The sequence below is a fragment of the Vulpes vulpes genome, chromosome 6, assembly GCF_048418805.1.
Source record: "Vulpes vulpes isolate BD-2025 chromosome 6, VulVul3, whole genome shotgun sequence".
Lineage (NCBI taxonomy): Eukaryota > Metazoa > Chordata > Mammalia > Carnivora > Canidae > Vulpes > Vulpes vulpes.
Window position 1 is genome coordinate 122,040,123 of NC_132785.1, and position 144,179 is coordinate 122,184,301.

The following is a 144,179-nucleotide window of genomic DNA, read 5'->3' on the forward strand; positions in this document are numbered from 1 at the left end:
GCCTCTCTCTGTGTGTGTCTCTCATGAGTAAGTAAATAAAATATTTTTTAAAAATAAATAGATAAATAAAAATTAAATAAATGGATTGGGGGTTTTGTCCCTGCGAAGCAGAGGAGAGAAAGATGAGTGCTCTCATAAACAAGAATAACTAGTATTTTTAATTTTAAGCTTTTTAATACTATAAGCAAATATACCTCAATAAAACCTGATGCATATTCAAAGGCCTTAGGATTGTGTGTATGAGAGTACGAGTGTCTGTGTAAACCAAGGAAAGGGGCTGAGATCCACAAGGGAGCCCAGATGCATGTGCAGAGAAACAGTCTCCAACCTGGGTCAACTCAATAGAGGCAGCAGCTCTGAGCCTGAGGGCAATGTGGGAGCCTCTCCCCACTGCCTCCAGAAGCCTTGAAGGGGCACTGTGCGTTCCCAAGGAACATGAGAGGAGACCATGAGCCAGTCTTTGTGGATCTGGGGCCTGGAGTTCCAGCTGACAGCATGATTTTATGGACATCTTGATGCTTCGGTGGCTCTCACACCTGGCTCCCTATTCAACAACCTTTCTGCAGGGAGAAGGGGGAGGCATGTGTCCCTCAGTGTGTCTTGAGGCTTCTTCTCCCCGAAGGAGGATTCAGGAGCATAAAAGTCTTTGGGAAGAAGGCCAAGGATGTGCGAGGTGAAAGGGCCTTTCAGTTGTGGGGGAAACTGAGTTCTCAACAGCTCTACAGCCTGCTTCTGACATCATCTCTCCTCTTTCTGGCTGGTGGTCTGAGAGCCCTGGGAGCCTCCCTCTCCATTCCTCTGGGACAAAGGTGGACTGGCTTGGCAGGCTTCAGGGGTACAGAGGCTCCCCAAGCTAGGCATCAGAGGGAAAGCCCTGGACATCCCAGCCTGCTGTCTACAGAGGAGGCAGCCACCCCGTGGTCAGAAGCCTCAGTCCGGGCTCCTGGAGAGAGGGCTGATGCAATCAGGGTGGTTGGAACATTCTTGGAACATCTCTGTTCCACTGGAGTCCTCAATTATAGCTGCTGGAGTTTCGTCTGAAGCCCTTCCAGAAGATGGCCTGCCTTGGTAATTGCCCTGTTTTATCTCAAGATGCAGATCTGAAGGCTGATCTCCCAGCCTTATGAAGTTACAACCAATGCAATGCTTTTTCCATTTACATAAGACAAATCTGAAACATACACATACGGCGCATTTTGTCTTAAACTTGTGAACATGAGCAAAGCCCAGTGACTCAAGGAGAGCTAGTCTAAACTTCTAACCATTGTGTGAACCCAGGTCGTGCATCTCAGACCATCTGGGTTTGAAGGGTGGCTGTTTGTGTTCTGGCAATTTCACAGGAACATCTATGAGGGGTGTGGGAGTTTTTTTTCCCCCTACTCCAGTCATACATATTGAAGGGTGGGGGACATCAGTGGAGGAAAGCCACCTCCTCCAAACCATGGCACAACTATTCCATGTGGGTTCCTGTGAGCTGATTTATCATGTCCACAGTGTCCCCCTCTACCCTAGGACCTTATTACTCTTCCTTCCTGCTTCACAGTCTTGAAGGATTCACAAATGTGAGAGCATGGTACTGAGCAGCATCATGGAGCCCCGTACCTCCCAATCCTATTCAAAAACTGGGATTCATAGGATGTTAATTAGTGGGCTTCCAAACAAAACAAAATGAAAATGCTTGTTAAAAGCTGGGTTACATTTTTTAAAGAGTTGTTATCCTTCTCTGCAGCACTTCTCAGAGCCTTTATTATGTCAAGGTGCCTTGTGATTTCTGAGAGATCTAGTATGTAGCATTTCCCAAACTAAGGATCACAAAGCCCTTTTGTGGAAGGTACAGTGGGCATCTGCTGTTTTTGCTTGCCTGGCACCCCTTCTCTCTTATTCCAGCCATGCCTGAAGCCATCTCCTCCCCATATGGGGTTTTGTCCCCCCCAAAGGAGCAGGCTCAGGGAGAGCTCTGGGTAATACAGAGAATATCCTATGGGACGATACTGAAGCCCACTTCAGGGAGGGCTTGTGATGGTCCTGATTGGTTCCAGCTGTGGGAACAGTTCTGTTCAAAATAGCTGCAACAATAAAGAACAAGATTTTCTCATCCAAACAGAAGTTCCCACAGGGTGGCCCCCAGGGTCAGTGAATTGAGCTGCTTAATGACACAGCATGGAACTGGATTCTTCCCAGTTACTGCCCAGGATGGGGTCCCTTTAAAAGCTTCCTTTACAGAGCCTCTGGGTGGCTCAGTCAGTTAAGTATCTGACTCTTGATCTCAGCTCTGGTCTTGATCTCAGGGGTATGAGCTCAGGTCCCACATTGGACTCTACATCAGGCATGGAGCCTCCTTAAAAAACACACACACACAACACAACACAACACAACACAACACAACACAACACAACAAAACAAAAAACCTTCCCTTACCTGGACACCTCACCCTTTCTAAGCTTTGGTTTTTCTCATTTACAAGGTGGAGAGAAGAGCAACGATGCATATGTTCCTCTGGGCTGCGGTAAAGGTGAATGTACCTGCGCCTGCACGGTACCCCCAGGGTCTCCACTAAGATGTGGACTCTAACGTGTCCACACAGACCTCCTAGTTCCCCACCTCAAAATTGGTGCTACCCCTTTGTCTCCCACCTCATACATATCATGAATTTTTCAGGTGCCGAGACCTCAATGTTATCCTTGCATCCTCCCCGAACCCCACTTCCCCTCACCACTTGCATCCAACCCATCAGCGAACCCTCAGAAGTACCTGTCTAAACTGTCTGCCTCCCACACCCCTCTCCCTCACCGTGGTCCAAACCATCCTCATCTCTACCCTGAAATCTTGGAGATAGATTTCACATTTCACATACATTTCACCCATTTAAACTGCACACTTTAATGTAGTTACAGAGTGACTTTCAGTATATCAACAGAGTGTACAACCTAATTTTAGAACACTGTCTTCACCCCCAAAGAAGCCCCCTCTCCATTTGTAGTCACCCCCCATCCACCACCACCACCAACTCCAGGCACCATTAATCTGCTTTCTGTTTCTACAGATTTGCTTATTTCAGACATTTCCCATAAAGGGACTCCTACAACACTAGGTCCTTTGTATCTCACCTCTCCCATTCCACGTAGTGCGTCCAAGCTCCATCCATGCTGTAGCGTGTGTCAGCATTTCACTCTTTCTTCATGCCTGACGATATTCCATTGTGTAGATGCCCCACATACTGTTTTATTCATTTATGAGTTGTAGACCTTCGGGTTGTTTCTGCTTTTTGGCCATTAGGAATAATGCTGCTACGAACATTCTCACATGCACATTTTATATAGACGTAAATTCCTACCCCATTAGGAGCAGAAATGCTAGGTCATATGGTAACTCTGTTTAACCATTTGAGGCTTGGAAGACAAGACTGTCTTCCAAAGCAGCTGCACCATTTTACAATACCCCCTAGCAATGTCTGAGGGTTCCATTCTAGCGGGTGTGAAAGAGTATTTTTATTGTGGTTTTGATTCACATCTCCCTGAGAATTAATGATGCTGAGTAATCTTTTCATGTGATTATTTGCCATTGGTTTATCTTCTCTGGAGAAATATCTGTATACATCTTTGGCCCATTTTTAAATCAGGTTCTTTGTCTTTTTTATTATTGAACTATGAGAGTTCTTTATAAATTCTAGACACAAGACCTTTGTCAAATCTATAATTTCAAAATATTGTCACCCATTCTGTGGGTTGTTTTTTATTTTCTTGATGACATTCTTTGAAGCAAAAAAACTTTTTATTTTGATGAAATCTGATTTATTTTTTTCTTGAGTCACTTGTATTTTTGGTATCTAAGAAGGCTTTGTGAATTCAAATTCACAACAACTTATTCTCATAGTTTCTTCTAGGAGTTTTATAGTTTTAGCCCTTGCGTTTAAGTCTTTGATTCATTTTAACTTAAGTTTTGTATATGGTGTGAGGTACAGGTCCAACTTCATTCTTTTGCATGTGACTATTAAGTTGTCTCAGCACTATTTGTTAAAAAGACGATTCTTTGCTCCATTGAATTGTTGTGGCCTCCTTGTTGAAAATCAGGTGACTTGGGATCTCTGGGTGGCGCAGCAGTTTGGCGCCTGCCTTTGGCCCAGGGCGTGATCCTGGAGACCCGGGATCGAAACCCACGTCCGGCTCCCAGTGCATGGAGCCTGCTTCTCCCTCTGCCTGTGTCTCTGCCTCTCTCTCTTTCTCTCTCTCTCTCTCTCTCTCTGTGACTATCATAAATAAATAAAAATTAAAAAAAAAAAAAGAAAATCAGGAGACTGTACATTTGTAAGTTTCTTCCTGGGCTCTCAATTCTATTCCATCTATTTGATCTATATGTCTATTGTTATGCCAATGCCATGCTATCTTGATTATTGTAGCTTTGCAGAAAGTTTGAAATTGAGAAGTGTGAGCCTTTCAGCTGTGTAATTTTCAAAGACTCTTTTGGCTATTCTAGGTCCTTTGAATTTTCATATGAATTTTAGGATTAGCTTGCCAGTTTCTGCAAGAACACCAGCTGGGATTTTGATAGGGATTGCATGGAGTCTGTAGACCAGCTTGTGAAGTATTGCTGTTTTAACAATATTACGCCTCCCAATCCATGAACATGGGATGCCTTTCCATTTATTTTGGTCTTCTTTATTTTTTTCAACATGTTTTGTAGTTTTCAGAGTCTAAATTTCACACTTCTGTTCAACTTATCCCTATGTATTTTATTCTTTTTTGATGCTATTATAAATGGAAATGTCTTTTTTCTTTTTTTTTTAAGTAGGCTCCGTGCCCAGAATGGAGCCCAATGTTGAGCTTGAACTCACAAACCTGAGATAAGACCTGAGCTGAGATCAAGCGTCAGATGGTCAACCAACTGAGTCACCCAGGCACCACTGGAATTGTTTTCTTAATTTCATTTTCACGTGGTTCTTTGCTAATATATGGAAATACAATTGATTTGCATTTCAATTATATATTGATCTTTTGCACTACAATGTAGCTGAGCTTTTTTTCAGTCCTAACACATTTTCAGAGGATTAATTAGCATTTTTCTACACAAGACCATGTCATTTGCAAATATGCAGATAGTCTTGCTTCTTCCTTTCTAATATAAATGAGTTTTATTTTGTTTTCTTGCCAAATTGTCACAGACTTTAGTAGATTTTCTTGAATAAGTATTTCTGCATTTGCTGTATGCCCTTAGAACAATTTCAAGAAATTTTGATAGTCGCTTTTTAAATAATTTTCACCACTTATGGTTATTTCACTGGGGAGAGAGTTTGTAGAGCTCAGAGCTCCTCATATTGCCATTCCAGAAGCCATTTCTTCTTTCTTGGGTTTTGCAACAGCCTTGTAACTGGGCTCCCGATTTGCATCCTTATTTCTCTATACCTGTCCTCCCCCTAGTAGAGTGACTAGGGGGAGTAGAGTGACTTAAAAAACATAAATCACATCATGCTGCTCCCTTGCTTATCACTTTCCAAAGGCTCTCCATCAATTTCAGAAGAAAATACAAATGGCCTAGTGGCTCCAGAATGTTCCAGTTACTATCTACCCCTCTGACTTCATGCATGACATGTCACTTCTCCTCTCATGGCCAGCTTTCTTTCTGATCCCAGAATATGCCAGACTGTGACTCAGCTCAGAGCTTACACTTGCTATTCCCTCTGCCATGAACACACTTTCTTCCATTTGTGGCATTACTGGCTCCTTCTTGGTGTTCGGATTTCAGCTGAGGTGTTAACCTCCCCAGAATGGTGACCATCCATTCTATCAAAGTTGCTCTCCATCCTCCCAGAGCTACACATCACTTCTCTCCACCAGGTGATCCTGTTTCACTTTCCCCATGGCTTCTCTTACTCTCTAAACCAGCCTTGTTTACGTGTCTGTTCACTTTCTTATCATCAGGCTTCCACCAGGTCAAAGTCTGAAGCCTTGATAGCCTGTTTCCCACTTATTCTGCAGTATGTGGGACAATGCTGGGCACATTGGAGGTGCTTGACAATTGCAAATTTAGCCCCGGATTTTATATCCTTTCAGCTTGTTTGATAAATGTGTTAATTTTATGCATCAGCATGGCGAGGCTATGGCACCCAGGTGCTTAGTGGAATGCCAGTCTTGATGTTGCTGTGAAGGTATTTTTTAGATGTGGTTAATACTTAAATAGGTAAACTTTGAGTAAAGCAGATTATCCTTCCTAGTGTGAGTGAGCCTTATCCAGTCAGTTGAAGACCCCAAGAGCAAAGACTGGGGTTTCCTGATGGTGAAGAATTCTGGCCCTATACTGTCTTTGGACTCAACTCCTGCTGGGATTTCCAGCTTGCTAGCCAACTTGCAGATATCAGACTTACCAGGTCCCACAATTCCATGAGCCAATTTCTTTCTTTCATTCATTATCTCTTTCTTTCTTTCTTTCTTTCTTTTTTCTTTCTTTTTTTGAGAAAGAGACAGTACATGTGCACCCATGAGCGAGCGCGGCGGGGGAAAAGGGGAGGGCAGAGAGAGAGGGTGATAATCCTAAGCAGGCTTCATGCCCAGCATGGAGCCCCATGTGGGGCTCGATCTCACACCCCTGAGATCATGACCTGAGCCAAAATCAAGAGCCAGATGTCCAAACAACTGAGCCACCCAGGTGCCCCAACATGAGCCAATTGCTTAAATGTCTCAATGGTATAGATAGATGATTGATAGACAGATGAGAGGTAGTTACAGATATGCATGCACATGCACACACACACATACATGCACATGTACACATTATATCCCATTGGTCTGGTTTTCTAGAGAACCCTAGTACATGAAGGGTCAGTCTCACTTTAGAAGTGCTAATCATATTACTTGAAGGCAGGAACCATAATATGCCGCTCTGTCTGGTTCTCCACATCTCCCCAGCACCCAGGGTGATATTGGGCATACAAGAGCTCCTCCCTGAGGCCTTGGTGACTTCACTATTAAGCAGTGAACAGCTCTGGGTCTCCTTGCATTTAGACCCTTCCCAGTTGTGCAAGAAAGAAAAAAAGAAAACCTATCTGTGCCCCAGGTTTCCAATCTGTTTCCTTTAAAACCAATGAAGTTTATATTATATGGGAGCTTCTTAAAGAGAGCAGGCTTTATCCCATTGAAATTGAGTCTGTAAATGTGAAACATTAAAAAAATAACGAATTGGTACTTGATATTCCTATATTTCAATATTCCTTTGATATTCCAATATGAAACTTAAACTTTTGGGGTTTTATGCATTCTTCATTTTTCCTTTGATTCGGCGCAACTCGTTGCTTTGAATATGTTTGCTTTAATCACTGGACCATGGAGCAGGAGGGACGTGCATCTTGTTTGGGGAGGGGCTGGGGGCGCAGCCATCTGGGCCCAGAGAATGACTGACTGCCTTCTGCAAATCATGGAATCTTCCTGCTGGAGCTGGCTGGAGGGGATTGCCAGGCCCACAGGGACGGCTCCCCTGGCCTTGCTCTAAGAGGGGCACTTGAACCTCTACCTTACAGTTCAAAGGCGGAAAAGCAGAAAAAGCAGCCACAGCAGGACTCCCAGCAGGTGCCAGGACCAGGGACAGGTTCCCAGGACATCTGATTGGCAGCCGATCTGCAACATGAACTTACCGAGCTCTGCTGCCAGGTTCTGTGCAGGAGAATGGGGGGGGGAGGAGGGTAGGAATATGTGCGAAATCTGTCCTCCTTTGGTTAGGCAGCACTGGCCTCAAGAAAAGACATGACTTTGATGATCACGGTGATGGTGACGGTGTGGGTGACGTTAACAAGAGGAATGATGGAACTGCAACGGCCCACATGTTTCAAGCACGTACGGATGCAGGAATCTGTCTTCAGACACTGCCTCACTGCACCATCGAAATAACTGCCTCCATTTGCTTTCTCCAAAAGCAGACCCCGAGGTGGGCCTTGGGTGCAATTGTTTATTTGGAGGCTGTGCCATCAAGAACAAGAGGCTGAGGAGCAGAGGGAGTGCTAATGAGTTAGTCACGTCTGGAGGCATTGGGCTTCCCTTGGAGGGGGACCGGGCCATCTGGGAAATTGCTGAATGACCCTTGGAACTGTCCCATCGGAGGACATGGAGGCTGGTGCATTTACCCTCTGACCCCTGTCTTCATTGGGTGAGGGTTCCCCCAGGGCAGTAGTTCCCCTGCCATTCTGAGTCGCAATGTGCAGCTGGGAACAGACCGTCTCTGTGACCTGGAGCCCCAGGGTGTCCTCGGGTGGACCAGCAGAGAGACCCAGGCCCTTGAGAAGGGGAACCGTCCTCTGCTGGAAATGGTACAGCTGCCAGGGACTCGGAGATGAGCGCAGGAGGTACGGGCCTGGCAGGAACCGAATCTGCTCAACGCTCTTCGGGTAAGCGTTCTCCACTAACCCCATCTGCCTTAGAGAAAGCTGCAGCATAGAGATGTGGCCAGATCTTGTGCAAGTGTGACCAGCTAAGAAATGTCCCCAAGCCTCAGCAAGATATTACTCACCACCTATGATGTGTGTGATGTGGTCTGAATGCCAGGCAACAGATCCGATCAAGACACAGTGGTGTCCCCAGGAATGTCCCTAAGGACGTCCTGCAGGATGTAAGCAAACAAGCACCCAGGCCTGAACAATGAAAGTAAGCACAGAAGTAGCACGGGGAGGGGGGCCCCTACCCTGCCTATGGGAGCAGGAAAAGCTCCCTGAATTGATGACGTCTATTTTGGGGGTTGATTTTTGTAGTCTTGTTCATTAAAGAATGATTCGAAATATCTATAAGCAGGACGCCTGGGTGGCTCAATGGTTGAGCGTCTGCCTTTGGCTCAGGTCGTGATCCCGGGGTCCTGGGATCAAGTTCTGCATTGAGCTGCCCGCAGGGAGCCTGCTTCTCCCTCTGTCTCTGTCTCTGCCTCTCTGTGTCTCCCATGAATAAATAAATAAAATCTTTAAAAAAAAAAAAAAGAAATATCTATAAGCAAAATGAAGCTGGTGCTGTACCTGTGTGCCCTGACTTGTGTGCAGACGCTACCAAGGTGCCCACAATCCCCCTGTCTCGGGTCAGAGTCACCCTGGGGGCCATCTGAGAAGAGGAGCTGGTGGCTCAGGTCACTGAGGTCCCTCCACACCTAAATCCAGTACATCTCAGGTACTCTCCAAGGGACCCCAAAAAACCTGATAAGCTGGTGGGAGGTCCCCAAAGGGAATAGACAGAGGAAGAGAGAGGACATAGAGCACAAAACCTTGGCTTCCAGGCCTGACTCTTCCTTTTTAAGCAGCCAGGTGACGGGGCTCCTCCCACCCAGCCTCACCACGCAGCTCTTACTGCGCACCAAGCACCCTGGGGCCAGCATCACCCCAATGCATGCCTGCCCCGCTCACTGCTCCAGATGCCCTTGGGTGCAAGGGAGGTGGCCCAAGCAGAACTAATTTGCACAGAGGGTTGACTGGGCCTGTAAGGGACTTCAAGGATGGCTCCGGCCCTGAGCAGAGGGTGTGACAAGAATGTACCCCTCAGTCTGGGCTCTGTTTCCCCTGTGGGGGTTCATTGCATGCAGATCTGGACTCTTGGTCTACCTGTAAGGGAACAGCTTTCTTGTGGGAAGTTCTAGCCAAGGGCTCCCCTTGGCCCAACTAGGTCATGTACCTCTCCTGCACTGTGGCTGTGGCCAGAAGGACGCTGTCCTCTGCTTTCCTGTGCCTGGCTCGCTCCTTCGGGTCCACAGTGAGCTCGGCCCCTGCTGATCCCTGCTCACGGAGACCGCAGAGGGACAGGTCCCACCCAAGTACCCCCACCCCTTAGACAGACAAGATAGAGAAGGACGTGATCCAGGCCGGCCTAGGGGCTCCAGGACAGAGATGTGGCCCTGCCACAGTGTACCCCCAGGACCATGCCCTTGGGAGTGGAACAGGGCATCACACACCCCGTCCCAGAAGATGGGCCCCACTTGGAGCTGGAGCTCAGACTCCAGGCCAGGCCCCCACCCTCCACCGCCTCCCAGTGCCTGTGACCCTCCCTCTTCCCACGCAGGGGCTCAGCCTCTGCTGGCAGGGCCGGCTCCCGCCTGACCCCCTCCTGAGCTGAAGACGCAGCCTTCGCTTCTCTTTAAACAGCTCTCACCGAGCCCTCGGGCTCCTCCAGTGTTTATGGGGCAGAAGAAAAATCAAACAAACATTCGAGGAAAGGAATCTGGCGGAGGCCGGGCCCGGGGGTCCAGAAGCCTCCGGCCTCCCAGACAGTTGGGGCGCAGGGAGTGCGCCCTGGGCTGCTGCGTGCACGGCGTGCATGTGTCAGGCCATTTGGCAGAAGTGGACGGGGCGGGGGTGCTGGGGCAGTGGTCTGGGGACCAGCCCCCACCCCCTCACGGCCCTGGACCCGCGTCCTTCCCAGGCGAGGGCACAGAAGAGAGCGGCGCAAGCATCGCGTCTGTTGGCCAGTCGGGGTTTCCTGCCTGGCGCGATCAAAGAGGTTTGGGGGCAGCAGGAAGGCACATGCTGCGTAAATAGAAACCATGTGACAAAACCAACCGGAGGGGAACAGGGCAGGAAGCACAAGGGGAAGCCCAGAGGCAGGTCAGCGGTGACAGGTGACACCCCAACCGGCCGCAGAGGACGGCAGGTGAGGGCCACCGCGTTCACGGGGCCGACCTTCCTCAGAAGCCCTTTCACCCAGAGCCGTGACATAGAAAACAGATGGGGGGCAGCCTAGGGGGCCCAGCGGTTTAGCACCGCCTTCAGCCTGGGCCGTGATCCAGGGGTCCCCGAATCGAGTCCCGCGTTGGGCTCCCTGCGTGGAGCCTGCTTCTCCCTCTGCCTATGTCTCTGCCTGTGTCTCTGTGTCTCCCATGAATAAATAAATAAAATAAAATAAGTAAAAGAAAATAAAAGAAAAGAAAAGAAAAAGAGAGAGAAAGAGAAAGAAAGAAGAAGAAAGAAAGAAAGAAAGAAAGAAAGAAAGAAAGAAGAAAGAAAGAAAGAAAGAAAGAAAGAAAGAAAGAAAGAAAGAAAGAAAGAAAGAAAGAAAGAAAGAAAGAAAGAAAAAGAAAGAAAACAGGTGGACTCGGGCCTGGGCAGGGGTGGGAACACTCAGGAGCCTGAGCTCCCCCACTCTGTGCCCTGCACCCCCACAGCAGCCCTGAGTCACCCTCAGACCCAGGCCCTGGGGCCCATTGTCGGGAAACCCCTGTGCTGGTCCTCGGGTCCCCGTGCATCAGAGCGAGCCCAGCGGGGCCCGGGGCACCCCAAGCTCTGCCAGGACGGAGACAGTGGGGAATGGGCTGCTGGCCCCTCGCGGGACATGGCCCACAGTGTCCCCACAGCATCCTGACCACCCCAAAGTAGCTTCCAGGGCTGCTCCTCTGTCCTGCGGGGCCCACCCAGACCAAGGCCCCGGCCCAGCACCAAGCCCCCCGCCCACGCCGCCCGACGGGCTCCATGCGTCCCAGTGGAGGGTACAGAGGTGACAGCTCAGGGCTCAGACCTCTCTGAGGGGCGTCCTTAGGGGGAGGGAGGGGCAGTCCAGTGTGTCCCCAAACCACAGAATGGGCCCCAGGAGCGCCAGCCTGGCGGACAACCGTGTCCCCAATCAGAGTGGCCCACGCACCAGTGGGCTCCCGTAGCACCCTGGCGAGTGACACCAGGTGGCCGGGCCACGGCGTGCAAGGCCATTGCTCCCCGGGGCGGCGGGCCTTGCAAGGCCACCTCGCGTGCACGTGCTTCCCGCCATGTGCGCGGCCCAGACGGCGTCCTTCTCCTGCCGTGGCTGGCGCCATCCAGGGCCAAAATCCGATGCTAGCGAATGTCTCTGAGCCCACCGGTAACGACCCCCGGGAGGCCGCGCTGAGGAAGTTATTTGCTACCAAATAATAAAACATCTCCCGGTGCTCTCAGAAGCCTCGGGCAGCAAAGACAGACCACCGGGGACTCCGAAAACCTTCAGACGGCATCTGTCTGGCTCGTCCAGGCCAACTCCCGGTGACTTCATACATCACCGGGAAGGGGCGGCGGGACCAGGGAGTCCAGCGCAGCCAGATTTCCTCGGCATGAAACACCAGCGACTGAAAGATTTAACGACGGCCCTGGAGGGGACAACATCCGCACAACGCCAAGTGGACGACTCGCAGATGCAGGATCCAGCCTGGCTTCACGAAGCCAGAGAAGGAGGGAGAAGGAGAGAGAACATCCATTTCAGATGAAGGAAATACGGCAGGTTGTTGGCCCTTGGGACCCGCAGAGTCTTGGTTTCCAGCCCCTTCCCCGGGGGCGTGAGGTTTAAAGCTCCGATGGCCAACGTGTGTAGGAATCACGCACACTCGGGGTGAAACACGCCAGGCCCCACACGTCTAAGGGCCCCGGGCGGTCCCATCTGCCCCCTGTGCCGCCTGCACCACCACCTCCGGGCCCCACAGCCCCCCCGCGCTCTCCATGCGTCCCCGGACAAGAGGCCGCCAGAGGAAATTCAAGGAAAGGGGAGAAATTCATGAGTCTTTTCGCAGCACCTGCTGCCCATCAGGCGTTTGCTAGGGGCTGGCGTGAGCGGGCGTGAGTGGGCGTGAGCGGGCTCAGCAACACCCAGATCGCGTCCTCGATGAGAAGGGGTGAGCAGATGGTAATAAACTGATGAAGTGCCTGCTGCTTCGGCCACGGCTGGGTGCCGGAGACATGCCGCCCCATTCGGGCCGTGCAGCCCCCCACCAGGCGAGGGGAAGTAGAGGTTGGGTGAAGCTAAGTCACTTCAGGCACACGGGAGATGCAGAATCTGCACTCGGCCGCTCTGCCCGGGGCCCACCTGCGCGCCCTCCGCCGCCTCTGGTGGCCGTCTCCCCAGGACCTGAAGCCCAGGGCAGCGTCAGCAGGCCCACGACAGGGAGGGGCCTGGTGCGTCCACTGTCTCCGCACACGGACCACGGCGGGCCCACCTCCTGACCATCAGCCTCTCACCTGTTCACTTCTCCTAGTTCCCACTGCCAAAGGCTTGGACCAGGCCACCGCGGTCATGGCCGTAGGAGGCAACCAGGACCTCCCGACGGCTCTCCCGGCTTCCGTCCTCACCCACTGTGGTCCAAAAGCCAATATCGGTGCGATCTTTGTAAGACACCAGTCGTACAACGCCTCCGTGCTGTTTAAAATGCTCTAACGGCTTCCCCTTGCCCCAGAGATCAAGTGCCCCCCCTACGAGGACCGGCAAGATCCAGCCCCACCTCAGCCCAGACCCTGGGTCGTGCCCTGGCACCTCTGCCTTCCTTCCCTTCTTCCACATGCACCTCTTCTCAGGCTCAGCGTCCACGCACATGCTGTTCCCAGGTCTCGAACGCCTTTCTGTTCCATGAACTGATGCCTCTTCGTCTTGCCCGGATGAGACGGCTCCTCTCTTCAAAGCCCCCGTCGCAAATTATAACTATTAATTTACCTGTTGATTCATTAACTGGTGGCCTCCTCTCCCGAGCCATAAGCTCACGGACGTCCAGATCCAGGGCCCTTTTGTTCACCGTTTTTGGTGCTCGTGTGGCACACAGACGGTGCCAAATACATGTGCTGAGTTGAACGCGTGAATTGCTGAACGGGGACGAAACTGCTGATCACAGTGGTGTGCCCTCCATCGACCAGGACGTGTTGTGCCAAATGATGTCCTAATTCTGGTACTGCGCTGTGGTCACACGTGTTGTCACCATGGGGGGGAAGCTCACACAGGACCTCTCAGTACTGTTTTTGCAACTTCTTGTGAGTCTACAATTATTTCAAAAAAAGCATAAAGAAAGACAAAATTCATGTACTGCCCCCTCCCCAGGCTCAGACCCTTCCCTTCCCCCTTGCCCTCCCTTGCCCTCCTCCCTCCATCGTTGGGACCCCATCCAGGTGACACCTGCACCGGGTGGCTGCCTCCCCGCTGGGAAACCCCATGGGCCAGTCGCCCACACTCCTGTGCCTGGAAGGGCCCGGAACCCGCAGGCTCTCCAGCGAGGCCAGGTAACACACACACATGCGTCAGGCCCCCAACCCAGTGTCTCTGTTTTGCACCAGATTCTGAGGGACGACCCTGTATGTTTCCAGTGTGATCTGTGACATAATAAGAGAAAATGTTACCCTGATGAGCCATTGCTCACACGCACAGCCCGGCACCCGGCCTCGCCAGAGGCGTGCGGAGAGATGGCGGCTGGAGACTCTACGCTGGAGCCTTCCTTGTGAACCCGTCCCCAGCAGTCTGGGGAAGAGGAATCTTTTGTTGCTCTGCTCTGTCCCAAAGAGGCCAATTTTATCTGTTAGTCGGGCCACGGGCCACAGGCAGAAGAGCCGCTGGTTTTCGTTAAGGGCGGAAGCCTTGCCAGTGTTAGACCATGAGCTGGATGCACCAGGAGGCCCGCGTGGGTTTGCGGCTCAGGGATGAGATGGCAAGTCTTCCTTGAGTGCAGTCCAGATTCTAGCGGGGGAAGGAAAAAAAAAGAAAGAAAGTTCCCGTCTTGTGGCCACACAGTGAGCAGGAACTGTGTCTGCCCGAAAACAAAGCTGTGGGCACCGTGTTGTCTTAACCCTTGGCTTGCCCTCAGCACTCACTGTCTACACAGGCAAAGGGCTGGCAGGGATCCGGGGGCTCCGAGGTGAGCCAGGTGCTGACTGGGCCCGGGCTGGGGAAATGGGCACTGGATGGGGAGCGAGAGGGGTCCTCGTCCTGGCTCTGCCCTGATTCACCCCGTGAGAGCCTTCCCCTCCCAGGGCCTCAAGGAAAGGGAGGGAGAGATGCTTCTCTGGTCACCTGCGGCCCACCCCGAAGGCCCAGCACCCTCCCCTGCATCTTAAAAGAGGCATTTCGGGCGCTGGCCACATGCACGTCTACCTTCAAAGTTTCCTGACTCACGAGGTCCTCATCAGAACGAAGCGTTTATCTACACCAGGGTTTTTCAACCACTGTTCTATGAACACTTCGAGCCAGATAGTTCTTTGCTGTGGGGGCTGGAGTGAGCTTTGTAGGATGTTTAGCAGCATCCCCGGCCTCTACCCATACAGGCCAGGAGCGGTGCCCCAGCCCCCCACACAGCATAGCCACCGAAAATGTCTCTAGACCTTGCCAAATGTCCCCTGGGAGGGGGGGTAAGATCACACCCTCCCCCGTGGAAAACCGTTGGCCTAGACTCACAACTCTCAAAGCAAGGAGGAGCAAGTTGTCCGCACCCTCATTGATGGAAGAGGCCCCCAGGCCCCGTCTCCATCAGGCTGACCCCCATCTTTGTTCCAATGTCTTCTGTGTTGGGAGCTCTGGAGCAGGGTCCTTCCCTCCAGGACAGCACTCCTCATTCACAAGTTCTCTCTGGCTTGAGCAACAGGTCCTATTGCTGTTTGGAACCATCCAGAACTGGCCTGAGCTTCCCCCTGTGTTCCAGGTCAGTGTCTATTTTTGAAAAGAACGACGATTTCCCTTCTCTTCTCAAACCACACACCCACGGGGGGCAGGTGCCCACCAATGGGAGGACAGAAAGGGAGGAGGAACAGGTGACCCACATCAAGCTCTGAGAACCTGACCCTGCTCCGTCTTTCTCCTTAGCCACCATCACCTGGCACGGAGCAGACATCACGTTTTTGCACCTCACTCATGGTCAGGCATCCCTTCGACGTCAGCTCCTTGAGGTGGCTTCTTCGCCTCGCTTGCGGCTGTCTGCCTAACAACCCCACAGCACCACACCAAACAGATGCACAACGTACTTTGCTGCACAAACGTGGGGCCACCAGCCTTCACCGGGGGGCCTGGCTCTGCAAGGCAGCCGGCTGAAAATGGAGGACCCTGCCTAAGGCTTGAAGACCCCAGTGAGCCGGAGTGGTGAGGGCCTGAGCGAGTAGACCAAATGTGTAGAACCCTGATGCTCAGGGCTAGAGACACCAGGCCAGGAGAGGTGAGTAAATGCTTGTGTTGACCACAGACTTAGAGGTTACAGCAGCCACCCCACTTGGATGTGGTCAGAGATTTATCAACTACTACGCTAATATAAATTAGTACATTAATCAATATGTAAGCACAACTTTGCAAAATATTTAATTTATTCCAACATGCACATGTGTATACAAACAAGATGATAGGAATTATAGTAGAAGTTGCTCAACCCTCTGTTCTAACAATTCCCCCAACAGGTGGCTGGCTTTTAGGGACCATCCTTTGCCATGGCTGTTACTAACTAAATGCCACTGCCGTCTGAGCCGTGGTTTGAGATGAGGAGCCCTTGTCTGCATCTGCTTGGGCTGCTCTAATGGGATGCCACGGACTAGTGGTGAAAACACAGACATTAACTTCTCACAGTTCTGGAGGCTGGAAGTCTAAGGTGGAGGCACCAGCAGATTTGGTTCCTGGTGAGGCCTCTTCCTGGCGGGCAGGCGGCAAATTTCTCACCGTGTCCTCACCTGACCTGTTCGTGTGTGAGCACAGAGAGAGCTCTGTTCTCTCTTCCTCTTCTCATAAGGGCACTAATCCCATCATGGGGGCTCCACCCTGATTGCCTCATCTAAACCTACCACCTCTCAAAGCCCCCACCTCCTAACATGTCACATCGGGGGTTAGAGCTTCAACCTACAGATTTGGGGGTGGACACAGACAATTGGTCCGTAACACCCCACAAATGCTTCTAGCAGCCTGCCCTTTGAGAGCCACTGGGGCACTGGTACCCAGCCCTGTGCTGCCCCCAGCAGGTGGGGGGTGACCCGGCCACACACTCAACTGGACACCCGACCCCACCTGCCCGCACCATGTCTCTGACCTCACCCCCATCGCTGCCCCTTCCCTCCAGCCTCAAACAGCTTTGGCTCTGCTGCTCCTCCTGCCCAGAGCCCTTACATAGAGTTCACAGGGAGAACTACTTTGGGTTTTTACTCAAAGGTTAATTTCTCAGTTAAACTTTCCTTGGCCGGCCTTTCCTCACTCCTGGCACCCCATTTCCCTCTTCCGTCTTGTTTCCTCTTGGCCCTTGGCCCTAGCTGGCCTCCTGTGCATTGTGAGCTAGGACATAAGGAGCCCAGGGCGGGCCTCTGCCCTGGGGAGGCCGGCTAACTGGGCTCCATACGGCGGCCTGTGACACCCCCCCCCCCCAGAAGACCAGTCGCGGAGAGCCCACAGGCCACCATCACACAAACATAACAGGCTTTTAAAGGAAAGAGGCAGGGCGAAGGGAAGGAACTTTCTCAACTGCCCAGAGCCTTCTATTAGCTCATTTGTTCCTCACAACGACCTGGAAGACAGGTGTTTTCACTCCCGTGTTCCAGACGTGACGGCGGGAGGCTTTAAGTCAAGGTCACAGCAGCATTAAGCACGGAGCCCAGGACCAGCCCCAGGTCGGCCCTGCCCCAAAGCCTGTGACCTCTCTCTGCGCAGCCTCCGTGTCTAGGAGGCAACAGAAATGCAAGACACACCCCCGGCCCTCTGGGCCTGAGAGCCTGCTTCTGCTTCTCCCCCGCATCCAGCCCGGGGACCCCAGCAGCCTGGAGCCTTCGGAAGGAGGGTGGCGTCCAGGACCGGCCCCTGTGTCGCCAGTGGCTCGCGTCCTCCCCGCCGAGAGGAACCGTGCCCCACTGCGTTCCTGCCCATCAAAGCTGTCCGCTCCCATCAGGACGGGGCCTCTGACGTACAAAACCCAGGCCCTGCCTCGGGCTGGTTTCAGGTTTCTACGACACAGTAAAGCGGCGGTGTTTTTATTTCTCCATCTGTAAACATCTCTCCTCCTAACACGGTAACTGCTGTTTATACAGAGCTATAAAAACAGAGGTCAGAGCACAATAAGATTATAGTCTTACTTCAATACATCCAATCCATAATAAAATAAAATCTTACAAACGATCCAGAGGACCCGTTTAGGGGTTCTCTAAGAATTAATGTCTGTCGTACGTAAGGATTCTATTTGGGCATAATATTTTCCACAGCTGTCAGGGCCTATTTAAAAGGCAATATCCTTTCACTGGCATTTGATTTAGACTCTGTTTATACCATGCGGAGGATTGTTAATTCTGCAACATCTGACTCAGGGGTGTTTGATTACACGGAGGCCACCGCCAAGGGGACGACACACGAGGTAGTGTGGGGTCGGGGAGCGGGGCTCTGGTCTGCAGGGCCAGACCCCAGCCACGGGAAATGAGGTGCCGGGCTCCCCCGGCAGCCTGAGCGGGTGGTGAGCACTGTGGTCTGAGAGGTCCTGGCCATGGTCGCAGAGCAAGCACGCGCAGAGGTGGGCCTGGTGGCCCCTCCCCGCCGCCCCCCTGCTACGCTCCTTCCTGCTCTGGAGCCCACCTCGCCCCTCGCAGCTCACTGGCTTGCCCCCCCCTGCCCGGGCCATCTTGGATGCCCAGAAGGTTCCACTCCACTGCATCTCTGGTTGTCCCGTCTTGGGCTCTTGTCCTGACCTGCACTCCCAGGAAAGCGTATGGATTAGTTAAGGTTCTCCGTTGAAACAGAACCATCACGAGATTTGGTTTAAGGGATTGGCTCACACGGTTACGGAAGTGGCAGGTGTCAAGTCCGCGGGGTGGGCTGGCTCAAGGCCGTCTGCTGCCAGAAGTGCGTCGCGCTCAGCGGAGGTCAGTCTCCTGGGCTCGTCGGGCCAGTCATCTGATGAGAACAGGCCCACCCACTCGATGGAGGGTCATCTGCTGTACTCAGAGTCTACCCATTTAAATGTTAGTCTCATGCAAAAACGCTGGCAGAGAAACATCCAGAACAATATTTGACCACCTATCTGGACATCGTAGCCCAGCCAAGTTGAGATGTAAATTAGCCATCACAGAAGTGAAGACGTCCATGCGACCATGCAGCCCCTTGGGTCCCCAGACAGCACAGCAGCTGGAGCCGAGGGGTCGCTGGCAGCTCCGGACAAGTCATCTCCCGTGTCTGGGGTCATGCCCTCTGCTGACCACAGGGGTCAGAGTTCTGGCCCTGGAGGCTGGGGCTCGGACTGGATGGGCCGGTGTCCATAAGGGCTCGGCGGGGTGGCCGGCACGCAGGGGTGTCTGGAAATGGTCTTCTGTGGCGGCGGCAGCAGTACGGCCCCCCTGGCTGCCTGGCTGAGGGCCTGGCCTCCCCCCTACACCCCCGCCCTGTGCAGCTGTCACTCGCCTGCCCTCTCCACTCACTCCCGTCTGCTCCCAGCACTAGCAGCTGACTCGACGGGGCCCATGGACCCCTCCTGGGCACCAGTCCCTGTGGCTGCCAGTGCAGCCCCCAAGCGCTGATCTTGGATCCCCCCCACCGCACATGAATGTGCACAACACACACACACGCACACACGCACACACGCACCCAACACATACACACACGCACCCCAACGCACACATGCATACGTGCACCCCAACATACACACATGTGCCCCAACACACACGCACCCAACACACGCACACATACCCAAATGTGCGCACAGACATGCACCTTAACACACATATGCACATGGACCTCAACACATACACAGCATGCACCCCAATGCACACATGCATATGTGCACCCCAACATACACACATGTATCCCAACACATGCACAGGTACCCAAATGTGTGCACAGACATGCACCTTAACACACATATGCACATGGACCTCCACATGCCTCCAACGCACGCACCCCCCTAACATATGCGCACGCGCTCCAGGATTGGGCAGCTCCCCTGATCTGCAAAGAAAATGTGTGGTGCGCAAGGTCCTGTTAGCGCTCTGACGTGAGAGCCAGCCCCCTCTCAGAGGGACACCATCCTGGACCAAACGGTTGTGCAACTTTGTCCAAACACTGTTTACAGAGACCCCCTCGGTGTCCACCCTGTGCCGTGTTCCGGGTCGACAGAGACAGTGGTGCGAATGCGGGACGTGTCCTCCGGCACCGCGACGGTGTCTGCGGGGATGACGCGGCTCGGGGCCAAGGCCTCTCCTGCCCTCCGGGTTACCGAGCGCCCCCGGCTTGCTGGGGGCTTCACTGACCCCCTGGCAGCTTCCATCTGAGGATGTCACTGCCCTAGCTGTGAGCTGCCCCCTGACACCCCCAGGGGCTGCCACCCCTGCCCCTCCCACTCCCTCCACTGAGGCCTGTGACCCCCACAGAATACCTCTCCACGGAGCCAGACGCAGGGCTCCATCGCTCTGAGGCCAGCAGGCCCCTGGCGCCACGCAATCTGTCACTGATCACCCGTGAGTGGCAAATCTGTGCCAGGCCCGGGGATGCCGAGAGGGATCTCCATGGCCCTGTCCTCAATGAGGCGGTTGCTCAACCCACACAGGGGTTCTCGTCCCCCCAGTTTAGAGGCCACAGCAGCACCGACGGTAAGAGTCACGAGAGCCCACAGAGACACCCCGCCGTCCCTCCCCGCACCTCGGGGTGCCCCAGAGTCACCGCCGCCTCCCAGCCAGCCCAGCCCCGCCCTTTCCCTACCTGCACCCCAACGGCTCACACTTCCCCACCCGAGTTGGCTGCCGGCTGGAGCTGCATTTGAGGAGAAAGATGCGACGTGTCTGCGAGTTCCAGGGAGCCGGCGCGGAGGCGGGGCTGGTGGCCGTCACATCACCTCCCCAGTGGGAGGATCACCTGCATTACTTGCCGTTTACTCCTGTTATTTCGCGGGCTGCACGTAGCTGGAGAGGAACGGAAGATGGGTCCCCAGATTACGGCTCAGAGGGACGCCTTCTAGGACATGGGACGTGGTTCTGTGCGGGCCTGCGACACATTCCGCAACGTTTTTGGTGTATAAACACGTGCATCGAGCACGTCAGCTGTGCACCAAAGCTGCGTGGGCTGCATTTATGTAAGATATCTGGCCTCACGGAGCCGGGCACCACGGGCAGCCTGCCCAGCGCCCGGGGGGGGGGCAGTGCAGGGTGGCCCTGCCCCTGTCCCTCACCTCGTCAGCACTGACACCGAAGCAGATTGCAGGGGGCAACCTTCAAAGCCTCTCTGGCTCTAACGGTCCTACACACATGGAATGTTCTGGGCCCTCTCGAGAATGGCAACAAGCTGTAGTTGAGAAACCTTTTGCAGATAACTACATCCTGGAAACCACAGGGCCCGAAAGGCTTGAGGCGTGCCTCACACTTGAATTAGGGCCTCCGAGGGGCCCCACGGTGGGTAAGAACCCAGACTCTGGAGTCCGACAGGCCGGGATTGTGACCCTGGCTCTGCGCCGGGCAGGCTGTGTGGCCTTGAGGGAGTCCCTCAGCCTCTCTGGGCTTCGTTTCTTTCATCTGCAACATGGAACTGATGACAATCACACTGATGACCACACGGGGTGGGGGTTGGGGGCTGGGGGTGAAACCATCGCATAGAACTTACTGGCAAAACTCCAGACAGTAAGTGTTTTGCACATGTTTGTTGCTTCTATTATTAAAATGTGTACCTGGGCTGCGCCTCCACAGCCACACCCCCGGCGGCGGCTGGGCCCGGGGCTGAGCAGCACAGCAGCCTTGTGCCTGTGAAAACATTTTGGTGCAATTTTCTGACCCGCAAAAATATTTTTACAATGAAAACGCACGTCTGGTGTGGAGCTGCTCAGTCTCACTGGCTTACTTAGCTTTTCAGGAAAATAAACAAAAGCCAATTTGTGGACACCGGGGGATGGGCTCAAATCAAACAGTCATGGCACCAACCTGCCCCCAGCGCGCCCCCCGGCCTGCCCAGCAGAGCAGCTGCATCTCAGGCCGGGCCACCCCACCAGTCTGTCCCTCGTCCGGGAGGCCACTGGGCCCGAGCCTCGCAGTCTGGGGGAGCAGGGGGCAGCCGGGACCCCAGGGCACCTGCCCACTTCTCATTGCTCGGAGGAGGTGACGGCCCACAGTGGGAAGGGGACCAGCCCAGGATCTCGCAGCAAGTTGGTGTTTGCTCACTTGTTAGTGTGTTTAGGTATTTGCTGCGACTTACCGAGCGCGCCAGTTCTTTAAGGGAAGCCATCCCATCCCCGTCTTCATAGGAGGCAAATGGGAGGTTTGGAGAGGTGGCCTGACGTGACCAAGGGGAGCGGGCTCCAGGACTCGATCGCTTAACTGGAGCAAAAAGGCCCTGGGGAAAGGCCGTGCCCTGTCCAGGTGACTGTACTCCAGTCAACGGCCTTTGTCCGGCAAGGTGGTGGGACATCTGGGCAGCACCCGGGGCTCCCAGCGTGGCCATTTATTAAATGTGCGACCCTGGACACCCCGGTAAACGTCCCCAAGGTCCACCTCAGTCCCCCATAAGACGACGGGTCCGTGCAAGGGCAGGCCACCAGCCACAAGGGGATCGGACCGCTCCCCTGGGTAGGGAAGGCCATAGGCCGCATGGGCAGAGGTGCCAGGCGGAGAAGCCATCTCTGGGTGAGTCCATCTGTGTGACATGCGGGGACAGACAAAAGGCCTGGGGTGAGAGGCCAGAACGGCGTTTGCCTCCGCAGTGGGGGCTGGGAGGGGGCGTGAGGGAGCCCGCGGGGGCTGCAGACACCTCACCCCTTGGTCTGGGAGGTGGTTACCTGGGTGCCCACGCCTGTAAAACTCCATCTGGCTGCACCCCAAAGTTGTGTGTGCTTTATGCACACCAGGCCTCGGCACAACCAAAATAAAACACAATGAGGATGTCAGACATGCCCGTGTCACAGAGGCGTGCTGTCCCGGCGGCGCGCGGTGGGTAAGCCAAGGTGACACTTCTTGTCTCGATTGGTTGGAAAGCGTACGCTTAGGTCCCCTCGCTCCTAGGGGGAGTAACCGTGTGGATGCATTTGTAACTCAGCCGCCCCTTCATCCACCCGGCGTGCCTGGGGACCCACGAAGGGAGTCCCTCACCCGCCCCCCCCCCGCCCCATTTGCTCAGCGAAGTCTGCTCACCGCAGAGGCACCAGTAGGCACCACGGTCCTCGCATTTTCCCAGGCAAAGTCCTCTCTCCTGGGCCTGCAGCCGTTTGAACACTTGACAGACCCCCAAGAAATCTTGGAGTCAAGTCTGGGCCCCAGAATGGAGAACAGGGGGAGAGTTGTCTCTGCACGAAATGCCAGCCCTGCCAGTTTTCCTTCTCGTTAAGTGGGTGACGCGGCAGCGACACGGGCACACCTGGCCCCTGACCTCCGGCAAGTGCGCGTGGCGCTGCACCCACGATCACCACTGCAACAGGTGCCAGGGATGAAAGGCGTGGGGCACATGGGCACAGATGTCGGGGAAGCCCGGCCTTATCTGGGGTGCACGGAGGCCTCCCCGGGGAAGGCAGCATCTCAAGGGTGAGGTAGCAATGAGCCGGAGAAAGGAGCGGGCGGGGAGGGCGTCCTAGGTGGAGGAAGCTGTGCAGACAGAGGTGCTGGGAGGGAAGGGGCTCGGACCAGAGGACGCTAGAGCCCCTAGAAACAGGGAGTGGGGCGGAGCCACAGGAGATGGGCCAGGCCAACTTGGGCCAGGCCCCCAGGCCTCAGAAGGGATGGGCTGAGGGGGGCACTTGGCAGGATGAGCACTGGGTGTTATGCTAAATGTTGGCAAATTGAACTGCAATAAAAATAAATAAATTAATTAATTAATTAAACAATAAAATAAAATAAAATAATGATGTTGGAAACTAAAAAAAAAAAAATGAAAGAAAGGACCTTCTGTAAGACGGCGGGGAGGTGGGGGCTCTGAGGGTCAAGCAGGAGCCTGACCCGGTAGGAATTAAGCGAGTTTACCATCATTCTGGCAGTCGGGCGGAGAGAGGCTTAGGGGAGGCAGGTCTGGGAGGGGACAGGCAAGAGGTGGAAGAGACTGGCCCCAGGGATGGAGGACAACAGGCCGCCTGCCTTGCTGGGCTTGGTGACCAGACCAGCGTGGAGGGTCACAAGAAGGAAGGATTCTGGGTGACCCGGGCTGCTGCCTGGAGCACTGGCTGGCAGCCTGAGGGCCCTGAAAGTGCAGAATGTCCTCTTCTCTTCTTGACACAGCACCGGCACCTGCACCTGCCGGCTCCCGTGGAAAGCCCAGCGGAGCCCAGAGGCCCGGGGAAAGCAGGTCCGGCCACCTGGCCACGCTCCCCGCCCGTAGCCCCACACCCCCGGACTCGGCGTGCACGCGGAGCCCCAGGGGTCCTGGTCCAGTGCAGCTCCGGGCTGGGGGGCCCAGGGCCTGCGGGGACACAGCCAGGTGGCGTCGAAGGTGCACGTGGGGCTGGAGTGCGGGGACAGCGGATCCTAGCAGAGGGCCTGGGCCGTGATGGGCGCCCTCATTTCCGCGGGAGGCCACGGTAGCAGCCACACGCCGGGCACCGGGCACCGCGGAAATGCGTCCTCGTGGGGTGCTGCCGGCCGGAGGGCCAACAACGTCAGGGTGGCCGGGAGAGGAGGCTTCCTGGCCTCCAGTCCCCGGGGCTCCCCTGCGTCCACGGCAGCGCGGGCTTCGCTGTGCACGTCTGGGTCTCCGTGTGGCCTCAGTGGGCCCGCGGTCGTCGCAGGTCGGGGCCAGCTCGGCCGCATGGGCAAAGGCCCCACTGCCAAGTCGGGTCATGCTCCCGGGGATCTGCTTTAGGACTTCAGCGTATCTTTCGAGGGGACGCGGCTCGGAGCCCCGAGAGGCGCCCAGCGAGGCGGGAGCCGGGGCCCAGCGCGGCCAGTGGGGCCCTGGGCAGGCACCCCCCGCCGGCGGCCCGTCCGCCCTCCTGCAGCCCCGCTGGCCGCTCCGCCCCGAGGTCTCCGCCTGGCAACTGTGCTCCTCTGGCTGTAAACTGTTTGTAGGGTTTTAAATAAACACCGACAGTCCTTCTGAAGTCTGCTGGCTTCCCGCTCACCCTGGCTTTGGCGGTTGTCAGCAAACTCCACAGCCCCACACTCTGCAAACTAACCGACGGGCAGAGCCACCCACAGAGGCCAGCAGGGAGGTTCCCGCGGCAGCGGCCCAAGCCGGGGCGCCTCCTGCCCGGGGGCCAGACGGCCCGGGAGGCCGGGGAGGGGGCGCTTCTTCCCGGGCCCAGACGCCGTCTGGAGGCGGGGAACGCGGCACAGCATCTCCCCGTCAGCCTCGGTTTCCCCGGGCTCTTTCCCCAGGCCGTATCTCAGTGGAGAGCCCTCACCCCCTCGGACAGGCTGGGCCCAAGACGGGCCCCTGCCTTTGCCGTAATGGAAGTCGGGGGACCTTGGTTCCCCTGTGGGAAAGACAGACGGCCGTTTGCCCTGGTAGCTTCCTGCTGGTTGGTATCTCGTCCCCGCCAGGGTCACTCGCTGTCACTCGCTGGTGGCCGGTGAGCAAACTACAGCTTCCTCAAGGGGTTAACCAAAGGGTGGTTTTTAAATGTTTTTAAGCAGTGGCCCATATTTTAAGGTGAGGGGATTGCCAATAGAGATCTGGCTTTCTGGGATCCCTGGGGGGCTCAGCGGTTTGGTGCCTGCCTTTGACCCAGGGCATGATCCTGGAGACCCGGGATCGAATCCCGCGTTGGGCTCCCTGCATGGAGCCTGCTTCTCCCTCTGCCTGTGTCTCTGCCTCTCTCTCTCTCTCTGTGTGTGTGTCTCTCATGAATAAATAAATAAAATCTTTAAAAAAAAAAAAAAGAGATCTAGCTTTCGAGCTGTCCTTGAACATGCCACATGGCAGTATGGAGCCGACATTGCCTTCTGGAAGGGAGGCCACAGGCCTTCGCTCTCGGGCCGCTGTCTGCTTCTAGCAAGGTGAGAGGTGGTAAGCTGGTTCTGGCGCCCAATATTTAGCCAGTGGGAAAATGAGAGATCAATTAAAAAGGCAAAGTGTCTCAGAAAGAGCAAGTGAGACATAGGTGGAATTTAAGAAACAAAACAGAGGATCATAGGGGAAGGGAAGGAAAAGTAAAATACGATGAAAATTGAGAGGGAGACAAACCATAAGAGACTCTTAACTCCAGGAAACACCGTGGGTTGCTGGAGGGGAGGTGGGGGATGGGGTAACCGGGTGATGGGCATGAAGGAGGGAGGGCACGTGATGCAATGAGCCCTGGATGTTGTATGCAACTGATGAATCACTGAACTCTACCTCTGAAACTAATAATAAAGAAATACATAAATAAACACATAAACAATTATCAGATATGTTAGTGGAGGAAAAGATTTCTATTTCTTTCAAAATGCTCACAGTCGTTGAATCTATGGATGTTTGGCAAATGTAATTATTTGCTTTGATTGAAGGGGTTTTATAGTTTGTATTATAAAAATATCTGATTCCAAGAAAATAAAGCTCAATAACACTGAAAAAAAAAAAAAAAAGAGCAGGGAGGTGGGAGGGACAGCCTAGAGATTTGCTGGGCTCATCAGACTCCTCAGCAGCTGCCTGGCCCACCCAGACCTCCGGGATTACAGGCCACCAGTGCTTTCCCCAGCGTCAAGCTTCTGGATGCTTCCACCAAAGGGCACCAACTAACACGACTACCTGCCTAGAGGTTAGAACGCAGGTGCCAAACTCTTCCAGAGCCAGAATCCCAGCGTTGCATTCATGAGCTGTGAGGCCTGGGCCAGCCAAGTAACCTCCCTCAGCCTCAGGACCCTCATCTGGAAATAGAGCTCCTGCTGGGGAAATGAAAGGTTAAGTGAGGATGATGCATGAAAACCGATTAGCGTGCTAATTGGAATCTATTTTTATTGTCGTTATGGTTGTTTCTCTTGCTGCTGCTGTTGGTAGGTATCTCGTGTCTTAGGTTCATGTTCCCAGAAACAGACTCTGAGGCCAGGAGGCAGTGCAGAGGTTTGTTTGTGGGAGAGGACGGACCCCCAGGATACACCAGCAGGGAGTGGAAAAATGAGCCAAGGAAGGGAAGGTAGCCCCAAAAGTGTATGTGGGGAAGCCTGTTGCCACTGTGGGCAATTGCACCCCAATCCTGCTGGAGGCTCTGGAGCCAATGCAGTCCACATGCCTCGGAGCTTACACACCTGAGTCCACACACCTCAGAGCCCACACACCTCAGAGCCTTACGTCTACCCTACGGCCTACCCCTACCAACGTGAGAGCTGTAGCTCTGATAGACTTGTTCCCAGAGGCTGTTCACCTCCTGGCCCTCTGGCCTGCATGGGGCAGGAGGAGTGAGCTTCTGCAGCCACAGAAATGCTGGTGCCAGCATTTGGGAGATAAATGGTGACACCTAAAGTTCTCTGGGTGAAGAGATGTGGGTACCAGTGGTGGTACCAGAGCTCATATTTCTCCTTTTGGTGGATGCAAAATCTGCATTTGATTCCATGATGTGTTCGTGTTTGTTTTAATATAAAAATATATTGGAAAGGGTCGCCCAGGTGGCTCCGTCAGTTAAACATCTGCCTCCAGCTCAGGTCGTGATCTCTGGGTCCTGGGATCAAGACCTACATCAGGCTTCCTGTTTCTCTCTCTCTCTCCCTCTGCGCCTTCCCACTGCTCATTCTCTCTCCCTTTCTGTCTCTCAAATAAATAAAATCTTGATATATATATATATATATATATATATATATATTTGATAAATAGATGATAGACATTGGCCCTTAAGAATTAAGTAAAAGTAATATTATAAAAATGTGCCTCATGTTTACCCTGCAATTCTTGGTACTCTCCAGCGTGCACATACGCACTGAGATGGCCAGAACCCGGTTTGTGAAATTGAACCTACTTGACTTCATGCAAGCCTCACAACAACCCTGTGCATTAAGCACATATTAACCCCATTTCACAGATGAGGAAATTAAGGCCTAGGGTGCTCAGTGACTTGTTGAGACCTAAACCAGTAAGTAGGTGGAAACCACTGGAAGGTGGCCCTTCAGCAGTGAGACCCCATGGAGCCCAGGCTTCAGAAGGGGGCTCCCTTACGTGGGGAAAGAGCCTATAGGACCAGAGGTCTCCTGGAAGTGACGGGCAGTGGAATCAGACTTGCACTTCAGCAACATCATTGTGCGACTTGCAGAGGAGGACTCGGAAAAGGCTGAAGTGGGGGCCGGAGAGCAGTGGCGACGCTGCGGAGATGTGCCCTGGTGGGGCTGAAAAAGACAAGCCAAACCAGGAGCTCTGATAGAAGAAGAACCGGCAGGACCAGGACTCCCTGGGAGGCAGGTGGGGAGCAGGGAGGGAGGTGAGGAGCATGGCTTGGGTTTCTGATTGGGGCAACTGGGTGAAAGGTGGTGGCCTTTACTAAGACAGGGAGCCCAGGAGCAGGAGTGCTGCCGAGAACCTGGGAGGATGATCTGTTCTCTAGGAGTCCATGTTAAGGGCCATCCGTGGGGGAGCCCCAAGATACACCAGACCAGAGGGGAACAGGACTGCTCCGAACTGGAGATTCAGGCCTGGGGAGCCATCTGCACCGAGGGATCAAGGCCATGGGAGTAGAAGACGTCAGGAGAGAAGGAGGAGAGGGGAGGAGGGAGGGCACAGCTCAAAGACCCCTCACATCCAGGGTCAGGCAGAGGAAGAGCCAGTGCGGAAGCCTATGCTATGGTCACAAAGGCCAGAGGAGAGAACCCGGAGGAAGGGGACCGTGGTGGCCAAGGCCTGGACGGTCGGGGCCTGCGGCCTCCCTGGGGCTGGAGCACAGGGGGTGCTCTAGGAGGACCTTCTTGATGCGAGGAGAGCCCGAATGCACAGCATTTCCTTAGTGCTTTGCCGCCTGCAAAGTCCTACCACGCTCTGGACCCAAGTGCCCCCTGTAGGGGGCGGGCAAGACTGACCCCCTGCTCTAGGTCGAGAGCCGGAGCCATCAAAAACTTCCGCAGTTGGTGGAGAACTGAACTTGTAGGTTCTTTGCAGGGTAATTTCTCTCCCCTGGCTCCCCATGGCTCTGTCTGGCCCTGAGGGCAACTAATTGGTGCCCTGGGGTTAAGCGCTTTCCCAGAGCCCCCTCCGAACCCCTCCCGCTGCCTCTCACACCCCTAAACGCCAGGCTGGTTGCCTGCACCAAGCAGGGATATTTGGTGTGTGAGAGTTGATTGGTTTTTGACAAATCCAGCTTGGCCTCTTTTTAGCACCTACTCATCCCCCAGAGGCTGGAAACCTGATATTTTAATGATTTGCTCCAGACCCTCTGGGGGTGGGGCAGAGATTCTGTGAGGCCAAATTTGGTGGAGGCAGGCCTGGTAGATGTAATTAGCAGGTGAGGGCTCGCTGGGCTGGGAAATAAGGGACAGTCAGCACACAGTGGGGTGTGCTGTGCACCCACCTCCATTCCAGCAGGAGCAACTCCTGGTTTCCCAGAAGCATCGGAACAGCCTTCCCAGGCCAGGGGTGAGAGAGGTCGCTCTTTTGTCTGGTGACTGAACAAATGTTTCCCTCTGCCCCTATCTGGCCCCAATTGGTGTGTCTTCCTACGATCCCTTTTCTTTCCTTCCTAAAAGATTTTTCTACATCCCTGGAGCCTCTCTTTGGACAACAGAATCTCACAGGAGGAAGGAGGATGAAGTTTTACCTCTTCCTTTTATAAATGGAGAAACTGAGTCCCAGTGAACACAAAAGTCTTACCCAAGGTCACACAGTGAATTAGTGGCATCTTTATCATCATCGTCTTGTCATCACCCTCACCTCCATCATCACCATCACCACTACCACCATCACCATTAGCACCAGTATCATCATCATCACCATTACCACATCACTACCACCATCATTACCATCATCACCAACATCACCACCACCACCAACACCGCCATCAGCATAGTAACTATCATCACCACCATCACCATCATGACCACAACCACCATCACCTCCATCGTCATGACCACAACCACCGCCACCACCATCAATCATCACCATCACCGCCACCACCAACAACAACAAACAGGTCTTTTACTGTCTAAGTCCCATCCATGTCTTGAAGACAATTATGCATCCACTGCCAGCTGGGCCCCGACCCCAAGCAAGGGGAAAGAGTGCTGCTCTTGGCTGTACCCCCATTTATTTTGGGGCTACTTTGCATTCCTTTTTCTGAAAGGAAATTCAGACCTTGGAGACATGAACACCAGAGTAGTTGGGAATCGCCAGGCCAGGCTGGGGATTAATTGCTGGACTGTGGCATGGCAAGGCATGGGGAGGCCAGTTGTTCCATAGCACAGCCATGCCCTCTATGGCTGTCACACTGCGTGGTTGTTCCATGTTCCATGAGCTTGTTTCCTGGATGTCATCATTGTCATGGCCTCACCTCCTAACAACTGATCCCTAGAAGGGCGTCGTGCTGGGCATGGGGTCTGCTTGGGATTCTCTCCCTCCCTCTGCCTCTCTCTCTCCCTCTCCCTCTGCCCTTTCAGGGTGTCTTTGTTTCACCTTCACTGTCTGGCCCTGTGCTAAGAAACAGAAAAATCCTACAGTGGTGTGGCCATGGTCACTATTGTGGGACAAGGTCATCTAGCTGCTAAGTGGCACAATCCAGGTGCAAACCCAGCCCTGCCTGACTCACCAAGGCTTAACTGCTGTGAAAGCCAAATAATGAAATAAATAGGAATGTGACAGGAATTTCCTTCCCTGCATTTCTCAAGTCTCTGAACTGGAGGGAGGTGGAAGGTGGGTGAGGGAAGAGAGCTGGAGCCAGGTGACAGCTGTGATGGGCCCGCTGAGGAGCCAAGTGAGAAGAGTGGGAGGCAGGGAGTGGAGAAACAGAGGAGGACAAAGCCACCTGAGGGCTGGGCATGGTGTGAACTACTTTTGCCTGACCGCTGCACAGAACAGGGACGGCAGGACAGGAAGGCTGAAGATGGGGCTGTCACCTAGGGGCCAGGAGAAAGGTCCAGGCAGGCCAGTAGGAGAGGCAGAAGCCCTATGATGGTCATGGCGGGATGGCAAGGCGAGGCAATTCTAAGGGAAAGCGGGCAGAAGGGAGGAGGAGGAAGGGGACCTTATATTTGTAGAACAGGAGAAAAACAGGTGCATCAACCCAGCAAAGAAAAGCAGAGGAAGCAGTGAGTCTGCTGTGCCCACACTAGGCCTGGAAAAAGCTGGGTCGGCTTGGGAAAATCAGGGCTAAAGTCAGAGCTGGAATGTCAATCCAGGATCCACTCTGCACACTCAGGGTTATCCATTCATTGAATATATATGTACTGGAAACCTCCAGTTTGGGGCTCTGGACCAGACACTCAGGGAGGCGATGATGATTCGTAATGGTCCTTGCACTGCAGGAGTTCAGACTGCGACCATCCTGAGCACCAGGGATGATGGCAAAAGAGACTCCTCATATTCTCCTTCCTCTGAGGTAAGATCCAGGATGCCCATCTTCCCACTCTCTCTCTCCCTCTCAAAGAAAAAAAAAAAAGAATGAAAAAAAATAGTCTGAGGGAGGGAAGGAAGGATTATGCTGGGAGATCTGAATGCCCTATATGGCTGTCACACTGCGTGGTTGTAAGAGCATGAGGATTAGGGAGAGAGAAGGAAGGAGCTCTAGTCTGGGCCTTCCCTGAAGAGGGCAGAGGAAACACTCATCATAGGCCCAGCCCCTAAAATCTGACCAATCCCGGAGTCTGGGCTGCATCTCCACACCCCACTGGGGGATTAGGGTTTTAGCTGCCAACTCTCCGGACAGGCACTCCTTCTTCCAGATGCCTCTCACTGGAGCCCCTTAGGTGGAGTCCAACAGGCTCATACATGGGAGGTACCAGTGCCCTGATCTCTGCGGGAACAGTCACGCTGGCAGTGCCACCCCCAGGCTGTGCTCTCATAGGCAAACTCCCGAGTACCTAATTCCCCAGCCTCCCCTCTTCCAGTCCACCACCCCCTTGCCATGTCCTCTTCCCCTCCCACCCTCCACCTTGCCATCTGCAGCCTGGCACTTTGAAATGCAGGTCCAACTTCAGCTGGGTTTGACCAGAAAATATCCATCCTTTGCAGCTGCACCTTTGGAAGGAGAATTCACAAACCCTCCTCCGGGAGCCTCCCAGGAAGAGGCTGCTTCCACTGCCCTCGCCAGAGTGATGAGCAAAGGGACACAGATGACTTCAAGTCATCCAAGGGCCCTCATGCCTGGCAAAATGAGTCTGACAACACAGCCAGGCTGCCTTCCCCACCATCACCATTATTATCATCCTCATCATCACCATCAACCACCACTGCCATCAATATAGTCACTATCATTACCACTATCACCACCATGATCATCACCACCACCACTGTCACTATCAGTACCACCATCACCATGATCATCATCATCACCGTCATCACCATCATGACCGGCACCACTGCCATCAACATAATCATTATCATTACCACCATCACCTCCTTCTCTTTGATCCAAGTGTGAGTTTCTTTTCACTGCATTGCTCTGTTTGCCTCTGTCCACCACTTCCCAACTGGACTGGCATCACCTCCGTGGCAGGAGCCACCAACCCCCGCAGGATCCATTGTGCAGCAGATGTTCAGCAGTCAAGTAAGATACGCGTGATTGCTATACTTACCGGTTATTCAATAAAGATACTCACTGTCAAATATTTATTAAAGTTCTAATTAAAAATAAATATCAAGCAACATAACTTTGAAAACTTATCATGGATCTGTTTCTCCATTCTGCTTTCTCATTCATTCAATAGACCGTGGCCACCCCAGGCCAATCAGAGATGACCCGGAGGTCAGCCCCAGAGTAGCTCACAGTAGGGTTCTAGGAACGCGTATGGTAGGCAAACTCAGGAGATGGTTTTACCAAAATGAGGAATCCATGAAGACTTCCCAGAGGAGGGGTTGCCTTGTGAGCTGACCAGGGTGGGCCAGGTGGAGACAGAAGGTGGTTCAGCTGAGCAGGGGCAGGAAGACTGAGGCCATGATAGAGTGAGTGGGGAGGCTGGAGTGTATGGAATTGCTTGTTTGGGGGCTCGGGGGCAACCACCAACCTGTTCATAACTCAGACCAAGCCACTCTGTTAGGTTGACAGGGTCCTGGAGTTTCCTAATCACATCATCATTTCAAATCAGAAGTCCTTCTGGAACCATTTCCAGCCCTTAAACCATCCAGCACTGGTGCCCAACGGCCTATGAGAGTCCAAGCTCTGTCAGGGAAAGCAAGCTGCCACCGCTGTCCCAGAGTCCTGCCCAGCCTCCAGGGCCACTTCCCTTCCAAAGTAACCCCCCTGATTTCACCCCTACCCGCCTCCCCCAAAACCCAGCTCTGCCTTTGCTCTAACTTTGTGACTCCCCTGATCCCTTCCTTGGGGTGTCAATTGTGTTCTGGTCAGTCGGACATTCACATGCTTCCTCATCCGTCTGCAGGAGATGACAGCGGAGAGGGTGGGCGTGCAGGCTCTGGAGGCAGAAGGCCTGGGGAGGGCGCAGAGGAACCGCAAAGTTCCCTGGAGGAGGTGACCAAACTCTGCGCAGGCTAACCAGGAGCTTGGGAGAGGGAGGGGCAAGCAGGGGAAATTCAGGCAGAGAAAGTAACACAGGCAAAGGCTGGAGGCAGGAGAACACTTGGCATGTTGGCATTGAGGTGGGAAGTTGGGTGAGGTGAAGTGGAGGTGCCTGGGGGTGCAATGGGCGGGGGTTGAAGAGGACGTGGAATTCCTGGGGCTGGGTCAGGACAGACCGCCCATACAGTGTCCAAGAAGGGGAGTACGGGCCCTCCCAGCCCCGAGCACGCAGCGCACACGGGAGGCCGTCAGTACATGTGGGCCACGGCCCCACCTGGATGACACACGCCTTTAGGTGACCCAACCCTCCAACACCCCAGCACATCTCCTAAAGGGTTTCCTCCTGGGCCCTACCGTGAGGTTTCTGGCTGGACCCAGCTCAGCCCTGCCCACCCCTCCACCTCCCCCTTCCCCCTCCAGCTCCTTTCCCAGGGCTCCAAGGCTGCCATCCTATCAGCCATCAATTGTTTTGGTTTTTTTTTTTTTCATTCATTTGCTCACTGATCATTATCCTCCGCCCTTCCGACGCTTCAGACAGGCCGTCCGTTTAATTTTGTAAAACTAAACAGCGCACCTCAGTCCTTTCAGGACGCGTGATATGTTCTGGGGAATGTTTTTCAGAGCGGTGAAAAATTTAATTTTTTCCCCCAGCATCGAGATGTGTCAAACATAATTTATGCCTGGACATAATTCATCCCTAAAGATAAATATTGAAACCCAGGAGAGGAGAGACGGCTGCAGAATTTCCAGGGGCAGGCGGGTAGGAAAGGGGGTCTCCCTTCCTGATCCCACCACCGGAGGGGTGAAAAAAGTGTAAACGAAACGAAAGTAAAGTAGCTAACTCCGGGTCTGTTCCCAGTCTCCTCCTAGAACCGCTGCAGACTTCTTCTTCTTCTTCTTCTTCTTTTTTTTTTTTTTTTTTACAGGCCTCTTTTGTGTCTGTTGAACTGTTGCTCTGTCTTGCATAAAATCTCTTGCAATAGAAGTCCTCAATTAAAGTCACCTGCTGGTCTTTGTCAGCTGAGCTTGACGCTGTCAAATCATGCAGAGCTCCTTAAGCCAATACAAGTCATTAAGGAGGAGGTGAATTAGAGACCCGACATGGCGGACAGGAGCCATCCATAATCAATTGATATCTTCCTCTGCTGGAGGCGGGGTCTCGGGGAGCCCCCTCCCCACTCGCCTCCTCTGCAGGGGCCGCTACCCCTGGATCTAATTAGGCTGAGGCTCAGCAGGTCCGAGGCTGTGCTGAAAGGCCATCAGTAGGCGAGCCCATTAATAACTCGCCGGTGCCCTGCGGATTGTAATTGTCAGGCTGCAATTTACAGTAATCCTCGATGCAAAAGTCTAAACCGCTGCAGCTGATTGGAAATTCATACGCCCATTTGAAAGAGAAAAACACAAGATGCACGGGTTAAAAGGTCAGAGCATGCAAGTGTGTGTGCTGAGTGACAGACATTTTAGTACTAGCCTGGGACCATATTTTAAAAGGTCACTGAAAACTCTTGGCTTGGGCCCTCTGACAAACAATGAACGTTCCATATATTTATTTGCCATCTCTTTGTTTTTACAGCAAGCAGAATAAATGAGTTAAATGACGTTGTGCGGGCCTGCATATTGTCAGCACAGGTTATAAGTCACTATTAAACTCCATCAAATCAAACCAAACCCGGTCAAGGCAATGAGACTAAAAGTTATTTGCATTCCTTCTGTCATAAAAAATCATATCCCCTTACTCAAGACTTTCGTTTCTTTATTAAATGCAGCCACAAGAGTATTTCAGGTCTGGCAATATAAGCTCAGGAAAACCTTCTCGGTATAACTCAGTGTAACAGCTTAGACCCGATTCCACTAAAAAGTCCCAGTTGAGCGTATCTGGGCACTCAATCAAGACATACATATTACTTTTAAATAAGATTAGCCTTTATATTTTGCTGCTTAAGTTAAAACTTTTCATGTCATTCTCTACTTTTATGTAAACTCCAACATAATTCTGTTTTAGCAAAATACTTCAAACAAATTAAAAACCTCAAGTCGAACGTGTCCTTAACAAAAACTTTCTTAATGGCATCGCAATGTGTTTGCTGACACTAAAACACTTTTAAATAAGATGGATTTTCCCTCCATTTCCCTGCATTTGTAATTATGGCTGCACGGAGCGCGCCTTTGGTTACGATGGCAAAAGCAGTTATCTGTGCTCCAAAGTGTTATTTGACCAATAGCTTACTGGTGACCCACAGCAACTGTGTCAAAATGTGTCTTTCCCTATCTGCCTCCTGTGGGGTTCTACGTTAGTGGAGAAATGGAAAGGGATCAACGGGGACTCCTGGGGAGGAGTACCAGGAAGTCAAAGTCAACCACTGGACCCCGCATCCATTCCTAATCCGAAAAAGATGTCCGTGGCCATCATTAAGAGTGTGGGGATTTGGAAAGGCGACTGTTTTGAAAAGTGAGCCATAAGTAATGTCGGTGCCCGCTCGGGTCACTGATCAAATCAAAGGGGATGGAAAATTTGTCTGTGGTGTCTTCACTTCTACAAGCACTCAGGGTATTCGGTGGTACCTTCAGCCCAAAGTAGAGCCGCAGATTAAAGTACGCCCCACATCCGGAGCAGTGCTTTTCACTCAAGTGCTTCCTGCCCGAGGCACGTGGCACAATGCACCCAAGGCTTTCCAGGGAACCCCCGATTTCCCACATGTTATCTCATCGAGGACAGGATCCTTCCAAGATGGGTAGGAATGACCCTTCCTATTCGACAGACATCAAAGGTAAAGCTCGAAAGTATGGAATGTGCCTAAAGTCACATCTGTGGTGTGGCACACAGAATTCTCCGACAGTCCCGACGATTCCCACCCCTCGGTGTACACGCTGTGTATTATGTAACACCCTCCCCTTGAGTGTGGGCAATATGATGGGATGTCATTGTCACAGTCATAGTTAGGCCATGTTATATGACAAAGGTGAAATGATTTTGCAGATGTCATAAGGTCCCTGATCAGCTGACCTTAAGTTAATCAAAGTGCACATTATCCTAGGTGGGCCTGACCTAATCAGGTGAACTATCAACATCAGAGCCAAGCCTTCCCTGAAAAGAAACTGAAGTGGGAAAGAAGCTCTCCTGCCAGGCCTGAAGAAGCAAACTCCCAGAAGTTCTGCACCTGAAAGAAATGAACTCTGCCAACAACCATGTGAGCTTGGAAGGATCCCGAGCCCAGATGAGACTGTGGCCTGGCCAACACTTTGATCGTGGCCTTGTGAGATCCTGAGCAGGGAACCCAGCTAGGCTGGGCCTAGACTCTGGACCTGGAGGGTGACAAATGCATACCATTTTGAGCCATCAAAGGTATGTTAATCTGTTACCCAGCACAACAAGTCCACAAGGCTTGTAATGTCCTCGGGGCCTTCACCCCAACATTCACACCGTGGCCATATTTCAACCCCATATGTATACTCCCTTCTAATACTTCCAGTCTAAACATTGAATATAAGCTTACTTTTAAGTAGCTTGTATCCTACCATTTTCTAATCCTACAATATATTTTTAAATATACTAAAATCTACTTCTTGATTTGGCTATTACTATGAAATTGTCTAAGACCTGTCTTATTATACAAAGAGAGAGAGAGAGAGAGAGAGCGCTAGAGAGAGAGCGAGCCTATAATACCATTTCCTTTTTCATTTCAAAGTTCCGCAAACAGCAGCGTACTTGACACCAATATGAAATTTTCTCGGTAAGCCCATAAAAATTAGTACCTTATGAGGGAAGTCGTACCTTTAAAAACACCTGACTAAATATTTCATAAATGCAACACACAGCAAATTCCTACAGTAGATTCACTGGATTTACAACCATCAAACTATATTAAACTTACAATATCAAGATTTATCACCTATTAAATGGAGTCTCGTTTTAGTAATATCTCGCATTTGATCCCAAAGGATCTCAAATACCTTCAACCCTTCACCAGGGCACTCCACTGTAATTCATAATGAGGTAACAGAAACCCTCCGTGTAAGGCTGCCACTGCCACATTTGGGGATTAGCTCACCTATCCAAGAAAGGTAGCCAGGTCTGGGATGGAAGGCAGCGGCCGCTTTATGGACTGCAAAAAGGGTACCAAGATCCAGACCGTGGGAGGAAGCCCGCCAGGGAACCACAGATGTAGAGTTGCAGGGTCCTAGCAGGCTGTCCCAGGGGTTTTCAAACATCAATTTTTGGCAGTAGAACCCTTTCTTCCAACACGATGTTGTAAGGAGGTGCAATAAATAAAACAGATAAAACTGGAATGGCTCTGGCTGAGGTGGGAAGAGAGGAGACTGCGGCCCCACCAGGCTTCCGCAGCACAAAGTTGGAGACCGTTCCCCCTCCCGCAATTCCTCACGCTGGCTACACGTTAGGATCCACCTGGGCCTCACCCCAGAGATTCTGATTTTGTTGTGATTCTAACTCAGATTTGCTGGTCTGGCCTTGTGTTTGAGGAACCCGAGACTCAGAGCAGAAGAGATGTACTTAAGGAAGTAACGATTTAAAACTATAGCCCAGAAAAATACAGCCTGCTCTTAGAATGTGTGCCAGGATGTCATCATCCGCGTTGAAACTGTAAATTTGGGTTAAAGTGTGAGCTAATTTTGAAGATTTATAGTGATCGCTTACCTTAAATAATTCCTCGAAAAACATTCAGGGCTTTATGATATAGGCAAGTAACATGAATAAGAAAGAGTAACGTGATCTACTGAAAAGCCTGCACATGTCCATGGTACCATGGACCAACAACTACTGTTGGTCCTTTATAGACACCCTGTAAAAACTTCTACTCATCCCTCAAAACCCAGTTCAAGCACTCCCCTCTCAGTAAACCATTCCTTATTCCTCCAGTCTTCTTCTTCTGTGCCTGGTCAGCCCTTTGTCAAAGGGACACTGGATTGAAATCGTTTGGTTATACACAACTGTCACCACCATAACTTGAGCCCTGAATGCAGGCCCTGTGTTTTGTTCGTTTTCGGGGACGTCCTCGGCATCCCTGCTTTTCTCTACTCATCTGTAAAATGAGAGCAGCAGTAGTACCTACTCCTCCATGAGACACAGGGAAAGTGCTCAGGGACTGTAAGCACTCGATAAATGTTATCCATCACTATTATTTAAACTTGGCCACGCCACTCCGCCTTGCACTCGATTACATTACCCTGTTTTATGGTCTTCCCAGCAAGTACCGTTCTCCAAAACAATCCGCTTTCTTTGAGTAAGATCTGTCTCCCCTCTACACTCCCCCGCCCCCGGAATGTAAGCTTCCATGTACACGAACGTGACCGACTTGTCCGGCTGGACCTCACTCACTTCACGGTGCCCAGAGGCCCCTGACCACAGGGGGTGCTGAATCAATGTTCATGGATGAATGCACAAATGATGTGTTAAGCAAAAGAAAGAGCAAGGCCATGAGCTCGGCTTCTAGGAATCTATGGTCTGAACCAGCCATGATTCAACTCTCTCTTGCTTCAGCGTTTATAAATGAAATGTTTGTGGCTTTGAGTATCAACTGTTAGCAGATCCCATGGGCCAACTCCTTCAACAGTATAGGAGTCAGAGGTCGTGGGAGGCTAATGACCTGGCCAGGGAGGGGCAGGCCCAGGGCAATGCCATGGTGCAGGCTCCCGGACACTGGCTGCCCGGCTCATTTAGGCATCCTTGGTACATGAGGGTTAACGCTGTATCGCCTTGGGGGCGTGTCTGGGACTCCAGAATGCCAGATGCCTAGAAATGCTCAGACCACTAGTTGACAGTACCTCCCCTTTGTCAACAAAACTGGTTTTAGTGAGCCTTACTTCTGGAAAGCCTAGATTTTCTATTTATAAACATAACCTCAAGTTGGAATTCTGGCTTGTTAAGAGGACTGATTCAGCCCTTTATTCCCAAATAGGTAAATATAAGTAAAAATAACTAACCACCAAACAAAACCCAGAGTGGCCTTACGGCTCTTAAAAGAACTTAAAAGCTCAAACACACTTTCCCATAAAAGCAACTCTGTCCCGCTGTGTCTGTCCACGTTGGAGCCCGGACTCTCAAAGGGAGAAAACAAAGAGTGCCACGCCCCCTGTCACACGGAGAGCCAGGCGGGCTGTCAACTTGTCTTCATGAAACTGTGTGTGAAGTGCGGCTGTTCCCATTTATCACACTGGCCCATTGGCCTTGGCAGCAAAAACCAGCGCCAAGTTCAAAGACGTGACTCGAGTGCTAGCGGCCTCTTTAGGAACCACCTTACTCCTCTAGGTCAGCCCCACGTCAAATACTTACTAGCTGCTTAATAAATATATCCTGGACCAAGGAGTGCCGATGCGTTCATTACAGCCCATCTAATTTCCCAAAGCATCTGTGGCAACAACACGACAGTGACAGAAGAGACGCTGTTACAGGACAGGGTGGAGACGTGGGGGAGACAAGAAGCTGCACACACTAGGATTTGTCCCCAGGTAACAAGCGGTCGATGTGGTCATGGCCTGTCTTCCCCACTAAGATCCACTAGAACGTAACTGCCTGTAATGAGGGCAAAAACTTCATAGTATTCATTGCTCTGCCCCCAGCACCCAGAAGAGGGTCTGCACATAGAAGGTGCTGGATGACTATTTGAGTGAACAGATGAACTAGAGATCTACCAGAAATCTGGCTCAGAGTTGCCCAGGAGTCCAAGGGAAAAGGGAAAAAGATCAACTACAAGATTTAGTGTCCATTTAAACCAAATCTTCAGGAAAAGTGCAGGCTCTGTCGGTTAGGTCTCTACTAGGTCTGTAACTCTATGTGAACCAGGTGCGCCTAGCCCTTATCCAAGACTATGGCATAGTATTTAGGAGACCCAGGTCCAGGGTGCCTGAGTGGCTCAGTGGGTTGAGCATCTGGCTCTTGATTTCAGTTCAGGTCATGAGATCGAGCCCCATGTCCAGCTCCCCAAATCTCCTTGAGTTACTGCCCCCCTCTTGTGCTTGCTCACACACACACACACACACACACACACACACACACACATTCTCTAAAATAAAAATCTTAAAAAAAAAAAAAAAAAAAGAGACCCAGGTCCTTTCCTCCTCAGAGAAAACATTGTAAAAAGCAGGGATGTTCCCCACACTGTGGTGCTGGCACCACTCCCCCACTCCCACTCCCCTCCTGATCCTGTACTTCATCTGTTTCCTGAAGAATTCCTGATGTCTGTGGCTGGCAGCTCAAGAGCAGCACAGCCCTGAACGGACATTAGTATCTGCTGTAGTCCAGAAGCTTTCGGACTCAGGCTGTAGAGTGGAGGGTGGGGACCAAAGGAAGGGCACAAGCTGCAAGGTGGCAGGAAGGAGGTGTCCCGGGAGGCTCAGTGCTCAGCTATGTCTGCAAAGAAGGGTGATGCTGGAGGAGCAGAGGAGGAGGTGGGGAGGGCCAGGATAGTTTTAGGCAGAGTCAGCAACACCTAGAAAGGCTCTCTGAAAATTGCAGACTTGGGATTGCAGGGAAGACAATGTCCATAAACTTGAGACAGACAAGGTGCACCCCTCCAAGGGAGGTGAACTTCATTTTTCTTGCCTCCTTTTCCCTGTCTGTAAAAGGGCAATCACAGCGTAATGACTCCCAATCATTATAGGCTAGTCACATGGGGTGCTGCACCCAGCACTGTAGACAAACTGTCACTGAATCCGAATGATGCTGTTCCTTACTGTAGAGGCAAGGACATGAGGCTAAGGGTGGTTAACTTACCCGAAGTCACACAGTGCTAGAAACCAGGCAAACTGACTCCAGTTCTCAACGTGAACCTCCAAAAATAGTCATTTCCATACTTGCGGTGAGGAGTAAACGGCATACAATGCATTCAGCACAGATGAGGCACCTAGCAAATGTTCAATAAACCTTGGCCATCATGGGCTCAGAAGCTCTAGAAGTCCTTGAGGTCAATGTGTTTTGCAATTTAGAATGTTTCCAGAGAGTAAAAGGCAACCCACAGAAGGGAAGAACATACTTGCAAATCACAAATCTGCATTAAGAGCCTAATATCCAGAATATATAGGGAACTCTCACAAGTCAACACTGCCCAAAAAACCAACTCAGAAATTGGCAAAGGACCTGAAGAGACATTTCTCCAAAGCAGATACACGGATGGCCAATAAGCACATGAAAAGATGCCCCATATCACTAAAAATTAGGGAGAGGCAAATCAAAACCAGGAGATGCTTCCTCATACCCATTGGGATAGATATTACTGAAAACAGGTATTGGTGAGGATGTGGGTTCACATCCAGAACACTTCACTGCAAATGGTGCAGTACTGTTATGAAAAACCGTATGGCAGCTCCTCAAAAAATTAAATATATGATACCATATGATCCAGCAATTCTACTTCTGGGTACAGACACTAAAGAACTGAAAGCAGGGATTCAAGCAGGTGTGTGTGCACCGGTATTCAAAGCACTGTTGTTATTCACAACAGGCAACAGGTGGAAGCAACCCAAGCATCCACCGGGAGATGAATGGGTAAACAAAATGTGGTGTATATATACACTAGTGTACTACTTAGGAAGGAAATTCTGGCACCTGCTACAGTATGGATGGACCTTGAGGCCCTTATACTGAGTGAAATAAGTCAATGAGATGTCAAAGTACAAATACTGTCCGAACCTCTATCAAGTACCTAGAATAGTGAAATTCGTAGAGTGTGGCCGCCAGGAGCTCAGGGAGGAAGGCAAAGGAAACAAGCTAGTGTTTCGTGGATGCAAAATTTCAGTTTGGGATGAAGAAAAAGTTCTGGGATGGATGGTAATAATGGATGCATGACAATGTGGATATGTTTAGCACTACTAAACTGTATGCTTTGGAAAAATGGCCGAAATGTTAAGTTTTATAAGTGACCACAAAACAAAAAGACTGAAGGGTTCTCTGCATAGCGCCTTGCAGGCAGCTAGAAAAGCAAGCTTCTGGCCTGCACATGTCTACCGTAAATGCACTCCCTTGCTCCCAGCGACTTCGCATGGACCATGAGCCAGTTCACATCCCAGCCAGTTCTGAACCAGCATCTACTACCCCATCATGTTATGCTTATGGACCTGCAAAAAGAAAAAAATTTCACCTCCATCTGGATTCTTTTCACTGATCTGCATGGCCTGGCTGTGTTCTCTGCTGCTAGTCAGGGAGGGCAGGGTCATGGCGGCATGAAGGAGCTGTGGCCTGAACCTGTCAGTGAATCCCGGGCTCTAACACCAGCATGCACAGGCCTGTGCTGCTGAAGCAAATTCCTCAGGATTGAAATACATGGGCTTTTTCTCCTTTAGTTTAGAGAAGTTGGAAGGAAGGAAAAGGAAAGGATTAATTTGGACTTGTAACAGAAGAAAACTAAAATTTTTTTTCTTGTTCTAAAAGACTTATACTCACCATCTTGTTCCTACGGCCAAGTCATTTCCATTAGTCCTTAGTTTACTAAGTTACAAAAAAAGACTGGGTCAAATCTTGAAAAACAGAATTCTGGCTTAACCAACGATATTAGGAGTATGTCCTAAAAACCTGGAAGCTGAACATTCTGTCTACTTGATTTTAGAATAACCAAATTCACTTAAGGAATGTGTCAAATGTATTTGTGTATAATCCAGGACCTGGAATGCATCAGTCAATGTGGCAGGTTTTCGGAAAAACACGCTGGTATTACCGAAACCTTGAAAAGAAAAAAGGCAACTGCTACTATACAACTCTGCCAGCAAATGGGAAGCAGAGCTCGGTGAGCAAAATTTTTATCATATTAAAGTAGATATTTTCATATGACCATGAAATTAAAAAACTACAGATCATATGTGCTACAACCATTTAAGTATCATCACCCACATGAACAGAACCAAAATAAGAAAAAGATAGGAGGACACAACATGAACAGACCATGACTTTATTGGAGCTTGACTCTGCTACAATTATTACAAAACAAACAACTAAAGGTAATTGGGGCCTATAAGGTGCAGGCTGCGTGTTCCCGCAGCACGATTACGTATGAACGCGTTACAGTATGTTCCTTAGAACAGCTGCAGCATGTGATGGTGAATAGGTTACTTTCAATAAAATTGGGTTAGTTTTTTCTTGATCTTAGTCATTTTCCTCCACTCTATTTACAGAAAAGCCAGAAAGTTTACTTGCTGTTCACCTTTGCGTTTTTGCTAAGTAACCTGCTGATGCAGTGAATTCTGAGTGCATCTGTAAGATTTAAATTGTCTGTGGTTGATGTCCAAATAAAAATGGACCAGGAAGGAAAAAAAGAAAAAAAGCAATGAATGACTGAAATATATTTACAAGTTAGCTCTGAAAGACCATTTTCACTGCTGGTGGAAAACAGCAATGTGAGTCTCCATGGATGTTCCCGCAAGATCACTCCTGGCGGCTCCGACAATGGGTAAAATCGCTTTCATATTCTTGGCCGTAAACATATCTTAAAAACTTCTCGTGTACAATATAAAATAAGGAAATTTATTTGGAAATAATTAAATTAAAAGTAATCAGTGGTTGAAAAAAATAGACCTATTGAAATGCGATTAAACTGCCCATATAGGTATAGACCGGCAGGGTACACAAGCCGGGCAAGGGCTCTAACAGAATCTTGGATGTGGTTTCAATAGAGATATCCAGGTCTCAGCTTGGTGGCTTAGATCCTGTGGGAAAGGATTAAAGACCCTAACAGAGAAAGATGGAGAGTGCCCCACACTGTGGTAGGGCTGGGGGGCAGGCAGCCCCGCACTCCAGTATCCATCTGACCCAGAAAGACCTGGCAGGGTGTGGTGCTGGGTGAAGGGCTGAACTGATGAGCCGCAGAGCAGCCTCAGGCCTCCGGCTATTTAGGGAGGGTAGTCTGAATCTTTCTGAGGGCAAGCTATTAGGAAGAACAGTATAATATATTAGTATTTTAAGAGATCATTACAGGAGTGTTAGAGGTCATTCTAAATTTAATTACTTCACATGACATAAAAGAAAGAGGAAAAAAAAGTAACATTTTTTTTTAAAACATAATTAAGAGTTCGGTTAACAAATCTTTGTCATACTTTCACAAACAGTAAAAATGCCACAGACAAAAATGACCTATTTAAGTTGTGCAAGTATATGACACATTGCAGGCATTATAATTATCTTTTTCAAATCCGGTAAATCAAAACAGCAGCGAGGCCAAACCACATTTTTTCCTCTCCATTAAGCATATTTTCCTTGAAATGAGGTAAAGCATGGTACCAAGTGCAATGCTTATCTGTGCTACACGAACAGAACAGAAGGGGAACAAAGCTATTACACAACGCAGCATAGTTAGGACTATTGAAAGTATATTATAAGAGAAATTAAAAATCTTTACAACGAAGGTTCATGCCGACTAACCTCCACACAATCATCATAAAGAAACTTCGTAGTTGCTTCTTCAAGACACACTTCCCCAGTCCCTCACACACGTGCCCGCAGCACCACACACCTCCCACTAGCAGGGCTTCCATATTACATTCGGTCTCACATTGCAATCACAGGAACAAAAGGATGACACACACAGGGGCAGGAAGGGGGGGCCACATAGAGTGATTTTCTTCCTCAGTTAATGGATGCGAAACATTTCAACAAGCTAAACTGGGGGAACTTTACAGCATTAAAAATCAGCAGCACGAAAGCGTTCATAACCATCTTGTATGTCTCACTCAGAGTTTTTATTTTTTAACTTAGTAACCAGGGGATCACAGAATGCGTCCAAGTGTGAGTCACAATTTAAAATTAGCTATCTTTCTCCAACAACAAAAAAAATGAAATCGCTAAAGTTTGCTGTTGATAAAATGTTTTGAATGGTAGCAGGAAATTTGAACCCCTGAGAATGTATGACCTAATCATATCCAAGTCTGAACTTTTTCATATTAACAAAAAAATATTCTTCTTAAGGTTACAAAATATATTGAGGCATTTTTCTCCCAACGGGAATGGTAACTGTGAAACAATCTGGTTTTGGTGCCAGGAGGCAAGAGGATCCCTTAACGCTGGGATTAGTGCATTTGACACAATGCAAAGCCCTAAGCTCCTGGCATCAGGTAGTTTATAAATTAAGAAGAGATCTGCGATCTAACTTTATCACAAATCACCCTCACAAGTAAAATTCACATCCAGCCTTACTTGTTAATTATACACGTTTACAGTTAATATAATTCAAGAATTGCTTGGCTTTAACTTGCTAGGAGATCTTACACTGAGGTTTTTGAAAAAAAGAAAAAAAAAAGAAATCTAAGGTTTCCAATCAGAAACAAGTATTTTAAAAATGAGTCTACCCAAATTAATTTGCTCAAAAACTCTTTTAATAATTTAGATTGCAATTTAAATTTAAGACTGGAGACAACAAATAACACTGGAGAAGCTTAACATCCCCTTCACTCAGGTCTCCTTAGAAAAAGCAGCGGACAGCTCTCTCCATGCACACGTGCAGAGGTGTTTCTCTGGGGGTGAGTGGTGCAGATAAAGCAAGAAGTACAGTATTCAACTGTAATGTAAAACAAAAAATGCAGCATTATATGAAGCATCAAGTAAAGAACGATGTGCTGGAAAACATTAGACACCTCTGCTCAGCTTTCTTCGACTTCAAGCATAATTAATGGGGAAAATTGCAGCAAACCTCTACTGGTGTGTTGGTGGGAGCGCAAGACCGACCCACAGCTTTTAAAAAGGTAAATTAAGAGGTATTATAGTTACAGTGCAAAAAAAAAAAAATAAAATTTCAAGCATAATACATAAAACATAGCACCAAACAGGGGGGAAATGCATGCAAAAGAAAAGAAGAACTGAGGTATTTAAGTGAAGAGTGCCTACAAGTCTAATTAAAGAAACTTCGGCAAATGCCTATAAATGTCTTTTTTTTTTTTTCTTTTCCAAAGATGGAAATCATGAGCTTGTTTTCCTAAATTAATGACCTAAATCACAGATGTATCAAAATTACGGCAGTTTATCGCAAACGTTACACTCCCATGGCATTAACAGCACAGCTTTGGTAGGTGAAGAATGCACACGACACTGGGACAAGTATAGTAAGACATTTAAGTGAGAAGACTAAGGGTAAAGGTGCTCTGTTTTGCTTCTTTAAATAAGTAACCAATCAATTATAAAATCTGCAGCATATTTTAGGTGTGATATGTCTAGAGTTTATCTTGTTAGAGCAACAGCCTCCAGGGCAAAACTGTTTGCCACAATTTCCATCAGTGGAACTACCTAGCAGGAGGTTTTTAGCAAAATCAGGTATTTAACCAGAGATTATTTTTATTATGGTGCTTAAAAAAACCCATAGACTACATATATAATATTCTGGTTTTCAAAATGCCTTCAGGACACGTATGACAGAAACTCTAATATAATCCTGTAATAAGTTAAGTCACAACTACACTAGTGAGTTGCAAATATCACACTGTCTCAACATCTCAATGCATAATAAAATGAAGGGAATGTAAAACAGTTTGTTCCAAAAAGATCAGAAATTAAAGAACGTCCATGAGGGTTTCACTTTTAAGGCAAGAACCTTTTGTATGTAGGACTATGTGGCATGAGAAAACGAAAATTTGATTCACCAACATGCCAGCCAATGTTCATTAAAAACCTGTCCCTAAAAACAAAAACAAAAACAAAAAACAAACAAACAAAAAAAACCCACCTGTCCCTTACTATGTTAAGTGCAATGACGACTGGGAGACAACATCTTACATGACAGAATGTAGAAAGAAAAGACAGCACAGGCATTTTCTCCCCCGGCCAACCGCACCATTCTCCTGGGCGCACCCGCCAAGGCCAGACAGGTGCCAGCGCCTACGAAGAGGAGGGGAGGGCGCCCGCAGAACCTAGGGGCTGTCTCAGCTGTAAGCTCCTTGGCCTCCTGGCGCTATGCAAAGCTGACGGAAATTAAACTAAAAAACAAAAAAACAAAACCCCAAAACAAAAAATAACTGTCAATCATTATTTGAACACTTGCTAAATGTCATCATTAAAGCACTCTCGTGATTTTAAACAAAGCAGAAGTGAGGAAAGAAGACAAGATTGTGTTTGCGCAAAAAACTAAAACTACAATTAGTTCCAAAATTTTTATACATATGTTAAATGTTTTATTCTGTAATCTATCTCGTTATCAAACAAACTTTAAATTTTGCCTTCGATTCATTCCGCTCACTGTGGACTTTAAATCATCCTTCTCAATTTAAATAGTTTTCCCCCTTAATTCTGCTTTATGTTTTTTTGTTTTGTTTTGTTTCGTTTTAAAAAGGGGTTTCAGCTGTTGGGAACCTGAGGTTGATTGGCTTTGAGGCTGCGTAGGGCTCTTCTTGCTGCTGCAGACTTGGCGATCCTGTAGCTCCGGCCGACGCCTTTAAATTTCCCCTTCCCTACCACTTCCACCGTGACTCTGACCTTGCCGTCATACGTCCTCTCAGCCGGGCTGTAAAAAAAGCCAAACAGCTGGAATCAGAAGTCAGAACTATTTATTATTATTGTCAATCAGCACTGGGCACGCGCTCTGAGGTGGAGGGCCCGGGTACGAGCTGACGGCACACAAAGGAAACGTGCATTACACGGTGGCGCGGACGCCAGCAGACCGGGCTGAGTTTCCTCTTTAACCCAGCATTACTTTATAAAAGCGAAAGGAAAAGTCAATCAGACTATAAACGGAGAGTACATAGTGCATGCCCCAGTATAAATACTTCTCCGTATCATTAGTTGATGGCATCTTTGACAACTCTTCCAACTCTTGTTTTTAAGTAACTTAATTTTTTCCATGCACAGTTTTGCTTACCTAAATTTGGCAGTTTCTGGTTCCATTTCAAGCAATTCTCGCACAGGGGAACGGGGCACATTTGCAGAAAATTTTTCTGTAATCAAAATGAAAGAGCAATGTGAATAATATCCTTATAGTTGTTTTTAATTATGATTTTGTTTCTTTCAAAGGGAGCACACAGTACCTATCAGCGGCCGCATCATAGGATAGTACACCTGCCAAACCATCTCCAGTGACATCCCACTATCCATGTAAATGGCACCAGCAAGCGACTCAAAAATGTCCCCCATGGCCTTTGGAACTTCAATGTCCTCTTCTTTCTCTTCATCCTCCTCAGACCTCCTAAGCTATTTACACAGAGAAAAGTGATTTGTAAGGAACAAGGCCATCTTAAAAGGCACTCCACAGCAGTGTGTATCTTTTCTTGGATAGGACTTTTATTATACCTTTAACAAGGGTAACAATACCAACCATTTATAGCAACCACCTAGTACACTGTAGTAAGTTCTTTGCAAACATCTTATCTAGAAAAAAAATTTTTTTCCAACTTCTCAAGGGATAAAAAAACTCTTCCCAATTTAGTATGATTCTATTCTCAGTGAAGGGAAAAAAGAGTACTTCTAAATGAAAACAGAAACAACACAAAATTAGAAATAGTTAATAAATGTATTAAGCAAAGTTCAAATTCACTCGTAGTCAAAGAACTGTATCTTTAAACAGTTCTACCCCCTAGCGGCTCCGCAGGCATTAGGCTGAATACCAACTAGTACAGCAGTGACAAGGGTGTACAAACTGCTTCGGCAAGTATAAACTGTCACTTTATGACTGAGAAATTCTACTAGAAAATAGATTCCACTGAGTTCCCTTTTTATTAAACCCCTTAATACGCATTCACCATTAAGAGAGGACTGATACACAGTATTCAAATTAATGTAATAAAAAACTTAGGTATGTTATCAAATGTCTTTTTAAAATTTCCTAACTCGTTGATGCAGCAATCCCATCCCTAGGAATTTATCTTAAGGAAGTACTGGATATAGTCACCACACCCATGTTTACTAAAAACCCGAAATAAAAAGAACTTAAATATCTAGCCACAAAGGACTGTTTAAATATGTTCCATTATAGCCATAAACTGACTAGTGAGCAGCCACTGAACGTCATAATGCCAATGGATACACGGAAAATTGTCCTCAAAATATGAAGTGAAAAGAACAGGTTATGTATACTATGCATAATATAATTCCATCTTATGTTTTAGGTATGCTTATGTTTATATACATTAGCAAAAAAAAAATCACAGAATGTTCATTTTGGTTATTTCTAAGGTAGTATATTTGCATAACTTTAGTATTTCTTTTTCCTTATTTGTATTTTCTAAAATACTATTTACTTGTGAAAGAAAGAAAAAAAAAAGAAGGGGGCACTTGTTTTTTTTTTGTTTTTTTTTTTTTTTTAATTTCTAAATGGATTGTTTAGCCACACAGAACTCTATATAAACCACTTATAATACTGGCAGCTGGAAAAAAAGACACTGGTCATATATCACAGTTTTGAGGTAGAAAGGAATTTTAAAACTTATCGAATTTAATTCTCTCTTTCATGGATGAAGAAACTGAGGCCCAGAGAAGTGGAGAGACTTGCTTAAGATCCGACAGTAAGTTAGAAAAGCCAGACCACTGACATTTCCAATCAGTTTTTGTAACTCCTAATACCTATGTTTACGCAAAGGAAAAGAATGAACAAAAATGAACAGAATCACCATGTCCCACTGCCATCAAAAGAGAACTTAAAACTAATTCTAGCTAATTCCTCAAATTCTTAGCTTAAACATTTCTAAAGAATGAGACGAGAAATAATCCTAAGTACACGAGATGGTTCTCATTCCTAGTCCCACTGGTAGCTGTGCTCTACCTCGGACCATTAACCTTGGAGGAGTACACACGGGGCAGAGTGGGTTCTCCCTCAGCACAGGTTCTGCATTGTTTACAGGGTAGGACACTTCGCCTTGAGGCTATACTTCAAATCTCTCTCACAGCAAGTCAAGGAAATGCACTAGTCTCCAGCTACAGTTTGGTGTGATCAATAAAAAGGGAAGGTATAAAAGTAACCAGAGCAATTAAAACAGCCACCAGAATTATGAATAAATTCCAACTCCTAGTAAGAAATCTCCAAAAGTAAGGAAAACAAAGGGATCGGAATGGGGGGAAGCGGACCTGGGAGTGCTCTCCTGGGTACACAGGTATGCAGACGGATGGCAGCGAAGCATCAGAGGAGAGTGGAAAGATCTAAGTGAAATTCTTGCTACAACACTTCCAAATAGCTCACAAACACATTAAAATTAGCTCCATCACCAAAGAACCTTTGGCTGAACTTACAACAGAAGCCTCTCAAATTCCAATGGTTAAGATTTTAGAAGGTTGGTTTTTAAAAGAGATTTTCCTATTTTCAAGTCGAAGCAGACCATACATTTGTGAGGCTTACCTGAGATAGTACCAGCGAATGTTTTCTGCCCCATTTTAACAGAAAGAAAGGCAGAACAAACAGCAAGGAGCCCTCACCAAGGTTCCAGCAGGGGCAGGGGCAGGGGGAGGCTGAGCTGCTTTGGCTGCCGATCAGGTGGCAGAAGCAGAAGAGAATCGAGCTGACGGCCCCTGGCCCCCCCTCTGCCCTGGAAGGGCGCATGCACCATCGCACCATCCCACCATCCTGGGGCAGTCAGGTTTAGACCTAGAGAGGGCAACCATCCCTCGGTGGTCCCTCCCCCATCCCGGGCCGGAGCCCCCTGGGGCAGGCGACCCCCCTGGGCTGCTCCTGCCAGCAGAGCAGTGACCATGCACTCCAGCAGCACTAACCTCGGAGTCCATGCCCTGCATCTCATTCTTCTCCAGCTGGAACTGCACGAAGTCGTCAATGACATGGAAGAGCTCGGGGGAGACGGCTTTGAAGTACTTGTGGTAGTCGTACTTGACCGCCAGCGACGCGAAGATGGTGTTGTTGACCAGTGCGGACCGCAGGTCGGTCAGGACGCCCGGGGAGTGCTGCCGCGGGTCTTCGTAAAGGTGCTTGGTTATGAGGTAGTCCAAGATCGCATCTCCCAGGAACTCCAGGCGCTGGTAACAATCTGTGGGCGGCCCAGAGCACAGGCGTCAGCTCACACAAAACGGTAACCCACGGTGTGCCTTGCCCAGGCCCACCCTGAGAATGCTGGTGGGCTACGTTTTCGTGAATATTCTTCAGTGACAAACAATGTGACATATCACACTAACTACAGCCTCTGGAAATTAGGTTTGATTGGCAAATTAAGCATATTTCTTATCTATAAGTTAGACTCATAAAAGCCTTCGGTGGCCCAAAGGCTACTGCTCCTGCAGATAAGACACTGGCTCGGGGGGCTCATCAGGATGGGCCCCCTCCCTTGAGCACACTGCTGGCCAAGCAGATACTGGGTGCCGCCGAAGCCACAGCCTCGCTCACATGCTGGCGGTGGGGGCCAGACACTGTATGTGCACCCCACACTCTGCCCTCAAACACCCCATGCACCCTGCGCTCTGGCCCTGCACACCCACGCACCCCCACACACTGGCCTGTATACCCCATGCACTCTGCACTCTGGCCCCACACACCCCATGCACCCCGTGCTCTGGCTCTGCACACCCATGAACCCCCACACACCCATGTACCCTGCGCTCTGGCCCTGCGCACCCACACACCCCACATACCGGCCTGTATACCCCATGCACTCTGCACTCTGGCCCCACACACCCGGTGCTCTGGCCCTGCACACCCACACACTCCCCACACACTGGCCCTGTGTACCCCATGCACCCTGTGCTCTGGCCCCTCACTCTGCTCCTACACACCCCATACACCCAGCATTCTGGCCCCATGCTCTGCCCCCACACGGCCCACCCTCTGTTTTCCTACACTTCCATGCATCCTGCGCTCCAGCCCCGCGCACCACTCCCACGCTCTGCCGTGGCCTCTACGTGCCTCCTTGCCCCCACTTGGGAGTGAGCGCTCCGGCAGCTATGCCTCATCACCCCAGGTCACAGCTGCCACCTGGGATGCCCAGTCAGTACTAGAAAACCCTCTTCTCCACCTGAGAACAGAATCTGACACAAACAAGGGCCTGACAAAGGAGAGCTGGGGCCGTGCACAAAGGCCTGAGCCAGCGTGGGTGGGCTGTCCACCCTGGCCAGCACCCATCTCCTCACCGTGCCGAGCAGAGCCCACTCAGGCCAGGAGGCTGGGGCAGGCACAGATGAAGTGGTACGTCCGGGGCACCCAGAACTCCGAGGCAGAGGCCTCACGCCGCAGAGGCAGGAGGAACCATGCATAGCGGCTGCTCCACAAAGAGAAACCGCGCTCCGTTCCGCCAGTCCTCCCAGTCCAGAGCCAGATCAGTTTTCACTTTTTGGTTTTATCCTCTTCTGATCATCTTTTCTTATACAAAATTTATACTCAGCTTTGGTATTCTAGATTCAAGCACTTCTTACTCTGATAGAGAAAAAACTACACAGCCTTTTCACAAGCTGAAGCTGACTGCAGTTCCAGGCGCCTCATCTCCCTTCTCATCTAATGGACTGGCCGCCCGCCACACAACAGAAGAGGAAAACCTGGAGGGCGATGCCAAGTGAAAGATGGCAGCAGAATCAGAGCAAGCGCACTGAACCTTCCCCCAAAGAAGTTTCTTTTAACCCACTCATCTTTAGATTAACAAAGACCTTAAGAAAGGGGTCTTAGGGAAGAACAATAAAAGCTGTGGAAATACATCCAGAATATACAAATAAATCAAGAACCATAAAGACCACTACACAGGCATCAGGAAGACACTAGGGAGGACACCAATGGGAAAAACACAACAAAATACGAAGGTCCAAATTTCTCCAGCTGTGCAGCGCATGAAATGACATCTCTTGAGAGTAGTGGGTGGCCATGCTGCCAGCTATTGAGGGTAAGGAGCGGTGTGTGCTCCCAGAGAGAAGAGGGAAATAAAGCCACCTTCATTTTTCCTTTGCTCCCTCCCTCCACCATGCATTTTAAGCAGCAAGTCTGTACATGCACAGGTCGCTTTTTTTTTTTTTTTTAACAAGACAAAATAACGCAGTTAACACGAGGTCACAGTTTCAGAGCAATGGAGTTTGGTCTGGGGCTCCTTACCAGTAATAGTATTGTAGTGGTAGGAGGCATGGGTAAAAGCCTGTAGAAGATAAGCCTTATTCTTGAATCTGTAGTTGATTTTCTTTTCAAAATTCTCAAAACCCGATATAAGGTGATTCAGTGTTTTATCTGCGTCCGGATGATCAAACATACACCTCGGTGGAATCTTCAAACAGCCATACTCCAAGTCTTTCAACACAGAGGGACGTAAACTGGCCACAGAGGCAGCAGCGCGGCCCCCTGAAAGGTTCTTTTGTTGGCTGCTGAAATTCTCCCTAGGAGGGCACATGGTCTTTTCCCGATCGGTCCTTTTCATGACCGGGAGCACCTTGAGCCCCAGTGAGCAGAGGAAGAGCTGAGCAGCCCTCTCGCCGCAGCTGGTTAAATAGCAGCCCAGCAGGGCTTCCACGCAGTCCGCTATGCTTTTGTCCGCAATACACTGCTCAGTGTGCAAGTCGTAAGAAATGGACTGTTTCCCCGTGTCAACACCACAGTTTTCTTCTGATGGATTCCAGAACCCCACCACAAAGTCATCCTCTTCCACAGCTTTGCTAGGATCCAGATAGCACATGGCATCCCAAGAGCTATAGTCAAAATCCTCAAAATCTGATGAAAATGGCATACTACCTAAGGAGGATTTTTTGGGCATTTTCCATTCGTATGCAGAATCAGTGGTTGAAAAAGGAGAGAGAGAAATTTTCTTTACAAAAGCTCCTGATCCCATTAACATGTTATCTATAAATTTGATATGTTCCTGATCATACTCCAGGAAATCATCTTCATAATCGGCGTCCTCCTTCGGAGCCCTCCACATTAGATCCTCCTCCTCCTCGTCGTCCTCCTCAAAGTCCTCGTCCAGCTTGCCATTAGCCAACATGCAGTCTTTTGTCTGAAACGAGGAGGAATGGGGAAGGAGGGGAGAGACATAGCTGCTGTTTTTAAAAGGGTTTGAAACTCAATAAAAGCAAGGGTTATGGATAATTTCAAATGACAACCACAAATACTAAAAGGCAACTTTAAAATCACGGCCATTTGTTTTCAATTAACATAAAATAAGTTATTTAATCATATAAACAAAGTAAAACATGTTCTTTGAATGTTCATTTTCTAAGTTATAAAATGACCTTTATCCAGTATGAAGCTTTAAGTCAGGGATTTTGAACATGGGTATAAAGTTAAAATTAATGTCCATGAGGCAAAACTTCAGCTAAGAAGTCTTACTCCAGCAGACACACAATAAAAGCACTCACATGCCGATCACAGAGGTCTTCTATTTTGCTGACAAAGTTTTAAAATGTTTCAAAAAGATTTTCAAATTAATAAAATTAAATTCCAGATGCAGAAAAAGCATTATCTGTGCAATAAAGAGTATAAATATGAAAAAAAGATAAATTACTTTAGAAATCTGTAGAATATTAAATATAGGCAAGAGTGTTTCACGCAAAAGGTTTTCTCCCCATTTCCATTTCAAATTCAAGTACATTTGCTATAATGTAAAACTAGATTGCCTGCTTGAAAACTAAAAGTGATCACTGAACTAAGCTATGAATCTGGGAAATTACGCTTTCCCCTCCACTGTGCTACAGTAATCAGAGGAACAGATTATAGCATAAATGACAAAAATAGAAGAAAATTTAGACTAACATGAAACACAACAATCCAATTTCTGTCAGAAGGTCTTTGCTAATTCCAATTTCTTTGGCAAAAGCTTATTTGTGAATGACAACCTTAATAATGGGCTAGGATTCAGTAATGATGTAACTTTTTTGCAATGCTAAAAGATGCCAAATTTCAATAGCGCAAGAAATAAAAAAAAAAAAATCAAATAAAGTAAAAAAAAGACTTTACTTTGTGGGGGAAAAGGCAAGAGAGTGTGCTTCAATTCTGGTAGTGACAGCTTTCCAGAGATTTCCTGACACAAAAAGTCTTCAAACTTGGTCAGGCATTTTTTAAATATTGCAAATATTTCATTTTAAGCCAGACTCAAAAGGGATAGAGTATTTGTTTGAAGGTAAAGAGCAGTGAATCAAGCCATGTATCTACAACTATGTACCTTTATGGGCTGGTTTGGAGTTTTTTACGAGAAAAAGTTTGTAAAACTTTCCCAAGAACGTGGAAGAGTATGAAGAGAACCTGTAGTGGCAGATCTCTAGGAACTATTTCCTGTTAAAAATCCTGTACTTTCCCAAGGTAACATGAGATGTTTTGGACTACTGTTTGGTCAACATAAAAAAGGCAAATTATAATTTTAAAAAAATTAGAGTGAATAATTCTTTAATTAGAAAAATCCTTATGTATCTTTAGTAAGATGCTGCCATAGTCTAAGATTGACAGTACACACACACACACACACACACACACACACACACAATCCCAGAAGAGTAGGTTCTCTCACTAATAAGCTATGTGATCTTGGACAGAGTTCTTTAATGTCTCTGGGTTTCAGTTTCTCTATCTGCAAAATAGCGGGATGCTACTTCATTAAATGGTTTCTGAGAATGCTTCAAGCTCCTAAAAAAACCACCCGCATAAAACGCTTCTCTCCTACTGTTCAAGTCAACCTGAGTCATTAGCCACTCCGGCATTCGTATGCAAAGATTTCTCTTAAACCTGTTTGCTGAGGAGTGAGGCAGGCAGAACAGGAAAGCAAGCACACTCTTTCCTACATCATTCATCATTCAAGGCCTTATTTCAATTAAGTATAAACTACTGAGTGAAAATACGAATGTGTTTTCAATGTTTTACCAAAACCAAAGTGCCAGGTCATCTGAAACGTTAAGGAAAACACGAAATTTGTTTCCTTTTTTTTTTTTTTTTAATCAAAGGGACTTGTCAATGTCACTTTCATGTCAATTTTTTACAAAGCCAATTATATTATGAAACTTCAAGGCAGAATAATTACTACCAAGATGTTTTTCATAGATATGCAATATTTTCTCTGAAGTCCTCCAAATCTACACATTTTCCCCTAAGCTTATACCTATTTCTAAGTTATTTAACAAATGTATTTTTCTGCATTAAAATATTCTCTTAATGCTTTTCTGGAGAAGTTCAATTTCTTTAAACATCAAACGCTGCATGAGTTAAAAATGTACTCCATAAAGGGGTAAAAATCAAAAATCAGGTCGGAGAGCAGTGGACCTGGGGAAAACTTGAGACCAAGAATTAATTAGCACAGGCATAACAGAAAGAGGACAGGAAAGCCCGTCTACTTAGAAAGGATACTCTGTGAAAGAAACCCTAGTCTCACTGTTGGCCTGAGGTAAAAATTAGTAACAACGATGCAGTCTCTAATGCAAAATCAACGGCCGCGAAATGAAAGCGGCCACAAGATCGCCTTCGGCTTTGGCAGAGGCACCAGTGCTTTCCAGCGGCCCACCTCTGGGTGGACGCTTTTCCAGCTCTGAGGCCCTCCGAGGTGCCCTCTGGTGGCCTTCAAGACAAGACAAAACGAAGCAGCTGCAGCTAATATTTGGCCCTTAAGCCACTGGCAAGATTTAAACTATTTCCAGAAAACTACAATCTTTATGATTTTTTTTAAGGTCATCAGAGAAGACCTAGTCCTAACTGAGAAAACCCTGACCTGCAGAGCAAGGCTTTACTGAAATTATTTCACAGACTGAAGATCACAAGTCATTACTGAAGAGTCATCTTACTGAACAGAGCTAAGGATAGATGACAGATTCTTACACATAACAGTGAAATGAAATGTTAAGGGAGTTTTGCTTTTTTTCTTGTTTTGAGTCACAGCATCATATATATTTATGCTTCTGAAAAAAAAAAAAGAGAATCCTCTCCCCATCAAAATAACAGTTTCTAAAATTCAATGAAGAGACGGTCTATTATAGTGAATTAATTCACTATATCAAATACCTACTCTACTATAAATACACCATGGAAAGGAAACACAGAAGTTAATAGCACAAAATTCTCCAGTTCACCAAGAAATAAACGCTTCCAGTTACCAAAAACTTACCATTTCATCTTTTTCCCATTTATCTGTGTTACTTTTGTCTTGGTTTACTACATAACCAGGAGGAAGCCAATTCACAGGGGGATCAAATATTGATACCACCATGCGGCTGGGCAGTCCCTTCTTTTTTCCAAGCCGATACAGATTACAGTTGCTGACCTTTAGCAGAAAAAATTTGTAAGATGCTTATCTGCATATGACCACTGCTGGAATTCATACCAGGCAAATAAACATATTTTTAGCTCAATGCTCTTCATATTATTATATTTGGTCATCAATTTATTCATGACAGCAAATATTATATTCCCATATATTCTACATCCTTCAGTGTAGTTAGATGAGAATTTCTGATTTTAAATGCAGATTAGAAAAAACTGATATGCAAATTCCTTACAAAGTCAGAACAAATAGTTCATACAATTTCAAACATTTGGGAATACAACCTGATGATATTAAATGCAAACTGCCAACTGGGACTATCAGAATAGAAAAAAATCCACATAAAAAGTCTAAGATGTCACAATATTTTCAAAGACATAAACGGGAGGGAATGCCACAACTCTGGCTATAAAGTGGAAGTTGGCACTGAACAGAGCTAAAATAATTTCATACTCCTAGAATCTAAGCCACAAACATAACTTTAATTACAATTATTTTCTCAAATATCATTCCTTTGTTTTGGATGGCATTTCAAGATATTTTTATTCAACCATTTTAAAACAGAGCAAAAGGTAATATTATTCACAACAATAAAATAGCTTCATTGTTTACCCTCTGGTGTGTTTTTCCTATGGACTCCATGTCCTCCCTAACTTATTCAAACTGTAACATTTTTATCCAGAGATGTCTCGTGAAAACCTGGAAATGAGGATCTAGAACTGTCAATCTCCTTTTCATTTTCTATAAATGGGGTTCCTTTTTATGCAAATACTTCATAAGCCCCTTTTCCAGGGGAGCTCAACACCACTGAACAGGCACCTGCCACGGGAGAAACACCCGGTCGGGTGCCCCTGAAAGAACAGAGTCCACAAGACTGAGGGGCAGTCCCTGCAGACGACCCAACCGGGAGGGACAGTCATCTACCCGTGGCACCACATGCAGCATGCTGTCGGAACAGCTCTGGTAAACGCCAGCATCCCTGTGCCTACAAGGGATCACAGTGTCACAGAAGGCAACGAGAGGATGAAGATGGCAATCATGTTCAAAGTTAGATGGAATCGTGGGCAGGAAGGAACAGGAAGCAAAAGCTAAGGGCTCCTGAGGTGCAATATGGGTTGGGCAGAAACGGGAAGAGCACTGGGAGAGGAACAGAGTGGGTGTGCACGTGCAGAGTCCATATGGAGACTAGCCAGGGGCTTAGATCTGGTCGGGACACAGGACATGTCTGGAGTGTGAGCACAGACAAGGCCTTCCTTTGACACCGGGCTGAGGGAGTAACAATGATCTCTACAGGAAATAAGGAGTCAAAGCTTTCCCAGGAGACGAACAGATGAAATTTTTGAAATGTACATGAACTTCTTTCTTACCTAACAGAAAATATGTACTATTCCTTCCTACTCATCCTCAGGCTCTGACATTTTCTTCCTACACCTTATGGAAATCTCGTTTGTTCTGACAGTTTGATTATCACTCTTAAAGAGACTATTCCCCTAAACCTTATCTAAATTATCTCAATACTTCAGTGAATACTCCACTTCATTTTCTACTAAGTCTGAAAACGCTACACCTATGTCACCACGAGCACCACCATTGCCCTAATTTCCCAGCTTACACAGTCACCCTGGCATCAGAGGCCTCTCTGCCCTTCATTACACTGACAGGCAGCAAGGAGGGTGAAGGGTATGGGCTCTCACCTCCATCACCCCCAACTCTCTGATTAGTTAGGTAACCTTACAGGAACTAATTAAAGTCTCTGGGTAGAGTTTCTCCATCTGCAAAATGGAGACACATTATCTATCCCCCAGGGGCTCTCTCAGAAGACTGTACATGCGAGGTCTATAAAATACTCGAGGTAGTGTCTGCTGCTATAGCGTGACATCGGAGATTGAGGAGTGTGGTGGTGAAGAGCTAGGTCCCTAAGCCCAGACTGTCTGGGCTCGGCCACATAGTCTCATGTGACCCGCGTCAAGCGAGCGTCTCTTGCCTCAGTACCCTCATCTATCAACTATGGATAATAGAAGTATACACAACTATAAATAAAATTACAGAATAAAAGTGTACAAAACTACATCAGGCAATTTACAGAAGGTGGCAAGAGTAGTGTCTGGCTAAAGGAGGCACTTGCTGTGAGCTACAACTCGCATTCCCTCTGAAATACTACTCACCTCAGCCCTCTCCTCACTGCCAGAACTCCACAACTAACCCATTTTCCGCTTGCATAGATTCAAAGCCCCAACTGATCGCTCAGCTTGGTTTGGTTTCGCTTTTCCACTCAGGCTGCACTCTGCTGTCAGAGCCATCGTTTACAACCACCACTTCATGAGCCACTCATGGGGCACCTGGGTGGCATAGTCGGTTGAGTGGCCGATTCTTGATTTTGGCTCAGGTAATGATCTCAGGGTCGTGAGATTGAGCCTTGCATCAGGCTCCGCACTGGGCATGGAGCCTGCTAGGATTCTCTCCCTCTGTCCCTCCTCCCAATCTCTCTCTCTCTCTCAAAAAAAAAAAAAAAAAAAAAATAGAGGCTCTTGAGCTAAAGTGTCTTCAACATTCAAAATAAGTGCAAACTCCTTTGCCTAGCAAGACTAAAGATTTTCCACAAGAGCTTCACCCACCTGCCTTTTTAATCTTTTCTCAGGTATTTCCACACTTCTGACTGCTGCCACAGTCTAGTCAGAGTGCTAACACGCTCTGCCATTTGTTCATTGTGTTTACACACTATAAATCCACCTCTTCCATCAATGCCCTCTGATTACATGTGATACTCCTTCCTTCTAAGTGTTTAGGGCAAATAGCAGCTTTCTAAGTTATTTGTCAAGCAGGTACAGGTTGCCTTGTGATACCTCTTCTATCATCACTTAAATAGTGTGACTTCGTTGCTTTTCTTCCTTAAATCTTAATTCGCACTGGTTTCAGAACACACCCTTCCTTTGGCCTCTCAAGCACTGCTTGCTTTGAGCTCTGGCATCACTTCCTTTATACTGAAGAGTCACTGAGCTAGAGCACTGCTACTCTTTCCCTTCCTCACTCTCCAAAACCTCAAAGATGAGCTCCTCAATACAAGACTTGTGTTTTATTGATGTCTGTTTGCCTTGTGTGCCAGGATAGCATTCTCCTAAATAAATGCTAAACTGGATGAAATTAAAGCATGAGTAACTATGCCACATATTTCTTTATATCCCCCTCAGGATCTAGTAAGCATGTACACTCTCACAATGGTCCTAGGAGAACTGAATTCCTACCAATAAATAAGGCAGATACGGATCAGCTAACACTCGCCCAAAACCCAAGTGCCTCATCAGTGAAAAAGAGATCTCAGTCAACTCCTGGGTGGGTGTGCCACAGGCTCTAAGCAATCTCTCATCCTCTAAAACCATCGAACAACTTAAGCCACTTTTAGGCACAATGAATAGTTTGGCTTGAACCATTCAGAAAAAAACAGTATCTTACCTTTTTGCTTCTCATATATGAAAGGCGGCCCTCATGAGCATCAGGATAAGTGCAAAATAGATATGTGGTGATGGCATGCTTTAAAAAGGAGTCACCGAGCATTTCAAGCCGCTCCAGGTTAAATCCATCACTAGCATTTGAAAGGGTCAAAGCCTGCAGAATAAGTCCAGGATTTGGGCCAAGAGTCCTCGAGGAGTACCCAGGACAAGGGCTCTGCTCAGAACCCATCTTGTCCTTGAGCGCTCGAACAGCTTCGGTAGTACCAGGCATTGCGGCCGTCGTGGGACTTCCATCTGAGGTAGATTTGTTAGCATTTCCATCAAGGTATTTATTACTCAGTAGAGTACATTCATCGCTGGGCTTGGGCTGGTTCTCGTAATTGTATAAATTCTGAATGGGATATGAGGTAGTTGGTTGTACAGGTATTTCCTGCTTGTAGTAATTCAGCTGATTTCCTTGGCAAAAGTCTCTGTTAGCTAAATCATAACTGCCATTGGCAAGATTTTTATTATAAGAAAGACCATTAATTGCTGTAAGATCTGTTGCAACTTCAATCTGGAGCTTACCAGGTGACTCACTGAATAACGTTCTGCAGTTCACAGACATTTGGTCATGATTTTCTAGAGAGGAGGTTCTATTAGCACCTTGACGTGCAGCATTTTCAGGGACGACAATTGTGCTGTGCTTACAGTAATTTTCATTTTCAGCTGAAGAGGAGTTAGCAACTGAGATGAAAGATTTGCTGTCAATAGATTTTTTCCACCCAAAGTCTAGGTTAGGGTATCTGAAAAGACATTTTTATGACTTCATCAGATCCTTCAGAAGAGCTAGGCTCAGAACAAGAACAATGGGAATAAAATAAAGACATAAAATAAAGATCCCTATAAATCTGTTCCTACTTTAGAACAGAAACAAGTTTATAAGGCAGAAATCAACATTACTGGACTTCTGCACAATGTGAATCAGGGAGTGGGACTGTTCATTCACTCTGCTGCTTTCATCCACTGCTACGGCAAGCATGCTGTGGAGGTTAGGCTTGGGGTTGGCCATGGGGCCTGGACCCACTGTGTGGGCTGGAATCCCAGGCCCTCCAGCTGACCAGATGGTCCTTTAAGGAACCTCCCCCTGCTCCCTGGCTTCCCACACTTGGAAGAGGAGCTAATAGCTTAGGAGACTCACAGGGTTGTTCTAATGATTAAGTGACCTAATAAAGGCTCCAGCATTTAAAACTAGTGCTGGACATTATAATAAGTATGCAATAAACGCAGTTGTGACTATTATTGTTTTATTTTCACGTTCCTTAATCCTAGAACCATCATGTCTTGACAACTAGATAACCAAAATTAATCAAAAAGCCAATAATTTCCTGAGGATGTGGCCACTTTCCTAGTGGGAAGAAAATGAAAAAGACAAAGAACATACTGAGGCAATTGCCATTTTATATATATACATATTTATAAAAGAGGAAAGCAGGCTTAAAAGGTGAGCATGGTTACAAAGAACTGTTTCCATTTTCACTCTGACTGCCATCACTAGAGAAGGAACCCCTAGCCCTCTGTGACTTCACAAGGACACAGGAGTCAAACTCTTGTCCCCATGTATTTAGACATCCATGCTTTCTTTTTAACCTTGTAAGAATTATTTTATATAAAATTAAAACTTGAAATTAATCCAGTTGTTTTGCAAATAGGATTTCATGACCCATATTGTTTCTGGCTGAGAGCACAGTCATACCTAAAATCCACGGGAAGTGATCGGACTCCCACACCAGCATCGCTCGCCGTCTGGGCTCTTAGCTCCTCTGCGGTCAAAAGGCAGTGAAGGCGATAGAGTATACTAGGGAGACAGACTGCTTTTCTCCACAGTGACGCTGGAATTGGGTGTATAGCACAGAGCTCTGGAACCAGTATCTTTGAATAAGGAAAAATGTGGATAAATATAAAACAAACACACAAAAGAATAAAAAATTAAATTTAAGACTAATTTCACTAATGGATAAAGACAAAAATCATAAATACTAGTAAAAATCTTACTTATAAAAATAATCCTTTAAGGCCAAGTGGGATTTATCCTAGGATTTATAGGGATGAATTGTATCAACAGACCAAGTATAAAGGCAAACCTTTCATACTTCCAAAAAGACATTTGAAAACATGTTAACACACAATACTACCTCTAACATATCAAATCCTAAGAGTTGGGGAACTTTTAAGAAACTCAGATGTCACTCAGTTAACTTGATAATATAAAAGCCAAACTTACCTCACAAAATATTAAATTATCTAATAACAATGAACATATTACCTGTTTATTCTGCAGACTTTCCCACTTGGCTTTTCTCTTTTCAGCACTGCTAAGAGGAAGCGCTTTCCCCTTCTGATTCAAATGACGAGGTGTCAAAAGATTAAGTCTATAAAAATGTCAAAATAATTTAATCAAACAAAAAATAAAAATAAGTACATTCTTCTCAGTGGATCTACACCTTCAGTGTGCCTACGAGTCACCTGAAGAGCTCATGTAAACTGCAGACTTCTGGACTCCTGGACCCCATTCTGGGCAGTTCTATGTATAAAGGATCTCCTGATATCAGAGAGTCTACAGGTAGCAGTGGGGACAGTGAACCTGTACATCTGTCTATGGACCTCTACAGATAATGCCTCGAGCAAAATTCAGATGTCATTTCTGAAACCCCTTACCTTGAAGATGTGTGGTCCACATCCAGCAGTGGCTGGTTGAGATTGGTCAGGTCAAGGTTGTATTTTGTTTTATAATATTCTGCAAAAGTTTCATACTCAGGGGAAGGAAATTTACTCAGTGGGGTAAGATCAGTGTACACATCAGCTACATAGAATCGATGAGGCTGATCAAAATTACGGTATCTAAAAAAGAAAAATAATACACTTAAGACAACTACTCTCAACAAATATTTTTAATATGAAAATGCAAATTATGATTTTAAAGTAAGTTCAAAGATTAAATATAAACAGCATCACTGAAAACTTCGATTCCAAATAATATATTTCAAGTGGATTCACAATGAAAAGTATATTTAGGTTATGGGAAAACGAACTCTTCACTCTACTATTATCCACATTCTAAATATCTGTGCTTCACTGACATACTAATGCTAAATAGTACCTTTAAATATCCCTTAATTTCACCAGTACAAACAGGGTAAAAAAACTTTCAATGTCCCACCAACTGAGCAAGCATGCACCCTGCGTAACTAATATGCTAACTGTGAAAGGTACTGACCTCATAAATGCACTGAGGGACCACTTAGGTATTAATAGTTGATGATAGCTAACATTTAAAATATGGCTTTAACAAAAAAAAAATCAAGAAAGACTGAATTACAGACAGTACTCTAATTTTATGAGAAGTTCCTATATTTAAATTTATTGCTCAAAAACTCTATCCCCTAAGTTTTTTCAAAATAAGAAAAAAGCATTCTGATTTACTACTTCATTGTACATAATGCCATTCATTATTCCTTATAAAAAGTTTGGGAAGCTATTATTTGCAATCAAATCCTTTAAGACTTTGGGGAGTAAGAAGAAGATTTTAAGAAAGTCTTTCAACATCACTTAGATTATCTGAGCTGCACAAGGTAAAAAAAAAAAAAAAAACCCTCACACCAACAGTGTGCCAGGTATTGTTTCTTACAAGACAAAGTCAACCAGGGAGAACAAGCCCACCAGGAAGAGACACCTAAACTTCCCATTAAGTGACCTCAATGCTAGAGCCCAGTGACATTTCCACGTGAACAAGTGAATCTCTGAAAACAAAATACCACTACCCCTTTACTTTCCCCTTCAATACCCACCTTGGAATGATAACTGCATCCTGGTAATCTTCTAATTTAAAAACAAAAGGTGTTTCTTTTGAATACTTGGTACTGGGAATGCCTATGCGAGCTTCAGATTTCTCAATATCTTCCATGAATTTAAAGTCAATGTCCAAAGTGCTGGAGTCATTCACTTAGGGAAGGAAAAGACTCTTTAGCTTGTTAAAACGTACTACAGTGAAGATTCTTACTTAAGCCATATAGTCATGTATGTGTCTAATGTAGAGCTTTTTCTAGTAAGAGAGTTCTCTAGTATCCACAATAAACTATTGGTAAGCAAACTTCCCTCTTTTCAGATAGCATCACCGAACACTTTAGAGCCTGGGCTCTTCTTACCAACATTAAGAGGTAGAACACAGTATGCTGAATCAGCGTCTGTGGGTTTAAATTCTAGTGCAGGTTTTTCAAGCCGAAGAATATGTGAGAATATATACTGGTGAAGTCTTGTAATCAACTCAAGCATTTGTAGAGACAATGTGAAACCAGACTTCTTCAACTCAATGGATATGGTAACCTCTCCAGAGCGCGTGTACACAGGAAAGTGCGGGATCTTAGCAAAAAGGGGGGGAGAAAAAGAGCATCCCCAAAGTTAACAGGTATTTTATGCCATTATAAATATTTAACTTCAGAGGAGGAATGATGCTTTCAATCCAGGAAATAGAAGGGACACCTTGATTTTTAAATATATTAGACATTCTGAGGTAACAAGATAGTTACTATTAAATGGTCATTCTCTTTTCTTAAAAAAAAACAGGTATCTGTATCTTAGTCATAAGGAACCAACTACCTGAGGTATAGGTTTGGCTGTTAGTATTCCAAAGCATCGTGTGGTATCCTCAGGGGGATAGAGCTTGCGCCTTCTGAAGTTGAGTTCATCAGGTAAGGGCGTTGTCAGAACCATTCCTATCACATACAGGTAACAGGGCTGATCAGGTTTGGGATAGCTATCCCTTAAACATTCTGGAATCTAGAATTGGAAAAAGAAAACCTAAGCATCAAGATCCAGGGTTAACAGCCTCTTTTCCAGATACTGGCAAGAAAACAAATTTCTTCCTAGCTTTACTAAAAGCTGATGAGAAAAAGGTAAGAAAATACCCAGGGCAGGAGACATAATTACTTAACCCTGGTGGACAGCAAGCACTTCTCAGGTCTGGGCTGCAAGGTGGTCTAAGGTCACCCACCTTATAGCGCACTGCTGACTATACAACTAATACCAAAACTATATACAACAATTGAGCTGTATAGGGTCTTCTCTTAGAAACACTATTCATTTGGGTTACTTCTTATGATTAGAAAACTCTTTTCTCCCTTGGGACTTTTAGTCTTTCAACACCACAGAATATCAGAAAACAAATGCAAAATTTTCAAATCCCACATAATTTTACTATTCACATATAACCTTTACTAACTTCCTTCCAATACACTGTATTGGACTTCTTCCTGTGTATAAAAGTATATAAACATATTATGCACATGTGTTTTTTCACTACGAATGGAATGGCATAACAAAGACTGTCCTCACCTGATCTTTCTCTCCACTTACTACAATGAGAATACCTTTCTCTGTATCATTTTTAATGGCTATCTGATTATATGAGTCAACTGGAATTTAACGAATCTGAGATTGTTTCTTAACTTTCAATATTCATACAAGCCCACTCAGTAGAATCATGCCGTTTCTGAGGTGCAGGGACATTAATGATCGCATCTGTAGTTAAAAGGCACAGAAACACCGGCTAGGAAATGGTTACAGTTAATAGAATATCAGATAATCCAGAAGGTATCTGTTAGTTAAAACACTTCTTGTGAACAATGATGTCTGTCATATGAAATGAGTCCAGTGGCCTTTGGGGTAAATGTTAGAGTAGGAAGGCTGGGAAATGGGTCATATTCCTAATTTTTAAACAATGTGCTTCTAAATCTTGAAAATGCTCAAGGGAAACTGAGTGAAAACTTTTTTAAAAGTATAAACTCAACATAACTGCAAAAATGAGACAAAAGAACCATACTTTTAGGCTAAGAAAAAAATACACAGGAAAGTTTTGCTTTTGTGATCCTTACAGGGGACAAACATTAGCAAATATTTTAAGGCAAATATTCAAGTACCTCAACCCAGTGTGGCTCTAATGAGCAGTCAGACTCAGAGGGATGTCATAGCGCATGCATCCTGCCAGGATGCGGCACATCCAGCCAGACCCAGCACGCTGAAGGAACTGGTTCTGACTGCTGGCAGGCTACCACCTTGTTCCTGACAGACCCTGGCTGTCACAATCCTTACACAGGCCACTGAGCCTGCCTGTGGAGGCAGCACTCTTTGTGTGGAGGCAGCACTCTTTTGCCTGTCTCTTTTATCATGCAAATCCTCCTTTGTCTTAGCCCCAAACACAAGTAAAACCAAAATCTTATGGCTATTGTGAATGAAACAAAAAAATGTCTCTTTAAAGGAAACACTCATTCTGGGTAGAATCTGACAAATGAGTCCAAACTCCTTTTGAGAAGGAAAATAAAGCCTGTCCTAAGTAGGAAAGAGCTCACAGTGCACGTGGGAAGGAGGAAGGGCTGTCTGATCTGAAAGAGAAGCTGTCATGGGAGGACATGAGCTGAGATCCCAAGCGGCCAAGTGACAAGGTCTGGGAAGCCAAGCAGAGGAATGTCGAGTTGATGTAGCAGGAAATAAAAAGTCAGAAAAGGCTATATTTGTATGTGGTTCTAACCAATACTAACTGCTTTTGGGTAGCACTGTCTTCGTTTTGTGGAACCTGGTCTTCCTGGAACACTGGTCTCTTCTTCATCATGTAAATCAAGCTCTTCTTCATATTTAACGGTCTCTTTCCCAACTGGCATCAAATGGTCATCCAGTTCACCTAAAAAATTTAAAGAGAATTAATATAAACAGCCCAGATTTTGCCTCTCTAATGACTAATGAATCCAGAGCAAAGTGTTCTGTTAGAAAGCAGCAAGAAGGGTAATGGAAACTAAAGCATCTGCACTTTTAATAACACAAAGTGACCGGATATGATGCGTCAGGCAGTCTATTTTGGCATTCATATACTCAGTGCAAGCAGGGTTACAGATTCCATTCTAAGATGCAAGCATATCATCTAAACAAGGCACAACATGAGGAATGTGGTGCAAGGGACTGTGATAACACCATATGGTAACAGATGGCAGCTGCACTGCTAGTGAGCAGAGCCGAATGTCTGAACTCGTGGAATCACTAGGTTGTACACCTGCCACCAACGTTAACATTGCATGCCAACTATACTCCAATCAAACAAACAAACAAACAAAAAAGCCTTCTCAAAATAATACTGAGACAGAAAAACAGCCCATAACCATTGTTTTACAAAATCTATGGAAAGCAAAACTTCCCGTTTAAAAAAAAATGGATAAATCTGAGAGACTGACCCGCTAAAACAAATGTTCATGATTCAACAGTTACAAGAAGGCCTTTCCGTACCGACAAGAAGTCAGTATGGGAAGCAAATATGCTATGTGCTACAGTTGTTCACAGCAGAGCTCAAAGAGCTGGAACATGTTACAGGACCTTCAAGTTATATCATAGTTACATCCGTCTTCACCAAAGCAGAGAGAGCAAGGAGTTCAGAATGCCACAAAATCCTCAGAGACTTGTAAAGTCCTTGATATGCTTTTGTTTTACAATGTTTTCAACTTTATTTTTATTTGCATGTGCTTTTTCAAACACTCTTACCAATTTTGTGCAGTTTTTCACAGCAAATGAGAGCTACGACTCTTTCGGCCAATCGTACACAGCTCATTGGTGGACCCTGAAAGTCACAAAAAACATTTCCACTGTACGGGCACATAGCTATCTATCATTAACACATAAAACTTCTATGAAACCAGTATCTTTAAAGCTGAACTTTATGAGAACAAAGTGCTTTATTTTGAAAAATGCCAGCAAGTCTGTTAAAACCATAATCTCCACAGTTGAAATGCCATTTTTAAAAGTCCTGCCCAGTTAAGCCTAGATAAATCATAATGAAGATTAGGCAATTTTAATGATTATAAATTTCAGTTAAGATTTTAATGTAGCTTATTTTCACTAATCTACAAATAAGAAAAAAAAAAGATTATCAAAATGTGGCTGTAACATACAGGTTAATAGTACTGACAAATTTTCATGTGCAACAGAAGTTATCTCATAATATCTGGAAATCAGTACTGGGACCAAGGACGGCAGTTACACAAAGGGAGATTTTCAAGTGAACAACAAAACAGCTAGAGAAGCCCAAATATATTTAATAAATTCTGTCCCTCTAAGTGTCTAAGCCACAGCTGAATGTTGATATTACTAAGATCCTAGAGAGAACTACAGGTCATCTACTCATATAGTCTACTGGAAGTCTGAACATGTGGCTGACCACAAAAGAGATTTATAAACCTACTCTTAAGGAACAGATTTAAAGCTAAATTTCCCTGTTACTTGTGCTGGCATAGAGAAGCTGAAAAACAATCCATTAATGACATACTTTAAAGGCACAATCATTTCTTTTTCTAAACTTACAACAATGGAGGCTCGGAGAGGTGAGTTAATTGGCAGATAAAGAGTTGAATAAAATGTACCATCAGGCAACTCTCGGGTTCTACATTTAGGAGCTAGATGAGTAAACGGATCACTTGGTAATCTAGCACAGTATCTGTGAAGAAAAAGAAATTCTGATGCTAAATCTACACCTGAGAAATGGAGGAAAAAAATCTGTATTGATATTCACAGCCTCAAGTTTAATTTTTCATGTCCCTCTTCCCCTCTACTAGATTGGTATTTATATGTGAAGTTTGAGCTTCATTGCTTTGAACTTTCAGTAAGATGGAACAGTGTTGTCCAACAGAATCTTTTGCAATTATGTTCTGTGTCTACACTAGTCCAATGGGGCAGCCACTGAGTGCTTGAAATGTGGCGAGGCAGCTAGAAAACTAAAATTTAAATTTATTTAATTTTAATTAAAATTAAAACGAGTTTAAATAGATGCGTATGTCCAGTGCTACTCTACAGTGCAGAAAATACTGTTTAGAATCCATTAAGAGAACACATCACCAATGTTTGTTCCTTAAATCGTATATGCACCCGCAGATTATATCAGGGCCTGTGCAAGAAAGGCATCAGAAGAGGCTGGAAGCACAGCTCAGTACTGACACAACGGAAAGGCATCAAAACAAGATGATCACTCCCACTCCCCCACCACACACCCCCCAGCAGCACAAGGAGAATGTTCCAGGGCAGGAAGCTAGCTTCAAAGGTGCCGAAACTGAGCAAAGGTGGGTGGTGCTGGGACAGGAAAGCAATCGGTGGGCAAGTAATCGGGCAGGACTCACAGGGAGGGCACTGGAATGACAGCCAGCCGCCCTGTAAGTTCAAGACCTGTGCAGTCAGGACACCCAAATGGTGGCAGCCCTGCAGATAGAGGGCTAGATGTAAGAGTAACAATTTTGGAGGACAATGTGAGTCCTACCTCTCACTATTGAAGAAGCCAGAAATAAAGATGGAAGAAAGGAGAGCTAGAATGAACCCAGTAGTGTGACAGTGAAAGCGGAGGTAACACATAGGCAGTCAGATACAGAAATAAATCTAACCATAGATGTGTATGTGAATATGCACACATATACACATAAATGTAGTTTCTAGCTCTGTCTACCAAGGAGCCTAGAAGCAGCAGTACTCCAAAGGCAATGAGTATACCTAGCACTCAGCACCCACATTTTGGTTTCTGAACACCATTCATCTGCCCCTAAAAGAATTTTCTTTTGGAGAAATAGCCAATATCTAGGCTGGGGGAGAGAAAACATAAGTTGAGTCTAAAAATCTTAGTATGCCATAAAATAAGGAAGTGATCAAAGAATAATGGTGATGTAAAAAGAACTAGCTTGAAGGGGTTTCTACTGGCCAAATTTGAGATAATTTTAACATGAAAATAAATAATAAACAACAGTAACCAGACTATATAACCCACTGAATAAAACAGAACTCCATCGGTTCATAGTAGATAAAAAAAAAACAATAAAGAGAATAAATAAATGGAGAAAAGAGAAAGCTCTACCTTCCAGTAGAATGCCAACAAATAGGAAGAATAATGGAATTAGAAGATCACCATTTTGCAGACACCACAGCAAAAATCAATTCAGGCAAGAAATACCAATGGATACTTTTCACTAATGGGTGAAACTGGGAAGAGGAATAAATTTCATATTGTCCCAAAATATCTCCCCAGGAAATATGCACTCATAAAGGGAGAAAAGGCAACTCTATAGCGGAAAAGCTGGCAGACCTTTCAGATCAGAGCCACCACCACCAGTTAACAGCACAAATTGACATCAAGTACACCCAGTAGGACAAAATGAGAACACAGCACCACTTCTGTGATGTGCAGGCCCCAGTGCATAACCTTAGGTTAATTATCAGAAAGTATCAGATAAAGCCAAACTGAGAGAGAGACTACAAAATGACTGGTCTGTAATTTTCAACAGTGGCAAGGTCATCCAGGTCAGGGAAAGACAAGAATGGTTCCAGGTTGAAGGAGACTAGAGAGATGAGAAAAATGCATACAATCCTTGATCCTGGCTTGGATCCTTTCTCTATAAAAACACATTCTCGTGACACCTGAATAGGTCTCTCCAGGTGAAGGGTAAATAGGAGTTCTCTGCAGTATTCCTGCAACACTTTAAAGTTTGAAATGGTTTCAAAATAAAACGTTAAAAAGAAAATCTTATGTGAGTTGCTCTTTATTTTGCCTCTACACAAAATTTATTCAAATACATAGTCTAGGTATGTATCTGCTTTTCTTGGTCCTTGGAAATGTTATTATCAGTTCAGACAAAGTAAATTAGAACATAATTAAAAACACAAATTAAGGGCCGCCTGGGTAGCTCAGTCAGTTAAGCATCTGCCTTCAGCTCAGGTCATGACCCTGAGGTCCTGGAATTGAGTCCCGAGTTGGATCCCTGCTTGGCAGGAAGCTCCTCCTCCCTATCCCTCTGCCATTCCTCCCACTTGTGCTCTCTGGCTCTCTCTGTCAAATAAATAAATAAAGTCTTAAAAAAATACGAGTTAATATATCATAATCTTATATTGTAGCTAATGAAAATTTAACATCTCTCAACATTCATGGCACAAAACAACAGATACCAAAATTTAAAAAAAAAACTAGTGAGTACTATATAATTAAGTAAAATCTAATTAAGTAATTAAAATAAGCATGTCTTAAGTCAGCCTTGCCAACAAAAACTAAGCATTTATCATTGCACAATACTGTTTTTGCCTTCTGATGAAAAAGAAGAATGAATGGGGAAAAAACACTTCTTTTCTTTCTCTCATCAAAATAGTACCAAGCCATAAAGAGAGAGACTGGTGAATATTTGCAAAAGGAAAACACTATAATACTCACAGGTTTAGACTTAGATCTTGCAATACTCCTAGGCTTTCCATGCAAATGATTTCATATCATACCTATTGATGTGTCCAATGGCCGTGTTGATTGTGACTCGTGGACCACCATCATCAGGCCTCAACACGTATGGTGGGAACACGTCGTCATCATCCACAACAGGTTCAATGTCAGTCTCACCAGTGTCAACTGACTTGGAACACTTGTTTCTTAAGATCTGAACATTGCAGAAACAGGTATTATGATGAGAATAAATATTTTCTTTGTCATTTATCAGTTGTCTGCCTCTGTACCTACAGAAAAAGCTCTCTTGACAAAAAACAGCTCTCTCTCCTAAACACACTGTAATACTCCAAGTCACCTGATGCAGAAACTCCCTCCCAAAGTAGTCCCCCCCCAGCTCCAATCATGGGAGACACTCACCATATATGCACAGGGTTTGCATGGTACCATACCCACACACACATACACACACGTGTGCAAACACAAACACACACATACAGGGGCTGTGTCATCACCCTCCAATCACTCCACAACTCAGTCATTCAACTGTGACTGCACTGTCCACACTAACAGGTTACTTTCCAGGCTTCTTCCCCTACAATCCATATGACCATTTTCACCACGAGCTTTCAAAAACTTTGTAAAATACTGCTGGCTCTGTAACTATTTGACTTTTTTATAATGTGCACATTTGTACACCCCTGGCTGAGACTATTCTCTGTAGACAAAGCTATTTTTATCTATTTTTCTGCACATAAAAAATAACTCAAAGATACCTTACTGACTTTTGGACTTACCTTTTCAATAGCTTTGTATGTTTTAAGGTCTTCTTCAAAACTTTTTATTTTGTCTGTATCTGCTAACATTATATAATTAGAGATCGGTGCCCTTGCTCTTCCCTTAGATTGAACATAGGATCGATACTCTGTGGGCAAATCAAATCGAACCACCAAGTTGCATTTTGGTATATCAACACCCTCTTCCACAATACTTGTTGCAATGAGAAGGTTGGTCTCATGTGCTCGAAATTTCCTAAGTACCTGAAAAAAGTCCATCAAGAAAAGCAAAGAACTTCTAAGAAATTTCCAAAGGAACAGCATAGTATAAATAAATGACAACTGTCCTTTCTGATACATGCTCCAGATACACTAAATCTTTAAGTCCAGGCTAAAGATGACAACACTACACAAAACTCAGGATACATAAACACATGGGCAAAGAGAAACTTTAATAACAATTTTTAGCTGAATAGGACTTGAAAAATCAAAGTGACTTTCTACCATACAGAAGTATATACAAATCACAAAAAGCCTTCAGATTGAAAAGGCTGGTTTCTTTGATGGCCACAAAAGAATCTAACCAACAAAGTGACCAAATGAATCCACTTCTGGAGTCCTATTGATACTCTGACCCGTCGTGGTGGTATCTTGCATCTCTGAGACTGTGCCAACAATCCTCCAAAGATGTCAAAACTTTCACTAAAATCCCTAATGCTTGTAATTAAAAATTACAAGGAAGGCCCTATGTATTTTCTGGTATCTTGGGACATTTTCATTTTAAGGAATCAGAACTACCGATTAAAATTAAAGTGAAAATTTTTTTCATTTAAGATTTAAAATAACATCATTTCTCAATCCAGGATAAGTAAAGTAAGGTGGCTTTTAAATAGATCTACCACACTGGTTATTGGACTCCCCAGATTTGGAATATGACATAGAAAATGAACTTCAACGTGAATTATTCTACCTCTAACTTAAATATTAAATAACAAACTTCAAATAAAAAGTTTTTGTTTGCCAGCCAGACACTATATTAGGTTTCATATCTTTATGATTGCTGTCTCTCATATTAAAATCTTAAGATGCATGAAAAAAATTAAGCCAAATCTTTAACGTATCCAACCAAGGCAGGACTTTAAACCGAAAACAAAACAATTTCTAGGAAAAAAAAATTCATTTTTTTTTTTTTGCTCAGTCACATGGAGTCCATAGAAGTTATGGTTACACATGCTTGGTTTTTCTATGAAATGCCATCAGTCCAATAAAGGAAAATGAAATGGTTGATGGCAATTAAGAGAAAATTGATTTACCAGACAGCTATTCTAATTCTGAACATATGAATCACTATACAGCTACTTCATAGGAGACAGCTAGTCTATCTACAAGCAAGTATTCTATATTACAAAAAACACCAAGCAATTCTCAAGAAAAGGAGTTCCTATGAGCAGTTTATATATATTCTGAAAATTGTTATTGTACAATGATTTCAACTTAAGTTACCTCTTCCTGTTTTCTGAATTCTGCTTCCATCTGTTTGTTCCGAGGCTGATTCTTTCCAATGCCATGTCCAGTTATAAAATTGCTGCTGATGTAAGCCAGCTCTGGATCTTGTTTGCCAGCTTCCTTTATCAATCTAAAAAAATTATATACATTTGGAAGTTAAGCATTGATGAGGGAAAAAAATTTAAACTTTTGTTTGTAAGGCTTCCCTTAAAATGGGAATACACGTATGTTTTGCCAACATACCTAACAAAATGGTGTTGGTGTTTTTTCCTAACTAGCTTAAACAGAAATCACTGCCACTCTTCCCCATGTAGATCTGTGGACTGAACACTTACAGCACCAGATACAGGGTTGATTTATACTGACGAACACATGGTCACAGTACTTCAAACTTTCTAATTTGGCAGTCATGACTTACTAGAAATGTGGCCCAGGAGGGGACAGATCTAGGCAGAGAGAAACATGGAATCCCCATATACCCTGGCTTCAGGCCAGGATCTATAATGAAAAAGCACATGCACTTCTCCAAACACACACACAACTTGCGGTGGCCATCACACCCTTGTCTCCACGGCCAAGCTTATACACAATGAGTACCAACACCAGATGCCAAGGGGTGATTCTATAGCAAGGGAAACCTTATTCTCCTGCTACAGGTACTAAGAGAGCTCCTGCTGTGTGTGAAATATATAGCATGGTTGTTTCTTTTAGTCTTACCCAACACCCTTTATCACTGGAAGCAGAGCTCCAGGGCAAGAAATGCCTGTCTACTGAGGAGCACCTCCATTCCCAACACTTTCCTGCCTCCTAGGCCGTCATCCACAGTTCTGCACAACATGGCAGTGCCAGTGTCCTCATCCCCTCCTCTCATGGAAGAGAGAGGCTTCCCAGCTTGTGCCACTTCCTGCCCGTTCCTCTGTATTAATCCAGAACGCTAGTAACCGAAAGCTGGCCTTCTAGCTAAGAAATGGAAAAGAGCTACAGGATGGGATCACATTACACGGGTACAGAAGGTTAACAGTTAGTGTTGCCATTACAGCTATTTTGGAAATATCCACATTCAAAAACTCAGCACACAGGATAAATGGTTCCACACCTGACATAAGTGACTCCAGATGGTTCTTCTGAAGTCATACACATAGTATAAATTCCTAATAGAAAATTGCATTTTTTAAGTCAAACCATTCTTTTTTTTTTTTTTAAATACATGAAACAGACTAATATCAAAGAGTTGGAAGAAACCTTGAGTGGCCATCTAGAATATCTTCCTGCCTCCAAATGAGCCAAACACTTGCATGTCTAGGTTAGTTTCAGAGTCTGTTCTACATTCAAATACTTAAAATGTTCAAAATCAGGAACTTCCTTAATATGTTCCAAGCTTTGTTTAGTTATTAGAATAAACTTACGATGTCAGTAGCAGGAAGCAATGCTACATGCAAACAAATCTCATGCCCCAAAGTCTAAATTATAAAATTAATTATCTTAGAAATATGTACTTCCAAATGTTAGTTTATGTAAATAAGCATCAATGTGAATGTAACAGAGGCTAAAACAAAATGCATTTCATGGCAAGCATCAGGCTAATTAATTGGCAAAGAATGTATTTTTCTTTGCCAAAATGATCAGCCTAGCAGATTTCAATTAACTAAGAGGCAAAAGCACTAAAGAGTAAATGTGTTTCTCCTTTAATGAAACTCGCATCGTTACTGAAGAGAAGAGAAAAAGACAATACACACATTAACGACCCAAATATCTGGTAAGCAGTAATTAAATGCTATATACCCAGGCTGATGATGATTAGAAGGAAAAATTTCTCTATCTGATAAATTAAGGGATGTCTAAGCACACTCTTCAAAACTACAGGCTTCCAGAGAAACAACAAGGTCTCCAGTGGTCAAGGAGCTTACAAGTGAGTAACACAAACTGCTTACAGATTTCATGGTACCATGAACTGATAGGACAAAGTCTTACTTGTTTCTTTTGATTTTTATACTGAGTTTATGTGAGCTGTTCCACAAGCAAGCGGTTCCACAAACCCAGCTGATCTTTAGCGCACAGAGATTCTGAAACTATCAGCAGCTAAGAACCAATTCGTTTTCCTAATTTCAAATCCATCAGAGACCAGCATTTTTTAAAAATTCCATGAAAATTTACAAAGAAAATGAAACTTAAAAGCATTCAAATTCAAGAGTCAATTATATAATATTCAGCAGACATAACTTGCTGTCAAAAATAAGAGTTTCTAGATGTTTACCCTCAATCTGTGTACCTAACTCACTCATCTGGCACCAGTGCACAGATTGTATTGTGTGTGCACACATTACCTCCCTGATTACATTAGAAACTGCAAGGCCAGAAATAGGAAATATGCCTTCCAAACTTGGACATATCATGGGAAACTGGAATTTAACTAAATGTGCAAATTTATGCAGATAACCGTTAAGGGGAAAAAAATTCAAACACATCATTTGAAACGCCTGCCAAGTACGAAAGCATGTTATCAACAATAGCTTTTAATAGCATCCTTACTCCTTACATTTGCTCATCAATGTGAGAAAATCCAATGTAATTCCTGTGATCTTTCCAAAAAATAAAAAAATAAAAAAATAAAAAATAAAAAAAACCCTATGACTGATAGAGTACATGAATCCTATACGCCCTAAATGTGTGCACAAAGCAAATAGCACCTACTATATAGGTGATAAAACACTATTTTTATATACATTGTCAAGAGACAGAGATTATTACAATTTTACAAATGAAGATGCTGAGAGAGAAAAATTTCTCTTTAAAGCTTTAAAAAGTTTAATAACTTTCAGAAAATAAACATCTAAAGCAGTGGGTAGAAAAGAAAGGAACCAGGGATCCTTGGAGAAATGGGTGATTCCATGGCAGGAACAGGGAATATACAAGAGCCTGGAGCATCTTGCAATTCTAGAAGTCAGGAAGCTCTCAAAAAAAAGAAAAGAAAAAACAAAACAGGATGAGGACATGTCCAAGGGACACAGGCACTAACCTTAAAGAACCCCCTCTGTGGCCTAGAGTGGAACAATGTGAACAACAAAACAAATCACCTACTCTCAGATTATTCTAAGTGTAGAATAAACAACTATGAGTCCGCAGTAATAAAAAAAAAAGAATATGAGTCAATAAATATAAATAAATAGAGTATCAAAGAGGTAAGTTTTTCTTATAGAAGAATTCCAGTAATAACATAAATACACCTCTCTCCAGGAAGAGTTCAAGCCCTCCCTGCCAGGATGAGCTAGTGACTTGCTTCAAGAAAATAGTGAGGAATAAAACAATAGCAATATCATAGTAAAGAAAGCAAACACTATCATAATCATGCAATGAAGTTTCCCATCATGAGTGATGTCTCATGTCCACACCATGAGTCCCCCTGATACAATGTGATGGGAAGGAGGTGCTTCATTTCCACAGTGTTTTTCCAAATCCTAAAACCTGAGAAATTTAATCCTGAGCAAAACATCAGGCAAATTCAAACTGAGAGCCAATCCACCAAACTCTTGACCAATACTCCTCAAGACTGTCAAGGTCATCAAAGCCAAGGAAAACCAGAAAATATAGAGGACCAGAGGAGATCAGGGAAATGCAACAACTAGATGCAGTATGGTACCTGGTTAAGAAGATGACATTAATGGGAAAATTGAGAAATGAAAATAAAGTCTGAAGTCTGGTTAATAGTAATGCACCAATGCCAGTCTCCCGTGTGACAAATGCACATGGTAACTAAAATGTTAACAACAGGTGGGAAGGGATCCCTGGGTGGCTCAACAGTTTAGCATCTGCGTTTGGCCCAGGGTGTGATCCTGGAGACCCAGGATCGAGTCCCGCGTCAGGCTCCAGGCATGGAGCCTGCTTCTCCCTCTGCCTGTGTCTCTGCCTCTCTCTCTCTCTCTCTATCATGAATGAATGAATGAATGAATGAATGAATGAATGAATGAATGAATAAATAAATAAATAAATCTTAAAAAAAAAAAAAAACAGGTGGGGAGACCAAGGGAGGGAGACCGGAAGCTCTGTATTCTCTTTGCAGCTTTTCTGTAAACAAAGTAAGGAGGAAAACAGTGGAAGGGGTAGACCAAGGCTGTGAACTAGGCTTGTCCGATGCCAGCACCACACAAGACTAGTAAATTACACAGTGAAAAGAAGACCAGACTTGGGAGACTGGAAGCCCTTTTTTCTGCCTCTTGATATCTGTGTGACTTGGGGAGGGTCACAATCTGAGTCTTTGCTTCCTCATCTATAATATAGCAAAAAACGTCTACCTTCCACCTTCATGGAGTGTTGTAAAACTTTAAAAAGATATCTAAACATAAGTTATAAACTGTATAGCTCTACACACATACATAAGGCAAAAAGGAAAACTATAAACGTAAGACTATACACTAGCTACATTATCTACAGAGAGAGCTATGATTTATTTTTTTAATTAGGAGAGGACAAAATTGCCCATGTATCACAATAGCTTAGACTCCCATGAAACCGTTCACTGAGGGTTTTTCCTATTAAATTGATGGAAGGAAAGAATCTGGATTTCAGGAAGTTTTTCTAAGCTTATTAAAAAGCTTACTGGAACAAGACCTCTATTGTATATTTAATTAGCTGCCCATAAAGTCAACCCTCAAACGGCTCTTGATTCATCATCCGACACTAAATTCCAGTCCCATGTTATGAAAGTTGATCACAATTAATCTGGTCCTCAAAGTCAATAGGAAGTAACTGATTTCTGATAAACCTTCTCAGGCTAATATTCCCACAATGAAAACGGGCACACCTCTACATTTAAGAGCATGTATAGAAGAAGGAAAGAAAAGAAGAAAATATGCCGCCATTTCTTCTTGCTAAGCCCTATAAAATGTATTTAATTCTTAAACCATCTTGTATGGGGGCAAGGAGCATGTCTCTAATGAGGCTTGGAACTGTGCTGATATTAAACTTTTCTGACTCCTGAAATGCCTTTTCTCCCATTCTAAGAAATAATTCCAACGGTCCCTGGTCTGTCTCTCTGGTCTGTCATGCTCTCCCTGGTCTGTCTCCTGGTCGACTTTCTACTAGAAAGCACAGGTTTTTAGTGTTCTCTGATGCCCAGGGGCATTATGATTGCAGAAGGAACTTGGAAACTCAAAAGTAGGATATCAGGATTCTAGAACTGTCTCTGCCACTGCCTAGTAATTTAACTCAGAGCAAATCACTTTTACTCCTGAGGCCCTTTCTCTTTTTTTGTAAAAATAAGTGCGCTGGATTAGTCAATGAGTCCCTTTCCAACCTTAAACTCCTGATTCCAGTGTAATTCACTACCTAAAGTTATTCTACCTTGTATTCATCATACGGATCAGGCCCAATGACTATGAAAATTACCAGACTAAAAACCACCAGATGACAACCCCAGAGTCCAATTTCTCATTACTCCAGTAAGTTTTCAAAGCCCCCAGAACAGTCAGAAGCAGTTTAGAAAAAGGAACAAAAAAAAAAATCCCAAATTACCACAGGAAACAAAGCTGAATTTCTCCTCAGAGATCACTACTTGCATAACTGGCTCTTATAGATCAACTCTGGCCAATTAATGGATCCCACAGAGAAACAGATTATTATCTGAAGAACCATCGTGAGGACCCTTTCTGGCCCCGCTGTAGACACACTACAGCATCTGTACACACACCAGAAGAACCGTACATTACCTATTTGACACAAATTTGGAGTACAGCAACTTGGCTGGGTCTATGTTCAGGAAAACATGGAGTTGGGAATTCATAGCCTAATTTAGATGCACTGCCCTCTTTTGCCAATATTCTCTGAATTCTTCTTTAACATTTATTTTCTTCTGATTCAGAAAATTTTAATATATAGCCTACAAACCAATCCAAATTGCAAATCCAATTGTTCTGAACTTTTTCCACTTCAAATTGGCAAACTTGAATCAATATTAGTTAAGATAAAAGCTAACAACAACAACAAAAAAGACAGCCACAATAATTCCCAGGTAACATTTATCCTAAGATTACCTGAAGGAGAAAGGTTGGTGTGAAATGATCAACACAACGCCTAACACACAGTCACAGATGAACAATATCTGAATCGAATCTAACAAAACCAAAAAAAAAAAAAAAAAACCCCAAAAAACTTTCCTTTAATGTAACTTCATCTTTCTACACTTACTATTTTAAATGGATTAAAATAGATAAGCATCCTTTGAGAAAAAAAAAAACCCGGTCCTGTCAAATCAAGCCTTCAGGAAAGCTATGGTCATACACGAACGTCCACCCTGTCGATTCTAGCAGAGCATTACACGTAAATTACGGGGGCCCACACAGAGGACACTTCCCCAAGCCTCTGCCAGGCTCACAGCTATGACAGCTCAGCATTCCACGAAGCACAGGGCTGCCCTGCTCTATCACAGAAAAGCAGGTTAGTTCATCTTAGAGACTTACCTGTTTAAGACAACGGCCGTGTATCTTCTTTCCACAAAAATGATTCCACATAAAATATTGGTAAATGGAGAAGGAAAGTTGGTCTCTGGCTTCTCTTTTTCTTCAATTTCTTCATCCTCATCATCATCCTCAGAATCACTCCAAGACACATAATTATCCTGATTCCTATTATTATACCACTCGACACTTTCAAACTGCTGTCGCTCGTACGGTTTATATTTGCGTAGGATTTCAAGCAGTTTTATTACTTTAGGAGTTACAAATTTCAGGTCAAGTGAGGCAGGAGAGAAGTGCTCTTCACATAGTGCATGTATTTTCCTTAGGAAGGTGTCTGTAAACAATAGAAATTTCCTGTGCAGCTCTTCCTGTTCATGTTTGATATACTTTTGCAGTTCTCTTACCATCATCCCAGCTACTTTATCTGCACACCAGGGGCCCAGGACTACCAATACCGCACGACAGTCTGACAGTATCTACAAAAAAAATGTAAAGAGCCAAATGCCAAACAGTAATCATGTAGCATTTTCATATGAGGTTTAACTGGGATTTAAGTTGTCTTCAGCCTGCCCCTTCAAAATAAATTCTCCTCACTAATATAAACACTGAGGTCAATTCCTCAAGGTTGGGGGGAATGGCCCACCCACTGGCCTTTTCAATATCTACTTTCTCATATGAGAAAGTGTATATAAATATATCTAGATATATCTAGATATATCTAGAACCATTCTTTTGTTGTCCCAGAAAAAATAATAATAGTAAATAAAAGACAATGGTATAGTGTTAATAAAATTTAATTTCGGGTCTGTCATTAGTTTTTTTTTTTTTTTTTTTTTGTCATTAGTTATAAGTAGAACAGAGTCATTTACTTCCAGGTAAATATGCAAGGAATTATGTAGCAGAGTAATTTTATTTTAGATATCAAAGAAGAGCAAGACAATTTTCTTTGCACTTTATACCCAGAGTGCCACATCTTACAACTCTAGCTCAGAGCAGAATGTAAATCCATAAAGGGGCTATAGGAATTGTCAGTTCCACAGGCAAGTATAAGAACACAAACTTTATGAGAAACCAAAGATGGAAGAGTCTAGGCATTGCTGCTCCAGAACAGATGAGCAGGAGAGAAACTGAGTCTCAGATTCAACAGCATTATTCACAAATGGTTGCAAAGTCCCAGGACAGTGGTTCTCAAATTTTAATGCATTGAGATAACTGGAGCACTTGTCAAACCTCGGATAGCTGGAGCCCTCTACCGGGGCTTGAGCAGGTGAAGGATGGGACCCCTGGTCTGCTTTTCTAACAAGTTCCAGGGGGAATGCTTACACAGCTGAACTAGAGTCCACGCTTGGAGGACCAAAGATCTAAGGGATCTCCTCCCAAAGCTGCGCCACTCAGGAATGATGGGCTCATAATCAGTTATATACAAGGTAACAACAGAATCCCTTCAGTCCAAGGATTCAAGCAGGGACTAACTCACAAAATGAACCCAACCCATCTTCAATCAGGGATGTCTATACTTAATCATTGGATGGGTTACCATAAACTCAACCCAGTATGATCTGTCCAATGAAAAATGTCCAAAGAGATTAAGAAGATAAGACCTTAAAGTAAAATATACAATAGCCCCATTAGAAACATGTTTTCAGGGCAACCCGGGTGGCTCAGCGGCTTAGTGCTGCCTTCAGCCCAGGGCATGATCCTGGAGACCCGGGATCGAGTCCCACGTCAGACTACCTGCATGGAGCCTACTTCTCACTCTACCTGTGTCTCTCCCTACCCCTCTCTCTCTGTGCCTCTCATGAATAAATAAATAAAATCTTTAAAAAAAAATTAAAACCTTTAAAAAAAACAGGTTTTCATTTCAATATTAAGAATAAACAGCTGCCTTTCATTATGCTTTCTCTACTGGCTTGTACATGCTTACCTGTTTAGAAATTAGAGTAGAATCTCTTTCTTTCGAATGCACAGATATGTTACAGTCATTGATAAAGTTAAGTGCTTCCTCTAGCTCCACCAGCAGTCTGCCATAGAGGCCACTTCTGTCCGTGAACGGCCCACAGTCCACCACAATCTCACATGGTTGAGAAGTGTATCTTTAACAGGAAACAGAAGTTGTCACTGCCACCAGAAACTCCCTACAGCACTGCGATCCATTATTACGTGTCTGCACCTGGGATCTCGGGCAGGCAGTGGTCTTCCTAACGGGCACTCACTTTTATCCATGCTATGCTTGCTCGGCGGGGCTCAAGGAAAGACTGCTTAAGGCTGACATTCAAAGAACTTTTTGAGTCTTGTCATTACCTTATTACCTCAGGGTTTTTTGTTTCAGTTTTTAGGTTTCAACTTTGAACTTTTGCCTCCTTGGGCATCAAGTTATTCAAACTCAATAACAATTATAACAATTACTTCTCAGAAGCAGAAATAGGGATGGGAGGGCAGATCCTAGAGGGAAAGTGTTATCATTAAATCTATCTGCTTCCATACTATTGAAATTTTTAGCATTTGCAAATGTCAGTTTTATTTTAATGTGTTTTTAACATATCCTTGTAAGGAAAGCTCACCTAACTGTCAAACAATTACGGTGTCATCCTTGGATCTCTTACGTCTTTCATGAAATCTGACAATCAGAACAGCACATAATATTCTAAAAGCACTAACAGTGATTAAGGAGAAGAAATATACTAAAGACATATTTAAATACTACAGTTCCATTATTCTCAATCAGAATTTATACTTAACCAGAGTCAAGCTTAGAGAACTAGGAAGTGCCAGATTCAATAGCTCACTTATCAGTTTTACTTAAATGTTCTAATACCTATACTTCGGAAAATTCCAGGTAGTACATGCCTACCAATCTAATTGGGGGCAGATAAAAGCATAAGTACAGCCTTTTACTTCTACCTCAGATCATTTAGGCTCAAGAAAGTCAATAACAGCATGTCGGGAAGGTCCTGAGATTTGTACTTCATATAGCATTTGAATCCTTAAGTTCCATGAATATGAAACATCACAATTTAATTTCATTCTACAAAGAGAACTTTCCCTGAGTTCCTATTAAATGGCAGGCACGGGATCCCTGGGTGGTGCAGTGGTTTAGTGCCTGCCTTTGGCCCAGGGCGCGATCCTGGAGACCCGGGATCGAATCCCACGTCGGGCTCCCGGTGCATGGAGCCTGCTTCTCCCTCTGCCTGTGTCTCTGCCTCTCTCTCTCTCTCTCTCTGTGACTATCATAAATAAATAAATAAAATAAAATAAAAAAGACATAAATGGCAGGCACACTGCAAGACGTTTTCCATGTATCACTGTGACTGATGAACAAAGAATCCCCTGAAACCACGTCAATGCCATTTTGCAGGTTCCAGGGCAGTAAACGACTCACCTGAAGTTACACAGCCTTCAGTTAGTGGAACCAATATTTCAAAACCCATCTGACTGGACTCCATAACCTGAGAAATAAGCTTCCTAGTTGTTATAACTGTTTCAAGAACCACCACTTGATAACCATTAGCCCTTCTAAAGACTGTATCTAATAAAGACATAAGGATACTTTAATATGAATTGAATCATATTTACTTAAAAACCTAATTTAGGGCGCCCGGTGGCTCAGTGGTTGAGCATCTGCCTTTGGCTCAGGTTGTGATCCCAGGGTCCTGGGATGGAGTTCCCACATGGGGCTCGCTGCAGGGTGTCTGCTTCTCCCTCTGTCTGTGTCTCTGCCTCTCTCTCCGTGTCTCTCATGAACAAATAAATAAAATCTTAAAAAAAAACAAAACAAAAAAAAACCCACCTAATTTTATTTAGGCTCCCTTCCACCAACTCAAATCAGAAAATATGTATGTGTGCACCTTTTACTTAAATTCAAAACAGCCACCTTCTCAAAGAGACAAACAGGGAAGCATACACGGTTTTCTCAGACACACACACTCATTTTCAGAACTATAGGGTGTTTCCAACCATTTTAAGACATACTGTAAAATACTAAATTCTGTCAATAAGTTAGTGTTCTAAGTATCACATGGGACACAAAGGTCAGAACAACCAAGCACACACAGTGACAGGAAAGAACACAAATTTCCTGTCCGAGTTCCTGGTGCTCATTAACATCAGCAAACAGGAGGGGCCTGCGCTTATACAATCTTGTCTCCGAATAAAGAAAACCTCCATCCGCTCTCTGTGGAAACAAGGTTAGATCCTTGCCCTCGAGGGTAAGTGTCCCGACAGTTCTCTGACTGGCTCATTCCTTGCAACAGCCATCCGAGCCCAGGCACGTACCTGTCCAATACCACCAGGTCAGTTGCAGTTTCAGCATTACTCTTCAGAATTTTCTCCAGTTTCTGAATCTTTTCTTCCAATTCCTCGGGATCGCATTTCCCATTTAAAATGGAAGCAGTGAGTCCCAAAATACGAGGACACGATGGACAATTTTCACAGAGCTAACACAATAAAAGGGATTGTCAATAAGGAATCATTCTGCGAGGCCGGAACACGAGAGATACCGCCATGCTAACACATGTCAAGAAGATGGACGGGTACTATAAATATGACTTATGGCATTACTGTAGCTTGTGTAAAAGATCTGTTTATCAAAAGGCACATTTAAATATGCTAGGACAGATCATATCATTAATTTATCATAGATTATGTACTTCATTTATTTGTATCATATTTAAAATTTTATTCTAGATTTCAATTTACCATATAAGTTATTTACTATAGTTCATTATCACAGATTTAAGTGAAGATTAATTTAATATTCATTAATTCATACATAGAACCAAGTTCCCAAAATTGGTAACTAATGGTGCTGCTCTTGATACATAAAAACACTGCTTATTCTCAGTAATTTGACCTGAATTAAAAATGATAAAAATCTAAAAATTTACCTTCATAATTTCTCGGTAGGGGTGGTCTAGGATTGCAAGATGACACTCATCAAACACCAAAAGGTTAATGTCTGACAGGGATAAGTAACCATTTTTCAAAACATTCAAGGCGACATAGCAAGTCATAACGAGAACCTAAAAGGAAAACTGGCATCAGTATACAAATATGCCTTTTACCTGCCTGGATACACTTACATCAAATCACATTATGGGACCATTATATCGTGGGTGAGAATTAAGAAATTCATTAGTCAGAATTACAGCAAAAATTCTAAATGTATGGAAGCTTCTATTTTGGAACCAAGAAGCAGAATTAGGAAAATATGGAAACAGAACATGAGAAAAATAATCCTTGATAATAGGTCTTTCTGATAAATCTACTAAATTGACTTCAGGTTTTCAGGTTCCTATGGCCATATTTTGATTGATGAGACCTATCATTTTAATCAACTTACAAAACAATTCACACCGAGTTTTCCTCTTTTTTTCTCATTAAACTGACAAGGTTTTCTGGAAGAAGGCATAAACTCAATGTTCTTTTTATAGCATCATCACTCATCACTGTGTGGACATGTAAGTGCTTTACTGACAAGGACTCAACCCCGTGGGTGAGACACAGTCGTCACTGTGGACTGCTCCAAGTTTGTGAGGAAGCAACTCTTAACCACTTCAGACCCACCGACACCAAAGAAGCCCCTCAACCCATGGTTGGTCTGCAAAAGCAGGCCAGTTAGAGGAATTCTCTCAAAGACCCAGGGATCTCAACCAAGAAATGTCTCTAGTTTCAAGACCTTCAACTCCAGCATAAATTTTCGAAAAAGCAGGTTATCTACGAGTTGGAGATAGGTCATCAGAATTTGTATTTTTCAATCAAGCAAATCACAGCATAAAGCTGTTTCTCTTCTATGAAGTAAGAGCAACATACATGACTCCTTCCTTGGTTTTGGCATGAGACCTCCAGTGAGAAAGGATGTAAGGGCTAGTTTCTAGTGTAGTGAAATACAGGGAAGTAGAGTTTTCAAACCTAAGAGAGATAGCCAATGCCAGAGATGATCTCTCGAATGAAGGCAAAAACTTGTAGGGATTTAAACGGTGAGATTTCTCTACAACTCTTACCTGGTGCTTAGTAAACTCTTGGTTCCATTTCTCTTTTGTCCAAGATGCATTTACTTCTAGGTTTGAGTATTCCCCAACCTTGAGATCTGAATGAGTTCTGACAGCTGACACTTGTTGAGCAACCTGGTTTGCTGATTACAAACACAATACTCCATGTAAATATGACAAATCTTACCTAGTTGACTCTCTGGACTACTAATGAGTAAGACAGCTAAGGAAATCCTTATTACTATATATTATACCTAACCCCCAATTTCTTAGATAGCCAATTTCAAATCCTATTTCCAAGGTTATTCACCAGAATGCATTTACTAAACTGAAGAACCTACAGTCATTTACTTCAGAGAACTCTATACCACCTTTCTTCTTTACAGTTGATTTTCCCCAACTGAAGAATATAACTTCTAGGCTAGAATGTTAACTACTCCAGATCCATCCCTCCTGTTTTCTGCAGTGAAATCAGATCATTTCACCATGAAATAAGACAGTTTCATATATATTTCAAGTACATGAGAACATGTATATACCACACACTGCAACAATCTAAAACAAACTAGAGAGCAATGGCAGGATTATGTTAGTGCCCTGGCTGTTTAGGTTCACATTTTATACTTTTTAATATATAATCCCAAACACATAAAAACTAGTACTGTAAACTCTTAGTGAATATCTAACTTTTAAAAAGCATCTAACTTCCCTTCTGTAACTGGCATAGCAAAAATCATATATCGTAAAATTACTGATCTCATAATCTTTTTGACATAACTTTGCAAAGTTAAAACATCAAAAACAAAAAAAACTGTCACAATCTAGATTAGATTATATTTGGAAAAGTCAATCAAGCAAAAAATGCAGAATCAGAATTAAATGCAATTCCATTTAAGGAAAAAGCTGAAGTTTAACACCTGTGAAATAAAATGGCTGACTCTTAAAAAAGGCATACTAGTAAGAAATAAGACAAAATGATATTCCTTCTACCAGCATTTCAACAAATACATTATTTCTCAAACTCTCTATGCTTTCAATAATCTAACTTAATAAAGAGAGAAAACGTGCTTAACCATAAAATTTAATCCAATTTCCTCCAATTTCATAAAATAATTTTTTTATTACCAGAGTTGACCAAGAACACCGTCCTTTTTCCATTTCTGTTGAAGTCTCCCCTGATCTGATAGGACAGCTCTTTAGTGAGTAGTACTGCAATAAACGTCTTCCCTGAGCCAGTGTTTAAACAGACTATGGTATTATGATCCAGAGCTGCTTCAAGCAGTTCAACCTAGAAATACAGTGGAAAAAAGATTACACACTTCTTATCGAAGTACAAAGTTCGGGAAATAGGATTTTGTTTCAATTCAGGAAATTTTACTGATTTCTAAAATGTCTCTGTGATAAATTTGCCAAAAAAAAAAAAAAAAAACAGACTTTCTTTATCTTCACATAAAAATAATCATCACAGGTGTTGAAATGCCTGTTATTTTATAGTTGTGTTTGTAATTATGCGTGGAATGACATTTACAATTTATTTACGAATTATTTTTGCAGGGGAAAGGAAACTTCTCAAAAATAATATGAATGACTGAGCCTAGAAGTAATCATGGTCCTGCCAGTTCATGGTTGTTCAAATCAATTTCAATTCCTACCCAGCTCATGAGGACAGACACACCCAAGTGGATATTAAGGAGGAGTGAGGTTTTTCAGAGGGGAGAAAACAAGAAGGAACTTCACAAATAAAACTATCAAATCAATTACCCGGCAGATGTTAGAAAAGAAAAGGACTATTAAGAACAAAAGTATTTGGAATGAGAAAATTAATCAGAAGAGGAGAGCTTGAAAAGGTAAAATGGGTTTTATATAAGTCGTGTCAACTGTATGCTAATTTATTCCATTTTAGTGAAAATGCTCCCGTATTAGTGTTCTCATTAGTACCTGATATTTTCTTGGCGTATAAATGTTATCATGAATTGCTTCTTGTTGCCATGGCAGTCCAAAGAAAGGACCCATTGGTGAGGAGGCAGGGGTCATGAGCTGCAGGCCTGCCATGCTGAGGGGCTGCAAAGCAGGGCTTTTCATTCATCCAGTGCTTCTTTCATTGCATTTTGCTCTAGCACAGCTTACTACAAAAGGGAAAAAGAATACCATTACACCACCATGCAGGGTTAAGAACAAAAGAAAGCACAGAAACAAGAGAAACATCGGAATATCATTCCTATGGACCCTTTCAAACTTTTCCTATAATTGTTTTAGCTTTTCCTTGATCTAAGAGGATCGTTTTAAAAAGTCAAGTGTTCTACACTCTCCAACCCAGCAATTCTACACCTAGAAACTTATCTGAAAGAATGAGGTGACTATAAATATGTACTGCTGCATTACTCAAAAGCAAGAAAGACCTTTCAAAAATATTAATAAAAACATGAGCCACAAAAATTATAGTATAGTTATGTAAGGAATAGTTTGAACCATGAAGAATACCCGTATCTATATTTAGTGATATAAAACTATGCTTTTTCTCACATATCTTTAAAAGAAAATATGACTATGATGCCTTTTTAAATATATATATACGAAATATGTAGATATATACATAAATATATTTCAAACATCCTTTGTCAATTCTATGATGCCATCAGTGATAAACTTATGAGATAATGTATGGAAGGTGCTTAGCACCGTGCCTGAATATAAGAAAAGATTCAAATGCCTGCCAACATTTTGTGGTTTTATCAACAGACCATAAACACATGAGGACTTTTTCTCAATTGACAACCAATCACAAATGCATGGCTGACCAACTATTTAAATATGTATCTTTAAAATTACACACATCCTAGATAAATTAAGACAGTGTACCATTCTGTGAGTTTTTCATGATATGTAAGCACTCTTCTGTGTCTCATGTATACTTTCCCAAAGATTAATCTGATTCTGTAAAAGGACAGACCAAACTTGAGTCTTTTTAAAACTCCTAACCTGCAGATAAAGGGTTCAGGTCTCAAATCTCAACATGAAAGCCGAATTTCTGACTGCCAGCAGAATTTACTTGCCCCCAAAAGAAATTTTCACCCTTGTGTTCACTGTTATCACTCTATGAAACTGGAAAGAAAGAAGCCCAGCGTTTGTTCCTTGACAAGAACCTCTGAATCTCCTGACTCGGGAAATGTACAACTGTGATACAGCACAGTAACTTAAGTGATCTCACCTAATCCAACAAGAAGTCTCAAGTGGTCTCTTTCAGACACAGGCATGATACCAAGTCCTGATTTCAGAGATTAGCCCCATTGACAACAACTCCATATCCAGCTAACAGCAGTGCAGCCCCAGGTAAGTAGTAGGGGGCATGGGCTGCAGGAGCGCAGGACTTCAACAGGGCAGGTGCCACTGGACCAGACACTACAGCCATTCTCATCATCATTCTCAGCGAAGGATTCCAGAGTCCACTCTGACAATTACCAACTCCGTTCCTCACAAGACACATGTGCTCTTTCTCTACCCAACCAAAGCTCAAACAGCCATCTTTTTATCCCACACTTGGCATTCACTTTGCTCAATTCCTCAGGCCCACTGATTGCACACCCTCAGGTTCATCACTCAAGCTTTTTATTCTATATGGATGCCCAGAACCTAAAGTGAAATCCATTTTACCTACCCTCCTGAGACCCAGGCAGGCCTCCTGGGGCCCAGGCAGATCATTCTGGAGGCACATGGCTGAAACTGCAGGCACTTCTTACCTGCCTACCGTCCTTGGGATTGCTCCTCTACATCTTCATTATTATAGGCTGCCTGCTGTCCAGAATTCTTTTTATGCCAAAACCTGACCTGCTCACTTTTCCTCCAAGCCACATGCTAATCCAAGACCAACCCAAAACAGGGCCAAAGGTATCAGGAAGTAAGCCTAAATCCTGGTAGCCGAAGAGAATAAAACAGGAAGAAGGCAGCAATGTAAGTCCCCAAATACCATTTCCTCTACCTTTAAACACCATGTACAGCCAGGAACCTGCAGCATCCCTCCTCCTGCCACTGTCACTGGGGTCACCACTTCTTCTCATAGAGATAACAGTGAGAATAATATTAATTAATTACGCCAGAGTGATAGTCTTTAAAAATGAGAAAAATGCTCTATTTTTTAAAAAGGATTCTATAATCTTCAAAAATGTACAAAATACAAAGAAAAACTATAGGAATGTTCCAGATTAAAGAAGACTACAAAGATACCCAACAGCTAAATGCAGTGAGTGATCTCAGGCTGGGTCTTGTACTGCAGGACAACACCATAAAGGGCATCATAGAGCCCCTGATAAAACTGTTCAAAGTCACTGAAGCCAATAACTACACTGTGGCTGTTTTAAAGAGGATCCTTATTCCTAAGAAACATACCCCAAAGTATCTAGGGGTAAAGTGCCATGAGACGTATACAACTTATTCTCAAATAAAAAGAAACTACAGACACAGAGAATGTGTGCAACCAGTAAAGCAAATGGGGCAAAGTACATATCCTTTGTCCTATTCATGTAACTTTGCCGTACGTTTGAAATTATTTCCAAATAAAGACTTTTTAATAAAAGCAAATGAATAAAAATGACTGATTAGTCTGGGATTCCCTTGCATACAGGAGCTGTAGGTCTCACACACTTGGATAACCCAAAGTACCAAACCACACCCAGAACATGGCAAGCAAGCCGTGCAAGTGTATAGAATGAAAACAGTGTCCATGTGAATGACATAAAAACCTTCCAAAAGGGGTGCTTGGGTGGCTCAGTTGGTTAAGCATCTGCCTTTGGCTCAGGTCATGTTCCCAGGGTCCTGGGATCCAGCCCCACATCAGGCTCTCTGCTCAACGGGGAGTCTGCTTCTCCCTCTCTCAAATAAATATACAAAATCTTTAAAAAACAAAAAACCTTCCAACAGCTTCTGTCTGCCTTTCAAATTTTATGTCCTCACACACATATGCGCAGAAACACACACGTACACACCTTATTCTTCTACCAGCATGCGTGCTCCCTACAAGCAAGACGCAGGTCATTTTCTGCAGCTCTTCAATTTCCTGCTACAATGTACCATACATACATTTACATAAATATCTGATAAATTCAAGGAGAGAGTCATGAAAGTTGCACAATATACAGAACAGAATCGTCACAGTTCAAAAGATAATTCATGTTTGGGAAATCCGGACCCTCTCCATTTCTACTCCCCGTAAGAGTGGTGGAGGAGAGGACCTGCAAGGGAATGAGGACAGCAACTTGAACCCTCTCAATGAACTTCTCCATAAGGTCCTAATAGCCAAGGTAATCTTCACTCATTTCATACCCAGTGGCTGGCCCCAGAAACATACTTTCTATTTAGAGAACACAAATCTAAGATGAAAAAAATTCAAAAGGTAATCCAATAATGTGAAAACTGAAAAATCTACAATTTTGCCAACTTTTACTTTCTTTGACATGTTTAAATATAATTTTTTTTCTTAACGTGGTCTTAATGAAAAGCTCTGAATCCCTGCTGGCCAGTGGAAGTCCTGTAGTCTCACAGAACTATCGTTTGGCTGCTTTCACAGAGCCGACAGACAATTCCTTAGGACTGTTTTTCAATCACAGATTTTAAATTTCTTGCCAGACAATTTATATTCATGAAATCGGCGAGGTTGTTTCATAACTTCCATATATTAGTCACTCAGAAATAATTGAGTAAAACACACAAACTCTCTTCCTCTTTCTATGTATGATAAATCACAGATTTACCGTTTTAATGTTTGAGATCTCTGTGTTGCTGTTGTCTGAACTGCATTGTGACATTGTGATAGCAGTTTATTGGAAAATCACAGCATGCCCAAGCTTCTGCTCTAAAAATAAATGCAAAAATAGCCAAGTGTAAGATTCCCGTACTTAAACTGAATATAAACACATCTACAAGAAAGCCCTATTGATATGAAGAGTTAAATAAAAGCCCATTATTTGTATTAAATTTTAAACAAAAGACATTTGGATTATTTTAGTGTACGAAGGCTTACTCTCTAAAACAAAGAACAAGAGAACGAGATTCAACAATAGCATGCCTAATTCCCAGAGATCTGGGGGAAAGAAAAAGTTCAGAGGCAAGTCCAAGAAAAGATTTCAAAATGAATACAAGAAAACCCAAAGACAGGGGCTAGGATAATGGGGGAGGGAGAGAGAAGAAGACAAGTATGTGTTATATCCTGAATGACACACACAAAAGGAATAACGATCACCAGACGAGGCGCTTGGCTGAGAAATCCAAATCACCTCAATACATGTATGTAATTGGTGAATAATTTCAATTTCTCCAAATGGAATTAAAAGCACCACAGTTAAATCCACACCATAAACTCTTTTACACAATTCATTCATGAATAAAAGAATGCAGAACACAATTCAACAATATTGTTTTAAAGAAATATAAATTTAGTGTGGTTCAACCTCAGAGATTATAAATCAAAAACGAGGAAACCATGAAATACTGAGATGGAAAGCTTCATTTAATCACCCAGCATTGATTTTGTTAGATCTGACCCCAAATCTTGCTTGTGCTCATTTCGCTTGACCACAGTACCTCCACTACCACCAGCTCGGGGAAGGCAACGGTTATACACATCTCTGTCTGGGCTAGTCGGTTCAAAGACATGCAAGCACAGGTAACACTTAGTCATTTCAGAGACAAATTCGGTTTGCTAGAAGGTTAACAAAGCAGAATGGGGAAACCTTAGCACTATTTTAGTATGTACATATTTACCTCAAAATGCTGATTCTAAGTTCTTTCAGTTTCCAAGTCTGTATTAATTCATACCCTAGGTAACCTAAAAGCAATCAGAGAGAATATTTTAGAACATAAAACTCATTTTTAAAAACCAACTTTAAGAAAATTCCTACTTGACAAAATTTTTACATTTGACTTATCAGAATAAGATTCCTGATAACTTATTTTTCTAACGAAAGTCAGGAAGACAGCACATGCCTGAAAGCGCTGCCTTTAAAATTAGTATTTATTATGTTCTGATACAACTGAAAATGTTTGAAAGTTGTTACTACAATCCAATTAGCTATAAGGGAGAATTCTTGAAAGTAAATTACATTTTTCCCTATTAAAATCTAGCTTTAAAACTACTCGAACACTATGTTAAGTCCTAAGTCAGGACGGTGCTTCACGTAAACAGATCTTCTCTCTCCTAGTGTCCAGTCTGTGTTTCCAAAGCCTCATGCTTTGACGCTTAATTCCATTCTATACTGCTACCTCATCAGATGCAAACTCAAGACATCAACAGGGCCTGATGTGTCATGCCCTACACCAGTCGAATTCACATTCACATCTTTTTTAGAAACACCATAACCAAAATAGTAACACTGATAATCCTTTAAACTTCAATGCAATTCCACTAGTACAAAATTACTGGTGAGTTATCCAAATTATTTCCCTAGACTATTCTGCACAGAGATGCGGGAGAGAGTTAACATCCAAGTACAATGACAATTTATGTTCATAAATACAGAATTAATAGGTCAAATCTTCTTTTTAATTGATGATCATAACTTAGATTGCAAAAATGCAAATTCCTGTTTGATAAGCCCTCTCAGGATAACTGAAAAAGATGTGCCACATCCCAGACACTCAGTCAAGTTTTAGTACAAATCAACAAACTTCACCCACATTAGCACCAAAATCCAGTATCCCCCTGTAGCCCTTTAGACAAAGCCCTATAACAACAGACAACTTACCCCTGCTCATCCGAAGTCTAAAAGCATCTAGAACTTCAGGGTACACATTTCCAAAACTAGTAACAAAACATTCAATTCAGTCATTTAATCATAATGTGTCACAGATGCTGATACTACAAACTTTGTAAGCATCACTGCCCAGATTTCCTTCCTACTCTCATGAAGCCCAGGCATGACTACCATAAAGTCTCAAGGTAAACAAAAGACACAACACACAGGCACACATAATAGTAACACTGTGACATTAAAAAAGTATCAAAAGTACTTCTGGGGGGGGGGGGGGTGTGGTCCTGGGGTCAAGGACCCAGGGCATGGTCCTGGGGTCCTGGGATCAAGTCCCACATCGGGCTCCCTGCATGGAAGCTGCTTCTCCCTCTGCCTGTGTCTCTGCCTCTCTCTCTCTCTCTCTGTGTCTCTCATGAATAAATAAATAAAATCTTTATATATATAAAAAAAAGTACGCTAACAGATAAAAGTAAGCTAACAGATAAAACTAAGAAATGTTTGAAAAGCCTTCAGTTCATAGTAACAAATATGCTACGGAGACCAGGGCATTATTTTAACCAACCAAGGTTAAAATCACTAGGGGAGTCTTTGGCTATAGATGCAAACAGGTTTATACATTGTCATAAAGGCAAATCAAAAATTAGAGGCTTGGGGATCCCTGGGTGGCTCAGTGGTTTAGCGCCTGCCTTCAGCCCAGGGCGTGATCCTGAAGTCTTGGGATTGAGTCCCACATAGGGCTCCCTGCATGGAGCCTGCTTCTCCCTCTGCCGGTGTCTCTGCCTCTCTCTTTCTCTGTCTCTCGTGAATAAAGAAATAAATAAAATCTTTAAAAAAAAAATTAGAGGCTTAATTCTCCTAGTTGATAATAAAGGGAAAAGCCTCCTTCCTCCTCTCCTTTGTTCACGATTTCTTTCTTAATCCTTTCCAAATGTAAGTGAATCTTTTTAAAAGCTTAATAGCCTCTAGCCCGTCTCACATCTCAAGAATGTCTCCCTAAGGACCTGAAAGCCATCTCTGAAACATAATCATCAAGAAAGACAATGCCCAATTACTCAGTTTCCTAGAAGAGATGGGCCTAGTCAGTCACTTGATTCCAAACCACAAAACCTACCTCATAAAGGGGTGAGGAAATAAGCAATTCTACCTTGAAAACGTGGATGTCAAGTGTCTAACCACTTAGCTGTACAAAAAAAGTATTTCTTTCTGTTTTTGGAATCTCTTCAGTGGACAGCCTGTGACTAACATCACACTCTGGTTTAATGCTCACCCAGTAATAAAACTGTTTTCCTCCCTCCACCTTTGTGGATAGGTTTCTGGGTGGGGAGGAAATTCTGTTTTTAATTTCCTCAAGACTGGCCTTTAAAAATAAAAAAAGACAGGGGCACCTGGGTTGCTCAGTGGTTAAGTGCCTGCCCTCAGCTCAGGGATGGAGATGGGCTCAGGTTGTGATCCCAGGGTCCTGGGATCAAGCTCCACATCAGGCTCCCCACAGGGAGCCTGCTTCTCCCTCTGCCTGTGTCCCTGCCTCTCTCTGTGTCTCTCACGAATAAAGAAATATAATCTTAAGAAAAAAAAAGACATAAAATATATTCTCAAATAATATTCATGCCAAATAACAAATTTCCATTTCTTGGAATTTGAATACTAGAGAAATCTTAAAATATGCTGCCCATCTATATTAGGGAGATGAGCTTTTAAGATGAAGATGGAGCTAAGTGTGCAAATACTTAACTGTATTAAAAAGGAATCTGCACACAGAAAGGATCCAAGTTGTTTAAAAACTACTCCCACCAATCTTCCTTTTTCTAAATTAAAGTTGGAGCAGGAGGAGTCTCAGCTGTTTTACTCTCAGGAGCCAAGGTGATGCCGTCACCCCTTAATACTTTCTCATATACAGTCACTCCTCAGAGAGGCCTTCTGTGTAGGAGGGGCCCAGAGGAAGGCCACTGGGGATCTGGAAAGCAAACCTTTTTTTTTTAAGTATCCTTCATTTAAAAATCATTTGAAAGTCAGCAAGGGGTCCTGTGTCAAAAAGATCACGGCTTATCAGGCTACCTCTGAGATGGTTTCCGTGCTTGTAAAATAACCTCTGGCTATTTTGAGAATTCAGTAAGATCATGTATGTATGTTAGTTAAGCTCAGTAGGAAAAAAGTCCTCGCAACACAAAAAATGCCCAATACATGATAGTATTTACAAAACCACACTCTTATCTCTATCTAGAACCTTTGTTTTCAAGCAATTCCTAAGACTTCAAGAAACTTCTTAAAGAATATCTAAAATGCACTATTGATCCTAAGATTCAGCATGGAAAATGCATTACCATTTAAAGTACACAAGATATTATACAGTATTTTTAACCAGATAAACCTGAAAACCACCAACCACAAACTACCTAATCATCATGAATTTACTGTAGAATGAAAATCAAGGTTAAATCACAAAACACAGTATACAATGTGAAATAAAATCAAATAGCTTTGTGTCCACTAGTTCTCTTTAAAAGCAAAAACTGAAAAATACTATGCTTCTGTTCGGCTCCACAGACATCACTGAAAACATTACTTCACTTAACTGTTGCCAGGCAATGAGATGGTATACCATGGGCAAGAAATCATTAGATAAAGTTTGAGAAGATAAAAATACAGCAAATAGCCAAAATATCCATGGTATATAAAATAAGTATTTCAAGGATTTCTCAACTACCATTTGGTGAATACAGGTTATGAAAAGACTAAGGTTAAACAAAAGATTGAGAGACCAAAGAGAAAAGAAAAGGTATAATAGTTTCAAGAATTTAAATACTGGTATCTTCAGATAATGAAATACACAGCACGAGAGAACTGTTCCCACTTTTCATTGTTATGTAGGGGCCAACGACAGGCTGCGTAGAGATGGGCCACTTTGGCGGAGAGATTATTCTGAACTGAAGGCAACTGAGACCCTGTGGGCTCAAAAGATACTTTTGCCTCTCCATTAAGTACATAAAAGAATCTAAAGCAAGGGTCTTTCCCAGAATCAGGGTTATTAGCGAGATCAATTTTATTTAAGTGACCCATCTGTTTGGCAGGGCAAACATCTAATTACCAAACATCTGCTCTTCTCCCTACGCCCCAGGAAGAGCTCTCCTTTCCTCTGAAGTCCCGGCCCCTTCCCTTCCTGTTGGTTCTGGACCACCTACGCACCTCTCCCTCTGCCTTCCTGTCTGTGGAACTTCCATGTCTGTGCAGATTCCCCGTATGTACACTGTCATATTTGATTTTCTCCTGTTAATCTCTTTCACTCAGCATGAGTCTTAGCCCAGCTTGAAGGACCTTAAAGAACACAGGAATTCCTGCTCCCTGACAGACCTGTCGTTATTAATTTAAAATCCTTGCATATTATCTATCCTAAAATATTTTGGTTTTGTTGGTTTGTTTTTAACCTAAAAGAGAATCATTTCTCTAGATTTATTTAAGTAATCTCTACACCCAACGTGGGACTCAAACTCATGACCCCGATATCAAAAAAACTTCATACAGAAATGCTCCTTCCATCTTTACCATTTATAAATAGCAGAAAGTGCTCCATGTCTAACACTGAATGAGGAGATGGTGTGGTAAACGGGGTTCATTTTACCGGATACAATGCAACTGAACCATTAAAAATGATGAGTTTATAATGAACAAAAAAAAATACTTAGGGTACAACATACAATGCAAAAAAAGCAGAGCATTTTTATTTAGAGGACGATCATGACTAAGTCAAGATAAAAACTGAACAAAAGAAGAAAGGAGGAATGGAGAGAGAGAAAATTCACCCCAAAAATGAGGATGGGATTGGACTATTAACATGAGCAATTAATTCCTTCTTTCCTTAAAACTTTTCCGCATTCTAAAATTTCCCACAATTTGAACAATTTGTGACTTTAAAACTGGAAAACAAACTTTCACATTGAAAATGATTTGTAGGAAGACAATAGAGAAAAACGATTCTGGGGGTGCCTGGCTGCCTCAGTTCATAGAGCATGTGACTCTTAATCCCAGGTTTTAGGTTAAAAACAAACCAACAAAAAACAGAAAACAAAAACAAAATTTTAAAACTTCTCCGGTAAGTCTTTAAATGTGGCTAAAACTTACCCCAGTTTCTATGACTTAAACCAAATTCACTAGCCTTCTTTTCTTACACTACTCTATTAACCAAATAAATTTCCGGGCTTCTGTAAATCTGTAACAAATATATTATGCTTATATTTCAACATCATTATGCCTAAAATTAGATTTATCCAAAATTGAAATTGAATACAGGTCAAGCAGCATTTTAACAAGTATCATCCATCAAAATCTCCATACAAGAAATATCTCTAGGCTGCCAGCCACAATGGTCCACGTACTTGGAATACTTCTTAAAAGACAATATTCCAACGCACCAAAATGGCACCCAGAACCGTCCTACCAAGTTATCTATAATGACATTTACCCTTCAGTTTTGTTCCAAGAGAGATAAATACTTAATACACCACTAACTTTCAAGATGAGTTTTAAGGTTAATGTTTGATTCCAAGTTTCTGTATTTTACTCAATAAAAATACTGTTCAACAAATGCTAAAATCTACTCAATTCTTGACCATCTTTTATTTTTTTAAAGATTTTTTATTTATTTATTTATTCATAGAGACACAGAGAGAGAGAGAGAGGCAGAGACACAGGCAGAGGGAGAAGCAGGCTCCACGCAACAAGCCCGATGTGGGACTCGATCCCGGGTCTCCAGGATCACACCCCGGCTGCAGGTGGCGCTAAACCGCTGTGCCACCAGGGCTGCCCTTGATCATCTTTTATATACCACGGTCTATCTTCTCGCTTATCCTTTATATACCATGTAAGGATATCTATGAGGGGAAAAAAGACCACTATTCTATGTTAAGCTATTTTAATACAATATAATGCATGCACATTAATTTTAATACTAAAATTAGTGGTCAGTCCTGAGACAAAAGGAGTCTGAGAGACTGCTGAATATAATGAGTCTGGAAAGCAAATATATTAAAAGTTCCAGGCAAGGGGTAAAACGCCACAATGTAGCTATGTGCAAGACATTCAACCACTCCTGTTATCTGCTTTCCCTAAAATGCTTTAACAATTATATCCTGACCTTCACATGAGCTTCTGCTTCTGGGCCCCAACTGCCACTCACCCCCACCCCCCAAGGACCTAAAAACCTCTATTATTTGATTCTGCTCTCATACAGCACATAGGCGCCATCTGTACCACCCAAATCAGGGCTTACCTGTATCTTCTGTCCCATAGTAGACAGTATTACTATTGCCTATTATTTCCTCCAAAATTGTAAGATTTTTCAAAGGAGAGATAATCTCATCCTTGACTTACTTGGAATTGAAGGAAAGTTGGAAATATCCATAAGTATGGATATTTAATTCTATGTTGAGTATAAACCTTATTGATCTAACCTTACGTTAATATGTTATCTTTTTGTAGGTCAGATAAGAATTCAATTTAGATACTTTTTACTTTCAAAAGACTTGAAACAACCCAAGTTATTTTAACAAGTTTAAGACCCCCCATCATTAGCCCCTCCTCTAACAGTAAAGTTCAGGGCTGACCTGAAACCACCAAAGTTAGAGGCACCCACTGCACCAGGATAATTCTGATAGCATCCTGCTATGCCGTCTCTCCAGCCTAGTCCTCCCAGATCTCCCAACATCTGCAAAATCCTCTTCCAAGCTAATGCAATCTGATCTGATACAAACCTTGAAAATGCTTCAGCAACAATATATAGTTCTATTACAACATAACTAGGAAAACCCAAAGACTCGTTTTAGAAACTGTTTTATTAGATTTAAAATCCAGTTAAAATTCTATTCAACGTAAACTAATAAATCTGGGGGGAATGACAAAAAAAAAAAAGTCACCATTTTTAACCATGTTAGTAATTGAGGCAAGAGCCATTAATGGATGCTAAAACTACTGGATGACATTTACAAAAGAATATTTACATCACTTCAAAATATTTCTGCACCTATGCCCTATGAACCCTTGTGAAAAGTGATATATTCACCTTGGGCAAACTTGACAGATAACCACAAAAGTGACCTCACCAATACTGGGACAGACTGACATGTATCTCCTAAACGTTGATGAGGAATATCATTTATGTAGTTTTCCAAGTTTGCACTTTCCAAAAGTGCAAACCCTGAATCTAATCATGAGGGAGCATAAAAACCAAATCAGAGATGCAATTTACTAAACTGGCTGTGCTCCTCAAAAATGTCAGTATCATAGACACTAAAGGCTGAGAAGCCATTCCAGATTACAAGAGTAAATAACCATGTCAACCAAATGCAATGTACATTACATTCCTGGACTGAATCCTGGATTAGAGAAGGAATGCTGCTATGAAGGACATTACTGGAATGAAGGGTGATCAGAATACGCCACCTGAAAATATGCCACCTTGACCTAAGAATTACTCTGAGCTGAAGGCAACAGAGAAATAGCAGATACCGGAGGAATTCTCTGCCCCTTCCCTTTCTGTGTAAAAGCAGGACATAAATGTTGCTTTGTGAGTGTCCCTCCTCCGCACTCCAGTACCAGGGAGAGGAGAGGATAATTATCACTACAGACGGCATTGATTTGCATCTGCACAAACAAACCTTGCTAAAATAATTCCTATTATTTTCCATCATCTATTCACCTTCCCACAATTTACCACCCCTAGAAGCTCCAATTCTCCCGTCCTTTTGTCTTGTCACTTGTCCACGATACATGGCCCTTTACTAAAATGGTATATAAGCTCTCTCAAGTCTAACCACTTCCTTGGGTTTCCACTCCTTCAGGGTGAATCTCCAGTATGCATGGAAAATAAATCTTTCCTCTCGTTAATCTGTCCTTCGTTAATTTAATTCACAGGCTCCACCCACTAAAAGCACAGAGGGAAACCTTTTTCCTCCCCCTGTAGCGACACTGATGAAATTTAACTATCATCATCAATGCTAAATTCTCTGCATTCAATAACTATATTGTAATAATAAGAGAATGTTCTCATTCTTAGAAGATACACCTAGAAAATATTCAGTAGTGAAGAGCATAATACCTGCTACTTATTCTTAAAAGATTCAGAAAAATAATGATATGCGGAGAAACATCCAAATGTGTGGCAAAATGTTACCTACTGGTAAATTTAAGTAATGACATGGGAATTCTTTATGCTATTCTGACAACGCTTAAGTTTGAAAGTATTTTAAAACAAAGTTAAAAATAAAACTCTGCTAAATATTGATATATATCTATATATATCTATATATATAGATATATATAGACATAGATCTGTTTGACTATCAGAACACAGAAAAATGGGAATTATACAATTGTGTTTCGGGGTAGTATAAAAAGTGATACTTAAGGTGATTTCCCCCCCCCCTTAAAAGACCTTTGTTTTAACTCCTGCCCCTTATTCATTCATTCGACAAATATTTATTGAGCAAGACATACGTACTGCAAACTTGTACTCTGGAGAAGGTGAGAAGCGGACTGGAGGGCAGTTCTGAAGGATGAGCGGTGACAGCACCAGTCAGGGAAGGGACAGTAACAGGGCATCATGGGGGTGAGGAGCCAGCATGTAGAGAAGCACTAAAAGGAAACCAGGCAAGTCAAGTTGCAGAAATGACAAGCAGTGTGCTGAAGCACTCGTCCCACACTGAGAGAGGAGCTACATCCTAAAGGACCTTAATATACAACTCCGCAGGGATCTGAATCTCATCCTGGGCAATTCAAGCAAGATTTGGGCCTCTACCTTTCTAATCTCAGCATACACCTAGGGCTCTCCCCTCGTTCATCTCAGCCAAGATCAAATCTCTATACAAGGCCCACAGACAGGTACAGTAAAAGACAATACAACAAGAGGCTTCTGAAGTTTAACTCTTTCCTTTAGAGAAGACGTTCCTTTTCCTGGTTATTATCATTGGATTATACTGGAACTCCCCCTGTTTGCACATTCAAAGTCCCCTGTCCCAGGCACTACTCACCCACTTACCCCAATCGTGGAGGAACCCAGATGGTTGGTCACCCTATCTCTAGCAACGATTCTCTGTACTTAGCTGCCTGTTGCACATTTCCACGTAGAGATCCACATTCAGCTATCAAGGGAACTTGGAACTGTTCCAAAAACTGAACTAATCTACTAGGAAAGATGAAGATTCATTACTGCTAAATACAATTTCAAAGAATATATCCATTACGGGAATTAGAGATTTGTTTCAAAAAGTAGAGAATAAATGCAGCCTCCTAAGGTCACCACCCTTGTTTTGCTCAGTTTTCTCACAATTAAACCCAGTACACACATATTAAAGAATCCAGATGAGAGAGGAAAAGAGGGGGCTCCAAAGGCAGTGCTGACAGAGTCCTTTTGTGGGTCACAAGATCCTGAAATGACCTCATCTGCCTTTCCACCTCAGCCTCACGTCTACCACAGGACCTGCAAACATGCCAGCTTCCGGCTCCTTCCTCTTCCTCCCCAACAGAATCCCACAACATATCCATGTAATTCATTAACTAAGTAAAATATGCAAATCACTAAGAACAGGGGTACGATGTTCGATGTTCGGTGTGAAAAAGAGAACTTCATGTACTGGAGGGAGGAGGTGAGCCCCTGCAAGAGCCCTGCTAAAGGAGGCTTGGCTGAAGGGACAACTGAGAGCACTCGGCATTACTGCCATATTTTGGGACTATAAAGAGTGGGAAAGGAGCAGGAACCAAAACTACAACCTCAGGCTCATCTTTCTCAGGGTATTTATAACCCTCTTATGGAAAAAAAAAAAAAGAAAGAAGAAAGGAAAGGAAAGGAAAGGAAAGGAAAGGAAAGGAAAGGAAAGAAAGGAAGGAAGGAAGAAAAGAAAGAAAAGAAAAGAAAAGAAAAGAAAAGAAAAGAAAAGAAAAGAAAGGAAAGGAAAGGAAAGGAAAGGAAAGGAAAGGAAAGAAAAGAAAAGAAAAGAAAAGAAAAGAAAAGAAAAGAAAAGAAAAGAAAAGAAAAGAAAAGAAAAGAAAAGAAAAGAAAAGAAAAGAAAAGAAAAGAATACAGGGAAGAATCCACACTAGACCAAAGGCCAAAACTGGCAGCTGCCATACCCTGCAAAGCCAGCGTGTTGTTAGTATCCGACGCTGCCCGAACACCAGCACAGGTGCAAGGACGCTCAATAGGTTTCAGAATTCTCGACACCTGCTTACACCTTACTGCATGGATAAAGTCTGGCATCTGTAAGGGACCTACCTACACAATAAGTAAACTGTCTGACTGGCAATGGACAATGAGACACAGACAGTATGCAACGCTAAAAGCATAAGTAAATATTTGTCATCTGCCAGACTCAGCCTCTTGCCCAGGCTACCAAGCATCAGTCCCAGGGGGAAAAAAAGTGATTAAAAACAAAAAAAAAAGAGTACTAATGGAGCTCAAAGAAGCATATAACTAGGTATGGAGAAAACATGAATCAAACCAAGATAAAGCAAGATGGCTCAAAATCTTTAATGGATTCCCTTGGCACATAGGATAAAATCCAAAATCCTTACTACATATGGCCTTGCATCTATCTCTAACTGGGGTTTAGGTAACTCTGCTACCTCCCTGCAGCTCTGAGAATCTCTCAGCACCTCCACCAACTCCTTCCTACACCCCAGAGCCTTTGTACTTACCATACCCCAGCTAACTGCTCCTCAGCCTGTAGGTCTCATCACCACTGTCCCTTTTTCAGAAAGTCAACAGCTTCAGTGAAAAGATAGTAAATTTGTGCATCCAGAACAAACTACCAACTGAGGTGCCTGGCATATGCGGGATCTTTTTGAATAAATGAATAAATGCCAACAATTCTCACTACTAATAAGTAATACTTAGGTAAAGTTTAATTGAATACTGACTGCCCCACTCCCAAAGAATTATTAAGATACTATTATTTCCTACTTTAATTACTTATTTTTATTTTTACTATCCCTTAAAAAAAATCCTGCAAAGAACCAAACAGGTTACATTGAAATTCACTAGTCAAATTAATCCAAAATGAATTCAAGTCTTTAGAAAACAATTAATCCGAAATTAATCCAAACTGTAGCAAAGTTAAAAATTTAGCTCCAAGAGGCACCTGTGTGGCTAAGGCAGTTAAGTGTTCAACTCTTGGTTGCAGTTCAGGTCGTGATCTAGGGTTGTGAGATCGAGCCCTGTGTGGAGTTCTGTGCTGGGTGTAGAGCCTGCTTAAGATTTTCTCTCTCCCTCTGCCCCTACTCCCCTTCTCTCTAATTAAAAAAAAAAAAAAAAAAAATTAGCTCCAAATCTAATTACAGATTTCACATAGCAATAGCTTTTGGATATAATTTGTTTTCGGGGAACTAACTTGATTCATATAAATCACACTTATGCCTAAATTCTAAGAGTATAAAAAACCTAATTTGAGTGGCATTAACCACAGTTTATTCTCCCACAAACCACAAGAAAGAGTACTCTTTATATTAAATCACTTAACAATCTCTTAAAAAGTTGTCGTTTTTCCAAATGGAGCAAAGTTTTATCTGATTATTTTTAGTATCAATTACTTCTTAGTAGCCACTCAAGAAAGTATTTTAGGAGAAGTGAGCAAATTCCTTGAAAAACACAATCTAAAGAAACAGAACATTTGAAGAGGCCTATAGCTTTTAAAGAAGATGGATTATTAAAAACTCCCAAGCCCAGATGGCTTCACTAGAGTGAATGCTTCTAAACATTTAAAGAAATAACTACAATCTTAAAAACAAAACCCTTCAGGAGGACTGAAATGAGAGGGGATACTTTCCACCCCTTCCATGAGACTAGCATAAAGTTGACACCAAAATCTGACAAGGGCATTACAATAAAGGAAAATTATAGACCTATGTCTCAAACTAAAAATGTGAAAATTTCCTCCTAACCAAAATAGGAGGAAACTGAATCCAGGAATATATAAAAGGAAAATGGATCATGACCAGTGTGGTTTATCACAGGAATGCAAGGATGGCTTAACATGCAAAAGTCAACTGATTTTCTGATATTTAATATAAAGTGTCAATACTTAAAGACAGAGTGAGTAACAGCACAAGAAGAGACAATGCAACAGAACAGACTATGGAAAGAGACTCACCTATATGAGGTTATTTAATTAGTGGATTAACTGTGTATCCAGATGGAAAAAGTGAGTCGTTAACTCCATCCTCAAGTCATACACAAAAATCAATGTCAGTTGGTGCCTGGGGTGCCTGGGTGGCTCAGTCAGTTAAGTGTCTACCTTTGGCTCAAGTCATGATCTCAAGGTCCTGAGATTGAGCCACACATCAGGCTCCCCACTAAGTGGGGAGTCTGCTTCTCCCTCTCCCTCTCCCCCTGCTCATGCTCTTTCTCTCAAATAAAAAAAAAATCTTTTTAAAAAAGAAAAGGAAATTCCTCCATGTTCCTGGAATGAGTAAAAATTTCTTAGACAAGACACTAAAAGTAGTAACTATAAAGGGAAAAATTTGACAAACTGGATTAGATTAATATTTAAAATATCTATTTATTACATGAACTGATTATGTGAGTGAAAAGGTGAGGCAGGGTTGGAGACACATTTCTACAAATCAGTAAGGAACAGGGAGACAAGTATACACGGACGCTGAGCAGAGGACTTTAACTCACAGGACATCAAATGATCTATAATCTCCATAAGCAATTAGAAGGATACAAATTAAACCACAAGGACCTGCTACCACACCCATCAGAATGGCCTAAATGAAGAGGACACACGGTATCAAGTGTGAGAGAGGATGTGGAGCAGAAAGAACGTATCTGCTCTGAATATACACATACTCTATAACCCAAATAATTCCATTCTACATGTATACCTGACTGATACACATATATTCACCAAAAAAATCCACAAGAACTAAGAACTGCACTATCCCTAACAGCCAAAAATGAAACAAACCAAATGTCCATCAGCAATACACAGGCAAGTTAATACTGACATATTCATGTAACAGAATGCCATACATCATCAGATGATGCAATGGAATGGATCTCACACACTTAAGATGTTAAGTGAAGAAACTCAACACAAAATCATACCATATAACTTCAACTACATAGAGTTAAAAATAAGGAAAAGTCAGTATGGTGCCCCCCCCCCTTTTTTTTGGCCAGGGGGTGGAGGGGTGTGAATGCCTGGATACACTTTGCATTTCCTTGTAATTTATGCACTTTCCTGTTTATCAGCTGAAACTGATGCCATTTTAAGTTTATTTTGAAAGAGAAGTAAACAACCCTCAATGCAATACGTAAAAATTCTTTTTTTTTTTTGCCATGGTGCATATGTGAGACAGGAAGGAGATTTACCTTTACTGAGCACTCAAATTTTATTATTTAATTTCATTCTCAAAACCCTGAAACAAGTCTCATCTTCATTTTACAGGATTTGAAATAGTTTACCCAATGCCATTTGACCAATAAATGGGAGAAGTGGAATTCTATTTAAGAGTCTGACTCCAAACGTATTTCCACGATATGCGATAAACTATGGTCTCAGAGGAGGTGTCTATTTACACTGATACGCCAGTCAAAATAAGCTACTTCTGGATACGTTCCTTTTGATCTCACCAGGTGGTTGAAAAAAGAGTGAATCCAAGTCAAAATCAACAGAAGTAAACTGAGTATTTTAATTTTAGCTGAAACTGCATACACATATAAATAAATACTGCCTTAATTTTAAAGCCTTTGGCAGTTGAAATCAGCTGTTCATGACCTCTCCCTTGGCCCTTCTAGTCTAGGAACATAGGTGCTCATTAAACGCGCAATGACTATATAGCTCACCATTTTTTCTAGTATCTTGACTCCATACAGCTGATGACGAAACATGCAAATACTACATAATGACTTCTCCAGTGAAATGAAAAGTACTACCTTAAAAGAGATCACTATCATAAAGGGAGTTCAGACATGGTGAAATAAACTAAATTAAAATTACAGAAACTACAACATTCCATGCAACTGTCTTCGCTCAGTACAGACCACACAAGTAAGCATTTTGCCAGAACATTTGCCACAGATACAGATAATACAGATCCCATACATGTACATGTGTATTGTGTGTATATGTATGCAAGCATGTGTGTGCATGCATGTCCACATGCTTAAAAAAGGCTTTAAGAAAATTATTTATTTCCCTCTTCTTGGCCAAAGTACAGACCCAACTCACAAGTTAAAAAAAAACTTCCCAGATTTCTCCCAATGTTCAGCACACAAAAACTAGCTATTTACAAAGATTTGAGTGTAAAAACAATATCCTCCTTCAGTACCACATCATATGTCAGTGGAGATTTTTTACAAACATATCCCAAAAGGATAGCACTATTTGGCAATATTTTATTTTTCATATTTTACTAAAGAAGGGCTGAAAACTGAAGGCCATATATTGGATAAGCAAAAAAGAATTAATCTTTTGAAGAAACTGTTTAGACAAGAAAGTATAGCTTGCCTTTTCAGTTCAATTTACAGACTGCATTCAAATGCCTAAGGTAAAAAAAGGTTAAAAAAAAAAAAAAAAGCCTAAGGTAGGTTGTTCTGTCATTTGTTCCTATGTTTTTTTATCAACAAAATCCCGCCTTTTTCTGAAAATATCCAAAATTATGTTTGGTCTAAGATTAACAAATTTCTTGAGTTTATTATATGCAGCAGGTACGTATAACGATTTAGAAGTCATGGATTTCTCCTTTTTAATGCTTAGCTATACAAGACTGAGAAAAGCTAGGTAATCTCAGTATAGTGTTATGTACAAAATAAAAGCCTTTAAAATTAAAATGCCAGGGTGTCTATTAGACACTTTTCTCCTCTGGATGGCCTCTCGATGGGTTACCTGCTCTTCCCCATACGGACAGAAGGCTTTAAAAGGTTTATCAGATTTTCCCTCATTAACAAGTATTTACTAAGCTGTCCTAGAAGCAGAGACAGGAAATGAAGACTCCACTGTATCCAAACGACTCTGCCACCCGTTCAAGGCAAGATCTAGCTCTTTCTACTTTTCAAGACGACTTCCCAGGGGTTTCCATCCTGCTCAGAAAAGCTCACAATTCCACCGTCTCCTTTCTCATGGTCACTGTACAGAAACCTTAATATGCAGAGAAATGTAGCCTCTCTTTTCCATGCCTCATATTTAGTTAAGGTTCTCAGCCTGAAAAACGGAGAGGTCCCAGAATTGTGAGTTCAAAGATCACTGACTATAAAATATTTAGAGACTGATAAATGTTCTCATTTTACTAGTGAGAAAATTAAAGCTAAGTCTAGAAAGGCAAGGTGACCTGCCCTTAACACTCAGCTAGTTACTTAGAAGTAAAGCCAGGTTTCTTAACCACACATCACTTTGCACTGTTCATTCCATTTCATCATATCATGTGGAACTTGCGCCTCAGTCATCCAGAACTGTGTCACTGTTGCTCAGTTAACCTATAGTTTGTCTTAAATGCATAGACATATCCTAATCAAGCATCTACAAATGGGATGCAGGAGGAGGTCCCTGCAACTCCCATAATGGTATGTAAAAGTATAAGCATGTACATTTTTCTGGAAATCAGATTCACATCTTTCATCAAATCAGTAGTCTCCAAAGAGTGGGAACCACTAGCCGACACTAAGGACATGTGATAGATATATAAAAAGTTCATGACAGTTTGAAATATAGATTAAAGGATCATGCATTTACTCAGGTCTAATAGAAGAATAATGTGGGAGGAGGTGCCTGTGTGGCTCAGTCAGTTAAGTCTTCAGGTCACGATCCTGAGGTCCTGGGATCGAGTCGGAGTCAGGCTCCCCACTCAGCAGGGAGTCTACTTCTCCCTTTCCCCCTGCTTCGTGTTCTCTCTCTCTCTCAAATATAAATAAAGTCTTTAGAAAAAAGAAGAAGAATGGTTATTAAGGGAGAGCTAGTAATATTAAGGCACTATTACACTTGGTATTACTGTTAGAGACCCAATTAGAGAGCTGGACCATTTGATACAGTGTAGACCATTCTCAGTATAGAAACTTTCCTATGAAATATTGCTCTCAAGCCCTCCTCTCTTTCATCTTCCATTATAAATGTACTGGACATACATCTCTATAGTGATAATTTGGGGGGAATCACAATACAATCACATTAGGAACATAAGCAAGATTTTCTGTAATGCAGATAAATGAAAAACAGTATCAGCTAAATGTTATCAAATAGTAGTTTATGTGCCAGACATAGGCTGAAGGTTTAAGAAACTCATTTTTTCCTCACAACCTCAAGAGGTAATATGACCAGTCTACCAATGAGGGAGCTAACACTCAGAAAGATTGCCATATGCCCTAGGCTCCTCAGCTACAAACTGGAAGAAATCAACATTTGAACCCTGGTCTCTCTGACATCAAACACTTGCTCTTCAACATCCTTATAATGCTCTGATAAAATATTAATATTTAATTTTGCAAGGTGGCAAAAGCTTAAAAGATCACTGGTCAGAGTTCTTCATGAGCCACAGCTGGGCAGCAGGATGTGTGAGAGAAGGAAAGGCCATTCAAACCTTTGGGTTCATCATGTTAATTTTGCCTTCCTGGGCTGTTACCAATAGAAAGACAGAAATCCTGGAATCCCGAAGTATTAGACAAGTCTACTGCTTTTCTTTTCCCCTTCAAATATGGTTACTGATCCAACTCCTTAGTCAAAGAACCTTTCTAACATCATTTCAAAGATCAATTTTTAAATTGAGATCCTTCTCTTACTATTTCAGTTAAGTACATTCTTTTTAAAATTCTGAACAGGTATGCTGACATTTTCTAATTCCCAGGGGACTTTCCAAATGTTTTTTAAATCGCTACTTTATTATATACATTGAGCTAGCAGCTAAAACAAAACCACCATACAACTATCAGTGAGGCTCCTTCAACACTGAGAAAGCTTTCAATACCAGCAAAACTCCCAATTCTTATAGCACTTTTCCTCTATGAAATTCTTAATATTTGTCTTGGTCAACAATGTTCCTATGCACCTAGTCATGTGGACATCACAAATGAGGGGCAAACAATAGTCAGCATGATTTGTCCAAAATCAGAAGTATAATGATTTTTTTAAAGATTTATTTATTTATTCATGAGAAACAGAGAGAGGCAGAGACACAGGCTGAGGGAGAAGCATGCTCCCCACAGGGAGCCCAATGCGGATCTCAGTCCCAGGACCCCGGGATCACGCCCCAGGGCCCAAGGCAGATGCTCAAAGACTAAGCCACCAGTAATAATTTTTTTTAAAAGCTTTAATATATAAGCAATATTATTCTCCAAAAATCCATCTTAGCTTATAAATACTTTTATTTTAAAAGTGAAATATAAACTAATCTATTCATTCGACAAATCTGAATTTGTTGACATCCTTACTATCTTAAAAACCTTTACACAGCCAAGACATTTAGTATCACCATGAGTTCAAAAATGAAACACTATGACCAAAATGTAATTATTTCTTCCTAGTAACAGTCCTCCTGACATCCTCAGACAATGCTTTCTTGTAGCATATTCTTAGTCACTTATTTAAAATGTAAAGCAACTTTGTATTCTAAAAGTAGCAACAATTCATTGACAATTTCAGATAAACAGGAGAGCCACTTTGTACTTGGATTTATTTTAACAAAGGCCTTTTTACATGACTGAAAATTTAAATTTCATCAGCTAGATCTCAAAAATACTGCTTTTCTCTCTGAATTCACTCACTGAGTATACACCACCACATAAGAAAGGCAAACAACACACATTCCTAAAGACTGGCGGAAAGAAGGTGGAAAATCCTGACTGCCTATACTGTCCAGAAAGGAAGAAAGGAGTTCATTTGTGAATGGATTGTTATTCAGCATCTGTCAAAAGCCTGAATGAGACAAGTGATATTTCAGGGACATCAGCTTAAAGATAAATTAACTAAACTCTAATGAATCAAATTACCAGAACAATGCACACCCCTATATTACTGAGGCTTTTCTATTATGCCTAAGGCTTTCAGACACTTTCTGTAAAATGGCAGGTGAAAAATGTTTCTCTATCATTTGTAAAACATTTTCTCTATATATTGTTAATGTCATTTTGTGCAAGAATCCAAACGATTAATTATTCTTCATACAAGAGAAAAGTCTGCTTCTCCTGGTATACTTCCTCTCATAAATCAATGCCAACTATAATTAGTCTTATTTCCTCTTTTGCTTTGACTAATAAAAATTTAAAAAAAACATCTCTTTAGTTACGCACCAATGCTGAGCCATCCTTGCCTTAAGCCTCTCCTCTAATTACCCTCTAGCATCTTCCATACTCTACCCCTCAACCTCTGCCATTACATTTAGTCTTCTCAAACCTATTAAGACAATCTCAAATCCTTTCTCAAAGTAGACAAAAACTAAAGTAATAAACAGTTGCCTCTACAAAATCTATACTAATACTAGAATCACTTTAGCAGAAATCAGTTGTAACTAAAAATCAGCCTGTATCATGCAAACAATGTGGTAAACATCAAAGAATCAGAAAATAAAAACTAAAATAAGATCCACCTCACAGGCTAAGGAGGTAAACTCCCAAAGAGATAATGCCGCCTCCTTAGATTTCTGTCTACTTTGGCAAGTCATTAGTGCATAATGATAGGAAAAAAAAATATTACAAAGAAACCTGTTAATAACAGCTAGTATAATATATATACATCCATTGGGGTTTCTGGAAAAAGTAAACTCTTGAGTGTCCAAAAAGCAGGGCATAAGGTAAACAAGATATATCACTTGGCTTCAACTTAATATTTACACAAGTTAAACACGGACCTTCCCAGTCTTTTCTAGCATCCCCCAGAGCACAACAAAACCTCACGATGAAGCAACTGAATGACCTCAGTTACTTGAACATCCACTTGTCAGTGACAGGAAGTAAGACCATAAAAAAATGAGCAAATCCTGGAGATTGAAGTCTTTTATTGACACGGAGGAGTGGTTTATAGTCTAGTATAACTGCCTGGAACAACCCTCAGAAAACTCATATTGCAATAAATTCTGAGTCTAGTGTTTTGATGACTGAGAAACAGTCTGACCGCTACTAAGGATAGATCCAAAAGTGGTGAAAGCAGGCACTCACACGGATACCTGTATATCTATGTTCAGAGGAGCACTATTCACAAAGCCAAAAGGTAAAAGCAACCCAAGTGTCCATCCACAGAAATATAGACAAAATGCGTGTGTGTAATGAATATTATTTGGCCTTAAAAAAGACGGAAATTCTGGCACAGGCTACAACATGAATGAACCCTGAAGACTATGCTAGGTCAAATAAGGCAGTCGCAAAAGGACAATTATCTTAGGACTCCACTTATATGAGTTCCCAGAGCAGTCAGATCACCAGAGACAGAAGAGTGGAGGTTGCCCAGGTCTGGGAGGAGGGTGGAACAGGGCATTAGTGTTTAATGTGGGCAGGCCTCCGGTTGAAGATGATGAAAAAGTTTTGAAGATGGATGGTGGTGATGGTTACAAAACAACACGTATATACTTAATGTCACCAAGCTGCTCACTTAAAAAATGGTTAAAATGGAAAAAAATGGTTAAAATGGTAAACTTTGTAATACATATTTTACCACAAAAAAAGGGGGGGGGGGGAATCTGAATTATTCAGTTAATCAGAGGTCACCAAATTATTTAAGGTTAGGACTTTCATTCATTCAATAGATATTAACTAAGGACTTGCCTGCATGTTATGCAGGTTTTTCTCCTAAAATCCATTTGGCACAACAATGCTTAGAGAGAGCCCCCACACAAGGACTCTGAAATCACACCATGAGTGAATCCTGACTGCCACTTCCAGATTCATATCTCAGGTCAATAAGCTGAGTCTTAGTTTCCTTACATGTAAAATAAGGACAATATTGAATCTGCTTCATGGTCACAGTGAGGATTAATTGGACAATGTATATGACAACAGTTGAAACATCTTGGCACATAATAAGGAGGCACGTTTTATTTAAAAAGGTGTCCCTTCTTTCCTGTGCCACAAGTAACGACCACAGGATGTTATGGTCACGGAGCGAGAGAACCCCTAATGAAATACTACTTTCTGAAACGAAACCAGCATCTCAAATGTCAGACAGTGGCAGGGAATAAATTATCTCAGTGTCATAAAAGTCATCTTTCCTAGAAGGTAGCACTACACCAAAAGAACCACCAGCTATGTAACACCACAGAAATCACTATCAAATAAGAATCATGAGCCACATCAAAACAAACAGTCTTCTAAAATCAAGACAACTTCGCAACAGCAAGACAACTTTGCTCTACAATTCCTACAAAGAGCCACAGGCGTACTACGGTAGGCAGTCTTAACCTTTAATGATGAGATGATACCACGAGCCTAAAATGATGGCCGGAAGAGAAAAAGATCTTTTCTCCCCAAATTAAATTCACTAATACACCTTTTCTTAAAACAACAGCCTGTTGATGCTGTGAATAAACCTGTTAACCCATGTGACCACTTAAACGTTCATAGTGACCATATTAAAGACAATCTTTATAGTATTTCTAACCTATACACAGAGCAAGTCTGATATGGCCTAAAATGAAGTTCTGAGCTACGTATATGCGCATGCACGTGTATGTGCGTGTGTCTGGCATATGTTCCACAGTACACGTGTGCCACAGGTAGGAGCTCGCTCTAAAGACCACGCCATGCAAAAACAGACTTGATTATTCCAGAGCCTAGATATTAATAACATTAATAACATTCCCCAGAGTACGACTAGTGCTAAAATCACTATTCCCTAGCAGTCTCATTCACAATCCTGTGATACCATCTGCCCTCTAACAAATTGCTGGAGCTCTTGGGCTAAGACGCCTATTCTTACTCAGGACGCTTCGTGCTTTTAGGGCAATCCAGTCTCGGCCTAGCGCACCTTTTATTATTAATATGCACGTTTAAAAAAAACACAAAACTTCCGAAGTTCCTCAACTCCTAAACCGCCCCCCCCCCCCCCGCCCTTTTCCATTCCCTGAGCCTGCTGCAACTTGCAGAACATGTGCCAGAAGACGCAGCTGAAAACACTGAGGTCGTAAAGGCTTGAGGAAACAATGCAAAAAGGCCGGAGAAGCACCTCCAGGCAGCGCCGACCTCCAAGCAACCGCTCTTTAGTAAGAGCGCAGGCTTCTTAAAAAAGTGGGATAGTCCTGAGAGTGCTTGAGGCTTTGCAGGCGGATCTGTTAACACGTCGCCTAAAGGAAGGACCGACTCCCTCCCTCCCTCCCTCCCTCCCTTGCACGGAAGCCCTGGCTGCACACCACGGGGCACCGCTCCTCGCTCATCCGCGTTCCTGCAGATCCCCGGGCTGCGTGAGACGTGCACGGGGGGCGGCGTGGTCCGTGAGCTCCGCTTCGGGCCAGAGCCTGGATTCCAGGCGGCTCAGCTTTTTTTTTTTTTTTTTTTTTTTCCTCCTCTTCCAGGCAATCCACGTCAATCAGCTGTGCTCCCCTACAAACCTACACCGACTTCCCCAAGATTTAAGAAAAAAAATATATATATATATACACACAATAAATAAATAAATAAACCCTCCAGAAAGAAAAGCTCGTTTTTGCAGGGTTCGAGAGGCATTCCGGGCACATAAAAAAAATAATAATAATAAAATAAAATAAATCGGAGGGGAGGGGAGGGAAGGGGCGGAACGATGGCCCCGCGGCCACCCGCCCCCGGGGTCGGGTCGGGGCGGGGCGGGGCGGGGGGGGGGCTGACCTGGGCACCTGCCAGCGGGCGCGAGCAGTCCTGGGCGGCCTCCGGGGTGCGCGGCGCGGGACCTGTCAACGCCCGCCGCCCCCGGGGGCCCCCCAGGCCGCCCCCCCCGCCGCCCCGGGGGCCCCGCCAGGCCGCGCCCTCCGCCCCTCCCCCCGCCGCGCGCCCGGCCCCCCCCCCCCCCCCCCCCCGGCGCCCCGCACACAAAGCGCCGCCGCGGGAGCCCGCCTCACCTGCAGCACGGGCCGCCGCGGGCCTTCGAGAACCATCGGCCCCCGCTCCGGCGCGCGCGCGTCACAGCCCAGGCCTCCCGGTGCCGCCCGGCGCCGCCGCCGCCGCCGCCATTTCCTCCCGCTCGCCGGCGTCGCCTCGTCGCCGCTGTCAGGTTACTCCATTCACCTGGGCCTGCAGCCGCCCGCGCCGCGCCGCGCCTCCGCCTCGACCCCTCCCGCCGGCGCCTGCGGAGACTGCGCAGAGCCCGGCCCGCCCGCAGCCCGCGCACGGCCCGCGGCGACGGCGCACAGCCGCTCGGAGAACCCCCCCGCCCCCCCGCGCGCGTGCGCGCCCCCACGCTCCGCTCGCCGCGCCCCGGCATGAGAGCGGGCCCCTGATTGGGCGGACGGCGGCGGTGAAAGGTCAACCGGGGCGCCGCAGCCACTCAGGAGGCGGGACACAGCGGCGCGGGAGGCGGAAGCCAGGCGGCGCGTGCGGCCCAGCGCTCACTGCGGACCAGGGGCGCCCCGGCCCCTTCGCCGCCGGCTCGGGGGCTCATGGGCGCCGGCTCCTCTCGGAATTCGTCCGCCTCCATTGTGACCCCTCTGGCTGCCCCCTCGCCGGCCCCCCTTCTTAAAGGGCCCTCCTTGCTCGCCCGCTGCTCCCGCCCCTCCCGCCCCGCGGGCGCGCGGCCCTCGGCATATGGGGCGACCCCACCCCCACCCCCCCCGGAACTGGGACGGCCGGAGCGCGCGTGCGCGGCCCCACTTATGCAAATTGCTCATTTGCATAGGTCGCCAACCTCTGCCGACTACAGTGTGGCTGGACGCCGAGGCAGGGATTGGCCTAAAGAGCATCCTGTTAATGGGTCCCGAAACGTAGACCTCTCCTGCAGAGGACGCTGCCCCCTCTCCCCCCCCCCAATGCTGTAACATGGGCTTTATTAGGAAAAAAAAAATTTAAATGCAGAGAAACTGTACCGCAGAGGAGACGTGGGAACAAGGACCGTGTTGCACACCTGCAGCCTTCACGCTTAGCACCTACCGCGTGGTTAGAGACCTCGCTGCTACGGGCCGCCAGCGCCCTGGGGGCTCTTGGGCGCTTGAAAGTTGGCCTGTCCCGGCTCAGATGTGCTGGTTGGGACTCCTGCAGGTGTTCTTTACCCCGGGGAGGTGGGGAGGGAGGATGTAGGATATTGCACACTGATCATTTATTTTTTTTTATAATAAATTTATTTTTTATTGGTGTTCAATTTGCCAACATACAGAATAACACCCAGTGCTCATCCCGTCAAGTGCCCCCCTCAGTGCCCGTCACCCAGTCACCCCCACCCCCCCACCCCCGCCCTCCTCCTCCCCTTCCACCACCCCTAGTTCGTTTCCCAGAGTTAGGAGTCTTCCATGTTCTGTCATTTATCTTATCGAATACATGTTGAAGTGGTGATCTTTGTGTACGTTGGGATGAACGTCAGTTTCACTCGTTTCTTTTTCTTTCCTTTGTTAAATGGGAGTGATGGAAGCATTTTAATGTCCTGCGTGGCCCGCATTTCATTGCGGTTGGACAGGCGGCTCTAGGGCTTACAGGCCTGTGATAAGAGTGTGGGGATGCCTGGGGGGCTCAGCGGTTTAGGGCCGCCTTGACCTAGGGCGCGACCCTGGAGACCCAGGATAGAGACCCACGTCCGGCTCCCCGCAGGGAGCCTGCTTCTCCCTCTACCTGTGTCTCTGCCTCTCTCTCTCTCTCTCTCATGAATGAATAAATTAAATCTTTAAAAAAAAGGGGGGGGCAGCCCTGGTGGCTCAACGGTTTAGCGCGGCCTTCAGCCCAGGGTGTGATGCTGGAGACCCAGGATCAAGTCCCACGTTGGGCTCCCTGCATGGAGCCTGCTTCTCGAGACCTCTACCTGTGTCTCTCGTGAATAAATAAATAAAATCTAAGAAAAAAAAAAAAAAATGAATGTGGACCCTGTGGGATGGGCGAGGTAACTGCACCCATTTTAACCGCTGGAGAAACTGGTTCACCTCCAGCAAGCAAGCAGCTAATGGTGAACAACGGAGGTTAGAACCCCACCCAGGTCGTCTGGCTTGGGGACTAGTGTGCTGTCAAAGCGGTACTCAGATTCGGATCGTTTTTCTACCGTAAATTGGCTTGAAGTTTCACCCAAACTTAGACCATGCATAGGCAAAAACGAGGAAACAGAATGCTTTGGGCAGACCTCCGTAAGAGCATTTCTTGTATGTTAAGCTTGTGGACAACAGACCTCCCCAGGAACACATATTAAGGCTTTGGGGAGATAATGCTCCGTGAGAAGGATGGCTTCTCAGGGTGAAGATAGGCTGGGATCCACTAGCAGTGGGAGTTTGTGGGCAGGTAAAACTTCTAGCCCCTCCTGCTGTCTTTTCAATCTGTCCAGACTAGCTGGGCTTCTCCATCGGCAGGTTTGTCAGACTTTGTTCACTTTTTTTTTTTTTAATTTTAAGAATAAGTGGCACATACATATGGTTCATCCATCAAACAGCATAAAAATACATGTAGTAGAAAGAATCTCTTTCCCACATCTGTCCCCAGACAGGTAACTGGTGCTTCTTATTCTTTTGCAGAAATTTTTTATGCATCTACAAGCCAAGGCTTCCTCATTTACAAAAATGGTAACATGCTATACATACCTACCATACTTTACTTTTTTAAAACATAATGTATCAAGAATATACTTCATAGCAATATATACAGAGCTCCTTGCTATTTTTTTCAGTCACCATTACATTTATGCTGGGGTGTGCCATAATTTATTTAACCAAATCTCTATTGGTAGACATTTAACTTCTGGTCTTTTGCAATTAAACATTGATCCACTTGGAACTGATTCAGTATATGGGATAAGGGATGTATCCAAATTATTTTTCTTTCCAGATGGCTACACAGTTTGCCACTTATTAGCCATTTGTTGAAGAGTTCACTTCTACACTCTGCATTTTGTTCCAATGATCTATCTATTCATGCTCCAGTTGCTGGTTTGTTTTCAAATCTGGAGACATATACTCTTGTAAGGGATAGAGTTTCACACTTTGTTTGGATCACTAGAAATCTTAGAGCTAATATTTCAGCCCATGGTAAGCAATAGTACATTACCATGTGGTATGCATTTTCTGTGGGCTAATTTTTATTTTCTCTTTGCCCTGATTGTTTCCATAGTTTGTTTTATTTTTTGGGAGAACAGGCCAGGGTATAAATATACCTTTGTTTAACACTCTCTATTTGCAAGTAACAGAGACCAACCTGAAGTAACTTCACCAAAAGGGAAGAATTTTATCATAAGGCTATAGGAGCTTCTCACAAAAGCTGGGAGCAGGAATACAGCTACAGCAAAGAATGAGACCCAGGAGTTGGAAAGCTTTCAGGAATTCAAAAGTACTGTCTGTGTCCTTCTTCTGTGATTTTTTTCCCTCCGTATCTGCTTATCTGTGTATCTTTCTCTGCTATCTGGTTTCTCTCTGTTTTTCCATCTACACAGAAGAATACAGTCATTCCCCTATTCAGCTAAAAAGTCAGCCCAGTGTGGAGATCAGAGCCCAAATAAAGGAAGATGGGGTGCAGTCCTGCAAAGTCAGGTGGCTGCTTATATATACAAGGGTACTACACAAATTAAAAACTCTGTTGAGGAAAAAAAAAAACCTGTTGAGGATAATGGAAGCCAGATTTCTCACTGTTGGAGAATGGGGTTACAAATACAGAAAGTGGAAAAGCAAGGAGGCTTGAGTGGTCAGATTGGAATTGGAGGTACTGACGTGAACTGGAGGCTTTCAGTATATATTAAAGTATACATATGTATACTTCCTAGCTCTGTCCACTGAAAGAGCATTGGAGCAGGAGCACTGCAATAGCCAGAAGATCACCTAACACCTGGATCTAAGCACTATTTGCCCCTAAAACGAAATGATGAATCACTGAATTATCCTGAAACCAATATTGCACCATATGTTAACTAACTAGAATTTAAATAAAAATTTGGGGGAGGGGATCCCTGGGTGGCTCAGCGGTTTAGCACCTGCCTTCAGCCCAGGGCGTGATCCTGGAGTCCCGGGATCGAGTCCCACATCAGGCTCCCTGCATGGAGCCTGCTTCTCCCTCTGCCTGTGTCTCTGCCTCTCTCTCTGTCTCTCATGAATAAATAAATAAATACTTTTTTAAAAATTGGGGTGAAAAATCACCATTTGGCAATCATCAGACAAGAATTGCCAGTGTTTGCTAACTCTAGTGGGTAAAAGTTGGAGAAGGAATGGGAGAGTTACATAAGTTCAAAGCGTCTCCCCATAAAATTCTCATGTTAAAACAAGAACATTACAAAAGCGAACCTAGCAGAAATCACCTTACTCAAGTATACAATGTTAACTATCATGCAAAATGTCACAGACACACCCCCACTAGTGGTACATGGTGCAGCTATAATATGGGCTTTATTGGGGGATACTTACATGCAGAAAAGTGGCAGAGTGCACAGGCCAAGCATGACTATTGCGTGTGTACCATGTCAAAGTTTCCTGCAGGATGAGGCCTGCTCCAGCCAGCCAGGGATACGACAAACAGAGCCATAGTCCAACACAGAAAGTGGGCCTTACCCCACACTGCATTACATATTTATGTGTCAGCCTAGTTGGGGTGGAGAAAGTCCTAGTTTCTTCAGATAATAAGAAATATATCAAGGGCAACCCCAAAATAGAGTGCTAAGGAGCAAGCTTACGAAAGACCAAGGTCTACTCAGAAGACCCTGGGAACAGCCTTGCTCACCAGGAACACTGACCCTAACCCAAGGTCTTATCTCTCCACAGACCTGCTCTGTCCAGCTTAGCAAGCTCCTAGCTCTGCTACCAAAAGAGGGAAGGAAATGAGCTTCCGGGGCCATACAGATTTGTCTCCCATCACTCTCATTGCCAGTGATGTGACAAATTAACATCAGGTGCTACAGTATCGCTTCTGTAGTCTTGCTGCCAAAAATGGGTATCTTGAATCTTATGAGGAAGCATCAGACAAACCTGAGTTGAGGGACAACCTACAATATGACTGGCCTATATTCTGGAAAATTTTTAAGATTATGAAGGTCAAAGAAGGACTAAAATCCAGTTTCAGAATGAAGGAAATTGAAGATCTATGACAAGTAAGTACAATGTGTAATCCTGGTTTGGTTTGGATCTTTTTGCCCTAAAAGGTATCCTTGATATAGTTGGTGAAAAGTGAATGGAGTTTCAGGGTGAAGGGCATATGGGAGTTCTTTGTACTTTTGTATTAATCAGGGAAACAGGAGATATATATATATATATAGAGAGAGAGAGAGAGAATTATGAGTTCTTTTAAAAGATTTATTTATTAGAGAGAGAGAGAGAGAGAGAGCAAGAGAGAGAGAGAGTGTATACTTGGCAGGAATAGCAGAGGGGAAGAATTGCCAAACAGACTCCTCACTGAGCGAGGAGCCCAACATGGGGCTCAATCCACGACCTTAAGATCATGACCTGAGCCAAAACCAAAAGTTGGACGCCCAACCAATTGAGCCACCCAGGTGCCCCAAGAGGAGTTTTTTTTTTTTTTTTTTGTAATAGGAATTAGCTCACCCTGTTATAGAGGCCAAAAAATCTCATAGTCTTCCATCTGCAGAACCAGGAAAGCTGTAATTCAGTCTGAGTTCAAAGGCCTGTCCAAGGGCCCAACTCCCAGGATCCAAAGGCCTGAGAACCAGGAGCTCTGGTGGCCCAAGGCAGAAAATGGACATCCCCACTCAAGAAAAGAGAGAGAATTTATAGTTCTTTTGCCTTTTTGTTCCATTCAGAACCCCAGTGGATTGGATAATGTCTGTCCACATTGGTGCTGGTGGTGAAGTTTTTGCTCAGTCTACTGAGCCAAATGCGTCTTCCAGAAACATCCTCACAGACATAGTCAGAAATAATCTTTTACCAGTTATCTAGGCATCTCTTAGGCTAGTAGAGACATAAAATTAACCATCAAAACTTTCTTGCAACTTTTTTTTGAAATTATTTTCAAATAAAAAGTGAAATTAAAAACAAGAAAAAGAAATGACACTAAATAATAAATAAAGAATCTGCAAAAGACCTACTGGAACTAGTATAAGAATTTACCAAGATCACTGGATATATATGTTAATATGCAAAAATCATTTATATTTCTATAAATAAATCATTGGCAATTGGAATTTTTAAATATAATGACATCAAAAGATATGAAGTATTTAAGGATAAATTTAACAAAATATGCACAAGAATTTTACATTGAAAACTAGAAAACACTGATGAAAGAAGGTAAAGAAGACCTAAATAAATCAAGGGGTGTACTATGTTCTCAGTATCATAAAGATGTCAGTTCTCCACAAACTAACCTATAGATTCTATGCAATTCCAGTCAAAACCCCAGCAGACATTTTGGTAGAAACTTATAAGTTGGAAGATGCAACTACCTGACTTCAAGATTTACTTTACTATAAGGCTACAATAATCCAGATGGTATGGTAATAGTATAAGGACAAATACAGATCAGTGTAAAATAACAATATTTTAAAAAATCTGCCCCTTATCAGTGAAAATAACTTCAGTTGAACAGAGGCATTGTCATCTTCAAAATGACTTCTGAACACCCCATCATTGTAGAGTTCCTTAGTGTCTTCACCTTGCTCCACACTTTCCCTGTCTCCTCTTTGGGGGCATTTCTCTTCTTCCCTTGGGGTCTGAGGGTAAAACTTCTCACCCTCCAACCTCTTAGAACAACTTATTGTTTTTTCTCTGGTACAACACGGGCCTCCCAGAAATAGTCTAAATTGATCTATTCCACATGAATACACATGCTCCTAAAAACCAGTGACAGCCCCTACTTTCTGAAAGTCAACAAGCCTCAGTCCAATAACCACAGCTCCACAGCTAATGATCCATCAACCCCTAGACACTCCGGTTTCTGAAAGTCCAGCAATCTCTGAACTCCACACTTCCCAATGCCTGTTTAAGATCAGCAGTTTGCTCTGGTCATAAAGACTGTGCCAAATACAACTCTTCATCTCTCTTAAGCCAACAATAAATTCACTCTTTAAACTCAAACATTGAGAGGTGGCCTCTTCCTCAAACAAGTTTTAGAGCTTGCTGACATTCATATCTAGCAAGGGCTCACCCACCCCCATCAGCTTAGTCAGAGTATTTCTCTCCCTGCCAGGACAGTTCCTTTCCTAAAAGGAATTCTGAGTGTCAGCTCTTAACAATGTTTTCTCTCACGTTATTAAAAACACCCATTTATTCACTAAATATTCAGTGAGCACTTCCTTTGTAGGAGACACTATTTTGGTGCTAAAACTGCAGAGTTGAAAAAGTAGACATGGTTCCTATTCTCATGGAACTTACCTTCCAACAGGAGAAAATATCAAATAATACCAATAAAACTTGATGGTTGCCATAATGACAGACACATATGGATATGGGGCCCTACAATAGGGGAGCCTAACTTAGTCCATGGGGTCAAGGGCATTCTTCCTACTTAGGAATTTCTTACTTAAGAAATCTACTTATAAGCTGAGATCTGAAGTACTAGTAGCCAGGTAAAGAGGAGTGTGATTTCTAGGTAGAAAGAACAGGATTCCCAAACCTAGAGGCAAGAAGGCATGGCTCATTCCAGGAGCTGAAAGAAGTACAGTATTGACCCACACATAGAGCAACAGATGAGGAAAGAGGGAGGAAAATGGCACCAGAACACAAAGGAACTTGTGTATCATGTTAAGGAGTTGCTGTTTCATCTCAAAGATGGAGAAGCCATAGAAAGGTTTTTCAGCCAAAGGTGATAAGGTCAGATACATATTGTTTTTTAAGTTAAAACTCCAGCCTGTGTAGAAAATGGAAAAGAGCAAAATTGGGGTGTTCATTTGCAATAATGTAAAAGATGTGATGGTGTGGGACACCTGAATGGCTCAGTCAGTTAAGCGTCTGCCTTCTGCTCAGGTCATGATCTCAGGGTCCTGGGATCCAGCCCCATGTCAGGCTTTCTGTTCAGTGGGGAACCTGCTTCTCTCTCTCTCTCTCTCTCTCTCTTTCTCTCTGACATTTCCCCTGTTTGTGCTCTTTGTCTCTCTCTCAAATAAACAGATGAAATCTTAAAAAAAAAAAAAAAAAAAAAAAGATGTGATGGCTTTGACCAAGATAGCCCTAGAGGGGAGAGAGATATAGCTGAATTAGAGATATCTGGAAGGTAAAAATGTACGTGTTTTACTCTCCTCTTTTATAGTTGTGGTTTCAAGCTCACCAAGAATCTGGAAAGTAGAAGGTGTGATTTGGACGAAGCACCTGCGGGGATCAGAGCTTTGCTATCCGAGCAAGGGCTTGTTACCTCGATGAAGATTAGCAATCTTCACCTCAAGGTTAAACTTTTGTTGTTATTTTACTCTATTTTTTTAATCAAAATAAAACAGCTAAACATAAACCTTCATCTGTTCAAGTAGCATTATCAGATGGAATAAAATGTGGAGAAAAATACGGCAGTCAGGCACACTCCATACCTTTTCTCACTGTCCCAGATCGTCAATCACTCCTCTCTTTAGACTTGAGTAAAATGAAATCAATATCTCTTGGCATCTCCTTTTTCAAGAATCACTTTTGCTCAATCATGTCATTTGCCCTCACATCAGTCCTAAATCCATGAGGCTTGTGGAATTTAGAAGAAAGAACCCCAACCTTCAAATATTATTCAGGACTCTACCAGGGAAAGTCACCCAAAACTACCCTCCACTCTTCCCAGAACCCTGTATAGCTGCCCTATAGAGTTTCCGTGTATTTTCACTCTGACAAGGGAAAATAAAACAACATAAAGACTACAGCCATGTCGTTACCCTATCAGTGTCACAGTAGTATTCGATTGACTCCCCCCACTCATTGGACGACAACTTTCCCATATCTTGGCATTAGCTCTTTGTCACTTGGAAAAAATATATACTACACTCTTAATTTATGTTGGATTGTTACTAGTAAACAACATTCACACAGCATTAGTACTTGCACAAACCAATTTTTAAAAGAGCTTAGAAAGATAAAATCAGGTCTACCAGGATTTTTTTTTTTTAATGCAGTTAAACAGAACTATAGACCTGAACAATGATTTTAGGTAGATTTATTATTCACTCCTTCTTCCTACTAGCATTTGCTTACCTATTCTCCTAGACCCACCAAACTTATCATGGGTTCTCCTTCCAGTTCCCACATTCCAGAGTGTCTTCCAGGCAGTTCTTCTGACAGCTTTCCCATACAAGATGAGCCAAGCAAGTCAGAAAAAGGCAACTGCACGGGGTAGCTCCTTGCTGAGGTCTGAAGATTGGGTCCCCCAAACTCAGATGTTGAAACTCTAATTCCCAAGATGATGGTGCAGGAAGTGGGGCATATGGGAGGTGATTAGGTCATGAAGGTGGAGCCCCCAGAGGTGGGGTTATGCTCATGTAAAAGGATCCCCATAGAACTGCTCGCCCCTTCCACCACATGAGGACACAGCAGGGAGTCAGTGGTCTCCAATCAGGGAGAGCTTTCACCAGAAGCTGACTGTGCTGACACCCTGCTTTTGGACTTCCAGCCTCCAGAATGGGGAGAAATAAATTTCAGTTACTAGTTGTGGTTTGTGGTATTTTGTTACAAGATCCTGAACAGACTAAGGCACTCCCTATGTACATCCAACATCTGAAGCACTTTAACATATTGAATATATTAGCCTGCTAGAGATGCCATAACAAAATACCACAGATGGGGGACTGAAACAGCAGAATTTAATCTTCTCACAGTTCTGGAGGCTGGAGGCCTGAGATCAAGGTGTCAGCAGGGTTGGTTTCTTGTGAGGCCTCTCTCCTGGGCTTGTAGATGCCGTCTTCCCCGGTGTCTTCACATGATCTTCCCTCTTCACACTCACATCCTTGGTGTCTTTTTGTGCATCTACACTCCCACTTCTTATAAGGACAGACTGGATTAGGCCCATCTATGTGGCCTTTTTTTACCTTAATCACCCTTAACGACCCTGTCTCCCCCTACGGTCACATTCTGAGGTTAGCAATTAGGGTTTCGAGCTCTGAAATTTGGTGGGGACATAACACAGCCCATAACACTCCACAGTGCTTCTGTTGTCACTGGGGTCTCTGGATGCATGAAACGGCCCCCTAGAGGGCCATCCCAAGCTGAGCACTGCTGGGAGCCACCATCCTTGCTTGTTGAATGTCCACTTATGACCTTATCCCTCACCAAATAATTCAGAGGAAAAAGAGAGGCTGTTGGATGTGAATCTCTTAGATTGGATCATTCCACTGCTCAAAATATTTTATTGCCTTCATCCAAACTTTTTAATGTGGCATTCAAGCTCTCCCATAACCCAGCTTCTACTAGGGTTTCCCCCTCATGTCTTGCTCCCTGATTTGCTCTGTATGCTCTGGGAACACTGATCCCCTGACCCTGCCATGAAAATCCTCTCCTTTCCAGAGGCAGGATGCCTGGGCTCCTCTGTTTTGAGTGGAGTCTGTAACATAGTTATTTGACAGCTATTTGTTGGAAAGCCTCCCTTGTCCTTGTCTGCAGTGCTCCTTGTCCTTCAAACTTTATGCAAATACCACTTGATCACATCACCGCCCCTGACTCCTCTCCCGCCAATAGAGGTAATGCCCACCCTTGGTTTTTCTCACAGCAATTTCACCCCTGAGTATACAGCACTGATCACATTGCATTTTCTCCCCTCTCTGCCTCCCTACCTTCACCCCCGGCCCCATCCCCACTAAGCAGAGCTTCTTGAGGGCACAAATAGTGGAGTTTGTGTCATACTCATCTCTGTCTCCACAGAGCACACAGAGCATAAGTAAAAAGGAAGAAAGAGAGAGGGAGGTGAAAGGAGGGAAAGAGAGAAAAAAGCCCAAGACTGTGTGATTCCCTATGATTACAACACATATTCGTTTAACACACCACTTTTGAGTTATGAAGATCCCTTCCTCTGTTTACAGTTTAGCTAAACATGCCTTCTTCATGCAGTTGCAAGGCAAGTCACACCGTATAGCAGCTACCGCAGGAGGTAGTGGCCCATGTTTTATGTAGCATGAACACATATTGTTTTGTCTGTCCTGGTGCAGCACGTGCTTTCTTTTTTTTTTTATTTTTTAGATTTCATTTATTTGTTTGAGAGAGAGAGAGAGAACAAGCATAGCAGAGGGAGGGGCAGAGTGACAGGGAGAAGCAGAGTCCCCACTGAGCAGGGACCCTGATGTGGGGCTCCATCCCAGGACCCTGGGATCATGACCTGCGCCAAAGGCAGATGCTTAACCTACTGAGCCACCCAGACACCCTCAGCACATGCTTCCTTAAGGGGTAATTCCTTTTCCTGCAATCCCATCTTCAGCAGTGTCATTCTCCCAGACTGCCAGGCATGGACCCTACCCCTGGTCTCAGAGTGAGACAGTGTGAAGGCTGGACCAATCACTCTTCACACTTCTCCTGGCCACATGACACCACCACCCTGGGATTTTTCTGCCTGGGATTGGTGAAGATGAATTCCTTTGCCTTACTAGTCAATGTGTTGTAAGTGTATAGTCCTGGAAGCTGCTGGCAGCCACATTCCCCAAGTGTGGAGATGAATCCATTTCAGGAGAAGCAAATGACACCAAAAAAAAAAAAAAAAAAAAAAAAAAACGCAGAAAAACCGAGATGAGAGATGCAAACAGGGAGTGGAGGAGGAAGGAGAGACAGACAGAAGGAGACAGGGACATTGTAAGGTATCCTTAAAACCAGCTTCATCCCATTCTTGCCCCAATATTTTTAAAGCCATTCAAATTGCATTTCTGTCCTTGCAAATAAAAGGATTATGAAAAATAGTAAGCTTGAATTTTCTTTTTAAAAAAGATTTATTTATTTATTTATTTATTTATTTATTTATTTATTTATTTAAGAGAGAAAGAGAGAGAGAGAGAGCACACAGAAGGAGACGGAGGAGCAGACTCCCACAGATCAGAGAGCCAAATGTGGGGCTCCATCCCAGGACCCTGGGATCATGACCTGAGCCAAAAGCAGACACTTAACTGAACTGAGCCACCCAGGTGCCCCTAAGCTTGAATTTTCATTGATCCTTAGCAAATTTTCCATAAAATGTGGTAATAGGACAGTATATAAAGTGAAAGAGGGGTCAGGCTCTGTCTCCAGATAATCACTTTGGGAATCCAGCTCCATCTCTTACTAGATCACCTTACTAAGACTTCAGTTCTGTCTTTCATAATGTGTAGATAATAGTACCTATGACTTGGGATTGCAATGAAATATGTGTAAAGTGTTCACATAATCAACATCCTGCAAGTTGTAGTTATCATGAATATTCAAGATGTGGGAAGAATCATTGAAATCAATTCAATAAAAGCGGCAACACATACTTTTTAAAAAAAGATTTTATTTATTTGTTCATGAGCAACACAGAGAGAGAGAGGCAGAGACATAGGCAGAGGGAGAAGTGGGCTCCCTGCAGGGAGCCCAGTGTGTGACCCGATCCCAGGATCCTGGGTGATGACCTGAGCCAAAGGCAGATGCTCAACCACTGAGCCACCCAGGCGTCCCTGAAGGAGCAACACATACTTGAGTATGTCTCAAGTATGGTGATTCTTTACCCTCATAATCCCACGCTGGGCACCCTAGGAAATGAGAGAATTGCACATGGTCTGTGCCCTCCGGATACTGACGATCTCCTAGGTGAGGGAATTTTCAAAATTCTGAGATGCTTCCTAGAGAAGCAGTGTGTTTCGGTGTCTGACACCTCAGCAATCAGCCCCTGAGAGCAGGAAATGTGTCAAATCCTCTTTGTACCACATGCACTTTGCACCATTCTGGGCACAAAGTAGTAGTCTAGTGGAAGTGTTCTGGATGAATGAGCCCCAAAGTAAAAGACACCTGTTCTTTGGAAGTCACTGTCACCAAACTGGCTTTTGAATGGACACCAAAGATTATGAAGCAAGCTAGTTGTAGAAACAAAATCAGTCCCACCCCAGGTTTCAGCTACAATGTTCTCAAAGTGTACACACTTTGGAGAGCTTGATCATCTGCCAGGGTAAGTGCGAGTTTTTTAGACTGAACTATCCATGTTTTGTATTTCTCCCAGAAGTTTGGCAACTGGGCAGCAGGAATGTTTCTTCAATATCCCCCTCGTCACCTCCACCCCAACTGCAATCTCTTAGTAAAAATCCACGAATGTGTCAAGAATATGCAGCTCTACTCAGAATGACATTTGAGGCTTCCCCCCAAAGTGAGCTGCCTCACCTTTGACTATGCCAGGCCTTCTCAGCAGCCCCGGTGCTTCATCTGTGCACTATTCAGTTGTGCTGTGGAGCATCTTCTCAGGGACCATTGGTGTCTTTAAAGCTACAAAGGCCTGAATTGGTGCTTCCAGATAGGCCACAGTCCAGTGGCTTGTGGCAGACAAGCTGTTTTCTTAGTTGATTGTTTACTACAGCTTGTCTGTATTGATTAATTTCTTGGGGTGACAATCAACCAAAACCAAAGCTAGCTACTTTATTTTTTTAAGAGTTTATTTATTTTTTTAAGATTTTATTTTATTTATTTTAAGATTTTAATTACTTATTCATGAGAGAGAGAGAGAGAGAGAGAGAGAGAGGCAGAGACAAAGGCAGAGGGAGAAGCAGGCTCCATGCAAGGAGCCCAATGTGGGACTCTATCCCAGAACTCCAGGATCACGCTCTGGTCCGAAGGCAGGCGCTTAACCACTGAGCCATGCAGGGATCCCCAAAGCTAGCTACTTTAATTGATAAGGGGATTTTGGGGGGAAGGATACTGTTCAATCCTACAATGGATCTCTGTTATATAAGAGGGAGAGTTGAATAATCCAAGGGGAGGACAGGAAGCATGACCGGTGTGAAGCTCATGCACCATCTCTCTGGCATTCCGCCATGGATATGTCTCAACACCCATAAATCTAGATTAAAATTCCAAATGCCTGGGAGGGAGAATCCAATTGGCCCAGCTGAGGTCATGTATCAAGTCTTAGACCAAGTGAGAGAAACAAGGCTGTTGAAATAAGTCATGGAGCTGTCATGCACAGCATAGTGACTACAGTTAATAATATGCTATTGCACATTTGAAAGTTGCTAAGAGAGTAGATCTTACAAGTTCTCATTACAGGAAAACACATTTTGTAGGTGTGGATGGTGATGGAAGTGAATGGTTTATTGTAGTGATCATTTTGCAATATATACAAATACCAAATCATTACGTTGTACCCCTGAAACTAATGTAATGCGCTACATGTCCGTTACATCTCAACTTAGAAAGAAAGAAAGAAAGAAAGAAAGAAAGAAAGAAAGAAAGAAAGAAATATGGCAGTCCAGAGACTGCCACCATGGGCAGGTGTCTTCCTTTCTTGTTGTTTCTTTAATGGATTACCACAAATAGTTATTTTTGAACCACAGAAATGTATTATGTTCCATTTCTGGAGGTCAGGAGTCTGAAATCACTTTCATTGGGCTTCAAGCCAAGGTATTGGCAAGGTTAGTTCCTTCTGGAGGCTCTGAGGGGGGAATCCATTTCCTTGCCTTTTTCTGCTTCTAGGGGCTGCCTGTGTTCTTTAGCTTGAGGTTCCTTCCTCCATCTTCAAAGCACAACATTCTGCTTCCAACACTACATCACCTTCTACTCTTCTGGAGTCAAATGTCTCTCTACCTTCCTCTTAAAAGCACACTTGCAATTACCCCTAGCATTTACCTGGATGATCCAGATAATCTTTCCATCTCAGGATACTTAATCTCATCTGCAAAGTCTCTTTTGCCACATAAGGTAACATTAGTAGGTTCCAGGGATCAGACAGGGATATCTTTGGGGGTCAGCTTTATTTGGCCTACTACAGGGGGGGCGGGAAGCTTTCAAAGAAGGACAGGTGGACAAATAATCCCTAAGATACCCACTACTGATATCACTTGATGACTTCGTGTGATTGCTGGGCCCCAACCGTTGTGCTACATACCCTACACACATTTTTTTTTTAAAGATTTTATTTATTTATTCATGAGACACACAGAGAGAGGCAGAGACATAGACAGAGGGAGAAGTAGGCTCCCTGTAGGGAGCCTGATGCAGGACTTGTCCAGGACCCCGGGATCACAACCTGAGCTGAAGGCAGATGCTCAACCACTGAACCACCCAGGTGCCCCTACCCTACACACATTAATGCATTTAATCTTTAGTACTGGTTTAAAAGTTACCATTATCTCAGTTTTACAAATAAACTAAGGCTCAAAGAGACAAGGGACACAGAATATCAATAGAAGGCTCTGTAGATAAGGGACACAGTCACATACCAGTTAGTAATGAATCTGAGATTTAAATCCAAGACTGGCTGACTTCAAGGCCTGTGGCACTAGGCTTGGATTGCTAGGCTGTGCTCCTAAAAAGCCAACCTGTGCTATTTCCAGGTGCATTGACAGGTGGGAGCCTAATACATGCAGGGAGATTTGTTAAGGCAGATTCTTGAGTCAGCAAAGCTTGTTGGCAACACTCTTGGCATTTTCTCTTCTCTGACAACTTTTCCTCAATCCTTCATACTGCTTCCCAGTGTAAATTCAGTCTGTCCTCCAGATTTCCCTCCCCTAGATGAAAGCACATGCTCCAGATCCACCCAACTTGGGTTAAGTGACTGATTCACATCTAAACCTAGGCAATAGGGAAATGGGACCCTATTAAACGTAATTTTGGGACATAATTAAATACATAAACTGGTACCGTCCTAGGCAAGCCAGATGTGTAGTCGACCCACATCTACATGTTTTGGGACCTATCTCCTCAGGCCCCATTTGTAGACAGCTTATTAAAAGCAAGTAGTAAATAAGACATTGCAAGGTGTTAATAGGTAATAATGTCCTGTCATCTCTCTCAGGTGTATGTATTAGTAGCTGAAAGCGATTGCAGCAATCACAATGATTTTGACTCTGAAAGGAAACATCACAAATGGTACTATTTCCAGTATTGACAGAGCCTGGAGCTAAGGTATGTGTCTGGGGTGGGGGAAAGAGGGAGCAGGGAACAGAAGAGAGAAAGAAGTATTTTAAGGTGAAGGAGTTTCTAGACTCTTCACACACACACAAAAATCTTCCCATGGTGGGGGCAGGGCACCGGGGTGGTTCAGTCAGTTAGGCATCCGAGTCTTGATTTCCGCTCAGGTCCTGATCTCAGTGTCCTGGGATAGAGCCCTGAGTCAGGCTTTGGGCTCAGTGGGGAGTCTGCTTGAGGAGTCTCTCTCTCTGCCCCTGCCCCCCTTGTGCTCTCTCTTTCTCTCTCATGCATAAATAATCTTTTTTTAAAAACCCCAAGAAGCAAAACTTTGCGTGGGTAAGAACCACCTTTCCACACTCCTAAGGCTAATCATAGACTTACCACATTTGCTGTTGACTGTCTGAAGGCCTTAAACCCCAAGTCCTTGTGGGGCTCAGCAAAAAGGCTCAGCCCTTTTTTTTTTTTAAAGGTTTATTTATTTATTTTAGAGAAAGAAAGCAAGAATGACAGGGGCAGCAGGAAAGGGCTGGCACTAGGAACCAGATAGGGCTTTGGGACACTAGAACAGCTATAAACCAGAGTCAGCAAGGTTCCCAGGATCTAAAAGATGTTGATGGGGCTGGGTCTTAGAAGATTCAGTCTGTCATGCAGGACCCCATAGCAAATGAGGTTCTCAGGAAACATCATGACTTCACCCAATTTTCCAGTTTGTGATACAGTTCAACCTGGTAAGGGAAGATATTTGGATAATAATTTGGGGCTCCAAGTTACGTGCTAGAAAAGGCTGAGCAGAGTATCCAAGTTCCAGCCCAGTAGGCAAGATTCAGGGCCATTCTTGGATCTTTGGTTAGAGAACTAGGAGGCAACCGAGGCTGTGGGCAGAAGCCCAGAAGCATTGGTTGGAGAAACAAGCCTGGAGTAAGAAGGAAAGTTGCAAGTTGGTGGCAAACAGGGGCCACAGACTGGTCATCAGGTGTGAAGCATCCCTAGTTACAGCAGTGCAGCAGCCCCCCCCCCCCCCCCGCCCCCAGCACCTGACTCACACAGGTGCTCGGCTGGCAGTATATATGGCTTTCTGAGAGCCTGGTCTCTGCAGTATATAGCTGTCAGCAGCACCCAGCACCCAGCACCACCAGCTTCTACATGGTTTCAGAGTGCCTAGAGTGAGATGCCTCTCCAGGAATGGCTTTCCCCAGCACCTAGATGATTCATTGCCAGTAAGTTCCACCAGCAACTACTCTGTCATCCAGTAAGCCACACCCTGCTCTCTAACAATTTCTGGTTGTCAGTCTTCAGCTCTTTTTACATCTTCAATTCCTCTATCCTTTAGAGCTCTCTTTACTTCCTGCTAGTCAACTCCTTGTGACATAAATCCTTACTATAGTTAATAATTATATTAAACTTTCCCTTTATCTTTGCTTTTTAAACATTTTTAAAAAGATTTTATTTATTTATTCATGAGGGACACAGAGAAGCAGAGACATAGGCAGAGGGAAAAGTAGGCTCACTGCAGGGAGTCCGATGTGGGACTTGATCCCAGGACCCTGGGACCATGACCTGAGCTGAAGGCAGACGCTCAACCACTGAGCCACCCAGATGTCCCTTTGCTCTTTTTTTTTTTTTAAGGTTTATTTATTTATTTTAGAGAAAGAAAGCAAGAATGACAGGGGCAGAAGGAGAGGGAGAGAGAATCTGAAGCAGATCCCTCACTGAACGCGGAGCCTGATGCAGGGATTTGATCTCACCACCCTAAGATCATGACCTGACTTGAAACCAAGAGTCAGACGCTTAACTGACTGAGCCCCCCCATGGGCCCCTAAACTTTCCCCTTTCAAGTGTTTCTGTGGTTTCTGTCTCCTCACTGAGTGTTGACCACAGAGCCTGGGCATGGATTGAAATGTAGAGTATGGCCTATACTATGAGTACCACCCAGTCTCCTTTCCTTTTATGTTATTAGTGGGGATGCCTAAAGGAGGTTCACGGACTCCAAGAAATCTTTGCATAGAATTCAGGGTGTTCATGAAACAGAATAAGAAAAAAAAAAATCTTTGTTTTTAACTAACCTCTAACTGAAATTTAGCATTTCCTTCAATTACAAATGTAATATAAGTGACGACCACTCTAAGTTACAGCAGTGACTAGACCTGTTGCCATGCTTGCTGTTAATCCAATAAGCACAAATGCAAATATTTCACAACTATTTTTAATGTAAATATTTTTAAAGGTTTTGTTTGATTTGTTGTTGTTTTTTTTTTTTTACTTAAAGTTTTAAGAATTCTGAGAAGCAGTTTCAATAGATTGTCAAATGGATCCATAGCCTAAGAAGATTAAGGGCCTTGTTCCGGTGATGGGAGTTTCAGGCAGGCACACAGGGAGCCAACTAGATGCTCCATTTCCCAAAATGCCTTGTAGCCAGTGTGGCCACATGACCAACTTTGGCTATTGTAATGCACGCAATTTCTGGGTCATACCCCTAAAACGAAGATGTTCTCCTTCCCTCTTTTATCCCTTTCCTGGGGCTGGAATAAAGACACGGTGGCAGGGAGCTGGATCTGTCAGGTCAGATGAGGTACTAGAAGCTGCGTGTTGATTACGCAAGACCTACAAGATAGAAAAAACTTGGAATCCCATCTTGGAGACACTGTAAAAGCCTAAAATTCTTAGGTGAGAATTAGGACCTTGTTTACAACACTAGTCTTTGGGAGTTTGTCCCTGAATCAATATCCTCATACAAAAAGTCTGTGAAGTGTGGAGAAAATCTGGACAAAATTAGAAACTGAATCCAAATTGTTTGGCTAAAACCTGCTCTCTTTGAATAGTCTATTTAGTAAGAAAACTGTTATAAAGAGGGAGGATGTGGGCAGCTGGACTTTAGCTGTTTCTGGGTGAGAAGCTAGCAGGCCCTTGTTCATCGTGGATTCCAGTGTCCACCAAGAGTTCATTCTACTCATCCCTTGCCTGGGTCATTTGGGCAATTTCCAAGTATGATGCACATTACATTTAGTCCAAAAGAAGGGATTTTTCCCCCCAGAATTTCATTCTTTTGTTGCCTCATTCATCCACTAATGCATTTCTTCCTTCATTCTTCAACAAAGGTTTTGGGAACACTGGCCATGACCATATTCTAAGATTCCCCTAGAGTGTGGGGACATAATGGCAAATAAATTGGCATCTGATTGGCAGATGCTCTTGGTCCAGTGCGAGAGCAGGAGACAGAGGTAAAGTAGGTGTGGTGATATATTAGTGCTTCAGGGTTGATTAATGGGCAACGTCGAGTGGACTAAGTTACAAAGGTTCTGATTTAAGGGTTAATGATCTTAAATGCAATACAAGTTTTTCTAGTAATCTCTAGCATTTTGCTTAATATGAAGACATTCAATTACCTAACTTTTCTAAAAATGGAAATGAGAATCTGAAAAGTCAACAAACGAGGACTGCATTTTTAAGATATATAATAGTAATAATAATGTGGATAGAGCAATTTTTATGTGCCATTGAGTATGTCCATGGATGGATATTAATCCTGTGCCTGATTAGCCCTTCTCCCAACGTTCTGTCTTGATTAAAGATGCCGCCCAGGTCCAGTTGGTGGCTCCTTATCATCCATTCCAAAGGTGAATTTGAACTTCCCCTTGTGATTCTGTTTCCTCCTCTTTACACTGCCACTGCCCTGGTGGTGAACTTCCATTTCTCTTCTGAACCCATTCCGATAGCTTCCTAACCAGGCTTTCTCCAAGTCTTTTTTGTTTTTTTCTCCAAGTCTTAACTCACTACAATCCACCTTATGCTTTGCTTCCAGAAGATTGTTCTCTTGTCTCTGCCCTGCTTCAATGCTCTGAGCATCTGCAGGATTTTCACTCTGGAGTTTAAGGCCCTCAAGAAGCTGGTCCCCGCTTATGTAACTTCTTGCCCTGACATCTGACTCAGCTTTAGCTGCACCGGGCTACTCTGTTTCCTAAACACATGATGAAATGTCACGCCTCTATGCAGGTGTCAGTGCTGTTCCCCTCGCCCAAAATGCCCTTCCTGTTTTTCGGTGCCCTTAGAAATCCTACTGCCCCATGTTTATCTCACCTGCCTCCTCCTTTGTGAGGTCACCCATGTGACACCCAGTGCCCCGCTGCTGCTGTCCTTGCTCCCTACAGCAAAGCCAATGTCTTCCTTCTCTCTACTGTCAAGGCACATTGCATACACGCACACTTATTTCAGCACACACCCCAGAGGGTGGTTCATCCTTGAGCATCTTTTCAATCTACTAGACAGTAGTTGCTTGAGGCTTTTTCCAGTTCAGAACATGCAGTCTGGCCTGTGCGAGGCACACCTGCTCTGAACAAAAGACCTGGTCCATCGTGGAACTGTCACATCTGACCATGTCCTTTCATTGGCTTGAAATGCTGACAGCTGGGGATTAGTGAGAACACCACTGGCCTCTCTTTGTCCTTGCCCCTATTCACCTCTCCAATCCTTTCTAGAAGTCCATTCCTCTCTTATCACTTAACTTCACTGCCATCAAATGATTGCAGCTTTAGGTAAAGCAGAGTAACTTCTCTTAGACCCTAAAATCTTGGTCCTTCCAAGGGTCCGCAGGTCACCAGATGTCAGCCTGGGCCAGGGCCTAGGATGGAGCACTTGGGTGGCTCAGTCCATTAAGTGTCTGCCTTTGGCTTAGGTCATGATCCTAGGGTCCTGGGATAGAGCCCTGCATGGGCAGGGAGCCTGCTTGTCTTTCTTCCTTTGCCCCTCCCCTTGCTTGTACTCACTCTCTCAAATAAATAAAATAAAATAAAATAAAAAATAACCCTTCATCTAGGAGACAGGAGGGATAGCATCCTCATGTTAATTATGTTTATATCCCTTAGAGTCCAGCAAGGTGCTCTGAGCCTGACATTGCTTACAAAACTCCCAAATTAAATTCAGGATGAAAATAGACAAAGGTCCATAAAAAGTACAAAACCCAGAGATAACCAATTCAAAGTACATACAGTAGATGGAGCTATATATTTCATGGTGATCTATTCTGTATTTCATATATCATGTGAAATTATTAACATTTTGGCATCTATTAATCAGTTCATACTTTTTTGCTTAAATATATTAAGGCACCATGGGGACTCACTTGCCCTGGTTATCCTTGTTAGCTATACATTGTCAAAAAAATGTTTAATTAAAGAGTTTCCCTAAATTGTACTGTGATTGAAAGCAACAAGTAATAGACATTATTAAGAGTCAGAGATAAACCCTAATGTAAACTGTGAATCTCGAGTGATTACAATGTGTCACCATAGATACATCACTTGTAGCAAATGTTCCACTCTAGTGGGGGATCTTGGTAATGGGGAGGTTAAGTACTATGGGGGGCACAGAGGGAGCATGGGAAATCTCTGTACTTTCCTCTCAATTTTGCCATGATCCTAAAACTACTCTTAAAAAAAAAAAAAAAAAATGAAACCTGAAGAAAAAAAAAAAAAAAGAGCCAGGATACAATGACCATCTTCAAGACCCTATAGGTAACAGTGCAAAGGACAGTTACATTTCACAGAAGGGCGGTCAACTCTCAAATAAAATGGTCAACTCCCTTGCAATCTTAAAAAAGAAAAAAAGAGATATACTTTTATAAATATATTTCTAAAAGATATTTTCTAAGTTAATCAAAAATGTATGTGAAAATGCCCAAATGTGGTGATGTTCTGTTGAAACTGCTGTATTCCTAGTAATAATAATTGGTGCAATATTTTTGGAAATCAACTTGGCAGGAAACATAAAAATAATCACTCCTTGAACTAGTGATTTTATTCCTGGGAACTTTTGCTAAGAAATACTTCAAAAGGAAAAGGTTAAATTCATGAAGTTGTTTATTATATCATTTTAAAAAAATCATAGTAAAATATTCAAAACAACCCAGATAACAAACATTAAGATAGTAACTAAGCAAAATATGCTTAGTCCATCAGAATGATGGAATATTCTGCAGCCATTAAAATATGTATACAGACCATATAAAGATATGAAAAATGCTTGAATGAAAGGAAGGTTGGACCAAATATTTTCCAGTATAGTCTTATACATGTCCTCTGGTTAAGCTTTGTAAAAATTTTATATAAATATAAACAAGGGGTGAAGTAAATGGAAAAATTTAAATAGTATGTGTATTAAGTGATTACCAGCAGAATTGTGTCCTTTAAAATATTTTTTGTTGTTATAATGGGTTTTTGCAGTTAAAAAATTCTGAATACTAACTCCATTCTTTCACTGCTAGATTGAAGCAAGCAGAGATTTGCTGAGATTCACAAATTTATATCTAAACAGAAAGAATAGCATTATACTTAGTCTTGGAAAGATCTTTTTTTCTTTTTATTGGAGTTCTATTTGCCAACATATAGCATATCACCCAGTGCTCATCTCGTCAAGTGCCCCCCTCAGTGCCTGTCACCCAGTCACCCCAACCCCCACCCACCTCCCTTTCCATTATCCCTAGTTCATTTCCCAGAGTTAGGAGTCTCATGTTCTGTCTCCCTTTCTGATATTTCCCACTTATTTTTTCTCCTTTCCCCTTTATTCCCTTTCACTATTTTTTATATTCCCCAAATGAATGAGACCATATAATGTTTGTCCTTCTTTGATTGACTTATTTCACTCAGCATAATACCCTCCAGTTCCATCCACATCGAAGCAAGTGGTGGGTATTTGTCATTTCTAATGACTGAGGAATATTCCATTGTATACATAGACCACATCTTCTTTATCCATTCATCTTTCGATGGACACCGAGGCACCTTCCACAGTTTGGCTATTGTGGACATTGCTGCTATCAACATCGGGGTGCAGGTGTCCCGGTGTTTCATTGCATCTGTGTCTTTGGGGTAAATCCTCAGCAGTGCAATTGCTGGGTCGTAGGACAGATGTATTTTTAACTCTTTGAGGAACCTCCACACAGTTTTCCAGAGTGGCTGCACCAGTTCACATTCCCACCAACAGTGTAAGAGGGTTCCCCTTTCTCCACATCAAATTGGCAAAGAAGAAGTCAAACTCTCCCTCTTTGCAGATGACATGATACTCTACATAGAAAATGCAAAAGACTCCACCCCAAGATTGCTAGAACTCATACAGCAATTCAGCAGTGTGGCAGGATACAAAATCAATGCCCAGAAATCAGTGGCATTTCTATACACTAACAATGAGACTGAAGAAAGAGAAATTAAGGAGTCAATACCATTTACCATTGCACCCAAAAGCATCAGATACCTAGGAATAAACCTAACCAAAGAGGTAAAGGATCTATACCCTAAAAACTACAGAACACTTCTGAAAGAAATTGAGGAAGACACAAAGAGATGGAAAAGTATTCCATACTCATGGATTGGCAGAATTAATATTGTGAAAATATCAATGCTACCCAGGGCAATTTACACATTTAATGCAATTGCTGTCAAAATACCATGCATGGACTTTCTTCAGAGAGTTGGAACAAATCATCTTAAGATTTGTGTGGAATCAGAAAAGACCCCGAATAGCCAGGGGAATATTAAAAAAAAAAAAAAAAACCAGAGCCGGGGGGCATCACAATGCCAGATTTCAGGTTGTACTACAAAGCTGTGGTCATCAAGACAGTGTGGTTCTGGCACAAAGACAGACACATAGATCAATGGAACAGAATAGAGAATCCAGAAGTGGACCCTCAACTTTATGGTCAACTAATATTCGACAAAGGAGGAAAGACTATCCACTGGAAAAAGGTCTTGGAAAGATCTATTCTCCATCAATAGTGCACATATTTCTGCCTTTAATACTATATAAATTAAATCACTAGACTACATGATCTTTAAAAGAGGGAGAAATAATATTTTATTAATCTGTTTTCTTCAGACCTTGCGCAGCAGTTGGCACATAGAAGATGCTGCATACAAAGTCTTCATAATCTGTATTCACAGAGCAAGTGGCTAAGGAAATTCCTAAATATGCTGACACTAAACGTTCTTAGTTTGTATCTGTGAAGTTCAAGGATGCCCTGTGATTAACTGCACCTAAACTAAGCTAGGGAGAGTGTGTTCAATGATTGACCTTCCCAATGAATGCCCACTTGATGTAGTCCTAGAAATTGGTCCCAAAATGATCCAGGGAGATGAAGTATCCCTCACTCTTATCTTTATGCAATGAAGAATGAACTTCTCAGATTAGGAGGCAACAAAAGGCTCAGGATTCCTTGGTTCCTTCTGATTGTCCCCACCCCATAGGTGTGGGAAATGGCAAAGACCAGGGAAACACCTGTACATGGAGTTTTATGAAGAGCAAGACTCATGAAGAGCACATGTCACAAGTCACTTTTCTTGCATCTTATTGGTCTGAAGTTCATCACATGGCCATGCCTAGCCACAAGGAATGCTGGAAATGGAGTCTTTCCTAGGCCATTTGATGTCCCGCCATCTAGAACTAGTAGTAAGGTACAAATAATAGTCCACTATAATGGGATAGTTTAAAGCTTTTTATTATGGAAATTTTTAAGCCTATATACAATGTATAATAAATATCAATGTACCTGACATAAATCTTCAGCCACTGTCAACACTTACAAATCTTATTTCATTCCCACACCCCTCTTCCCCACCACTACCTACTTTTCATGGATTTTAGAAAATTGTGGTAAACATACATAATATGAAAGTTGGATTATTTTTGGCATGACATTTTACCTATAAATATTTCAAAATGCCTCTCTGATAATGACTTTTTAAAATATAATCATAAAATTACCACAAAATTACCAATAATTTGTCAATATGACCTCATTTCCAGTCCATATTAAAATTTCCCCATAGATATAAAAAAAATCTTTTAACAATTCATGCAAATCAGAGTCCAGACAAAGTCCATACATTGCATTTGGGTTATATGTCTTCTAACTCTCCTCTATCCTGGAACATCTCCCCACACCCACTTTTTTAAATGTCATCAATTTGAGCACTTGGTGTTATTCTATATGTTGGCAAATTGGACACCAATAAAAAAATAATAAAAAACAAAAAAGAAAAAAGAAAAAAAGGAAAATGTCAATTTATTGGAGACACCAAGGCATTTTTCCTGGACCATAATATTCCTCAATAGATTTTTAACTTCTGTAGAATCTGGTTCTCACGAAACAGTCCTTAGAATAAATTTCTGGAATTTCCTGGTTGAAAACTCATGAGCATCTTGTTCACCACACCCGCAAGTGAGAGTGTTTATCAAGTAGGCTCCCACTAGTCGAGAATTATCCTATAACATTCCTCACAGCTTTGGTGAATGCCAGGTGGCATTTGAAATTATATGCTGATTTAGGATGTGTAAAACAGCGCCTCGATTTGCATTCTGCTAATTTAAAATGTGTAAAGTAGTACTTTTAACTTACATTTCTTTAGTTGTCATTTTCACCCATGTGTTCCTTTAAGATTTGTTGTTGGCCTTTTCTGACTCTTCAGATCTCTCCTCTGGCAAGCAGTGTAGCTCCAACCCCTCGAGGTAATTCTGTAATAACTTCCCGTTATAATCATGGTTGCCACTCATCTTTGTTTTCATGAAGCCAAAAAAAATTGAATAGATTTTATTGTATAGAGCAGTTTTAGGCTTAAGGAAAAATTGAGCAGAAAGTACAGAGAGTTCTTGGGTATGCCACTCCCTGATGCTACAGGTTCCTGATTTTTAAAATCTTGCATTCTTGTGGTACATTTGTTATAATCGACAAATCTTCACTGACACATCATCATCACCCAAGTCCATACATCATGGTAGGCTTCACTCTTTGTGTTGGGTAGTGCTGGGGGTTTTGGTAAATGCATAGACATGTACCCACGATTACAGAATTGCATAGAATAGTTCCACTGAAAATCCCATGTTCCACCAATTCATCCTGCCACTCTCCCCTGTGAACCTGGGCAACCACAGATATTTCTCTGTCTCCATTGTTTTTCCCTTTTCAGAAGGTCATTACCATAGTTGGAATCACAGGGTGTGTAGCCTATTCGCACTGGCTTTCTTCACTTACCAACTTACATTTAAGTTTCCTCCCTGTATTCTCATGACTTGATAGCTCATTTCTTTGTATCGTGGAAGAACATCTCATTGTATAAATGTATCACGGCTCGTTTATCTATTCACCCGTAGGACATCTTGGTTGCTTCCAAGTTTTGGCAATTATGAAGAAAGCTGCTAAACATCGGTGTATGGGTGTTTGTATGGACAGAAGTTTCCATTCATTGGGGTACATACCAAGGAGCATGATTTTTGGATCATATGGTGAGACAATTGTTAAAAAAGAAAAAACAAGTCCAAATTGGAGTCTTTTGCCCCCCATGGTGGCAAATGAAGATTTAAATACAGTTTCAACCTCTTCCAAGAACCTTGTAGAAGTGCCATAAACCCCTCCCCACATTTCCCCGTCAGCAGTAGTGAGTCCTCCGCATGATACAAACCCTGCCTTCCTTCCCTTCCCCCAGCAAAAGAAGATGTTCTGGCTGAAACAGTCCTTTCTTTTCTTCTTCTAGTAACTTCTTGCATCACTCTCCTTCCTATGAAAACATTCCGTTTTGTACAACTCCTCTGAATGTCACTCTACTTGCTGGATGGGCTGTTGCCCGATTCTGGAGTCGCTTAATAAAACCAATTAGGCCTTCAAATATACTCAGCTGAATTTTTTTTTTTTTTAACACTGTGTTTAGCCTTGTGGAAAACTGCTAAACTGTCTTCCAAAGTGGCGATACCATTTTTGTATTCCCAACAGCAATGAGAGACTTTCTGTTGCTCTGTATTTTCACTGGCATTTGGTGTTGGCAGTGTTCTGGATACTGGCCAGTCTAATAGATGTGAAGTGCTGTCTCGTTGCTTTAATTTGCAATTCCCTAATGACCTATGGATTTGGGCATCCTATCAAGTGCTTACTTGCCATCTGTTGGTAGGGTATCTGTTCAGATCTTTTTTTTTTTTTTTACTTTCTAATTGGGTTGTTGTCTTACTGAATTTTAAGAGGCTGTTTTTGTTTTTGTTTTGTTTTTGTATATTTTGATTACGAGTCCTTTATCAGATATGTCTTTCAAATATTTTCTTCCAATCTGAGGCTTGTGTTTTTATTCTCTTAATGATCTTTCAAGGTTAAACTTTTTATTTATTTTATTTTTTAAAATAAATTTATTTTTTATTGGTGTTCAATTTGTCAACATACAGAATAACACCCAGTGCTCATCCCGTCAAGTGCCCACCTCAGTGACCGCCTTTATTTTGAGATAATTGTAGATTCACAGGTAGTTGCAAGAAATTGTAGGGGCCAAGGACAAGCTGCTCCGAAATGTTCTACTTTGGCATATTGTTTATTTTATTTATTTATTTTAAAAGATTTTATTTATATATTCATGAGAGACACACAGAGAGAGAGAGAGAGACAGAGACAGAGACATAGGCAGAGGGAGAAGCAGGCCCCAGGCAGGGATCCTGATGTGGGACTCGACTTCGGGTCTCCAGGATCACGCCCTAGGCTGAAGGCGTGCTAAGCCACCTGGGCTGCCTGGCATACTGGTTATTTTATTTTTTATTTTATTTTATTTTTTAACAAATACTTATTGTTTTTTTTTAATTATTTATTTATTTATTTATTTATTTATTTATTTATTTATTTATTTATGATAGTCACAGAGAGAGAGAGAGAGAGAGAGGCAGAGACACAGGCAGAGGGAGAAGCAGGCTCCATGCACTGGGAGCCTGACGTGGGATTCGATCCCGGGTCTCCAGGATCGCACCCTGGGCCAAAGGCAGGCGCCAAACCGCTGCGCCACCCAGGGATCCCCATACTGGTTATTTTAAATAAAAAGTCACTTAAGAGACAAGCCAGTGCAAGGAGGACACTCAGAACTTCCTCCTTCCTCTTGAAAGCAGGAAATAAATGTCCCATGTGAAAGGTACCCTCCTTGTACCAGGAAGCAGAGACATCCTTATCACCAGAAGTGGGAAATTTAGAGCCAGGAAGGCTGAATAGACAACTCCATGTTACTTCTTACTAATTTACTGCCCTGGTCTAAACTAGAATTCCCTACGAATTAGAGCTCTCAAAGTTCAGCATACTCTTTACTCAGTTTCCCCAATAGTGCTATCTTGCAAATCTGTAGCTTATGTATCACAACCAGGAGGATGACATTGTTACAGTCTAATACAAAACACCATGTGGCGGTGGCAGGCACCTGGCTTGGCAGAGGCAGCAGTAGTGGAAGTTTGCAAAATTGAGCTCCTGGTGCTGAAAGGGCATCAGAGGGGTATCCCTGGTGCCTTTCCCTGGGGCTTGAAGGGGCAGGATAAGTGCAGAGATTTTTCTCATCCGACTTGGGTAATGCTCTTGAAGCTTAAGCTCCAAATTCCATTCTCTACCTCTGCCAACAATCCTATGAGCAAGCCCATATCCCATATTGTATTTACTTAGTTAGTTAATATGGGGATGAGAATGCACAGCCTTTGATTATACAAACAATAAACAAACAAAAACTCTCCAGCATCATGAACTACCCCACCTCTACTCTTTTCATTTGCTTCTTTCTGCTTCATTGTCCAGAGTCCATTTCTTTTGCTTGGAACTAAGGATTTTGACCGAGCAATATCCTTAAGACCCAGTCTCTCTTGGACCCCAAGAAACAGAGGTGAACTTTCAAGCACCCGTGTTTACAGGAGTTTTGCTACAAAACTATTCGTGGGAACCAAAAGAACGCAGGTGGCCATCTGAGACAATACCAGATTGCTTCTATCAGGGAGTGAACCCATGGGACAGGCAGCCGAGGA

At 43.8% G+C, this 144,179-nt stretch overlaps 1 protein-coding gene across 1 annotated transcript; it reads right to left on the reverse strand.

The window, feature by feature from the left end:
* Nucleotides 1-43,057: 43,057 nt before the first annotated feature.
* On the reverse strand, nucleotides 43,058-115,650 carry DICER1 (dicer 1, ribonuclease III). Its single transcript, XM_072762236.1, is given in 30 exon segments — nucleotides 43,058-47,603; nucleotides 47,958-48,033; nucleotides 48,124-48,286; nucleotides 50,795-51,063; nucleotides 53,103-53,991; nucleotides 57,079-57,234; nucleotides 60,685-61,468; nucleotides 62,419-62,594; nucleotides 62,989-63,094; nucleotides 63,381-63,563; nucleotides 64,511-64,664; nucleotides 64,868-65,081; nucleotides 65,319-65,498; nucleotides 67,256-67,395; nucleotides 68,244-68,319; nucleotides 69,060-69,192; nucleotides 71,997-72,151; nucleotides 72,735-72,977; nucleotides 74,217-74,349; nucleotides 80,672-81,144; nucleotides 82,593-82,761; nucleotides 84,941-85,101; nucleotides 85,552-85,686; nucleotides 86,668-86,798; nucleotides 87,781-87,943; nucleotides 88,594-88,713; nucleotides 88,715-88,781; nucleotides 92,400-92,500; nucleotides 93,409-93,472; nucleotides 115,386-115,650. Coding segments are annotated over 27 exon segments (5,775 nt in total). The 5' UTR covers nucleotides 88,742-88,781; nucleotides 92,400-92,500; nucleotides 93,409-93,472; nucleotides 115,386-115,650; the 3' UTR covers nucleotides 43,058-47,437.
* Between the last annotated feature and the right edge of the window lie 28,529 nt (nucleotides 115,651-144,179).